Below are 144,179 nucleotides of genomic sequence, written 5' to 3' on the forward strand. Positions count from 1 at the left end.
AGAACGAAGCTTTTTGACTGGTTGAGGAAAGGCAGCAAGCCACTCTAGTCCCTTCTGAATAAAAAAAAAAAAAAGGGAAGAAAACTGCCCTGACGGTTTATCTGAAAAAGAATGTAGTATCAAAAAATGAGGTACATGTATTGAAAATATTATACGCGCTCTACTCTTTGTGGCCATGGTTTCTATTTAAAAGTGATAGACTAGAAGAAAGGCAACTGTTTAACACCAGCTTTGGACGACTACTTATAAAGAAAAAGTGGGATTGACCGTCACGATTTAGCGTCCCCACATGCCAGGTTCTTTTATAATATTTTGTAAAATGTTATATTTTGATAATAAAAGTTTCACATAACATTTATAAAAATTGTTTGTTGGTCTTTTTAGCGTAAGGCTACCAAACTAGTGTTACCTTCACTCTTTCCACAACGTGGAATCCAACCACTAACTTACTGGGTGATTGAAGCCTTATTCGTACCATTCCTCACATAATATTCTAAGACTATAGATCTTTCAAGCTAGGTATGGGCAGTAGTTAAATAGCAGCATCACATTCGTAAAATACATTATGGTAAAAATTATACAGAAAAACGGGTTTGATTTAAACAAAAAGTAAAATTACTTTTCAGTTCAGGAAAAATTTTTTAAATATAATTTGCTATTAAGTATTGTGATCTTAGAATACTCGTCCTTATTTATATGTAAATAATAATGCCTTACATTTATTCTTTGAATGTAGTCTGAATGCCTGACGTCATGGCCTCAAGATATCAAACGCTATTTCAAAATATAGCACACAGTTTATTCAATGGTGAATTTTTATGTTGTTAACGGCAAAATCTAGCTTCACAACTGGCTATATTATACGCTACCAAATGCGGGTATCGAAACTAGATTTTTGGCTTGGACTTGTGGTGAAAAAACAAAATATACATTTTAAAAATCAAATTTCCGAGGCATAACACTCTCTTTTACATTATTTAAGCACTATTTTTAATTTCTAATTGAGCAAAGTATTACGACAGAGTCAGAACATGTTTATACTTCTGGACAACAGGGTTTTAAACGTACAATGTCCTTCAAAAAGCAAAAGACGCGATGGAATACACACTGCACTTATCCCTACACTACAAAAACTACGTAACTGTTTTCCCTCAAACCGTAATAAATTTTCTTGACGAATAATACTTTTTTTTTTTTTTTTCCAGAAATAAAGTTGGTAAAATACAGTTAAATCCTGTTCATTCAATCTCGTTTATTCTGTTTAGAACAAACACTGGGCTGTATGTTGTCTCAGGGTAGCAAACCTCAGATTTTATCGTTTTAAGCCCAAGAAACTTGTTCCACTAAATATTTTCAATATTTCTCTTTTCGTTTATTCAGCAACAATATCTAAGCGTACAATATTAAGTCATAACCATGTAAACACAAGATCAAAATTCCCTTCGCTTCAATAAATTATGTTATTTACAGTAAAAGCCTCCAAAAAAAGTAACATTTTTTTTTAAAGTAGCTTCATTTTTAATACTTGAATGATACAGTTATGCAAAGTTAATCACATAATACAGAGAAATATGGAGAAAATTATACAATTATGAGAGAAAATTACGTTTACAAGCTAAACACGTCCTACTCTTGTCAGATTAAAAATACACAGCAATTTCATGATGACGAGAAACCCACTTGAAGTAAAAATGTATCACAAGACGGCTGGTATTTGTATTAAAACTTTAAAATTAAAGTAGAGAACAACGTTTCGACCCTCTTAAGTCATATTCATGTTAACAAAGAGTTTTCAAACTCTGTTAATTTGATGACGACCTAAGAAGGTCGAAACGTTGTTCTCTCCAAATTTCAAAGTTTTAACACCCATACCAGCCGTCTTGTGATACATAGCAACTTTATTCCTTACTGAGGTAATTATGGTATTTATTCTCTTAAGAAACTTAACTTTAGTAATTTGCGATGAAATAATTCACTGTGTTCAAAGATGCAACACAAAAAACAGCTGATAGCTTAACTTTATTAAATGTTATACTCATAACGTGATATAAAATTAACACCTGTATGTGCCTAAGTATAACACTATTTCATAGAAATTAAATGTACTTGCTCTAAAACATCAAGAATATGCGTATTTTACTCAAATTAAGCGAAACTGATTAATGACATGATAAAAACAATCAAGTTTCTTATAATCTAAAGAGACAAAATACATTTTACGAACAGCCTCGAAATATGAAACACATTATTAAAACATATGTACAAACAAGAATTTCATATTACAATCAAAACTGATTTTTTGCGTTTTTCGTTTCTTTTTACTGGTAGGTTATGGAGAAATAACAACCTTTTAAACTTCGGGTTTGATGAAAAACTTTTAAAATATGAATTTCAATCACAAATAACAAGAACAAACTAAGCCAGCTAAACTTTAGAGATCACATTACAATATGATCACTTAGATTAGCCAGAAAGCATGCAGTAATATTAGTTTGTCAAACAATGAAAAATATTGTTCAGTAATTGTTTCAGTTAACTAGTTTAAATACAGTTACCATTATGACAAATGAAATGATGGGATTGTTCTAATAGGAGAAGACACTCAAAGTTTCAACCCTTCTTTCCAGAGGAAAATGAATTTAAAGGAGATTTAATTGAGGTGTAAAATTATTAAGGGTATTGATATTATAAATCTACCAAACTTTGTGTATAGTAGTGAAAACAACAGGTCAAGGGGTCATAAATTCAAATTTTGGCAGCATAGGAGTCATCTGCAGTTTAGATAGTATTACTTTCCAAACAAGGTGATTGGCATTTAGAATGAACTGCCTTCAAGGGTGGTAATGGTGGAAAATTCAACTTGTTTCAAAAAGAGTCTGGATGAATGCACTAGTAGTAAGGGATGGTTGTAGTTCAGAGCTTAAAGTGACATCCTCCATGGACTAGTAAGCTCTTTGTTATCCCTTTGAAATTGTATGAATGTTCATGACGTTACTACAAGTCCTTTATGATGATAAAGTTTTATCAAAATTTGTCAGTTGAAACAACTAATAATTTTAAATTTTGCTATGCCACAAAACTTTGATTGTATTTTTAAGATACAGTAGCACAGTGCACTTGATAATAAATTTCATGTTCATATATACTTATAAATTAGAAATATTTACTAAAATTTAATTTTTCTCTACATATCAATGAATATAAATTCAAAATTTAAAGGAAAACTTGTGCATATAAATGATATTTCTCATAACTGACTGTTCATGGAAATGTTACATTTTTATACTTGTCATGAAAATCCATTTACAATTTTTAATTAATATTTCATGGTCACAAAATGACATTTTTAATGTTATTTTCAAACCAATATATATTCTACATCCTTTATCAGTTTCAAACATAAATTACAATAAAATTTGCTTTCTCTTCAGGGTTAAATAAAGGATTCAACTTCACTTTGTCACTTCAATTTGATTTCAAAGGCTCCACACAACATTAACATGTTATCCTGCTGTGATCCCGGTCACAAATTGGCAGTTCAAAGGAATTCACTTAGGAAAATTAATTTGTGTCATACAACAACAGGAAAGTTTAAAAAAAGGAGAAATATCCCACATCCACATACTCTCTAAGTAAGCTAAGCACTGGTGTTAGCAGAACCTAGTTACCTTTAGCAAACAACATGAGTACAACTCCTACAACAGTCACCATTAATAACCAATAGCCTAGAGTCAGTGAAAGAGGCAGGAACCTCTCATTCCTAAATCCCAGGAGTTCAAATCCCAAAAAATCTTCAGTACTATAATTCATAAAATTGTGGTAGATTATGAACCAAAACAGTGTTTAGTCAATTAAGTAGTTAGATTAGTTGAAATGTTATGAAACATGATAAAAATAAATAGCACTTAAAAACAATGTAAGTTTATTATCAGCCAACTAACTAATATTAATCATATTCAATAATCAGTAGTCACAAATAGAAAAGGTAACACATTCCTTTTGTAGAAACTTTTTTTCTGTTGTTTTTAACATTATCCTTTGCTTTATTAACAGGGTATCAACTACTGGTAGCATAGGATAATTTTGCACTTCACAGATCTTAGAATCTTAATGTTAGCTAACCATTAACCAATAGCCAAGTAACAAAATGTGAGTCAAGAATATATTCTAAGGTATCATTATTTACATATTCTATTCCCTCTTCTCACGGTTTGTACAAAAAACTCAATAGTATAACAAATCAATAGCAAAACAAAGTGTGTTTGTGTGCAAAAGATATTAAAGGAAACAAATAAAATTTATACGATACTGGATTTTCCCAAGTTAGATGGTAATGAATTGTACAAATAAATTGTAAGCATCCTCAACATTTGCTGGTGCTATTATACAACAACACTGATTTCAAACCTACCTAAACTTTTCAGGTTTATTTTGCTTTACTTTTGCCATTGAAACACCTTGCATGGAATGATATTCAAAAGTTTAATCTCTATTAAAATATGGTAAATATGTAAAAGTACTGATGGAAGAGTAGAATAATAGGTTTATTTATTCTCTCGTGACAAAACTAGAGACAAAATCACCATAATAGACTATGCATAGGATGGTACAGTTTTTCTTTGATAGTGATGGAACAAAGATATAAAACTACAAGTAGATTTTTTAACATCATGGGAAGATTTACTTCAAATGCTCCCTCAAGAACTAAAAAAAACAACAAAAGTTGCAGTTAGCACATGATACAGGTGTTTGAATCAAAACTACAACAAAACTTTCTGAAATTCGATATAATAGATCTCAAAACACAATGTCTCAAAAATCTGTAAAAATACTGTTGGCCTTTCCGATTTAAAAAAAATTATTTTGTTTAAAAAATAAACACCCCTTTTTTAAAAAAAAAGACTAATATTAAAATTTCATGCAAAAATTTGTGAGCCTTTCTCAGTAAAATTTGGATTTGCTTTGCACCATAAAGACACCAAACCAAACAAATTTGGATTTAATATCAGATGAAGATAACAATTACTGCTTGTAATTACTGGTTTTGATACAAAATATAAACAGTAAATTATACTAGTTTGTCACATAATACATGTTTGTCTTAGAATGCATTACTTACACAAACATTTCATATATTTTCTAATTACACCAAACGTTTGAAAACAGGAAACAGTTAAGCATCGTTTATCTATTTTTTCCCACCACCAAGAATAGAGAGGATAAACAAAAAGATGTACACCACATCTAAATACAATTGAAGTGCTGCAAAGATATGCTCTTCTGGACTTATTTCATACTTCTTTCCACCAAGCACCACCTGTGTGTCGTATGCCAAAAACTGAAAGAGGAGAATTGTACAAAGTTAAATATTAAAACATTCTTCACATTTGTGGACTATCTTTAAGCAATAGATTTACTATAATATTGATGTTTGTTTTAGTTAAATATATATTTAGAAATGTAAATAACTCATACTGTTAAATGTGTATTGCAAAATTCTCGCATATTCTTGAAGTTTGTAGAAGATTCTCAAGTATAAGAATCAACAACATATGATTTGTATGTAAATACCAGTATCTGTTGCCTTAGCTGAAATTTCTAAAAGCAAAATATCCTCTCAAGATTATTAAAAGGTAACTTACACAATGTAGAGAGACAATTTGTATTGTTGGTTCACTACAGTTAGTATATTATAAATCTTGGAAGTGATAACTCTGGCTTCCCTAATAATAAGTGTTTATTACAGACTACTTAACTTCAGAGAATTAAATTTAGATGCCAGTATTTGTGTTGGTGAAAAGTCAGTTTGCAAACAGGGTGAGACTAGCCAAGAATAGAGTGAATTGTACTGATATCAACTAAAAATCAATTCGCTTATTGTAAACTGTTGATAAAATATTCAGTTTCAGACCACACAGAAGATTTCATACTGTCTTTAAGTTTGTAAAACTTGAATATAAATCATTACCTGTAATAAAATGTTATTATAAACTGCATTATTGTTTATATATTAAAATGTATTTGTGTTAAGAAAATTGTGTCCATCAATATTGTTGGAAAATATCAGATTTTATACATAAGCATTCAATTAACTTATGAATTAAAAATAGGTTATCTTAAATTGTAATACTTAACATAATAAATTGGAAGCTTGTGTGAATAAATTATAATATGTAACACCAGTTAAAAAATATTAATAAAATATTCATACTCCTCTTCATCATATTATTAGCCAAAGCCAATCATCTGTATATCAAAATCTCCACATAATTTTCAGCCCTTCAACCAATTACACATAATATTCAAGACATAACTTAACAAGTAGCACTAAATCAATGGTGAAAAACACTGATATTTCTACATTTAAAATCAGTTATATATATGACAAGTATCCAAAGCATTAATGTTCAACATACAAATAAGACCAGTGACAAAACAACTGTCTCCAGTACATATACATAGCACCAAATAAGAATATTCCTTAATGTCAAACCTTCTGATTGCTATGAAATTAAATATAAATTTCTTCAATTTAAAAAAAAACAAATGTGTAGTTATCTACCTTTTATACATGGAAGTCCAGTTAATTTAGTGTAATAAAATTCTGAACATTTAACCTTACCAATTTCTGATACAATTACGATAGTTTCACAAGCTACAAAAAAAGTAAGTCAAGCATCAGTGTTTTATTGGGGGTTGTGGTCATAGCCAGACATTCAATATCAATAAACAACTCTGGTCAATGTTCTATGATGATGACCTTTATGTTTTTAAAACTTTGTGTGCAGCCATACAAGGACTGTCTGAACACAGTCATCCCTAATTTTGAATTGACAGACTAAAGTTAAAAGATAACTAGTCAACAGCTCCCAATAACTACTGGACCAAACCCAGCCTAATTATGACAAGCCATTTATTATTATTATCCAAAAGATTCTGATTTAAATTAGAAACTTACAGCCATAAAAAGTAAAGCTCCCAGGGCAGCATACACTGTTCTCAATATCTAAAAGATAATAAATATTAAAATGAATACACAGGTTAACTATACAAGCAGGAAAATATAATAATAATGTCAAATTATTTATTACACCAGAAGTAATTCTGTTTCTTATATACATAATACCACCTTACAAAATAATTTTATTTCAGTTACATTACAGAACAACAGGGGTGATCCAAAATAAAATGGGAATACTATTAGGTGGCCAAATTAATCTCTAAACCAAGAAAAAATTAATTCTGTTAGTATGTTTCAAATAGAATTCATTATATTCTACTTTTTCTATTATATATGCTAATTTTACACAGAATTTTTAAATGTTGAGGAGAAACCAATTTAAAATTAGTATAATAAGCTTCATACATTTGTGAGTTTGGAGTACAGTTTAGTGTCAATTTTGCATAAAGTTATTCAAATGCCATCTCTGCTAGCTACCCATAATTCAGCAGTTATACACAAGAGAAGAGGCAGCTAGCCAACAACACTCCACCATCAATGCATGTGTTAGTTTTTAACCAACAAATAGTAGGATTGACCATCACATTATAATACCTACATGTCCAAAAGGGTGAACACGTTGCATGATAGGAATTTGAACCTGCAACCTACAGATTGCGAGTCAAGCACTCTAACCACCAGCCCAGTTTGGAGCCAATATTTTGATGGTCTAATAAAGAGTTGAGCTCGCAGTTCCATGTACATTATCCCAAAAAATGTCATAACTGACAAGTTATTAAAAACATGCTGCTATATTAGCAAAAAACCACATATTCTATTAATACTATCAATTTTCAAGTGAATAGCTTTAGTTGTGAAAGCTTTACAATAGCTCCAAGAAGTATCATTATGTTTAGATAATATATGCAATCAAATTAATTCATGCATATGTTATTACAGAAGGGGCTTCTAATTCACAGATGATCAATAACTTCACACTAACATTTTAAAATCTATCTACATAATGTAGATTTCAGTTATAACTTCAACCTATATTAAATATACTGTAATCTTTAATATGTTCTTTCAATAAACAGATCTTTCATCAACATACTAGATGCATTGCTTTTTCTCATCTCTTCTTTACTTTGAACACATTTTACATAACATATAACATGTAATATTCACAAACATCAACTTTGAGAGTATGTATATATTATCTAGATTTATGGTTCATTTCTAATTACTACTAATTAATTCTTCACAACAATTAAAAATACCCAGTTGTACAAGATATAAATGTGTACAACAGATTTTGTTGTGTGTTTAACTTAAATTACACTGCAAAACACTTAATTGTATTTACTTAACAGAGTACACTGTATTATAATTTTGTATCACTCAGAAAGTTTAGAAAGAACTTGAGCATATGCTGTCAAAAAGTCATACATGAAAGCAAAAGATAGAAAATGTTATACGTCTTACATCATTGTAGGTGAAAATGGCCAGTATACCAAACATGAACAAAATCCAACAAAGAATACATAATGCACCTCCACAAGTGGTGAAGTCAAACTGTAACAGAGGCAAACACTGAGATTTTAGCAACAAAATAAAACTATCAAAGTTAATTTCCAAGATAAAAATATATCTATTTCCAATATAAAGTGAGCACATTAAACTTTGCATCCATATAAATAAATATATTAATAAAAAACATCATCAGAAGAACACATGTGAAATAATTATTTTTACCAAAATGAATAACACTCAATTACTTAGAAACAAAATTTTCTTGATGTATTTACCTTTGTGTGGAAGGAGAAAAGAGTTATAACTAAACAACAACTGGCACAAATTCCCAAAGCAATTAATACAATCTGAGTGTCATAGAGACTGAAAGAAAAAAAATAATACTGTATGAAAAAAGTGTTTAACACAATGTTCAATACATGTAACATAATATTAGAAACATCTAAAAACAATTGAGGTTTCAAAGATTTATAATTAAATAAATGTCTTTATGAAAGCCATATAATATATGCAGCACATCATGATAAAACCGGAATGACCAACACAAAAATATTTAGAAAATGAATTATACAAAAAATGAAAACGGTTTAATTATTTCACAAACATCTAAAAAGAAATTAACATATGATGTTTATTTTAATGGTGTTATAATTTACTTACACTACTGTGCACATCACTTTTTGTTCTACATCACAAAAAATCACTGCCATACTTGTAGCTAAACAACCATCAGATTAACAAGTAGTAAATAAGTCAGCATCACGAGTTATTAGTTTGAAAGACTGTTTATTTATTTAAGAATAAAACTACGTAATGGTCCATATACTCTGTGAGCACTGCAAAAAAAATCTTAAATTTTAGCATTACAAATCCTTGTGGTTACTACTGAGTTACTGAGGGTTAGTTCACAAGATAAATACATATTACAAAATAAGATTGTGAAAAACAAAGTAATGGAAACTGTTTTGATGCAACGTGCCACAGAAACAACACAACACCTTAAAACAGCAAGAACTCACGACCTACACTGTACCAGCAGTGTTTATTCACCATGCATAATGTTTTTCGGTAATTTTACTGTAATGTAATGAATTTGTACTACATTGTTTCAAAGCCAGTAAAAACAACTTTCAACGAAATCCTTTGTTCTGTAACATCATATTCATCCATTTTTGAGTAGCAGTAAAACTTTAGTGCAAAATTTGACTTGCTGCTTTCACTTATTGGATAAACCCTAGAATTTATACAATACTTACTGCTTGCTCATACAATACTTGATTTCTTCATATGATAAGACAGAAGGAGGACTTGTTATGCAAGGGAAACCATAAACGATTCTTTCTTAAAGTTATCATAGCTTAACAGCGATATACACCGATGGTATAAGATGTAAAAATGCATCCTTCAAGAGATGAAAACAATAAATATTAATAATGTAAAAAGTTAATTTACCTTGAAATTGTTCCAACAAGGTATGTCAAGGCACATGTCTAAAAATACAAGATAATAATTAATTTAGTAAATTTATCCAACATGTCACTAACCACTACTAAACATAAACAACATCCAACATTAATACGAAAAACAGAAGTATTATTTATGTTACTAATTTAAAAAGTGTTCCATTAGATCTTCAATAACATTAAAATCTCAAAATCTAAAATATCATTCATCAAACCCTTATTTTTTACCCTTTTTATAAAGTAATCAAATTTAATACACACAAGTAAACCAAAAATAGCATTAACACTATTCTCTTCATGCATAAAAGCCAAACTTAACACTGTTTCATTAACTTAAATTCAGATCAATGAATAGCTGTCAGCACTTTAAAGAAACTGAAAATCTTTGTGCTTCATAACATTTAGATGCTATTTTTTTAAATGTATTTCAGTACAAAACAAAAGCATAATAAGTTCTCTAATGAAAGTTTTTACACAGAAATGTCTTAAGGTGCAACATAAAAACTGAACCAAAACATTGGAGCAGCTACAACAGATTGGTAAAGCTAAATATTCTTATTCCAGAATTTGTTAACTTTGGTTCGATCTCAGTTTTCTAGTTCTAAAATTCCTGTACAAGTCTATTAACTGATACACAACTCATGATTGTAAGCTAACAGAATAACAAAATATAAAGAATTTTTATAATATCTAGCTCATAACACTAATTTTTATTTAAAAAACATAATATCTAATAACAGATTTTTATTCTGTGTCTAGCCAGTGAAAGTAGTTTTCTCTAGGTGCTCCAGTTCCCCCCATAAATAAAATTCTTCACCAATAGATTTATAGATCCCTCAGCCTCCAGAAAAGACCATATCCTACCTTGCTATGTTAGCAAGATTTTTTTTTCTTTATTTTATATACATAGCTTGCTTCTTTGACAAATTAGATCTTCCCAACAGTTTTTGTTTTTAGCTTTTTTTCCCCAAAGACCCACTTCCAACACAGTATTATGTTGAGGTATCAACTTGCATTCCCTTACAACTAAACCTTATGTCCACAAGCAGGACTGAAGAGAAGCAAACATTTCTGAGTACCCCTGGTTGCCTGGTAGGTTAAAACCAAACCTACCACCAGGATAAACTGAACCGAAAACAGTTTTTCATCTAAGCATCAAAGCAGACAGAAGTGAAAGAATAAAATAAAATGATGGAAAACTTCTTTTACAAAATCAAGCTGACTAATCTTAAGCCTTGCCTTACTTTGGAACCTCAATATGATGTTCAAATTAAGTTCTCAAACTGGTTGGCTCACATTGTAACATATTTAACTTTTACATTACAGATCAGGTGGAATCAACCTAATCTGTAACCATAAGAGTAATTATACTATGATTTTTTTGATAGTGCATGCATGTCTTTACAAAACTTTGCAGGTTATTGGCAAACATTATAAAACTCTAAAATGTAATATGATTTTTTTTAAAACGTTTTACTCAAATTTTTCCCTTTAGAATGTTGACTATCCAACATGCAAAGTAATTTTGTTTTGAAGATTAAAAATACTTTTATGCATCAGAACATTTTCAAATTTCACATATGAAATTTTTATAACCTCCAGATAATTAATTTTTTTAGAAAAAAACATTACTTTTTTTCTGTTAATTTCATGCCCATATTTCTGGATGGGTTAGTTTGATTCGAACAACTTCATAACATCCATAAAAAAAATTAGGAAGAAATTACAAATCGTTTTCTCTTTCTAGGAAGATTACAGATTACAACACAAACACAAATGTTTAATCTAAACAGCTTAACAACTTTCATAACATTATATATATTTATTATATTGATCTTTCAGCAGTTCCTAGCTTACATTATAGCAAAGTTGCAATGATATGACACACGTGCACTCATGTTTTCATATCCAAAAATATAAAAACAGCCTTTACAAGGTGATCTGTCTGGGCTGTGTTTTAGTGAAGTACTATTTTCTAAAATAGTTACATTTCAAGTTATATATATTATATATATATATACAAATTTTCATCATGAATACTCTGCCTAAACAATCTATCACAGAATACATTTTTACTGTTTGCAAATACATTCTTTAACTTACTTTTCTTAAAACATAACAGTAAATAAAGAAGTAAAGCAAACATTTAATGTTCCTTAGCTATGACCTTTGTGCTTGTTTGCTGTAGGTTGCTAAGCCTTATAAAATTTCACATGTGGAGGATGAAAAATGAAGTCTTTCTTTTTAACACACCCACACATTATATATTTATTATAACTGAAAAACAAGCAAAAACCAAAAGTTAATGAAAAAACACTACATCAACTAAAAAGGTCCCAGGGTACAAGCTACAATGTGGAATTACTAAATGTACCCTAGGTTTTGGAGGTGACTTAAAAAGTAGGACTCACATAGGGGTGGGGATACACCATCTATCAGTCTTAACTTCCATTCACCAGCATCACACAAGAAATAAAGAGTAGCAATAACCAAAAAATCATGCATTACTGTACTGATACCACAAACTTCTACTATAATTTATCAAGCTTAGTAATTAAGCTGTATTTGGGTCAAGAAAGCTGTGAAAAAGCCAACTTAACAGTCAGAAGATCTATATCAAAAGAATGATATCACAAATTTGATAATGGCCGAGACAGCCACTCGTGGGACATTCTGAGCTTTCAATTGGTTATTCACATTATATACACAAGTAAATGTATATAAAGGACTTCTTAAAATGGAAAGAGGCAATTGGATCACTATGTTCGTTTGAGTAAATAGAAATTATAGAAAGTTCTTCTTTGAAATTCTAGCTTGTCAATATTAGTAATTTGAGTTACTAATTTGTAAGAACTACAGACCTTGACTCACATTAGATGTTTGTGATGTCCAAGTACAACATTCCATTCAATATAGCACGTGACACACAAAAAGCAATAAAGGATTCCTTTTTTTAATATTTACTTTTAAATTCAGAAATTAATGGTTCATACTCAAATTTAAATCATAATCTATATTTCATACAAAACATAACATACATTCATAAAATAGTAGTTCGTTAGACTTTTGAATGCAAATCAACAAGTGCAACATGATAAGGCATTTTATCTGTGATTCTTAGTGACAGGGTTAAGCTTACAGCACACTTAATTCTTGACAACAAGAAACCCACTTGAAATAAAAATGTATCTCAGAACAGCTGGTATGGGTATTAACATTTTTATTGATAAGAAGAGAACAATGTTTCAACCTTCCTAGGTCATCTTCATGTTAACATGAAGTAGCTTGAGATAGAAATATTTTTGGAGCTGTCAGATTAGTTTTGACAACTTATAAGAGAACTTTGCAAAATTTGTTTAGCAAAACATGTTATCAAAAAAATTAAAAAGGTACATACTTTAGCTTTTTCTAAGTTTTTTTTTGTTCATTATTTTGCTATAAATACTAGGGCATCTTACTCTTATTAGCTGTCAAAACTAATCTGACAGCTCAGAAATATTTCTATCTTAAGCTACTTTAACTGGATTTCAAATTACCTACAAAAGTCTACCTAAAAATGAATCAACATACATGATTTACACAAATAAATCAAGCTAGTCCTAATGACACAGAGATGTACCCTATCATTATGACTAGTTTTTTTTAGTTATCCTGAAAAAAATGTCAATTCAGATACCAAATGTTATCCACACAGTAAACAATCCACAAGTTATAGCAAACCATTCTAAATGTAAACACTGTAGAAAAGTTTCTATGCACTGGGTAAAGGATGTCCATAAAAGTAATAAAAGAACTCGAAACAACAACAACAAAAAGAAAGTCACTTACAAATATGATTAAGAAAATGAAATTCACTGGCCACTTCCTCCTACATAGACAAACAAAACAATTGTTTTAATATTTAAGATTTCTGATTCTGGCATTTCTTAAAATAATTTAATTCATAACTTTTACAACACTATAAAAATGTAATGGTTTACTTTGTTAAAATATTAAGTGCATCATCAAATGAAGTTTGCACAGTACACTATATGAAAGTAGCAACTCAAAAGTGATTATACATCACAGTATTTGCATACGAACAAGTACACAATGTAAAGTATTTTAATGGAAATGTATATTATCTAGTTCATACACATTCTACGGGAACACACAATCAAATACAATATAAAATTAGTTGGCCTATTCAAAACATCCACAATTCAAAAACTAATCAGTAGAGAGCTGTAACATTTGGTAGCTGAACTAATGAAAGGATAGGAAAGATGGCTCTAATGCCAATAATAATTACCACCAGAGAATTACTGACCATAACATTTTTTTTTTTTTACAAACACTGAATGTGATCACCATTCATGTTAAATGTTACTTTCATTTGTAAAGTACATACCTGAATGATTCTGTTGGCTTCCAACAGTTGCATTTTACTTGGAGTATTTTAGAGTCCATCAAGATAACAAGCATCTCACAGTAAATCAGAGCTGAGGTGGTTCACTAGTCAAATATCAACATTGATGATATGTGCAAATCACATTGGTCATGTGTGTAAAATGTTTGCCAAGTACAAATATCCTAAAAGCATTTTCCACCAATATCTTAATCTGTGCAATGTGAGGTGAAGCCTCATCATGTATAAGGACTGTTTCATTCAAAGTTCTTCCCCGAAGTGTAAAAATGATTAGTTCCAAGTTACAACAATCACCAATTCTCTTGGTTCAAAATTATTCTTAAGCTTCCCACAGGCCTCATTGCCAAAGGGTCCTTTTTGATAACTACAATATCCCCCTTTATAATGTACAACCATTGGTTGTAGTAATGTTTTTAGAAAAACAATTCTCAAATGCATAGAAAACTGTCCTGAGACACTTCTAAGCGCCAAATAAATTTTGACGTTTGATATTTTTTGCTATACAGTCACCATTACGCAACTTTCAATACACCGACTGCTGATGAAAATTAATTTTCAACACTGAAATCACCTTTCCTATCATCTGAGAAATGTTACAGCTTCCTGTTGTTTACTTTATGAACTTATTACATCAGTACAGGACAACTAACTTTATAATAACTAAAACTAAAATGTCTTCATTTCTATACCACACAATTCAGTAATATGAAAGCTTATGTTGTTCAAATCTTAGAAAATACCATAAAAAATATAACTCAGTTACTTTACACACACACACACACACACACACAAATTAAAAGCACTTACCTAACACTCTTGCAGCACACTAGCACTATATATACAACGGGAAATGTTATGCTGGAATTAAAACCAATAACAATGCATTAAACAAACTTTAACTTTACATTTTATCAAGCAACATCAATATCATTGAATAAAGCCCGGATTATCATTTACCTATAGCCTGTTTACATTTAATCTGTTTAAAGGAAGCTGTTGTATGGAGGCTTGTAATGCACTATTAATTACTCTTAACAAAAATGAGAATCTTTAAAAATAAAACTTAGAACTAAATGTATACATAGTCACATCTGCACATAATATAATAACACATAACAGTATACTAATTTCAACTCATTTCCAAGTCTGAGATCAAAAGTCATTCTTAATTATATTTTAGTTTTTAAACAGATAACAGTAGAACAATAGGCAATCTTTTTAAAAAAATTAAATATTTACAGTTCATAACAATGAATAAAAAATACATCATATTTATACATAATAATATCTTCAGGGACAATAGTGCTTTTGAAAGAAATACTATTACTATAATTACAATGTGATACTTACTATGCTCCTATAGCAATATAATAATTTTTCTGCACAAACGCCTTCACATTTTTCCTAATAAAAATTAAAATAGTTTAAAATCTAGCATATACAGTTTTTATTCATTAGGCTTAGTGCATCTCACATGTAATAAGAGTTTTATAAATAATAATAATGTACTTAGAAACTTATTTTAGTATATGTGTATGCATGAACATAATGGATGTTTTAATACCACATAATATGTATATTATTGTTTGTCACCAAAAATTACCCAAGCAAGTTTTGAAAAATATCCTTTCAAAATTAGCCGAGAATGAGAAATCTAGTTTTTTTGTCAGTGATGTACCAGAACAGTATACACATATTTCACACACAAATTCCAAATAATGTAAAAGTGAACCAAGTTTAAAATACTACTACTGGTAAAGTGATTAAACAAAAAGTATATTTAATCTGATGCCAAATCATTTTTAACATGCTAAATTCTATGTAATATATATATACACTTACTCAAACACAAAAAGAGCAACTATGGCCAGTGTGAATGCAAGTTGGGTCATCAAAATAGCATAAACCTGAAACAAACAAACATACAAATAAGCTTTAAATTTCATGAATCACAAAATGAATAAACCATGACAATTATACAAGAAATAACAAAAAAACAGTAAAACTAAATATGTCTTAATGTTCTCAAAAACAAAACAAAGTGAGAAATTAGACATTTTGTATATTCATAAAACCAATTTTGGCACTACTTTATGCAGATGTACACCTTCAGCCACATATAAAAGAACGACAGTCGCAGCAAACTATCACTTTGCTGATAGTGTGTTAATTAGTGCCTCTACCACATTGGGGGCAGGAATGCTAACTTCAAGAGAAGTTTTATCTTACTTACCCCCCAAATGGTAGTACCTTATTTTCATTTTTTATTTATTTATTATTTTTCATCTTATGTTTATCTTATGCTAACTTGGGGGAACAGTCACCTTCCCACAACAGCCTGCAGTAGATCGAACATTGTGGGCTTGAGCACCCATATCTTGCTCTCCTAATTTCTAATTTCCTTATGTGAGACTAGCAAATTGGAGGTTAAGACTGATAAATAGTGTATCCTCACCTCAATGTGGGTCATACCTTGGATACATTTTATAATCCCACATTGTAACTTTTACCCTGTTATTCTTTTCTAAAAATAAACAGCATATTTTATTTCATGTTAATGTGTTTTGGTTTATGGCTTAAACATTTTAGGGTTATAACCAATCAGAGGTTGGGATTTGCTGTTTTTTTATAGCAGTCCTTCCTCATGATTTTGTTTATTCATTTAACTTAATCTAGATATAATTATTTAATTTCACTATGTATACATACAAACACACACATGAAGATATATGTGGGATAACTACACATTTGAAAGACAAACAATGGCTATCACAAACCCCAAGATAAAATAACTTTTTATTGCATCTGATAGACTTCTTCAGAAAGTTGACATTTGCAATAAAAAATAAATTCAAAATTACTTTAAAAAACCATAGTATAAAAAGAAAGCAAGAAAACTAATACAATATTAGAAAAATGCAGTGATTGAAAAATTTACAATGGTAAGCATGTACTTTTTACTTTTAGGGGTCATATTGTACTAATTGATTAATTAAATATAATAAATTAATAATCTCATCAATCAACAACTATCATTAATTGCTCAGCTCTAGTCTGCACCACTAAAAGCTACTACCTTACAGTCAACTGCCACAGAAATTTCTGCAGATGTTACTAGCCTTAAACAAACTCCTACATGTGTACCAGCTTGTGAAGTAAATATGTTGTAGCCCTCCACCAATAGGAAGGTGACATGACCTTTATGCATGGTAATCCTTGGGAGCATTAGTGCATGATCATAGAATCATTCTTGACATGGCAAAGAATTTGTACCAGAAGTGGGGTGAGAGAGAGAGTTGGATGTCTATTTGATAAACATTTTCAGGTAAGGAAAAATGTTAGCTTCAAAAATATTATCTACCTCTCTACAACACCAAGGGCTACAATCCCATATTGAAAATAATGAAGAGAGATAGATCCAGACTAATTACAAAAATGAGTTCCTTTCTGAACACAAAAACAACAAAAAGGGAAAGTCTATAGAGCACAATTTCCACATGACTATGGACAGCTTAGTGGGAGACTACGTTCTTCTCAAATACAAAATACTCTCACCTCACTTTGTTGGTATTTATTCTTTGATATATTTCATGTACACTATAGAGATTTATTGTAGAGGATATTAAGTATATCTGGTATCAGAAGTAAAATACTATAAAAGATAGGTGGCACTTTAAAGAGTGCATAGTGTGGAAAGAACTCTAGGCCATTCTTTCTTAGTCAAATACTTGGATAAGACATATACTGGTGTAGGGAAGAGGATTTCTTAGTGTTCTGAGGTAAATCCAAGTCTATATAAAGATGGAAATATCCATAGATAACTGCTTGGGAGACATTTTAATGGGGTTACCTTTACTGCACTTACATGAAACATCTCAGCCCTACATCTTAAATGTGGGGTAAGCCCAACTGAACTCTTACCAGGATAAAGGTACCACTCAATAAGGAAACTCTATATACTGACCTCTATAGAAGTTTGGGAAGTAAGGATTTATCATATGCTACATTAGGAAAATAGTGGGGAGGAATACATAGTAGAGCTAACACAAACCATTGTCATCAGGAATAATCATCTGGAATTGGATCCCCAAGATAACAGTTGCAAAACATGCTATGTCAGTTATACAAATATATTGCTCAAAATCCAATCTAAATAAAAGACATTAAGCAGAAGAAGAAGAGTTAATGCTTTTCGTATTCCCACTGAACACTTGGTAGACTTGTGATGGCACTAAGCATTAAGATTGTAGGATGCAGTTCCTCAGATAATATTTGACTTGGTTAGTCTTCTCATTCTGTTTGGTTTGTGTTTTTATGTTTATCATTTACTATTTTGGTTCTTTGCTTTGGTTGAGGAGCTTGTAAGTAGTTGGAATATGTACAAAAATCACAGTATGTGTCATGAACACATGAATGAATAACGTGAAGATAACTCAAAACACAATAGCATAAACTGAACCTCTAGAGCTTTTGGGAATATTAAAAAAATGAAGTCTAAAGAAAAGTGAAAACTAGAGATATATGAAACCACTCAATGATGCAAGTTAAACAAGATGAATGTGTGAGGTGTAGTCCACATACCAGCCTGTAAGACTTCCTTAAAAACCCACAAAGAAAAAAAAAAAGGCAAGAGAAACTGTCATATGTTTAATCTGGCTTTTGAGAGGAGACAAAAACATATGGTCAGATTTCCTCAAAGAGGAATATTGGATAAAAATAAGCTGGTGAGCCCAACCAGTTAAAGTGAAAGGAGACAAGTCCATGACAAAAATAAGTGATAGTGGCTTCCATGAAAACCACTGGAACTTCTGGGAAGACTGGGAAATGAAGTAAGAAGGAAGGCACAAAACAGTGACAAATGAAACTATCCAATGATGCAAGTAATATGAGATATGTTAAGTATAGTTCACATACCAGCCAGTAAGACAAGAGAGGGTGAAGTTTTCCATGGTTAAAATGAACAATGGTTGCTTCCATGAAAAAGAGAAGTCCAAGTAACACAGCAAAGGACACAAAAAATGATCAGGATCAAACAATTGTATGAGTAAATACTGGGGAAGGAGAGAGAAGATTACATCCACTTTCTTCCCATGGCAGCCCAAGTTTTCAGAAGACAGTAGTTATCCACAAATGACATCAACTAGTTTCATTTGATAAAGAGGGTGAAAGGATCAAAGGAATGACTGTCCAAGTGATGATGACCACAAGTAATGAGAAGAAAACATAGTATGAGAAACATAAATAAAAGAGAAAAGAAGCCAAAGGAGCCAAGGGGTCCTGTAAAAGACAGAAGAACCACACAAAGGTCCCAACCAGGAAAAAGGACCTGATGAGAGAAGGAAATGGATAAAGCCTTAATTCTTTAAGGACAGGCAAAAAGACAGGATAAAACAGTAAAAAGGGGAAGATCATGGATAATGCCAAATGACAACCTGCAATGGCTGAGATGACAGCTCCTTGTTTAATAAGCCTAGTAAAAAAGGAAGCAAGATGGGGAAAATTAGTCTTATGGTTAGAACAAAGAAAGCAATGAAGAGACAAGTAACAGTGGACAGCCTGTTTCTATTGATAGAGAATAAAAGTAGAAGGCCTAGAAAAATGAGAGAAACAGGGTATACCACAAAAAAAATTTAAAAAAATTCATACTTCACTTCTCATTAAGGACCTGGCAAATAACACACCTAAGGAAATAGGGTCAACATCTTGATGTGAAATATGGATGACCAATGAAAGACCTCAAAAGTGAATAAGAAAAGCATCAGTCTGAGGGGGTTCCAATATGAAAACAAGTCTAACAGAAAAATGAAGGATGAAAGAATTACTTTGTGTTAAAAATCCCACCAGTGAGAAAAGCAGTCTGCCACTAGATTTGAACAAGGACAGAACATGTCATAAGGTGACTAGAATTAATACAGGTTCAAGAAAGAAAGCACAAGTCTCAAGAGTAGGTGTTTAAGTAATGACTATGGAGTTGTCAGAGTAGATCATCACAACATAGCCAAACAATCTCAAACAAGAAGATATGCCTGATAAGTCATAGTCATCTATAGGCAGTTGATATACAGAAAATACTCCTCTGGATATCAGCTCCATAAGTTAGAGAGCAGTAGTGTTGAGAACTACTCCCAAGTAGAAAGAGGGTACTGGTGCAAAGACAAAAGTCAGGACAAGGAATAGAGAGTGGTTTTTTCTAGGTTTTGTTGAAGTGATTGAGCCACCATGACAGAAGGATGTAGTGAGGAAGGTAGACTTAAAGTGCATGCAGGACATACTCCCATGATCACCCAGAGACCACTGAAAGGAACACATGTACATAACCAAGAGGAATCGGGGGTTTCTACAGAAACAAAGGTCACAAATTGCAAAATAAAATTAGATAACAATAACTCAATACTACAAATATGCAAAAGAGAGAGCTGATTAAGCCTACCCTGTGCAAGAATTGAGGAGTATGCATTTTCTTATAACAAAAGCCACATCAGATTATCTACCGTGTCTACAAAGGAGAATCAAGCCCCTGATTTTAGCATTGTAAATCTAAACGCTTACTGCTGTACCACCAGAGGACAGGAACTGAGGAAAACCCAACAGGGACAAAAAACTCAGTGGAAGTCAAAATACATTTGGAAAAGTAGACCAGTCAATGCAGGCAACAGCCCTCCTAGAGAAGAGTGAGGGATTTGATCACCAATTTATATCAAAACAGAGTCAAAAGAAGCCAAACAATAATATAGTAAAAGAAATGGAGGAATGCAATTAAAACATTTACCTTGGTTAAATGGTGCCCAGAAAATAGGGCCCAATGAAAACTTAGAATGTCATTTAAGCAAAATCCACAAAGGAGAAAGTAATGTATAAATAATAAGCTAAATGACAGAATGCTAAATTTCAAACTCCATGGAGATTACAAAAAGACAAGAATAAAAGCCCCTAGTTGGGTAAGAAACATCATTTATAAAGCTCAACACCATGCACTGAAGATAATGAAGAAGCAATGGATCAGTGGGATGAAGAGAGAAAAGAGGATAATGAGAAAAAGTGAAGTATGAAAGAGAAGAGAAAGACAATAAGAAGGAACATGCAAAACATCAAGGTAACTGGAGAAGATAAATTACAATTACAAGACAGAAAAGTGAGAGGCAGGCACCAGAGATAGAGTCCAGGACTGATTATAAAGAGAGTCACCTGAAAGCTGCAACAGCTAGCTTTTCAGGAAGGGTTGGGAGAGGAGTAACAAACAAAAGCAAAGAAAGCACTGTTGCTATGAGCTTCCCCCTTCTATCAGATTTTCAAAATATGAACTCAACTTTGTAATGTGGGGTTCTAGCTCTTAGTAGTGCTGAGAGATGGGTAACATTTCTCTGTTTCAGATAAATATCTACCTCTCTACACCATCTTCCTACCATTCTTCCCCAATTTTGGTGCATTTTCTCTGCCTCTTAAATAATGAGCATATGATCACATGCTAGTGCTCACAAGGATTGCTACACATGAAGGCCACATCACTCTCCTATTGGGAAAGGGCTACATTATAGACTAGCACAATACGTACAGACATGCAAAGAAGTTTGAGTTTGTTCAAGGCTTGTGGCATGTACAAGAAATCCCACAACAAGTGCATGTGAGGTAGTAACTCATTGTAATGCAGAGAAATAAGGTAGCATTTCTGGAAAACTACTTTTAATTTATCTATGGTTTGTTTATTTACATTAGTTATATGTAGGAATATTGTTCATTTCAATAAAGCTACTACTACAACAGCAACAACAAAAAATCCTTACTGCAAATAAATGTGTTTAAATTCAAACTAAAGTCACATACACAAAACTAAAACCAGACAACTTGTTTCCAATCAGTCATACTAATTACACTTTATTAGTATTTTAATGGTAGAGATAATTTTACATACCATGCCTTTCTTAACCAAGAACAACTAGTAAAATATTCAAGTCATAAGTTATTAGATCCATTTAACATTTTCTAACAAATGGTTGAACTGCTACACCTATACAATACTTGAAGCATCTTATGCTATCAGCAGAAAACGTACCACACTGAGAATTTCTTCTTACGAGATCTAAATATTTGGTTGGCATAATAAAATTTGTTTATGAACAATGAAACAACAGTAATGATGACCAATAAGACAAATTGTTTAAACAAGCTGGCAAGTGCATTTTGAGCCTACGTTTGATAAACTAGTTTCTGAGAATTCACCGCAACATATGACTTTCACATGTAACCAATTACCACAGTATAAGTTTGAACTATAAATGAATAAGTGCACTTACTTTTCGCACAAATGCTTGTCTAATTGACTTCTCTGAGAAATTCCAGCCAACAAGACCCTCACTATGATCATCATCAATAGAACCAGCAACATAAACTGGTGGATCAACCACAGTACTATTAGTAGCCGTGGTAGCAACATACACTGGCTGAGTGTAAGGAGGTGGTGCATTATGACTGAGTGTTTCAGTTCCAGTCACTTGTTGTGGTGGAGCATATTCTAAATGAAAGAGACAATGTAAGTATGTCAAAGAAATATTTTAAGTCTCATAAACTTATCTAGAAATATGTAAAACATAGATTTATACATGTTACATCAACAAATACACAACAAATGCTGTGTTTATAAAGTTCTCACAAAGCTACATGAGAGCCATCTGCACTAGCAGTCCCTAATTTAGTAGTGTAAAACAAGAGGGAAGGCAGCTAGTCATTACCACCAAATCTTGTGCAACTATTTTACCAACAAATAGCAGGATTAGTCGTCACATTGTAATTTGCCCATGGCTGAAAGGATAAGCATGCTTGGTGGGACAAGGATTTGAATCCACTACCTTCAGACTGCGAGTCAAGTGACCTAATCACCAGGCCACACAACAAGGGACTACTTTTCTCTTTGAAAAGTCAAAACTTAAGCTTTCACTTCATTTTACAAGAAAGTATTGATTCCCCTCTTCATACTCCTGTAAAGTTTTAGCCTTCACTATTCTGATGGTAGCTCATTATACAAAGTCAATAATCCTGCAAATGACTATTTACTAAACCTTGGAAAAATGTTAAATGGCACATTCAATGGTACTGTACAATACAAATATGAAAATGTGACATAGTATTCTTCCAATTTGTAATAAATGCCATAAAATAGTGTTTATTTTCAACAACAAAGTTTCAGCAGTTTCAGACAAATATTGTAAATATTTGTAAGGAGAAACTCAGAATGTTAATCATATTTTCAACTTGTAACAAATCTGGACTAAATTGTAGTACCTGTGGATATTTATCATATTAAATGAGGGTAGTTTAAAAATGTCTTGAAAACCAACAAAACAAGTTGGAAATAGGTATATTAACTTAAATGTGTAGGGACTGGAGTAAATATACTAATAAAATATCAAACAAAACAGTTCATTCTGTATCATGCAGGTTGGTGGTTTATGGCACAAAGCAACAAAGTTATCTGTACAAAACAAGTGGTAAAAACATAAAAGTAAAATAAATCAATTAAAAACTAAACAATATCCTAAGATCAGATAAAAGACCCGAATAAAATTAAAAAGGCCAATGGCTCATAAAAATGTAAAAACATAATTAAGCTGGGCAATGTGACCATTGCCAATAACAGTGTCCATTATCAGGGGCAAACCAGAAGGGCAAAAAAGGCAAGAGCGAGATAGCACAGAGTCTTATAGTGAACATTATCAGGTTTGACCAATGAACTGCCATACCAGGGAAGAATAAGATGGAGTTCTACCTATGTATCTCCTTCTTACAGTTTCTTTTTGTAACTAACACTTCACTTTCCTTCTAAAAAGTTTCAGACTTTCTCCATAATAATTCACTTTTCTGTTTAAAATGTTTGGCATCATGAGTTTTGATGTTTTAGATCACCTGATACTCATACAGAAGTAAAAGAATACTTATGTAGTTTACAAAGATCAAATTACTACAAAATTCTGCAAATTTGTATGCAATTAACTCAATACAAAGGACTTGCAATTCCTTTGATCACAAAACAATTCAATTCATATATGTAACTTTTATTCTGAAACATCATAATGATTCTCCACCAGAGATTCACTTTGAAATTCTGCATTAAAAACTCACTTTAAAAAAAAAAAAAAATTTTGGTAATTAATTTCATTAACAATAATAATAACTGTACAAAACTAATGTATGTTATTAGAAAAAAGACATTTCTCCATTAAGGAAGCAATTTAGAAAAAAATATTACAAGACCCCATTATTTTGAAATTTTAATGAGGGCCTACTTTATAGCAGTTTTCATTTAGGCATGATATAAAGCTGTTATTAACTTATTTCTTAATAAAAAGTGGACATATACTTTTTTTTTTTTGAGAGGCTTAACTGTAATGAAACTTTGTTAGGAACTTCTCCTTGTGACGTAGAAAAATCATGCAAAGTTTCATTCAAATAAGACTCATAAAAACAGTAATGCACAACTACTGCAACTATGATGAAAAAAACAAAATCAAACACTGAAACATGCAAAACCACTTACCATTTCTAATGCAAAAAAAATATCAAATTTAAGATATGAACCAATTGCAAACAAATTAAGAAATATCTACACATACATTTCACAAAAAATGTTTACATGTTTTATTTACAACATCTGCTTTATCTTTTTTGTTTCTGAATTGTTGTTGTACTGAAAACAGTTTGAAAACATTGGTATACTGATTCACTTCTTTATCTCCAAAAAACGTAAAAGTACTAAAGCAAAACATTTTATACTATATCAGAATAATGTTAGAACAAAAGTTGACTATCATTAGAAAAGTTCTTTTAATTTAGTTGGTGGACATTATTCAACATCCAGACAATCTAATGATAACACATTAGTTTATCTCTTCCCTAATGTTTATTCAAGTTGCTTTCACTTAAACACTGTTGTCACTTGCATGAATAATATAAAAACAACCAGTACAACTTCATGGTTAAATCAATCAAGCAACTGAATATATGTAATAACTAACATTGATGCAAATACTTCACTGGCACTCTACCATTGAAAACAAAAGAGGTTCACACCCAACTAAACAACATATTATTTATCTCCAATATCCCACTTCAAGGCATTTGCCAAATTTACCATATTTTCATGATTGTCTAGAATTATAGGCCTACTTTTATAGACTTTTCAATCCTAACATCATGTGCCCCTAACCAAATTCCAAATTAAAGGTATTTAAAATATAAATTATAATAATATTTATTTACTAATTGTAAATTGTTCTGTAACTTTAAAAATGAGATAAAGTTTGCAAATTATGACCCTTTAAATTATGCTGCATTCTTTATGGTCTTCTCAAGCTCTGTCAATAAATAAAAAACACAGAATTTAAAAAAATAGCAAAAATCATTAGAACAACTGAACAAAGGTTATTAAATGGTTGGCCTAAATAAGAGTAAACAAAGTTAATATTACTTGTACTCAATTTTTAATTTCCATTAATACACTAGTTGCCAACTTAAAACACATAAAATAACTCAAAATATTACAGATATTCTGCTAAAATTATTGAACTGCAAATTCTGATTGTGTTGTCATGTTCAAGCAAACAAAAATATATGCCATATGCATACAAACGTTTTTCATAATGCACTTTTTAAGCTAATAATAACTCAATAACTTTGTCTATGTAAATGATTAACTTTCAACCATATAACTGAATTATAACATGATAAGCTGGGGAAAACAATATTAAAACATTATTTGGCTTATATTAAATGACAGATTCTACTTGTTCCTGATAAAAGCCAATATAATCTAGACCAGCAATTTTCAAGTGTGTCATAACACGTTAACATCTTGCAGCAAATTTCTAGGAGTGTCGTGAGAAATAATTAAGAACATAAAACAATCTCTACAAAGAATAATGCATATGGCCTTACATTCATTGCACAAATCAAGATAAATAGGTTAGGATGTCATCAGTGAAAAGAAGTTTGGAAACCAGTGATTTATGCTTACAAAAACCAAAGATGTCAATTGTTGACAGCATTAGCAACATTTATTCCTAAATCTTACTACTGTGAATGATAACTATTGTCTAGTACACAATCGAGAACTATCAATTAGCTACAAGAACAAACAAACAAAAATTCAAGGGCATGTATTATAAAGATATATTAAAAATATTTAGTGGAAACCCATTACAGGAAACAACCTATCAGAATATACACACACAAAAAATAGTTGTTTTATAATTGGCTGGCAAACTACATCGGTGTACAAGTACTCGTACAAATTTGTACAATTTAGGTTCATGGTTTCCTTACCATTAAGCAACATTTTTAACATTATTTAATATTGTATCAACTTTCAACATAAAACAACACAATTCACCTCTGTAATGAATAATTATGAAAGCTTCACACAAAAAGAAATAAATCTTTAAACATACCCGATTGCTGAGGATATGGAGATGAATAAGGAGTGCTGTAATTGGCACTTTGGAAACCATAGTTGGACGAGTACTGAAAACCTGATTGAGGAGGTTGAACTTCTTGACCATAATGTGAAGCACTTTTTTCATTCTGCATATTTTCCAGTTAAATCAGTAAACACCTCAAAAACTCCTAGAAATACTAAAGAAATAACAATTTATAGCACTGTACTCTTTAACAGTTAATTTAAACAAGAGCTGCTATAAACATACATGTGAACTCTTATAGGCGATGCAATTAACTTATTAAAGAAGAGTAAGCTTGATAAATATATGAATGATAAATGATGGTTTTTTATGTTATGGTTTAATGGATGGGAAGGCCAAAATCAGATGTTTCCAAGCTATGATTCACAGCCCCCTGGGGATCTGCAGTAATACATCAAATTTGTGAAATTACCATTTACTGAAAGAGTAATAAAATAAAATGCTAAGACTTTGTAAAACTAAATATAATAATATATGTATATATAAATCCCAAAATTATAATTTTAATTAACATAAATTGAATTATGTACATTAGCTGTGAGCCTGACACTGTTGCTTGCCAATCACCAAAAAACTAGATGGTTGATTTCCAGTTGGATTGATTACAAAATTGAAGTATAGAATTCAGATAATTGTGGTGCTGAATCTTCATTTGAAACCATCACATATTAACCCAGAAATATGTAAAAATGTTTCAAAGTAGTATTATTCTTCACACTAAAGTAAGTCACAAGACTTATTTTCAAGTTTTCCATATTAAATTTCTTCAACATTCTTTTTTTAAACCTAGAATAAATCTGGAAAAGTTATAAAAATATGCATGTTATGCACCAGTTACACATGAAAAAACTTTTTTTTTAACAGGAGTTATTCAACCAATACGGTAAAGAAGTTGAATGGGGTCCATCAGTTGGCAAAGTTTGGGAACACCTGGCCTAGGTGAATCAACAGATTCATTGTTATCCTCAAATTATACTATACAAACACATATATACTTCACACAAGTCCTCCTTGTATCATTAATTAGGTCAAAATATTCAGCTCTCAGAAATGTGTTTCCTTTGAAAATGTAACCTGCATTATTCACAGTTCCCTGAAGATGTCTATATTCCTGTAGAAAGTGACAATGACACAAGTCTGTCTTCAAAAATTAGACAACCAAGTATATTGAGTTTTGAAATCCAACTTAAAAGACAATGAGCACAAATAACCATAACAATAAAATATAATAACAGATTGTCTCTAAATATCTCATTTTAAGGTCTTTCTATTTTAAGAAATTCTTCCAATATAGGTACATATAATATATAAAAGAAATTTGCATATTATTTTTTATGCTGCAAAAACAAAATACAACAAAACTAAGAATTATATCCATAATCTGTGAAAGCCAAAAAACATACATATAGAGAGGGAGATACAGACAACCATGAACATAAAAAAAGGTATATAAAAAAATATTGCATATGATAGCAAGGGTGCTGCACAAAGGTATGTGGATTAAGGTGTCTTGAGACTTTAACAGCTGCAGTAATCAAAAACAGTACTTATCAGAAACTAATTCTGAATAGCTGAACATTTTCACTAATAATTACACCACCTGATTAAATTTAACAACCATGAATTAATTAATACCAATAATAATGACAGATAAGAACTGCAATATTTTAATTAGTTGAATAGTTGGAATAATCACAAGCAGTAACAATCAAGAACTAATTGTTATTGGTTTATCATTTTCGTGGCATTACTTATCATAATTTCAGTTAATCACTTATTTTACTTGATGTTGATTGCTGTAATCAGTGCTTGTGGATAATCAACTGCATTGATTATCCGAGTTAATCTCTATTATTCATCATAGTTTTAAAAAGACTTGAAAAGAAAACTCCCCCTGTAGTGTTTATCTAGTTATTTACTGTACATAAAAGTATTAAGTTTGCTTAATTATAAATGTGGTTAAGGAACATAATTTTGTAATAATAATAATAATCATAAAAAAGATAATAAACATAGGGGTATGCTGTTGATTCTTCATTGTTAAACTATACATATAAAATTGCACTCACGCTCATGATGTACAAACACTAAGTTTACTCACCAATTACTCTGCATAAATTTAAAAGAGAGTAGTAGTGGTGGTGTTTATAAAATACTAAGGTAATCAACATTTCACAATTCTTGAGATTTGTTTATTGTCAGTTATACAAAACATTTTATAAAATCTCTGATTACAACACTTCAGCAAGTTAAATGTCATATCAATTACATGCTTAGTATATGAGAACCCCTACAAAAGCTTGAGAGACTGGAAAATAGTTTAAAAGATAACTCAAGCATTACTCAACATGCAAGAAGTGAGTGTGATTTGGTACAATTTGTCTCCAAGCTCAAAGTAATAAATAAAGTTGAAAAGGAAGTTATGCTATGTTATGAAGGAAACTTCTTTAAATTAACCTCAGCTTATTTTGTACTATTAAAAAGTTCTTACAGCTTAAAATATGCTGAAATTAAACAGTCGGTAAAATGTTAATGAACTTTTACTCACAATTTATGTATTTTAATTTGATTTAAAACGTTCATGTGTATAATGCAGATTATATTTTACAGGTATACTGACTGCAAATCAAAACATATCTATATATGAAAGTTATTGGTTCAAGTATCTAGATATCACTTGGAGTTGGAAAACTGTGTACAATTTTGCATTCTATGTAGTAACATCAGTAATAAACATGATCTTTTTCGGATAATGCAGAGAACAAAACTTTGGTTTAGAGCACACCAATACTGCGCTTTCCTTAATACGTATTGTAGGTGCATTACTTGTAGATGTAGTAAAAACAAAAAACCACTGTACGTTGGCTCAGAAGGATTACCTTACGATGTCCACAATTTCAAAAACTAAATACTATGAACAAACTTAGTTACTCTTGAAAACTAAAGTAACTTAGTAACACGTAACGATTTTTTAAGCTTTTCAGTATATTATGAAGCTTGAATTTCCTGCAGAGGTTAGGCCTAATAATATAAATTACAAGTTTTCTTTTTACAAGCACTAGCAAAATAAAAGACAATTTTAATTTATAGCTTTTATCTAACTTACGCTTACCTGATGTGTGTGAAAATGTTGTCGAATTTAATATGGTAACAACCTAAAACTTCAAACGATTTTTTTGATTCACAAGTTCACGACTTACTCAAACAAGACACTCCTTTTAACACCCTCACAACACTCTGCTATTACATGATGCTCCTCAGAACTAAACGAGATTGCATATCAGTGTATTAACAATACTTGTTTGTTTCGAACATCCACACTGACACATACAACCCAAAATATCTAGGATCCAGGCTTCAAGGAGACAATTTATCTCACTAACAACCAGTTCAAATACGTTGTTGTTTCGTGCGAGAGTATAATCATTTGACGGGTCTGTATAAAACATAAAAAGTAACGCTCTATAGAAGATTCTGAGAAAACTCACTTGTCAAGGTTACACGTATTACAGTTTTTAAGCCTTTTCATCATATTTTGAAATACTTCGATAAAACAGTTATCCTATTCCTGGTTAGCGTATTGAGAAAATACCCGAAAAACATTGTTCCTTTTTAATATCATGAGTATTTTTTGTCATGAACAAGCTCAATTTGTTTTAAAAAAGCATGAACTTGAAACGAATGATTTAACTCTATCTCTCGTAGCAGAGCGGTATGTCTATGGACCCACACTGCTAAAAACCGGGTTTCGATACGCCTGGTACACAAAGTACAGGTACCTCATTCTGTAGCTTTGTGCTTAATTCTAAACAAACAAGACTTCGTATAACTTAAAAAAAAAAAGATTTTGACATATTTTCAAAATCCAAAAATCAGAAATCAAGGTATTGTTAAGTACTGATAAACGAATATGTGACATTGAAAGTAATGTAATCATGGGGTCAAAAAAGGGATTTGTAGCTTGGGGAAATAATGTAGACACAATATCAGCATAATACGTTTAATATTTGTCCCTAATTATAAGTTTGGAAATATAATCTTTGCATTTTGGTTCAACTTGGTTTTGTTTTTACAATCCTTATTCCCCGTTTTAAATTAACTTGTTCCTTAAGTTTTTATGTTGATTTATGAAGAATATGTTTTAACATGTATACGTGAATGTGTGTTCAATTGAATGTTACATGTTTTCCAACAGTTTATCTTGCATCGGCTTTGCGTTCCACATAACCACTAACCAGAGTTTAGCAACCAGAGTGCTATTATGTAACCTGTTTACTCCCAATATGCAGAAGAATACAGCAGCATATACATATTACGGTGGTGTTAACAAACTTAATGTCCTGAGACTTACGGGAGTGGCTATTATAGAATTTCAAGATGCTTGTTAACTAATCAATGCTTTACAAATGCTGGTTTTGCATTTAAGAAAAGTGGAGAGACACAAGTGGTAGACGAAATTTGTCGCAAAAACTATTGAATCATCAAGTGAGACAGTTAGGACTCTGATAAAATACAGTATATCCTTAAGGCAGTGAGGAACATTCCTCAATGGTGAGGCAAACTGCTAGTAATCCGAGATCGTGTCTGGTGGCTGGGATCAGAACATAATTTGATGACAATGTATATTTTTACAAATACAAATCACAAAAATTTTTTTTTTCTACAAAAACTGAACACATCATGATGTGCACGTCTCAGGACTTTTGGGCAAAGGTAAGGGTTTCCATTAAATGTGCACAAGTTCTTAGCTTCACAGTGGTACAAAGTTAGTATTTATTACCTGTCCACATCATAATTTCGTAAGGATGTGAAAAACTTAAATTATTATTTAAGGAAAAGGTGTGGGCGATTTGGATCATTTTCCAAAACATTTCACTAAGTTGCTTTAGAAAAAGAACGACTGAGGGACAGACAATGCAGTTCATGACATTAATCTTAGACATTCCAGTACTCGCACTCAAACTCCTGGAGCATTTTAATGATGAGAAGCTCAGCGACTGGTAAAGAGCTGTCAACAAGTTACATGATGTCACAACCATCACAATTCCATACGGGACAAGAGGTCAATTTCTACGGTTATAACATAAACGGGATTAAATTAGGATTTCTAAAGATGCTAAGAGCATGAGGGGGAAGTCCCTGCTTCAGTCGTGGCTTACCAATTTCAGAAGTGTCTTATACTGTTGCAAGAGTGGGCCATCAGACGTGATTACCCTTCATGGTATTGCTCAAACAAATGATATATAGCTGCAGTTCCTCAGCCCTTTTACACCAGTGAAATCTGAGTTCGTTTTTGTTACGAACTCAAATCAATGTATCTGCATGCTCACGTTTAAAATTATTGTGACAAATTGAGAGAAGCATGGATTAGGCACTACCTGGTATGTGCTATTAGTTATATATTGATGTAAAATTGAAGTTTTCAGTAAATACCAAAACCTTACTCAACCTTTTTTGTCACTTTATGGGTAAGCTGATATTCACACTGATCTAACAACCAGTGATAAGCTGGAAATGAGTGAAGAGGTCATCTTCAACTTTCTCCTCACAGTATTGTATAATGAACAAAGATAATTATTTCAGATATGGATTCAAACATTATCATCTTAGGGATGGACCAACTGCACATTCACTTGTGTAACAAGTATAACTATACTTCTGCAACAAAACCATCCAATTCCATGCAGAAGAGATCAAGAACAATGGACTGTTTTAGAATGTTTACAGTTTTGAGACATTTGATCAGCAATGTTGCAATTAATTAAATGCAGAAGGAGTATACAGATCTAGATAATTATAAGTTTGATACACCTGAGTAGAGATATGTATTCTATAGTGGTTATAAAAGGATGAAATTCATGACTATTTCACTCATAAAAGGGTACAATTTTTTAGGTGATTATAGAATTTCACAATAAGAATGTGGTATATAAATATAACAGTGATTAGTTTGGGCATATTGAGAAAGTAACATGATACATTCTGTGCTAATGCAGGTAAATAAGATATCCAATTTGATTTCAAACTGGAACATTTATAAGTATGTGATTTTTCACTGAAAGGGTGTGTTCTGTGATGGGATTTAAACCCATGACATAAACTTATAGTTTCATGAAAATTGCATTTTGTTGTTGTTTACCTTGTACACATTGTAACATTCTCCAAATGTCACAGGGAGCAGATGTGTTTTTCATTACTCATTACTGTTTTCTGATTAGTCAGCTGTAGAGAAAATATAGAACATGAGAGTATTTGTTCTTAACCAGAACTGCTTCAGTAATAAAGTCATGACACACTTATGAAGTCTCATTAACGTCCTTTCTGAAGTATTTGATTTGCTAATCATGTGTGTACCATCTTCATTTGTCTCAATATAGTTTATTTAAATTAAACTTTATTTCAATTTATCTTCTTTCACTTCATTCTTATTTCAATACAGTGTATTTCATTTACCATAATGCAATAGTTCCCACTAAAGTTAATCAGTCAGCTTTTTATTCACTTTTTTTACTTCTGTAATATATTTTTTGCTTCAACTTTAAACTGTCTTTCTTCTTTTATTCCACCTACAAAAAAAAAAACATTAAATTTCTCCTCATGCATTTTAAGCCCATGTAAATCTTTAGTTATTGTAATGACCATAGAACTTTGAGCTAATCTACAAACTATCTCAAATAAACTAAAACAGTCAGAATAAAATAATGTTATCACATATAGATATAAGTAACAATGCACCTCATCATGTTTCAAATAGTTTATTATACTATAGACATATTTCTAAATAGTTTTCATTTCTACACTATACACAAGTTATCAATAAAATTTCAATTCAGACAAAATTAATTAATTTTAACAAAAATAATTTTCAAAGGATAAAATGTATTTAGTGTGTGTAACTTAAAACATAAGATTACTAGAATCATTTCTAATATCTTTAGTTGTATATCATCACAAAAAACATTATTTTGTCTTGCCCCTCATTATGTTCTCCAGAAAGTTTACTTTCATAAAAGATTACCTCTCATTCCATACGTAAGAAATTGCTTTCTGAAAGCTTCATCAAAATCTCATTTTATATAACTACAATCTTCAAATTCTAAAACTCTTAGATTTTTTAAGTATTAAAACTGGTAACAAATATTCTATTTAAATCTATTCTTAAATTAATTTATATATAAGTTGTAAAGTATTATTCCTTGATATCATGTTCAAAATTTATTTTATATTTCATGAGCTCCGAGTTCCTTACTTCAAATCCCATAGAAAAATAAAATTTTAAGATATTTTTATTACTCAAGTAAAACCACATAAAATGCAAAACAAATACTTAAATGATAGTCACAAAAACATTACACTAATCGTTTTAAAACATGTCTCATTTTAGATTTTTAAGTCGCACATCATTCTATATGTTATTTGTAATATTACTGGTAATTAAAAAAAACAACAAACTATAATATCCCACTTATCTTGTTTTCTCTGTGTAACATACTAAAATAGTTTTTAAATGTATAAGAAAAATGTGTTATTTCTAATTAATAAGTCTATATAACAGGTAAAATGTCTAATATTCTCCTATATGATTATAATTGAACAACAGTTTGTACCATAGTAATTTATCTTTTGGTATTAATACGTCCTTGAGTTACATTGTCAAAGTCATTTAATTTACTTCCTCTAGCCATAAGATGTTACAAAGATTGTAACAAGTTCTGTGTACAATAAAATTCTTGAAAAAAATTAAATCTACAAAAAAATGTATGAAGTAATGTAACATAGTGCATTCTAATGTATTTTATAAGTAATGTAACTTTTAAGTTCAGTAAAGGTATATTAAATTGGGTTAAATTCCAGCTGAATTAACCTCAAATCATCTAGATCTTGGAAAATTTTCTAATGTTTATAAGTAAGAACAGGTGTTATTCCATGTCAAATCATCTAGATCTTGGAAAATTTTCCAGGTGACCCCTTCAAAATGTCATGAAAAAATTCACATGTGCTCATCTACCCATATAATGAAATATTGCCAAATATTAATTCAATATCTCTAATAGTTTCTGATTTACAGCTCTGCAAAATTTAATTTATTTTTATTTTTGGGGAATTCATTTTCGGGCAACTTTGACTCCTTAAAGCTGCAAGAGTAATGGTGGTAGAAGGCTGAAATTTGCTACACTGACTGAATTAATCTCACAAAATTCAAAAATGGTCTCAAACCAAGTTTATCTCTCTTAGGATTTTCATAGTGAGGCTCTAAAATCACATGAAAACCCAAAATCGTAAAAAACATTGGTTTATTTAATAAGCTATAGCTTTAAGACTTAATAAGATACAAAGTTGAATTTTGTTTTCAAATTTCCTATAACATATCAGTTGATAAATCAGCAATTGTTGTAATTAAAAGTCTATTAGATCTCCTGTAAAAAAATGTAGTTGCATGCAACTTTTTATGATTTAGCTAAAAATAGCCCTACTTCAGGCCACAGTTTGACCATGTCACCAGTTATTCAGCCTTTTCAGATTTTTACCATATATTCTTACATCTCTGAATATGATCTACAAAAAAATCAAGATGGTGTTCAACCTACGTTTTGAGTTATATTCATTGATGCTTAAAAATTTGGTTTTAATATATGTAGGTAACTTGCCTTGAAGAGAAGTTAATGTTAATCACTTGTTTTGTTTTTTTGACACACATAAAGAAAGATCACACAAAAAGTAAATGTGATCTATTACTGTTTTAGTTAATAATCTGTCAAACAATATTTTACTAGTGAACAGATTAAAACAAACATATTTTTAAGCTATAAAATGTAAATAAACACCATAATAACACTATATATAAATGTAAAATATTTCTTGGTTACCGGACATGTTGTTACTTCTTAACAAAAACAGTATGTTTATTTACTTCAGACAAGTCTTTAAAATTTTTGGTTGCTGCTGACAAAGCCATTTATTTAATGTTATATCTTATAACAGTGGTTGGGTAACAATATTCAAAGTATTAAATACTACTTAAAGTAGTAATGTAAGAGGCATGATGTTGAACCAGGCTTCTTAAATAGAAATAGTTATAACAACACTAAAACAAATTAACACTTGATGCTCAATTAATCATCAATGGTTTATGATGAGAATGGTGATTTGATAATGTTGAAACATGTTTATCCTTTTTAAACTAATGTTGTTGTGTTCTTTCACTCATTGAAAAATTAATACACTTAATTTAAAGGCATCTTAATAAATTCACAAAATGTAATTTTTAGTTTCCTTAAAAAAATAACATTATATATTATTTTCTTGGCACTTGCGTATGATGTTAATATGAAGCAAATAATACGAAATGTTAAAATTCATAAACATTTCCAACATATGGACTTTAAATGCTTCAATGTTTACCATGCCATCACCAGGAAACATTTAGATTTTACATTTTAGAAATGTTTTTGTGTAATTTATTTACTCTTTTAATATGTATTATTTAAAGAGAGTTTTAAAGAAAATATAAGTATAATCAGTTATTTACAGAAAATATCTATTAAAAATACAAACACCTTTGAGTATCCTATATTTTGGTTGTACATGACATATTCACACGTTAATAATTATGTCAAGGACCAGTTTATAACTTTTCTTTTATTAAAAACTCAATTTTTTTTAAGCATCATTGTACACTTATCACCTAACACCCATTATGTTGTTCATAAACTGAGCAAATTTTGCTGGTTCTCCTCCAGGGAATGGAATCAACTGACTCTCATCCAAAGAAGCCAAAGTTTCTTTCAAAGTGCTATTAAAAAAAGAAAGGTGGTTATACTGAGATGATGAAATGTTAAGATTATTTGTAGTATCAATATACCACAGTTAATAGATGTAACATTGTAGTACCATTGATAAGAAGGGTCATAATGTATTCTCCACTTTTCTTGTTTTCTCTAACTACCACAGACACACTGGACATTTTGAAAGATTACAGTTCAATTCAAATCTGAAAATATGTTAAGACTAGTTTTCTTGATGAACTCTACTTGTAGTATCATTAAAACTTATAAATACGAATTTTTTTGCAGATCCAAAATAACATTGCTTTACCTACACTTGCAGTAGTACAAATGTCCATCTTGAAATAACTGATATGCTAGCTCCATCTGGTGATTTCCCATCAAAGTTTCATTAATTACCACAATTAGAGGTTTTCTGGCTCTCAATGTCTCTAGCACACTCCCAGCTCCTAAATTTAACAACAATACTTTTGGAGTAAAGAAATGCGTACACGTGTAAATGCCTAAATACACTTACTACACCTAAAAGTTACTACAAAATTACACTTGTATTTTTTGTTATATCAGTGAGTTAGAGGTTAAATTTAGGCATATGCACAATAATTCTTAATTTCATGAAATACAATTACTTACGTAATGTTTTTTGTGTGCAATATGTCATATATTCTAATACTAATTGATATATTGAGTGAAATAGTTTCTTAGGAAGTTACTTAAAAATTACATGAAATTATAATTTTAGTCATAAATTTTAGTATCAATTCTCAAGATTTATCTAGGTTCAGACTTTTCCTGCACTTTCTTTTCTACAGAAGACATGACTACTTTAATAGTTACTTTACAATGATTTATTTTGTTGAATTTCAAAAAAACAGTAAAAATTAAAGGTTAATATATACCACTGTTACATTATTATAGAAAAAAACAGAGAGAAAACATTACTGCTTCGATGTATTTTGTAAAATTCTATTACCCAATTTTTCATAAGAAAAAAAATAACTTCTAAAAAAAAGATTTAAGCAAATCTTGAAATTGCATTTAAGACTTTTAACACCCTTTAAAAATAAAATAATGTAAGTGTAATGTTGTCTTCTTATTATTGATAATTACTCTTCTGTTTACCATGAATGAGGTTATGTACAGTAAAAAAACATATTTGAACTATAAACAAGAAAACACATGAAAAACAAAGTAACACTCTGATGTAATTAAAGGCATGCACCAGTGACAAATAAAAGCTTAACAATTACTAGTGTACAGTCAAAGATCATATGAAGTAGAGTTTTACCAGATTTAATTTTTAATGCACTGTAGCTGTATTTCATTTTCATGGCATTTTCAATACTTTAGGCACAAAAATATTAAGACTCTTGATGAAAGTTTGTAGAATGGACAGCAACTGTCTGTTGTGGAGACACAAGTGTAGAGGACAATGTTTCGAAAGTCTTCCACCTTTTGTCTTCAAGTCTGTGTGTGTGTGTGTGTGTGTGTGTGTGTGTGTGTGTGTGTGTGTGTGTAGGTGCCGATGGTCTTTAATAGTGTTCTGGTGGATTGTGAAGAGTGTGTTATGATTGGTTGGATTATCACTATTTCTGATTGAAGGAGAGATTTCCTGTAGATTCAACCAATGGGAGCCACAGGTTACTCACCTACAATCTGGAATCTCTGTTAAGTATTAGTTTAATAGTGTTAATATAAAATTATCCTTTGATTTTTCTTGTCTTCCAGAATTTGTCTGTGTCAATGATTATAATTTTCTCTCACTTTATTCTATATCCAGTTGATGTGGCATGCTCTGTAATGGCTGAATTTTGTGTTTTTATGAGTCTTGTACTATCTTTATGTTCTTTTATTCTTGTCACGAGTTTTCTTTCCATTTCTCCAACGTATGTATTGTTGCAGGAACACAGAATTTCATGCACAATGTTTCTGAGATTCTCTTTGGAAGGTCGCTGTTTGCTTTTTACCAAAATGGACCTTAAGGCATTGTAGGATTTTCACTGGACTTTATGTTGAATTTTCTGGCTATGCGTTTGAGTTTTTTACTGAAATGTTGCAGGTATGGCAGGTAAATGGTGGTGACTTTCTGATCTTTTCTTTCTGTCGTGGTCTTCAAGGTGTTTTTGATGAAGAAGCAGGTGTAACCATTCTGTTTAAAACTCTCTATGATCTATTAGCATTGTGCTTCGATGGATGTCTTATCACAAATGTTTTCTGCTCTCTTGTTTAAGCATTGGATTATACCACACTTTATCAAGGGTGGATAACAGGATTGGAAGTGTAGGTATCTGTCCAAGTGGGCGAGTTTTCTGTATACAGTTGTGGTTATTTGTCTTGTTTGTTTGCTGATGAGTGTGTCAAGAAATGATAGACTGTTTTGTTCCTCTATTTTTATAGTGAAGTGAATTCTTTTGTCTACAGAATCGAAATGTTCTAAGAAGGCTGGTAAGTTTTCATGACCGTGGGGCCAAATAACGAAGGTATCGTCGACATACAACATACTGAGCTTCAACAACTTTTCTCTTAAAACATTAGAACACAAGATATCCTAAACTTCTATATTAAATGCTATACATCCAACCTAGAAAACATCAAGAAGAAACAAGTTCAAAAATTCAACAGACTGATCAAGACAGATAATCCCACATCTATAAACATAGTTCACAATTACAGTTCAAGAGTACTAAGTGCAACAGAAAATAAGATCCTTAACCTAGGTCTAAACTTTGCCATCCAACCCAACATAGTTTAAACTGTTGACATAGCTGCAACCTTAGAATCTGCTGCACAGCCTCCCAAACCTTATGGCTGAACAATTCTGACATCAAACTTGCACCATCCTCAGAAAGTACAAGAAACCAAAACCGCACATTGCTAAATACGAATGCAGCACACTGAACTGTCTAAAATGAGAAAACAACAACAAGATTCTACCAGCAGACAAAGGAAACAGTATAGTCATTCTTTTTGATTGATTGATTTAGTGTTTTATGGCACAAAGCAGCGAAGCTATCTGCGCCAAACATCCGGTGAAAATGTAAAAATAAAGTAAATGTAGTAAAAGACATAAATGGAAATGAAGATAAAACAAAAAAGTATAAAATCAATGTTGACACCTAGTCTACAATGTTAAGAGAGAAAGCAGAGTATAAGAAGTTGTAAGGTATTTACTCTAGCAAAATGGTAATGATCATTACCCGCCAGGAAGACTAACAGATAAGTTCAAGAACCACCGTCAGTCACCTGAAGTTGGCCTTTCCAGTCCTGGTTCCGGGTTATGTGTCATAGCAGCCAGTATCAAAATGTAAAAGAATAGAAGTTTTAAAAGACACATAGCAAAATCGCAATAATGAATAGCCAAATGTCCAGTAAAAAGATAAAAGTCAAGTAAATGGAGTAAAATTTGTAAAAGTAATTGAATATAAAAGCAAAACGGCAATTAAAACAGAAAATGGCGCAAAAACCAATGTTGACATCCAGTCAACAAAGTTGTAAAGGACTACCTGTAGCAGAATGGTAATGATCGCAACCCACCAAGAAGACTTACAGCTAAGTATAAAAAACACCGCCAGTCACCTGAAGTTGGTCTTTCCAGTCCTGGTTCCGGGTTATGAGTCAATATGGCCAGTACTAAAAGGTAAAGTAGTAAAAGTGTGAAATGATATGCAGCAAAAGTATAATAACAACTCGCCAGGACGACTAACGAGTAGTTCAAACGGATAGTTCAAACAGTAGCGTTAGTCACCTGAAGTTGGCCTTTCCAGTCCTGGTGTCGAGTTATTTAATGTTCTGGCCATTGTCCAATGTCAAATTGAATGAGAGAGATTAAAACTTTAAAAAAGAAACACAATTAAAAAGGTGTAATGAATAAATATGCAACACTTAAATGAGATTAAAAAGATTAATGGCCATTAAAAAATTAAAAACATAATCAAGGTGGACAGAGTCACCATCACCAATAACTCTGTCCAATGTTACAGATTGACCCTGGAAAAAAATATGTTTAAAATATTGCCGTCGTTGAGAATTGTAACAATGGCAAGAAAGTAAAATGTGGCTGATAGTGGTTTGAGTGTTACACAAACTACACATTGGTGCATCAGTTCCAGATAAAAGAAAATGATGAGTTAAAAAACTGTGACCAATGCGTAGCCTAGTGAGAACAACTTCCTCCTTCCGAACTTTACGGAAGCTAGATGGCCAAAGTCCAATATAGGGTTTGATTTGAAAAAATTTGTTTTCGCGTTACTCACTCCAAGTGGACTGCCAGCTGGCACGGAGCCGAGCCTTGAAGACAAGACCATAGTCCATGTACGGAATAGGCATAGGGGTGATGGTGCTGGAGCAGACAGATTTAGCTGCCATGTCTACAAGCTTGTTCCCGCAAATACCAACATGGCCTGGTATCCAGAAAAACTGGATTGAAGTAGCTGTTAATGAGAAATGGGCCAGTCGGTTTTGAATATCAGCGAGAACAGGGTGTGAGCCAACGTGTAGCGATTCCAGGGCCAGTAGAGAACTAAGCGAATCAGTATAAATAGTGCAGTTGGAGTACTGCTCAGCTGCAATATGATCCAGGGCAAGAGATGTGGCATACAGTTCAGCAGTGAACACAGAAGCTGTAGAGGGGATTCTGCACGCAACTACAGAACCACAGCAAACCATAGCAGAGCTCACTGAATTACATGATTTGGAACCATCTGTATGAATGGGAACTGAATGATTGTTTGAAAGACATTCATTGAATAAAAGATGGTACTTCCAATCTGGAGTATCTGCCTTTTTTAGGTGACTGAAAGAAAAGTCACATTTGGGGGCTGTAATAAGCCATGGTGGGATGGGCCGACCTGTGGAATCTACAATGTTATCCAAGGACAGACCCAATTCATCCAATTGCGCCCGGATGCGAAGGCCAAACGGAGCAATGACAGATCGTCTGTTCTGAAAAAGTACTGTCCACCGAGGAAGGAAAACACATTCCCAGGTGGGATGTTTTGGTAAGGAAACGAAGTTTCGAAGTATATTGTAAAGATAGTTGCAAACGGCGAAGGTGTAGAGAAGGTTCATGAGATTCAATGTATACACTTTGAACTGGAGAGGTACGGAAAGCCCCAGTGCAGAGTCGAAGCCCTTGGTGATGAATCGGGTCCAGCATCTTTAAGGCCCAGGGTCTGGCAGAGCCATAGACCATTGATCCATAGTTGAGTTTCGATCGAATAAGAGCACGATATACCTTTAACATTGAACAGCGATCTGCCCCCCAACTGGTAGAAGAGAGGACACGGAGGATGTTCAGTGCTCTTGTGCATTTGACCCGAAGCTGCTTTAAGTGTGGTATAAAGGTCAGTTTACGATCAAAGATAAGCCCCAAGAACTTGGTCTCTGAAACCACTGGCAGCAACACTTCACCGATATGAAGTTCAGGATCAGGGTGAATACCCCGTCGACATCAAAAGTGCATGCATACGGTTTTAGAGAGAGAGAAATTAAAGCCGTTCGCCAGAGTCCACTTCCGTACACGATTGAGGGCAGTTTGTAGTTCCCGCTCAATATATCTCATGTTTGACGACTGACATGAGATGTGAAAGTAGTTGACATACAGCCCATTCGCAACAGGGAGAGGGAGTTGTTCAGTGATGGCATTTATCTTTATACTGAAAAGTGTGACACTCAATACACAGCCCTGAGGGACCCCAAGTTCCTGTACAAAAGAACGGGAAAGTGTCGAACCCACACGAACTTGGAATCTCCTGTCCATTAAAAAATTTTTAATAAACATGGGTAGATGGCCACGTAATCCATATGTATGGAGGTCTCGCAAAACGCCATACCTCCATGTTGTGTCGTAAGCCTTCTCTATGTCAAAGAATATTGATACAAGATGTTGGCGGTTGAGAAAGGCTTCTCTGATAGATGTTTCAAGACGGAATTAGGTGGTCTGTGGTGGAGTGCTGTCGACGGAACCCACACTGGGTGGGCGAGAGGAGGTTGTTTGATTCTAGGAACCAAACAAGACGAGCATTAACCATCCTTTCTAAGGTCTTACAGAGACAGCTCGTCAAAGCAATTGAACAGTAGTTTGAAGGAATCTTGGGATCTTTCCCTGGCTTTGAGAAAGGTAAAATAATAGCCTGGCACCAGGCATCAGGAAAAACATTCTCCTGCCAGATCCGGTTGAAGACAATCAGAAGGACATCAAGAGAAGCAGGAGATAGATGGTGCAGCATGTCATAATGAATATCATCAGGTCCAACAGACGTACTGGCAGACCGATGAAGGGCCATTTTCAGTTCCACCAGGGTAAAGGGACAATTATAGTCAAAGAAACAGTCAGTTCGAAAGGAAAGAGGTGACTGCTCTGCCCGAGTCTTGATGGCCAGGAAGGTGGAGGAACAAGCAGAAGTGCTAGATACCCAGCAAAAGCTTTCACCTAGAGTGTCAGCGATGCTCCGGACATCAGTCACCTCCTGACAATCAGAGAGTAAGATCGAGAGGGGGACAAAATTGTAGTGCCCATTAACCTTTCGAATCCTGTCTCATATGATCTTGGAAGTGGTGGTAGAAGATATGCTAGTTGTGAACTTAATCCAAGATTCCTTCTGGCTTTGACGTCTTACCCACCTAGCATGTGCACAGGCCCGTTGGAAAGCAACACTGTTTGAAAGTGTGGGATATCTACGAAAAGTATCTCAGGCCCGTTTTTGAGCCTTCCGTGCTAAGTGGCAAGCAGGATTCCACCACGGACGAGGATATTGTGGAAACGTGTCAAGGTTTTAGGAATACACTGAGCAGCTGCTTGTATAATACAGTCAGTTACCGCTGCTACACAGTCGTCTATTGATGGCTGATTTACAATGGCAAGATCAAGTTCTGCGAGAGCAGTGAAAGAGGACCAGTCTGCCTGATTTAGCTTCCACCGGGGCACGCGGGTAGGGTGGCATCGACCATGGCCAGTCTCCCTCAAAAGGATCGGAAAATGATCACTGCCTAGTGGATTACTGTCAACCCTCCATGAAAAATGGGAAAATAATGAAGGGGAGCAAACCGAGAGATCAATAGCAGTAAAGGACTGACTAGGTGCATGAAAGTAAGTGGAAGTACCAGTATTGAAAAGAGAAAGATTGTGATCAGAGAGCATCCGCTCTACAGATCGACCCCTCCCATCAATAACAGCACTTCCCCAGAAGGGATGATGTCCATTAAAATCCCCCAGGATTAGAAATGGAGACGGCAACTGTTCAACGAGAGCATCAAGGTCTGATTGATCATATGTCTCTCCATGGGACAGGTACAGAGAACAAACAGTGATGGTATGACTTAAGGAAACACGGATGGCTACGGCCTCCAAGGGTGTGTTGAGTGACAAAGACAGGGTGGGCACATGCTGATCAACCACCAGTGCCACCCCTCCATGTACTCGACCATCACACAACCTGTCATTTCTGTACAAAGAAAACTGCCGAATGGAGACTGTATCAGCAGATTTGAGAAATGTTTCTTGTAAAGAAAGACAAACAGGATGGTAGGAAGCAATCAGCGTTTTGATATCATCCAGATTAGAACGTAAAGCTCGACAGTTCCATTGTATCAAGGTGGGCATTTTTAAGAACGTGTAGGTGAAGTGGCTGGGAAACCCTTCGGTTTACGACCATGTCTTTTTTCTTTACTGTCTTTAGTCGGAGGAGGTCTATCAACTTCTATGGATCCTGCCCTGGGTCGAGTAGGCAGGTTTTTGTTATGGGAAGGGGAATCCAGTAACTGAGGACACGAACGAATAATTGTTTTGTCTCTTGTGGTGGGAGAAAAAGATGTATCAGAAGAAATGCCTGTATTTGAAACTGAAGGACATGGATCTTGAGGTTTGTTGGAAGGTATGGGAGGAACATAGATGGGTGTGGAAGTCGATTCATCAACCTTTTTAACCATGGAGGTCAAAAGGCTTTTCATTTGTTTTGAAAACGATTCTCTTGGAGGCACAGAGAGATCTGTCTGCACTCCCACTGTAGTTGTGGAATGAAGTGCAGCAGCATATGTCCGAGATGGAGTGGTGGACAGCAATTTCCGAGCCTCAGGATAATTAATGTTATGTATCATTTTCAAACGCTGCACCTCTTTTTCCTCCAACCATTTTAAGCAAGAATGAAAGTAAGAGGGGTGAGAACCATTGCAGTTGATGCAATGTGGGTTCATGTCACAGTCATAGGCATCGTGGTCCTTGCCTCCACAATGAGCACATGTCAGGGAACCACGACATGATGTCTTTGAGTGGCCGAATCTCTTACATTGGGAACATCAGAGAGGGTTTGGAATGTATGGCCGTACCCTGCAAATGAGATAACCTGCCTTGATGGTGGCAGGTGCACGTGGTGAAGTAAATGTTAAGACGAGGGTATTTGTTGGCAGTGTAACTCCATCTTTGCGAGTGGAGATGCGCCTCACTGCAGAAACTCCTTGGGTAGAGAGACCAGCGAGAATCTCTGACTCGGGAACGTTCTTCAAATCCTTTTCAACAATAACTCCTCGTGAAGAATTCAAAGTAGCATGAGGTGTAACCTCAATAGGTATATCCCCAATTGCCTTTGAATTCAAGAGGAGTTCACTGTGTTGGGATGTGGATGTTTCAACCAATATGTCACCAGATCGAAGCTTCTTTACTAACTTTGGAGAGCCAGCAAGTCCCTCTAGTCCCTTCTGAATAAAAAAAGGGGACATTTGCCCTAAAGGTTTTTTCGAAAGAGAATGTAATATAAGAAAATGAGGTGCGTGTGTTACTGATGTTAAAGATTGCTGTTCAAAGTCTTCAAGACGTGGTCGCTTACCCATTGACTATTTTGTCACAATTTTATTTAGATTTTTTGGAGGATCCATAGAAAAAAGGAAAGATTTCGGTACCCACTGACCCCACCCACCATGGAGCCCTACAAGGGGACGCACTACAAAGTCATGCAAGGACAATGCAGCAACTCCAGGGTTTTCGTGAGCACTATACCCAAACACCAGCATCAGGTACAATGTCCACAACACCCGTTGAGAACTTCCAACACTGGTACTTGGTTGACTCTAGCCCAAGTGGACTAGCCAATTGACCCAAGGGGGGCCACCCAAAGCCGCACGTCTACAGGAATTCGAGGCCAAAGTGGTGTGTTAGGGTTGGACCCCTCAACCACCAGGATCCTCTCCTACCCTTCACGGGTCGCCACGCACGGCAAACACGTGGGTGGATGTTTAGATCCCAGAGAAGGTAACCAGACAGAACAGAACCTTCCCTGGGAGGTCCCCTCACCACGTACAGGAATCCACACCGAGGGGTATAGTCATTCTAGATGTCAACTATTAGCACATGAAGATCAAACAGTTACTAGAAAAACACCAATATAAAAAGATCACCAATGATCCCACAGAAAAGACAGAGACTCACCAATAGAATGCTGAACAAACTAAAGAAACAAAACTTAATAAATGAAAAACTAGCCAAAGACTTAAGATCCAAGGAAAATTTCCCTCCTCGGTTCCACGGACTACCTAACCTAAAATACAAAAACCTAATATACCTCTAAGGTCTATCGTCAGTGCTCAAAACTCACCTTGCCATCAACTGGCTATTTTCCTAGTACCTATCTTATCTCCACTACAAGGAAACACTGAACATCACATTCAAAACTTGAAAGGTTTCATAGGACAACTCAGAAAGCTACACATCAAATTCCAGAATATTATGGTCAGTTTTTGATGTCACAGATCTATTTACCAATGTTCCAACCTCAGAAACCCTTCACATCACCAGAAAACGACTGTTGAATGACAATTCTCTACCACACAGAACAAATAGGAAAATAGACACCATAATGGAACTAACAACCATTTCCCTACAATCAACCTATCTCCTATACAACAAGGAATTCTACAAACAAACAAAGGGTCTAGCCATGGAATCACCATTCTCTCCAATCCTAGCAGACATTTTCATGGAAGACTTTGAAGAAATAGCCTTTTCATCTACACCTATAAAAACAAGTTTCTATAGACGTTATGCTGACGTCACCTTCTTTACTTAGCCCCATGATCATGGAAACTTACCAGCCTTCTTAGAACATCTCAATTCTGTAAACAAAATAATCCACTTCACTATGGAAATAGAGGAACAAAACAGTATTGTTTCTTGACATACTCATCAGCAAACAAACATGACAAATAACCACAACTGTTTTCACTTAACTCACCCACACAGACAGATACCTACACTTCCAGTCCTATCATCCAACCTTGATAAAAACATGGTATAATCCAATGCCTAAACAAGAGAGCAGAAAATATTTGCGATAAGACATCCATCAAAGTAGAATGTCAAAAGATCATAGGTAGTTTTAAACAGAATGGTTACACCTGCTCCTTCATCACAAACTCCTTGAAGACCACGACAGAAAGAAAAGATCAGAAAGTCACCACCATTTACCTACCATACCTACAATACATACAACATTTACCTACCATACCTACAACATTTCAGTGGAAAACTCAAATGCATAGCCAAAAAATTCAACATAGAAGTCCAGTGGAAGTTCTACAATACCTTGAAGCCCATTCTGGTAAAAAACAAACAGCAATCTACCGAAGAGAATATAAAAAATGTCATCTATGAAATTCCGTGTTCCTGCAACGATACATACATTGGAAAAAGGGGAAAAAACTCACGACAAGAATAAAAGAACATTAAGATAGTACAAGATTCATAAAAACGCAAAATTCAGTCATTGCAGAACATACCACATCAACTGGTCACAGAATAAACTGGGAGAAAACTATAATCATCAACACAGATAAATTCTGGAAGACAAGAAAAATCAAAGGATAATTTTATATTAACACTATGAAACCTTCACTAAACAGAGATTCCAGATTAGAGATGAGTAACCTGTGGCTGTCATTGGTTAAATCTACAGGGAATCTCTCCTCCAATAAGAAACAGTGATAATCCAACCAATCATATCATGCTCTTCACAATCCATCAGGACACTATAAAAGACTGACAACACCTACACACACACTGACCTAAAGACGAAAGGCAAAAGACTTTTGAAACATCGTTCTCTACAGTTTGGTCTCTACAAGAGGCAGTTGTTATCTATTCTACAAACTTTCATCATGAATACTGTCCCTAAACAATCTATCAAAGAATTAAGGCTCTTATATTACGAAAATACATTAAAAAAAACACATCAAACAGATTTAATCTTATTGTTTAAAAAACATTATACATCTTCCACCCAGTTTTCACATTAATATCTGGTATAATAGAAGTTTTTAAGTACTCCCACCTGCATGACTTATAACCAAAGAAGCTTCTCGAATATCATTTTCTATTGATTCCTTGTACCTGTAATACTCAATAACTGGCTCTACACATGTGCCATCTTGAACAGGTTGAAAGTAACCCTTTCCAATCTGAATTAAAATCTTTTCATATCCTCTTTTGGAAAGAACCTGAAATACATTATTCAATGTTATTAATTCATAAAGAAATAAAATTTAAGGATTCTCATTTGATTTTTTTCATGAAAATTTTGTAATGCAACATTCTCAATTATTAATATTTATGTACTTAAGGCATTTCTTAAATTCCTACACCAGGAAGTTACTTTCTAATTCCTAATATAAAGAGACATACCATTAGGAATTAATTTTATATACTTCTCAATTTTTATTTCTGTAACAGCAGCTGTCAAAAAGTTTTATATTGTAGATAAACAATATGCTTTATAATTCTATAAACAGTATAACTGAACACAAAGTTACAAATTCCTGATTTCCATGTATGCTGTTCATAAATATAAACAAAAATGTATCTGAAAGATATTTATCCCAGCAATCAACTAACCTTATGAATCTCAAACTTTAACTGATCAGAAGATGTAAATTGAGAGTAACAAGTATTTTTATTTATTTCTGTTGATGTTTATGTTTCACACAATGTTGTAACCTACAGAATGCATAATTCTTATAATGATTCATGGCACGTGCATGTCTTACTGATGTCATGACAATACAAATTGCAACGTTAGGCATCTCTTACATGATGTCATTTTAGTGTCTACTGACTAAATGACAAACAACACACTACCATATAGTAGTGCATGTGGTTAAAATATATATGACCCTTTCAGTCAACCTTTGGCACCCTTTCAGAGAAATTATAATATTTTGGCAAGTAGCAATATCATGACAATACAATGAACTTTTGGTTGGTTTTACAACCCCCCAACACTTATAGCAAAGTTTATATGTCTCAAAACCACAAAGAACAAATTATCACCCATATAAATTTTGCAAAATGAAAAGGTAGTTAAATATAAATTTAAGTCGTCAATCTAAAAACAACAGTTATTTTTTTAAATTCAAAATTTGTATAAAGAGAAAACAGCAAGGTAGTAGTTGTCTTCAATTACAGTCAAATACACAACAACACATTACAAAATTCCATAAACTCTCACACTTCAAAACTTCTGTTCTACCAAAATATCAGTATTTATGTAACACAGCAAGCATCCCTTTTAACAGTTTCAGCCATACTCAAAGCCACTAGTATGCCAAATTAATTTGTTAGACTAAATAGTTGTTATAACTCTTATATACCATAAAGTGCATTCTCTCAATTTCCATGTCAGTAAATTTTCATAACATTGAAGAAAAAGAGTTTTTCAATTCCAAAACATGCTTTAAATAGTTATAAACAATCTCTGTTGTTATATGATTCAACTAGAAAAAAAGAACAGCATCCATTAAATTCACCCCTTATGAACCAAAAGAGCAAACCTAGTTAAACATAGTTTTTCATATTTATATAACAATGAAACACAGATTAAAAAAAATTCAAACTACAATAGATAAACACACACACACCATGCAATAAAGCATACGATTCTACACACTCGTAAAACTATCAGAAAATATCTTTGTCAAGAATGTTTGTAATTAAGCTTTAAAATGTAAACCTATTAACTGTCAAAATGTAAACCTATTAACTGTCAATTTCAAACTGGTATTTCCAACCTTTTAATTCAACTATTTAATTAAATAAACCACCCAAAAGAAGATTGCTCTAATTTCTAGCAATTTTGAATAACTGAATAAATGACCTCTGATCAGCTTGCAGTTCCAAGAAAACAAGCTCAAAACAAGGTTTCTCTTCACCCAATATATTTTTATACTAATTGTGAGTATTACTATTGTAGCCTGTCTCCGAATTCTTCCTACCATGCTGATGTCTATCCCACCAAAATATAGACACAGCTCTCCAATTCTCATACAAAGAATATTCACCAATTTTTTTTCATAGTTAAATACTCAGAGGAAAACTTTAAAGTTAAACTAACTTGAACTTACCTGCAAAATTTCTGGTGTAACAACTGTCTCAATTAACTGGTTGAAGGAAGTTGTACCAACTGTTACAAATACAGTTTTTTTGCATCTCATGTTGTTTCTTCATGTGTGCATATGTAATGATTCAAATCTCTCTAGTCTAAAAAGAGAATTACACAAGGTGTTTTTGAATCTCTGAAATAAACACACCAAAAACAGATATATGTGGTTAATTTTAGATCATTTGTTTTTACATTTAAAGAAAGAGAGCTTATTAAAATATATCTACAAAAAAAAAATATATAAATATATATTTATATATAAATATATATATAAATAAATATATAAAAAAAAATATTTTTTTTCAATAAAATATAACACGTGGACAAAAAAGGGACCACTTGGTTTCTTCAAGGCTGTCCTGGCACACCAATCTTTAACAAAAGTAAAAATTTAACCACAGCTACCATTTTTCAGGAAATCATCAATCCCCCTCTCAAATTCCTGTAAAGTTCTGGCCTCCACTACTTCTAATGACAATTCATTCCATAAATCAACCATCCTATAAGAAAAATAAATCGTCTTAACTAGACCCTCATATGCCTTTTTTGAAATCTTAAACTTGTGTTCTCTCACCCTATTATCTTCAGAATATGAAAAAATGCAATCAGATGCTTTTATCACATCACTTCCCCTAACAAGTTTCTAAAATGATATCATCTTGTACCTTCCTTTTCTAAAGGGAAAATAATTTAAATAGGTCTTAACTTACACTTTATTCAAGATAACACTCCCATCTCTAGAATCATTCTTGTAGCTTTCCTCTAAAAGTTTCTCAATAAGTCAATATCTTTTACTAGACAGAAAACCAAAACTGCAAGTGAAACCTACACAGTAATTTATATCCAAATGATTACATTTTTTGATATGTGATCGATATGTCTGTAAATATACAGCCTTACAAGCAGCAAAATAGCACTGCCTTGAATGACTTATCCAGCACTATCAAGATGCCTTTCTTCAGTCATAGTAGAGTCCTCACCTTATATTACATATGTGTTCCAAATTACAATGACTCAAATGCATTAGCCCCCAAATGGCTCAGCAGTATGTCTGCAGACTTACAATGATAAAAAGTGGGTTTCAATACCTGTTGTGGGCAAAGCACATATAGCCCATTGTGTAGCTTTGTGCTTAATTCTAAACAACATCAAATGCATTATCTTGTACTTATTGAAACTATTCCTTCATTTTACACATACAAGCCAAAACTGCATATTAAGAAAACTTTCAAACATTTGAAAATGAGCAAATTAATTTTTTCTTTTGTTAAATGACAAAGTTTCATTCAGACTATTCTGGTCATCCCTTCACTCTCTGGCTTAATCAGTGAAACAAGCCCAGTTTAAGTTAAATAAAACATTTCTTTTGAGCATTTTTTACATATTACTTTATAAAGTAGCTTGGGGGGAAGAGTTGTTATTAATAGAGATAAAGTTACTATTAATATGCTTCATGAGTAAAAGCTTGACATTTGCTTTTACTTATTAAGTACACTGACAGGGATATAATTATTACAATACTAGAGTTTTTAATAAAATTAACTCGTGGGTATCTCTAGCACTGAGTTGTTGAGGTACTACAAAATGTTTTGGATCAAATGATAACTTGGACAGATTGGTATTTTTACATTATAAATAGGGTATGATGGAAGGTACTCAAATATCTGGAAAATTACCCTAATTATTTCAGTACAAGTAACTTGAATAGTGTACTTGAAGAAATATGTCTTGGCAGAGTGGTGGATAAGTCACTTAAGTCATCAAAGTTATGCCCTGTTGCTAGTAGTAAAGTTAAACAGAGTTTTAGGTTATACTTACATTACTATATACATACTGGTTACAGTTTAAATCATGTAACTACCTCTCACTACCAAAATTGCTAGTTAGCCCTACTTGTATCACTGAGTACAGTTCTGGTTATGGAAGAGAACTACCACTGTACTAGGTAACACCATGAACAAATACGTTAAAATCTATTAATTTATCTTCTCTTGAGGAAAGCATGTGTGTATTTTCTTATATGAAAGCCACATCATGCCATCTGATGAGTTCACTGATGGGAATGGAATGAGGAAAGAGAGGAAGATGTACTTTTACTGAACTTGAAAGTATTATACAAGGGTGGAAAGGATAATAGTCTCTTATTCTGCTGTATTCTAAAAGGCAAAAGAAGGAGAAGATACAAGTTTAAGATTTGGAAAACAACAACAACAGACCAGACGTCAATTAGAGCATTGTTATTTAATTACATTAACACTAATAGAATAGTTGGCTTATGAAATAAATTGTTATCAGCAGTAAAAGTTAATACTTCATAAGTCTAAGGTTCAAATTAAAAGACTTTTAAAAAATAAAGGGCTAATTTTAATTTGACTTACAATAATATCAAGAGTTGGGGTGGTAGACAATCATGAATTTGAAGGGTCAAATGGTCTCTTACCGCCTGGGTGATATAATTGATTTCAAAGGAATATGTAACACTAAGAATTATGCATAATAAATAGACATTTTATAAGGATCGACTTGCAAGTTTTGTTAATCCCTACTTTTTATATGCTACAATTACAAATATTTAACTTATGAAAGTAATAATCACGTCAGCTATACAATGTCACAATTGCAAATGTGTATATTAACCTACATCATTAGAGGGCGCGCCATGCATTCTTGAAAAAAGCAGCGAAATATCACAAATAAATTTTGACTGTCACATGTTTCAAACGATTTATTCTTAACACACTGTAAAAGAAATACCGAACTATTAACATAAATCATAAATGAAAGATACGTACATACTGAAAACTTTTTAAGCCTTAAATCACTTTCTTAGCTTTTAAATCACACACTCTCCGTCCTTAAAATTATATCTTGGTTGCAGAAACACCGCCCTACAGGCAGTTGTTTATACTAGTAATTACTAATTGTGGTATTTATACCTCATAGAAAAAATTTAGAAAACGTGAACATATTCTAAAATAGTTTTTTTCTGTAAGTTTACGGACTTACAACGCTAAATTAAGGTGTTCGATTGTCCTCGGCGGACTCAACAGATAGCCCGATGTGGCTTTGCTATAAGAACACACACATTATACATAACAAGTGTTTGGGTTGTGCTTATATAAACTGTAATGTTTTTATATGTTTAACATAGTACCCTCTATTAAGAAATAAATGTTTTTTAAACTCCTTTTTAATTTTTTTACACCAGTAAAGATGTAATTAAATCTTCACATACAGTTCTTGTGAATAGTCGTGTTCTGGTTGTGAGGAGAGTATTTTTATTTAAAACTGTTTTCTATGATAAGTAAATGGCTGTTGTGTGTGTGTGTGTTTTCTTATAGCAAAGCCACATCGAGTTATCTGCTGAGCCCACCGAGGGGAATCGAACCTCTGATTTTAGCGTTGTAAAAATGATTGTTGCACATACTGCGATTATTTTTCGAATTGTCTGAATATTAAATATCTACAGTGGGAAATGTTTTTCGTAAGATTAAACTAACTGGTGACACTTCTCTCATTTTCATATTATGAGTAAAATCTCACACTACAACACACCTGGTAGCAAAGGATCATAGCACAGATAATGTGTAGCTTTGTGCTTAATTACTAACAAAAACACAAAATCGTAAAGAATAAAGACATTTTTATAGAATCGCATAATTATTAAAGCATGTCACATGAAAATATTTACAAAATTGTAATATGTAAATCAGAACATAACAGCTTAAAACATCAGATTTTGCGCAAAGGGCTAAAATTAAACAAAAGTCAAACATACAATTTAATATATCCCTTACTAACTTTCACATGAAGTTATTTTTTTTACTGTACTTTGTACAACTGCAACTCATTTAACGAAAAAGAATACTCACTCATCATTTCGTTTTCACATACTCTTCAGAATCGGCTTTCTTCATCGTTACGGTGCTAAGCTTACAACAGAATAATTAACATGAAAGAGACTTACAAACTAAAAATATTGCTTTTTTTCATGCAAAGATACACAATGAGCTAGCTGCACTATATCCACTAGGGGAAACGAATATCATTTTAGCACTATAAAACAATAAAGTAACTTCTGACTTCCTGTAGAACACATGCTGAAGTACTGCGTTAAAACATAATGTTTTTTTTTTTTTAACCCACACTCTTTTCAGTTCTTTAAAAACTTTTCGTCAGGTGAAATTACACCACCAGCTATAATTTCTTTTCTCTTTTTATATGTTGTTACATCCACACAAAATGATAAAGTAATTTATACAGGGTGTTTAAAATGTTTGCTACTTTCAAAGTTATTATATATATAAATGTATATATACATAGGAATTTTTAGTATGTGTGGCATTGATGCTACTTAGTTATTTTTATGAAATATTCAGTCGATAAGCTGTTAAGAATACTAAAAAAAATTAATAATATGGCCACAATTTCTTATATAAATACAGGATAGACCACTGTGTGAGTAAAAAAAACATGTAAAAAAACATTAAGTTGCATAAACAATCTACCACTATAAGAAGTATGGTTTCATTCTTTTGACTTGTCCTTGTCAAGGTACCTGAAGAGGTAAAAATTTACCAAAACCAGTGTAACTTAGTGAGAAATGGCAAATCGAATGACATGAACATTACATTTATTACGCATTCACAGGCTCAAAGGTTTGTTTGTTTGTTTTGGAATTTCGCACAAAGCTACTCGAGGGCTATCTGTGCTAGCCATCCCTAATTTAGCAGTGTAAGACTAGAGGGAAGGCAGCTAGTCATCACCACCCACCGCCAACTCTTGGGCTACTCTTTTACCAACGAATAGTGGAATTGACCGTCACATTATACACCCCCACGGCTGGGAGGGCGAGCATGTTTAGCGCGACGGGGGCGCGAACCCGCGACCCTCAGATTACGAGTCGCACGCCTTACACGCTAGGCCATGCCGGGCCGGCTCAAAGGATGTTACACAGTTTTTGTTTATTTTTTCTGGTAATGCAACACGAGCCATGAAAGAGCTTCACAGTCCAACATACTAAACACTGGTCATGCTAAGCTAAATGTAACAAAACTTTAGATTTTCACTGTACACCAATGCTAATCGATATGAAGATTAACCAAAAATTTAAGTGTTTTTCTTATATGTTTGAGTTTAAAGAAAAGAAATTTAAATATAAATATTTAAATAATTTCATATACAAAATATAGCTTTAAATTTTCAATGGAAAGAGCAAATGTTTGCTATAACCTTAGAAATAGTTACGGTTACTAGGCTTATAAAAATGAACTCCGAACTTGGTTTCAAAAAGATGAAAAAACACACACACACACACACACAAGAAGCCGGCCACATAGAAAATAAGATTTAGAAGTATTAGTGACGTCGTGAGAGAAGAGATGTGGATCTCGTTGCAACATGGCGGAAGGGAGGAGGAAGTTTTTGTTCTGATATCTTTTTTTTTTCGTTGTTCTTGCTTTCAACCAGAAGAGTTTTTTAGATTTTTTAACTTGGTGAGTTCGTTTACTAAATTTTGCAAAATTTTTTCTACAGCATAAAAATTAGAAATAATTCTGATTCTGAATTTGACTACATCATTCATCATATAACGTTATTTTAAATTTCTAAATGATGAGTAGAGATTTGATAATATTTCTGACTATTTAATAAGTTAGAATTTACAATTTTATGCAAGGTTTGAGAAAATCGCGATGGAAACCATGACAAAAAATAAATAAATGCAAATTCAACCAAACATCAATCATTGAATGATCAAGCGTATATTGTACTATACATTATGCATTATTTTATATACGATCCGTAAGTTGTAGAAATATTTTTTACGTATTTAATTTTAAGTCGGTAGTTTTTGTAAAGTAATGATAGTCTACAGACATGAATTACATGTAAGGTTATCAGACATTCTTATATCTAACGATTCATCGCACTTAACCTGTCTTACATGGCTCAGAGTTAGAACAAATGCTGTTGGGATTTACAGTTTTATAAGAACATTATTTTCATTATTTTATAGTTGTTTTTGAAATGTCTCTTTGGCAAATAATGACATTAATTGGTATTGCTTTTAAAGTATTTTAAACTGTTGCACTTGAAGTTTAATCATTGACTAAACAACTTTAGGGATCACCTGATGATTTCAGCATTTGTTCTTTTGACACAATTTTTACATTCAGTAGCTGATGAATCACTTTTTGGTGTTCATAGTAATTTGGTACAAAAAAAATTAATCTTAAGTGTATTTTACTATATTTAGCAATAAAAATCATTTACTTTAATATTCTATGAACTTATTGTTATTATTAGTTCCCATACAGTTTGTTATGATGTCATGAAAAAAATCCTTTTTGTGTCTAAACCCCTTAGCCACTCCATCTGTGACTCAAATTGTGTGAATTTATGATTCTGGAACTTGTTCAGTCTAATTCATAATGTAGTGAAGATTATTTAATTGTAAATTATTCTTTAAATAGCTTGTGCTTTAGTGTTATGGTAAAAAAAATGAAATGACATGCACATATTATGTATTTACACACAAAATTAATCAAAAGTGATAAAAAATTCACAGTAATGAGGTTTAAAATTAATATATTTTGTTTGATTCCAGTTCTTGAACTAGCAATGATAGGCATAAAATTCTCTGCTTTCTCCCATAATAACAAAAGTCTAGTTTTGTCTATGATTGGGTTATAACAAGTTATATACATTAAAAAATAATAATCATCAAATGTTATAACTTTTTCTCTTAACACATTTTTGGTATTGATGGAATTGGAGTTTCTTGTCATATTTCATTATAAATATCAAATGACTGACTTGCTGATTTCTGGACTAATCCTGTGTTTAAACATGGTTGTTTTACAACAGCTTTTATTTGAATTGATTATATCAGTTGTAGTTTCAAAATTATAGCAGGAATGTTATAGATTTGTTAGTATACATTTTGTGTATAAAAAAAAACTTTGACTATTTCTAACTACTGACAGAGTTGAAACGTTTATTATTTTCATCTTAAGCTTTCCTCATAGTACATAAATTATGTTTCTTTTAACAAAGACACTTAAATTTTGATTAGTGTGATAAATTGAAGAGTAACTTTATTTGTTTATTATAAAGGTTAAAGTTTATGTATAAAAACCATTATTATAGTTTTCTTTATTAACTGTTAAAGAAAAAAGGGTGCAAGCAATTGAAATTTGGCCACTAGGAATTTATTGGAGGAAGGATGATACCATTTGTTATTGTTGTAAGAAAAAAATGCTGGTTTGGATTTCTGTTTGTTAGCAGGAAAAGGATTAATGTTATATAGCTTTAACCAGTAATACTTTATTTTTAATAACAGAATGATTGTTCTTTGTTTCAGTTTTCTGGATGTAATGGAATATTCCTGTTCTTCCCTCTTTTCTTCTGTAGAAGTTAATAATGATGTGGTTCCCCTAAATGACTTTGCACATCAGGCACAAGGTTCTGTAATAATGGCCAGTAGAGGTTCAACAGACTCTCTTTTAGCATCATGGGGATCTGATGAATCATCTTCAGGTAGCTCCAGACATGACTTTTCCCATTCCATATACCCCTTTAGAGGTCCAAAAGCCAGAGACTGCAGTGGTGCTACACATTTGTTGCCTTCTGAAAGAGTGAAACAAGAATTTGTTGAAGGATCATTAGTAAGTGTTAATTCACATGTAGATGGAGAGTGGTGTGAGACCACAACATTTTTGGCGGACCCAGAGAATTTTGAAACATTTGACAGTCGGCAAAGAAAAAGAGTACTCAGTGAAGGAGAGAATGAAGAAAATAAGGAACGACCACGGAAAGCTGTACAACCACCAATAAGTTCAATAGAAAATAGAAATAATTCAGCTGCACTTTGTACTAATAATTTTATTTATGATGGAGCTAGTGGTACTTCTGGCTACTCTGAGATTGGAATACAGAGTTCAAGTTTGTGCTCTGTACAAGATTTAGGAAACTTTGCAAGTAGTTCTAATTCAAATGTCGAGGACCATCCAGTATCGGAAACACCTGAAGTGATAATGGATACTTCTTCTGAAAGTGACAGTGATATTGATATTGTTAGTCTTCGCACTTCCGTTTTAAGGAACACAAGACATTCAGACTGCAGCATTAAAGTAACAGGAACTCAGTACCATGACCACAGCTACAATGTGGCTAGAGAAAGGCGTAGTTCATTGAACTCAGCTTTTTGGACAAGCAACACTGGTAAGTAAAATATATTTATATTGCTTTTGTTTAACATGGCAAAATCTTGATCACACAAATGTACATATAACTAATATAGCCCATAATTGTGGTTTCTCTCATGCAGATTGTACTTGTTATAGAAACAGACATTACAGATTTGTTCTGTAATCATTTAATCCTTAAACAGAGGGAATATTGTAGGTAGCAGCATCAGTTGATCATGACTGCCATTTAAGAGCCATCAGTGACAAAGGAGATTTTATGGTTAAAAAGTGTATTCTATTACAAAAACTTTATCTTATACATTCAAAAAAGGAACATTTTAACAACTAGCATTATAGCCGACATAATCAATTTCAAATCTGACAATTGAGACATTATATATAACTTGTTACTTACAAATGTATATTTTTAAGGGTTTTTTTTTCCAATGTAATTAATATATGAATTGTACCAATATTATTCTTTCTGTTTTATACTGTCAGTTTTTCAATTGTGTAGGCAAATAGATCCTTGTATATGGCTTTCCTGATGATAATTTTGTACCACATACTTACTTTGACACAGTTGTAAGACCTTAAAGTTTCTAATTTTTAATCTAAAAAACATTAAATGTCAAACTATCCTCTATAAAATCGTGTATATTTCCCACACTTTCAAACTGCATCACTTTTCAGTGGGCTTGTGCACATGCTTGGCAGCTAAGAAGTCAAAGCTAGAAGGGATCTTAGATTAAATTCAAAACTAGCATCTTTTCTACCACCAGTTCCAAAATCATGTGGGATAAAATTTGAAAGGTAATTGGACAGTATACTTCTGCACCACTTTCAGTCTTTCTCTCTGAGGTCCAGAAAGTTGCTGATGCACAGAGCCTTGCCAATACTCTCAAAAGCTTTTCTTGTGCATCTAGCACTTCTGCTTTGTCTCTCACTTTCTTATCCATCAAGACACAGACAGAGCGATTGCCTTTTTCATTTTGGGCTGATCATCTCTATGACTGTAATTGCCCCCGTATGCTGGTGGAACTCAAGCTTGCTCTTCATCAGTCTAGCAGTAAATCAGTCAGACCGAATGATATTCATTACGATATGCTGTGCCATCTCTTTTCTGGCTCTCTTGCTATTCTTCTGGTTGTTTTTTACCAGTTCTAGCAGGAGAATGTTCTTCATGCTTGGCACCATGCTAATGTACTGCCTTTTCTTTCCTTTGAGTTGTCTGAAGAAGATGGATACTCCCTTTGAACTACTGTACAATTGCTTTGATGAGCTGTCTCCTTTCACCCACTCAGTGTGGGTTCCTATGACAGTGCTCCACTACAGACCACCTGATTTGACTTGAAACAACAATCAGGAAAGCCTTTCTCTAGTGGCAACATCTTTTTCTGTATTTTTTTACCTTGAGAAACTTATGATACAATGTGGAAGTATGGCAAGACCTCCACTCATATGGGTTGTGTGGCCATTTACCCATTTTTATAAAACATTTTCAATGGACTGGTGATTCCAAGTCTGTATAGGTACAACACTCCTTTCTTTTCCCATATTAACTTGGAGTTCCTCAGGGCTGTGTCTTGAGTGTTACACTTTTCATTATAAAGATAAATGCCATCAGTGTCAAACCTCCCCCCTGTAGTTGCAAACAGTCTTTCTGTCAATGACTTCCACATTTTTTGTCAGTTGTTGAGTATGAGGTTTATTGGAACAACCTCGGGGACCATAGGAAGTACAACTTTTCAGAGACAGAGCTCATGGGGTTTATCTTTGACCGTAAGCTGACCTTTATTTCACATATCAAGCAGCTATGTGTTAAGTGTAGGGCACTGAACATCCTTTGTGTCTTTTCTTCTATCTGTTGTGGAATGGATTGATGGCCTATTCTAAAAATCTATTGTACCTTTATTTGATCGAAACTGGACTATGGGTCTCTGGTCTATGGCTCTGTCACGACCTCAGCCTTGAAGATGTTGGACCCTGTCACCATCAGGGGATTTGGCTCTGCACAGGGGTCTTCAGCACTTCTCCAGTCAAGAGTTTGTACACTGAGGCTCATGAAACTCCTCTATATACTTTTGCCATTTGTATCTGTCTCTACTGTATGCTTCAAAACTTCGATCCTTACCACAGCATATCACCTGAGGTTGTGTTTTACTTCCTCAGTGGATGATGCTTTATCGGAATAGACAGTCTGCCATTGTTTCTTTTGGCCTTTGTATCTGGGTGCTGTTGGATGAATTGGGTCTATTCTTAGATAACATAGTAGTATCCATTGATCAGCCCATCCCACCATGGCTAATTACCACCCCCAAATGTGACCTTCCTTTGAGTTGTCTGAAGAAGATGGATACTCTCGATTTGAAGTGCTGTCTTTTATTTGCTGAACATCTTTAGAACCATCCTACCATTCTTATTTATACAGTTGGTTTGAAATCAGGTGACACTGTGGACTCAGCGATGGTTTGTTGTGGTTCAATGGTTGCACACACAATCCCCTCTGCAGCTTATGTGCTCACTGCTGAACTGTATGCCATTTCTATTGCCCTGGATTGCATAAAGCTAAGCAGTACATGAACTGTACTATTTATACCAACTTGTTTAGCTCTCTTTTGGCCATGGAATTGCTTCACATTACTTCTCACCCTGTTCTCATTGATATTAAAAACCAACTGATCCATTTCTCTCTATTATCTACTTCTATTCAGTTTTTCTAGATACCAGGCTACATCAGTATTTGTGGGAATGTGCTTGCTGACATTGCAGCTAAATCTATCTGCTCTGGTGCTATCACTGCTGTACCTGTCCCATGCATGGACTATGGTTCTGTATTTGAGGCTTGACTCCATGCCAATTGGCAGTTGACTTGGAGTGAAGAATGTGAAAACAAGCTTTTCCAAATAAAACCCTGGCTATGCTGTGCATTGATTACAGTTTTTTAACTCATTGCTTTCTTTTATCTGGTACTGATGCACCAATATGTGATCTATGTGACACTCAGGTCACAGTAGACCACATTTTACTGTCTTGCTGTCATCATCATTGAGAGCAATGACACCATTTTAAACATATTTTTACCATGGGTTCACTCTACACGTTGGACAGTGTCATTGGTGATGGTGACGCCATCCACATAAGTTGTTTTTTTTTATTTTTAAGGGCCATTGGTCTTTTTAGCTCTATTTAAGATTTTAAGTTCAAAATTGGACTATGTTTTGTTTTGGCATGATTACTTTTCACATATCTTATTGATTTCACTTTTTTACTGGTTGTTTGGTGCAGATAGCCCAGTTGCTTTGTGCCAATAAATGTTAAATCACCAACCAATTTTTATCCATGCTATTCTAGGCTGGGTTCTTCTTATTGCTCCTTAATGGCTAGCTCAACCATGATTTCCTCAGTTATCTAACCAATAAGAGTCACAATGTAGAATATAAATAAGCTTTGCTGATATGGTTTTTCTTAAAATACATCCAAGTAGACCCAAAATTCACAGTAACATCTTTGATAATAATTTTCCAAGACTGATTGAAAAACAGTTTTATGTAAAATAACTTCAAATATAAGCCACTTTGATGAGTTTGATCAATTATGTTAAGCGATGTAAGATATTAAAAAAAAACAAAAAAACAGGTTTTGTTAACATTTCAAGAAAAGAGAGAGATTTAAGGGTGGGAAAATTTTCCTCTTACTTAACTGTTTGACATTAAGATATTTAGGTGAAAGTAATCCCAAACTCTTACCTATCTGACCAAATAAATGAAAACATGAACATGTATTTCTATATATTTTTTACTGTTTATTGTTATTATACATAAAACTGGTAAAAATATTTAGAAATAAACAAATTATGTATAACACCGTTATATTTGTTTGTGCTATATTTGTGCATCATGTGGTGTTGCTACAATTATACTTTAACATAATTTTTTTAATCCATGTGCTATTTTGATTGGCAGTAAAAAGTACCATTTTTTTCAGACACACAGTTCAGTCAAATACTTTGACCTCTGTCAGTTTATTCAGTGATTGTGTTAGCTCATAATGGCAGAAGCACTGTTTTTACAACTTTTAAACAATTATGATGTAATAATACAACAACAAATAAAAAAATGAAGATATGTAGGGCAAGTTCCCATTGAAATTAGGCAACATTAAAGAAAAATGGATTATACTTGACCAAAAGGACAGATTTTCGTGGTCAAACAAGTCTTAAGTTTGTGCTAATTTTTATTTTATTTTTTATAAGTAAAGTAAGTTAAAGAAAAGTATATTATAGTAACCTATATTATTTCAGTTTCATATGAAGCATTCAAATGTAGACTGTTTTAAAGCTGTTTGGAAAAAAGGTTAGAAAAGTAAACTGTGGCACTGAATTTATCTTCTTGTTGCACCTAACAAAACTCAGATTCTAGCTTTGAGACTGTTTGAGAAATTGAAAAACAAATCAGTATAAATTTAAAATGTTAATTCTTGTAATTAAGACAAATATAAAGTGTTGAAGAATTATAGTTATATTAAAGGTGACTAGTTTTCCAAACCAAAAACTGGGACAGCCCAGCCCTTGTCCTAAATTTCATAATAATCCTTGTGCTTTTTTCTTGACATTGTGATATCTACTAATTTATGCTGCTGAGAATAAAGCTTTACAAATTGTGCACTAAATTTTTTTATCCCAGTTGCTTTCCTTGGTAAAAAACATAGAAGCTCACTATCAAAGTATTGATTGGTGCAGATAACCTAGCTGATTTGTGCCATAAAACACTAAATCAACCAATCAATCAAAGTATTGAAAGAATTTTCTTTTTATCATTTTTACACTTATAGGTTAAAACTTTTCAATAATAAAATTATCTTAGAGAACAATCCCTGATGTTTAAATATCCACCACACATTCACCAACCACTGTATGTCTACTACAGTACTACCAACTTAAAAAAAACGTGCACAGATCTGAGTTTTTCAACATACATAAATGGAACTTTCAAGAGAATTTGGTGGCAGGAGAGTACATGTTAGAAGAATGAGCAAATCAAGTAGGTTTGTTATGTTTGTGATTTGATACAACTGACAGTTTGATGTCTTTATCATAAAACCATGATATTTTGTGTGTCCTAATAACTTTTCATAGGACCATCTACCAAAAACAGGACTGGTCCATTAAAATTTGGATATTTGGTTACCCTAATGATGTTAAATCCACAGGATACTTAGAAAATTACATAGCAAGATTCAACTCTAAAGACAACTTGAAGTTAACAAGTAGTTGCAGAACCCTTTCATGTTATTGTTCTCTGTGTTGTATATTATTGTTCATTTAGTACATTGGGTTTTTATTGAAGACTATTTAACAGAGAGGTCCAAGTCATTTTTTATTATTTCATACAAAGTGAAAGGGAGAGAATCTGCTTTAGTCTACTCTTGTGTACATGATGAAATATTGATGCTAAGTTTCCTTTTCTCAAGTTAAAATAGTATTGATTGAATGAAGTAATAAAAAAGGTATGCTAATATTAATATTGTAACTTTTCATTGAAAAAGAATATATTTAGCTCTGTGTGTGATTCATATGAATCAACTTCAACCTGTTTTGCTCATTTTTGTTTCTTTTCCCCCTTTTTTTAAGAATAACCTTAAGAGTTGAAACCTAAAATTCTTAATATAAAAAGGATATCATAAAAGTCTTTTTTTCCTGAAGAAAAGCTTCCTAAGTTTTCCTTTTTTTACAAAAAAGGTTTAATTTGTCAAGAATACAGATGTCTTAAGCAGATTTTATGTCAACCATACCCCATCCAGAGTCAAAACTTAAGAATAATTTTAGAAAGTTACTCATTGTTATCAAGAGTATAACAAATTCTTTGTGTGCATCTAGGTTGCTCTATTATGCTGTAATCAATAAAAATTCATCATCTTTGATTTTACCCAGCTTTGAGTGGGGATTTTTAGACAGTTCTTTTGGTTATTGCAAAATTACTAATTTGGTTCCTATTCTGGATTCTTTAGTTTCTAACTTTTACAAACTTTATTATTACAAATAGTTTATCTACATTTTTTTTCTGAATCTTCTATACAGATGAATCTTCAACAAGAAGGATGAGAGAGGACAAATCAAGGAAATCTTCAGTAAGAAGAATGAAAGAGGACATGTCAAGAAGAAGAGAAAGCATTCAAAGATCTGGACATTTAGATAATGACTGGCCACTGGCTCCTGACTTACAACTTGATTGTTTATCTTCAGATGATGATGATGACGACAGTGTGGAAGTTGTTAGCATTGAATCTCCAAGGTTAGTGCGAGTCTAAAATAAAGGTTACAGTTTGTATATCTAAATACTCCATCTGATTTAAATTGAATAAGGAGAAAAACAAGTTATAAGTAACCTACAGATATTTAATCTAGCAAGTTTTAAAATTTACAAAAAATTCATTTCAACCACATTTTGATTGGAAATGTTTTGATGAGCAATGAATTTTCAGTTTCAGTTTTCTTTTCATAAGATTCACCACTTTTGTCTTGTATCCTCCTTTTCTACAAAAACAAATCATGATCTGGATTCTAATTATTCATTGAAAGTCTCAGAAATTTTGTTTAGCATACTTTTTGACTTAGTTTAAACTGTTTTTAGTTGCTGATTACATTAGATTCCTCATTGATCCCTGCCATATTTGTGGTAATTTAAAGCTGTAAGATGGTATATGCTCTGTTTTAATGACTTTCACTGGTGTATCACCTACTGTGTCATGATATAAGACTATTTAGGTTTAATTAATTTCTTTTATGAGTCATCATTTTTTCATGTTTGTTTTGTTGTAATAAAGAGTTAAAAGCAGATGATTATAGGAAGTTGTGTTTATAATTTTTTGATGTTGTGACTCTTGAATGTCCTCTGCAACACATTGATGTTGAGAATATAGAATTCTAGAAGGTGGTTAGATTATTAAGTGATAAAGATGTAAATAGTGTGAGATGAGCAAAAACAGAAGACAGACAATAGCAGAAGAGAGAACTGAAAGGGAGTTTTGTGTTGAATCTGTCAAGGTATTTATACTGGGAAAGTTAAATAGATCATAGAATACCAGACTCAAGTGATGAAGTTGGCTCATGAATCAGTTATGTTAGGACACCTGGGAACAAATAAAATTGCAGACAGAATAACCATTAATTTCCACTAGCTGGGAGTCATTGTAGATTTAAGTAGATTCCGTAGGTCATGTGACATCTGCCAAAGGGCAGTATCTAGAGGGAAGACAGCTAAAATGCCGTGGGGAGATGTCTCTCACAGAAGACCCATTCATCAGAGTAGTGGTGAATTTGATTAGACCACAAGCACCTGTGTCTGATGAGGGCAGCCAGTATGTGCTGACAGCAGTCAGTTATGTTATCTGAAAGCAATAGTGCTGGTGAAGGTAGAGACAGAGAAAGTAGTAGAAGCCTTCTTGGAGATATTTTGCAAAGTAGGTGATCTAAGTGATAGAGGGACCCAGTTTATTTCAGAACTGATGCAGGAAGTTTGCAGAATTGTCAGTACTCTACAACTCTTTACCATCCTTACAATCCTAAGTGTAATGAACTTTGTGAGAGAGTAAATGGAGTTTGAAAGAGCACACTAAAGAATATATGCCAAGAGAAATCACATGATAGGGACAGGTACTTGCAGGCAGTGTTATTCACTTATCTGGAAATCCCACAACAAGTATGGGATTTTCATTCTTTGAGTTACTGTATGGAATAACAGTACAACATCCAATACAAATACTGAAAGAGCTGTGGCTGGGAGATGAAAAATCAGAAGAAAGGAACACGTATCAGTATGTGTTAGACTTCAGAAACCAACTGGAGGAGACCTGTCAACTTGCTTCACAGAGATTGTGAGCAGCTGAAGGTAGTCAGAAATTTTTATGTAACAAGAAAGCCAAAGACCAACATTTTGAGTTTGGACAAAAAGTGTTGGTTCTGTTGTCCACATACCACAACAAACTCACCCTGCAGTGGCAAGGACCTTTTGAAGTACATGAAATGGTCAACAGAATGGACTATAAGGTGAAAGTGGATTGGAAGATCAAGATCTGCTATACAACTCTTTCAAAAAGGTACTTTGAGATGGAGAGAACCTTGCAAATGCTACTAATTAGACAAAGGTGGATGTTGCAGGTGTGTTGCCATACATACAGAACCAGAAGACAGTGACTTTGTCATAGAAGATGAAGATCTACTAGACCTAAGACCACTAGCTGAAGATAAGATGAACAAAGATGTCAACATCATTGAAGAACTGACTGGCAAACAGAAAAAAGCAAAACCTACTGTGCCAGTATGCAAATATATTCATGGACAAACTAGGAAAAACTGATCTTGTGTGACACAAGATTGAGACCACAACCAGTGATACAGCCAAAGTAAAGCCCTATCAGATGCTTTATGCAATGAGAGACCTGATAAAGGAGGAAATGGTAGCAATGTTGGAAGATGGAATTCACAAGCCTTCAAATTCAGTCTATTGTTTACCTGTTGTAATTTTAAAGAAGAAGGATGGATAAAACTGCTTCTGCATGACTTGTAGAAGCTGAACCTTGTGACTAAGTTTAACTTCAAACCTATGGGCACTCTAAAGGTAATCAAAACTAGATGGGGCCAGGTTCCTTTCATAGATTGGCCTCAATAAAAGTTATTGGTGATGGAGGCAGGATCTAAAGAGAAGACAGCATTTGTGACACCAAATGGATGTTACCAATTTAAGCATATGCCAGTTGAATTAATCAGTTCAACAGCAATATTCAACTGCATGAAGAGGTGCAACATCAAACACTATGTGAATTGCATTTTGATATACACTGTAAGATGGGAACACCACCTGAAGAGACTTAGATAGCTGTTCCAGCATGTGAGGGCAGCAGGCCTCACTATCAGACCATCCAAGTGATACATTGGATGTTCTGGGCAGGAGTTTGTTGGACATGTGGTGAGGGACTGACAGAGGCCATGGAAAAGGAAAAGATAATCTGCACACAAGATATACTAGCTCCCACTATCGAACAGCAAGTTAAATCCTTCCCGGGGGTTTTGCGTACTGCAGGAAATTCATCCCAAATTGTTCTGAAATTATTGCACCATTGACTGATCTGATCAAGAGGTGCTTGCCCAAAAAGGTAAAGTTGAAACAACCAAATAAAGTGGCATTCCATAAATTAAAGAACATGTTAGAAAAACCCATCAATTCTTAGAATGTCAAACTTTAACAAACCATTCATTGTTCAGGTTACTGCTTCAGACATTGGAATTGGGGTAGTGCTTTTACATAAAATGTGCAGATGAACTGTTTCCAATAGCATATGTAAGTAAAAAGCTGTTAAGTAGCAAAAACTACTCCTTGATGGAATAAGTGTCTGGACATTATATTTGCCATTATAATGTTCCAGAACTATCTATTCAGGAAGGTGTTCATCATTCAGACAGATCATTTACCACTTGAATACATTCCAGGGTGCAAGATCGACAGTGCAAGGGTCATGAAATGGGCATTGTACCTTCAGAACTACAGGTTCATCATTGAAGCTATCAAAGGGACTGGCAAATGTTAGAGCAGACCCTATGAACAGATTTTTGTGTATGAACTAAAGTGTTGGTAAATTGTACAAGGAATGTTTGGAAATATTTATCTTGAAAGGAGTTAGTCCTGATATAATGAATTATTTTGTGAGTGAACATATTATTGTTTAGTTTTTGTTATAATAAGAATTAAAAGCAGACAATTGTAGGAAGTTATGTTCATGATTCATTAAGTGATAAAGATATAAATGGTGTGAGGTGAGTGAAAACAGCAGACAATAGCAGAAGAGAGTAAAGTTACAAGAAAGGAAAAGTTTGGTACAGGTCCACGATATTGTATCCAAAGTTCCAAAATTTGAAAAGCTCTGAAAACCAGAGTTGTTGTTTTTTTTCATGGAGTGTCAGTATAACAGCTGACCCAACTCCACACCCACTTGACCCATGTCACTCAGGTGTGACGTGGTGGCATATTCCAGCAGTCTGACAGGCATGTCAGTTGTATCTCAGCTCTCCTACTGGTCACACGTGTGTCTGCTGTTCACTAATATTTTTTCTTGCTTTTTATTTTGTGACTGTGTTTAATTTCACTGTGAAAATGTCAAAAAGAGCTGCAGACACTCCTATTGGTAAGAGTGAGAAAAGGAAAAGGAAGCATCTGACATTATCAATAACGCAGAAAATGGAGTTATTGAAGAAACTTGATTGTGTCTGTGCAGCGTTTTATTGAAGATTATGGTGTCGGAAATACCACTATATATGATCATGGGGTGCTGTCCTGGACTCTACTGGGGTGATACATTTGTTCTAAAATCTAAAAAATTCTGAAAAACAACTGGCCCCAAGGGTTTTGGAAAAGGGATTGTGGAACTGTATAAAGTTAACTACTGTTAAAGTGATAGGCCTAATGATTAACATTGGTTTAACATTTAACATGTTAAAGGAAGACAAATAACAGAAAGGATGTAACAAGAATAATTTATTCTGTGAAAGTGTCATTCTAAAGTAATTGAATCAGTCTGAGTGGACTTTGATAAAAGAAACAGAATATTTTGAAGAAAGAAGATGAAAATATTACAGCAGCTTGTCAGAGTTGTAAGTGAATCACACACAGAATAATAGTGCAATAGCAATGGAGAAGATAGTTTGGTTTGTGAATTGAAATTCAAAAGAAATTGAAAGGGCTTAAGTTGACTTTTTACAAGAAGAAAACTAATAAAATGTATTATTTTGAAAAACAAGTGAAGTGCACACTATTCATTTATCATTGAATTTATCACTAACAAATCAGACATCTGCAGTATAAACATCTGAGGCCTAACAACAACAACATAGTATATATATTTATACTATTAAAAGATACAAGTAAAAGCTTTTTATTTTAATAATTCGCAAAGAAAAAATTTTATTTTAAATTTTGTCATAGGTTTTGTGTTATTGACATTAGAAAAAGTACCAAAGGTAATAATTTGTCTTTCAAAGGTCCATTTCTTCCTTTATTGTGTGTTTACAACAATTTTAAAAATGACTTAATTTTGTCAAAACTTAGGAGACTGAAAAAATAAATATTGTATAAACTATTTTAGTTGAATTCTATCTATTCAGTCTAATAGGTGATTGTATTTTTTGTAACACATTACAAATAGGTTTAAGAGATGAGAGTAATAATTTTACAAAATTGACAGAAATTGGTTTTTGTCATTTAAAATAAAAGTATCACTTCAGTGTCTTATGAAATGGTAGTGAGTCTTACATTATATGTATTGTTTGTTTGAAAAATGTGTTTTATGTAAAAGTAAATTTCAATTATATAAATTTATTTTTAAATTGGTGTTTGTAGGTAATGTTGTTTCTTTACTCAGGGCATCCATGTTTCTTTAATGGAGTAGCATTAGAATACTGTTAAAACTTTTATTCAATTGTACAATAGAGAAATTTTGAAAATATATGCAGAAATTCCATATTTTTAGATATTTTATCTGAAACTTTTACTTTCTGTATTAATTTGATAATGAGTTTTATCCAAATCTTATCATTTTTTGAGATATGACTTTTAGGTTTTTTACTCTCTAAAATAAGCTTTTAGTGTTTTCTTCAGATACAAGGTAATTTATTTAAACTTTTGTACTAAGTGCTTTCAGGCTTAAACATTCTCCAGCTAATAAATCCAGTAAATGATCAAACTTCACTTAAATAAAACTGTTTCAGTTGATTTTGTTTTAAAGAAAGATGAACAATAAAACTGACAAATGGAAAAAATTTAATTATCTCCAACAACTGATACAGTGCTTTAGTGTCAACAGTGTTCTAAATTTCTGTTTCTGTCTCAACTATTCTTTTTTGGTAATAAGTAATTAATCTAGTTCTTGCTTGTTAGTATTAAAGTGACACAACTCAAATTAAATTATTGAAACAAAAAAAGAATGGACAGCTAGTCTTGCCAACCTGGATTTGAAAGATTCAAAGTTGTGTATCTTAGTATATGAACTTACAAAATTCTGAAGTTTGAACAAACATAATTATTTTGTAGTTTGGGCCAAACCAGTTTATTTACAGTTTATTTAATACTGTAGCAAGTTATTTTTTTTACTGCAGTAAATGATCTATGAAAAGAGCTAGGATTATCTATGAGCTTAATTGCATTAATGTGTGTTAATTAAAATAATCACTTAATTACAATTGAATCAATTAATGTCATGAAAATAATCAGTTAATCAAAATTTTTGATCATTCCAACAATCCAAGTTCTGTGTGAGAATAATTAATTAGATTAATGTAATCAATTTAATATGTTTGAGGGGTAGTTGATTAGTAAGTTCCAGTGATTGCCAGCTTTAGTTGCATGTGCCTGTAGTTTAGTTTTTTTGCATGAAATGACAAACACAAAATGCATGTTTTTAAGGAATATGGTAAGATTTAGTTTCTTCTTTCAAATTAAGTATCCTTCAAGCTGTTGACGTAGATTCTTCATGTGCCAGAGAATTTCCTGATAGTTTGGGGAAGGGTAGTTGTAGCTCATCTACTGAAAGAGAGAAGCCATTCTCAAGGAATGGGGCAAGCTGCAGTAATGATAATTGTCGACCTCACTCAGACAGAACTGCTGTTGTTGTCGATCTCACCAATTCGGATGATGAAGCTGCTTCTTCTGTTGTTTCAACCCTTGAACCTGTGATGACAACTGTAACTTCTGTTTTAGCTAGGTGAGTGTATGACTTTCAGTTTGTTACTAACTGTAGTATTCAGAAACAGTACTTGCCTTTATATGGAACAAAGAGATATTATATGGTGCTACTGCTGAGAATATTTTTGTGTATACTTGAGATGACAATAGAATGTTTTTTCCATCATTCTCTATTCTGTTTGTTCCTTGTATGGTTGTTTTGAACTTAATCACCTTCTCTGTCTTGTATGGATTTTTTTTTTTGTTATTTCACTTAGACTATCCTCTTGAAATCCATTGTATTCTCTTGCTGTGTTATTCCTTTTTTCTGTAGTGACTTCTCTGCCACACTTTGACTGATTGACTTATACCACATCTTACTAGTTTTTTTTCTTTTGTGAGGAGTGATATGTTTCTTATTTTTCATGATTCCTCTAATCAGGTTCAACATCTGATAGCTTTCCCCACCTCTGGTTGTTTAAAGTCCCATGTATGAGATTGTGCAAGCTGGAATGTGGTTGACCCCTGACATTTTTATGTCCTACTACTTGTATCTCATTGTAGTTTCATCTGCCTTTTGGTTTTTGACTTACTCCAGTTACTGTACTCTAATCTCTGCAGAGACTAGTAAGGTGAGTTGTTGACTGTGATGTTGGTTTTTGTTCTGCTCATTGTCATCACTATTATATAGCTGTATCTATAATGATTACATTGAAATCCATCATGCAACAAGTAATACCTCATAGGAAGTATTTGTCTCACCCAAAGTCTGCATCAAGTGAGGAATAACAGAAAGTGTTTAGTCCATGCACCTCCCCGGTGTTCTATCCTAGTGCAAATCCCTCACCACCACCATTATTCTAGTGGTGTAACAGGAGAACCATTGCTTGTGCATATCCAAATCACTAGAGATGTACCCCTTCATATTGGTGTTATTCCACTGGTATGAGACTGAGTGAACTCCTTCCTCATTTGGAAGTAGGTCTGGGGTGCTTATCTGGAAGTGTACTACCCCCCACCCCCCTAAACTTTCTACTGATGTTAATGTTACACTGTCTATGGGCACTTGATGTGTGTTAACATAAATAATCAAAGACAAGAAACAAAAAAAGGAAAATGAAAAATAAACCACAAGTGAAAAAGGGAGAATGTTGAAATTACACATAAGACTAGAATATTTTTTAAGATTATTTAGCAATTAGATAAAAGGTATATATGTTTTCAATTTTTGATTTTGAACATTTCTTTGCACTGTATATTTAATAATAGCTAGTCAGTAACGTAGAGAAAATGGCTAATAATGTAAATTATTATTATTATTTTGAAAAATGATATTCAGAAGGTGCTAGGGCTTACACAAGTGAAGTGTAAAAACTGTTACATTAAAAACAGTATTTTATACTTGACATGAAAATCACAGGTGAACTATTCAGATACTGATCAAAATAAAAACATTAAACAATGAATTTTTAAAAGAAATAGCAGAAAAAAAATCAAAAGATATTTTTCTGAAACTACATACTTTTTATAAAGTTCTTGTTGCATTTCAAACAACTTCATTCACTAATTTAAATTTTAGAAAGAAATTTCATGAGAGTTGTGCGACCTATTAATAATCTTTGTATATCATATTGATTGGGTTAATAATCTAGATGCACTTTTATTTTATTTTCAATGTTCTTAAATTTTTAATTCCTGTTGAAAGTGACCAACTTTTAAAGTGAACTAAAACTACTGTAATGAAAGTATTTTGTCATAAACATTTACATTTTAATTAGTTTCATACTTGTACTATTGAATCAAATACACTTGTAGGGGGGAGGGAAGAGATTTTTTGTATAAATTAAATAAGGTCCAATTTTTTTGTCAGTGAACCAGCACATTCCTATTGTCAAGTGTATAGCCGGCAATTGCAGAACCAACGACCAGTTCATCCTCACAACAACCACTCGTCAAATTATCCGTCACATCCAGTACCTATTGTACAATTCCCAACATGTAGATTTCATACAAGTCAACAACCAATGGGTTGTCATGAAGCCACAGATTCTTCTGTAAGGAACCAGGTAAGTGGTTTTTTTGGTGTTTATTTATTTTTTAAAAATAACATTTAATCCAGACCTTTCCTCCTGTTAGCTATTTTTCTATTATAAATATTCTATGATCAGTTTTCTGTTTTCCTGTGCAGTATTATGACTACAATAATGAACAATTTATAACATAATGTAAAATGTTAGTGCAGTATCTACATCAATGTTTTGGTATTTTATTGGATATAGTATGTTACTCATGTGTGTAAGTAGTTAGAAAGAATATGACTTGTATATAAAGTGCAAGATTTATGACTTTTTACTTAGACATCTGGTGGAACTGGTGAGTCTTGTCGGTCATTTAGTAACTGTTTTGGGCAGACGCATCCTGTTAATGCTACATCTTGTCCTCACAGCCATGTCTATCCAAGTAAGATAGAATTTTTTTTTTTTTTTTTAGTATTATAATGAAACAATAAGAACATATAATGGGAGATAATGCATTGTAGTCTCACTTGTGTTGTAATACATTTAGAAAAGACCATAGTGAATATTTCGGTTATTTCTGAATTTGATAGTAAGTTGATATTTAAATACAGAAATATTTTTATTTCAACAAAAAAAAAAAAAGTTATTAGCAACTGCTGTCAAAATATGTATGCACACATTGACTGGCCACTTTATTAGGACTTTAATATGGAATTGAATGACATTTCACCTGGATAATATTCATCTTTCATATACTTTATTAGATGCTGTAAAGTTTTGTCTCTAACTATAGCCTATTCAATAAAGAATACAGTCTGCAAAGGATTATGTTAGTAGTACAACTTACGTTCCTATTCTTCTTAATGATGTTAACTTAGAATGACGTTTATTGACTGTTCTGGCTGTGAAAGATGAGAGAAATTAATATAATACTATTTTGACTGGTTTCAGACAACACTACTGTAGTAAATTGGTCACATATCTTTGTAAAGCTCTCATTTATCAGTGTTACATTCACCATTATTAGATGCAGTGGTTTTTAACCTTTTTCTCTCCATGGACTTGTAAAGTCTTTGTAAAAAGCTTGCAAACTGTTAAGAGTATATAAGCCTATAACGTTGTTTCCTAAATTAGCTTCTGAAAGTAGGAGTTATGAGACTTACTTACTTATTTTTCTAGTGTGTTTTTTTAACTGGATAGTTTTGTGGATCACCAAAAAAGATCCACAGACCAGCAGTTGGAATTGCTAATAGAATGGATGTTATTTGTAACATTCTTCAGGTCCCTTTCTAAAGGAATCCAGTGCTCAAACTTTTTGCCATCACCAATTCAATAATGTTAGCATGTTACACTGCCAGAACAGTAGCATGAGATGTTAAAATGTCTTGTGATTTTACTTTAGTTTCTTTCAGTACAGAAGAGGGTGGAAAATCAGTTGAAGGAACAATGTCACATGATTGGCAGATACAGTTTTCCAAGAAACAGACATGTTTTAAATATGAGGTCCTTTCTCTTGCTCATTGTCTCCCAGGTTTATTCTGATATGAATTATTTGCTTGCTTTACAGCCACCAATTAATGTAGTGTGTGCAAGTAAAATCTTCCTTCTCATTTTTTAATTTAAAATATGAAGTTTGTCTCAAGCAGAAATTGAATAGACAACACCCAGAGTTAAGTTTTTGTAGTTTTCTCTTTCTAAATTATATTTTACAGGAATCTTGGAACATGCATTTTTGTTCAGATGGGTAATCCTTACAATTTAGATAGTGTCTTTGAATATTCATTGTCAAAAAAACTTACTTTTTGACAGTACAGTATTGTGCTAAAGTGTAAGGAAAAGATAATATTTTGTCATTCTTTTCATTTTATGAGGCTAATTCTTCCACAGCATTACAGAATATGAATGTCAACATTATGGTAATGCTTCACTGATCCCTCTTGACAAGTGAATGAACCAGGACGAGAATACTTATCATTCTTTAGAATTCCCATATACTTGTACCAAAAACATGTCATAAGAGTTCTGCTTGAATGAACATACTGATCAAATTTAATTTTATGGTCTGAAATAACTGTCATGGTACCCTGTGCAGTGTTTTAGCTATATAGAAAGAAGCTAGCAAGGAGCTAGTATATGGTACTAGTATGTGCTAGAAGAAATCAATTTAATAGCACTCCACAAATAAACCTTGAGAAAAACAGTGTTTAATACTATATTTTAAGTTTTATTTTCATGCCACAATCCAAAAAGAGTAGAGAATTGTCAGTAGAGCATAGTGTTTGCATCAAAGCTTTACGTGATGCTGGTTGGACTCTCCAACAAATTGCTACAGGTTTTAAATGCTCCCCAAACATTATCAAGTACACCTTACATCATGAGACTGAGACAGGTAAAAATTGAAAAAAGGTATAGAAAAGCAGAACACCTAAACTCAATGATGCTGATGTTAAATATCTTTATGTAGCCTTCAGGACAGAAGGAAGACTGATCTCAAGCATGAGATAAACAACCATGTACCAAATGACAGAAAAGTGTCCAGATCTACAGTATCAAGAATACTTATTGAGAATGGAATACGTGTGTATCATTTATAAAACCTTCACTTCAATCTACAAATATTGTCAAAAGACTGAAATTTACTTAAAACTATTAAAACTGGACTGTTGATGGTTGGAAAAAGGTGTTATGGACAAATGAGTCCAATTTTGAAATATGTGGTTCAAATTGTAGACTGTACATCTGGTGGAGGAAAGGTGAAAAATACCTCAATGCATAGCACCTACCATGAAGTGTGGGGAAGGCAGTATAATGGTTTAAGGGTGTGTTTCTGCTGAGGCAACAGGAGATATTAGCAAAATAGGTGGAATAATGGACCTCTGGAAGTATCATCAGATATGGTATGCCTAGTTGTTTGAGTATTACAGGTAAAGGATTGTAGTACCAAGAAGATAGATAATTTAAATAGTGCAATGCCCCCCCCTTCACATAGAGCCCCGATATCAACCCCATTGAGCAGATCTGGGATTTGGTAGATCAAACACATAATAAGTCAAAAGTTATTCCAAATAAACTCTATGGGAGTGTATTAGAGATATTTGCAATAAAACCCCAAAGGACACTTTGATTAATTATGTTGTAACAATGCCTGAAAGACTGGCTGCAGTTATTAAAGTAAAAGGGGAGACAAAATATTAACTGTTTGCTGAACTCAAGCACTTCCACTGAATTTCTGTTGTACTAAATATAAAGATTAATAAATTTTCATTGTTCTTTGAATGTAGCTTAAGACCAAATTTAATCAGATTTAATATTCTGTTCAGTATTCAACATTATAGGCTGTAATTACAAGAAAAAAAGCTGTATCAGTATTCATTAGACTGATATTTACCGATTTATGAGTTTTGTGTTTGTAATAAGTAACAAAAAGTTACGATTTCAGATGCTCCAAGTCCACATTTAGCCTACATACCACCAGGAGTCCACACTCCAGGACCACATCATTCTGTTAATCCAACACAGCATCCACCATTTCCCCATTTTTACAATCCTCCTCCAACTCCAAATCTTCAGGATCTTTCTCCACACCCTCGCCATCATCCTCCAGGACTGGCTCACATGAACCCAACTCATCAACGTCTTTGGCAGGTAATAATAATGACTTTATAAACTTGTAGCAAAAGAAAAAGACCAGTGGAAAAGAAGTAATTAATTTTATAGTATTTTAAATTTGCTGACTTTAAAATAACTTTGTAGTCTTCTTAACTGTGATAAACTTTTAATCATTACAATTGTAAATAATTGTACATGTATAACTAATTGAAAGAATATCATTACTTAGTTATCTGACCCTTTTGGAGCACCCACCTTTCATATGTTGTGTGCACTTCATATCAGGTTTCAAAATTTAAGTAACTCTTTTTAACCATTCTTCTCTCAAAAATATTCTATTTTTGATATTTTGTTACATATGTAATATTTATTTGTTTTAATTCATAAATAAAAATGAAAAAATGTCTTGACTTTCATTTTCTGTATATTTCTGAGGAGTTTTGTGTAAACAACACCATATCTATTGTTTAAAATTTTTTTGCCTATTGTTTTGTATTATAATTTCAAATAGCCTAAAACTGAGTTAAATTACAATTAAAATATAGAAGTTGAAAAATGTTTATGTATCCAATTTGTGATACTTGCTAACAAGATTGTTAAGAGTAGTTTCTTTTATAATACAAATATATTAAAATATACAAAAGATAATATAATTTACAATAACGGTTATTGAAAATAATAATCTCTATACCAATGTTTTACAGACTTATAAACAATATCAAGTCTTTTTCTGGTCTGGAACTTTCTTGATGTCTTATCTAGTTTTCACAATGAGCGAGTTAATTTCGAGTTGATGCAAGTACAATTTGTTTAACAGGGAACTATCTACTCTTGAGTTCTTCATTGGTCAGACACAGTTTTTTTCACTGCTGAAGCCATGTAATGTCTGATGTGAATCCACTGAAGTTAAATGGTTTCTAATGTTCAAAATTTATAAATGTTCCTCATCAGATATCTGAAGTTTCCAATTAATAAGCATTAATCATAGTTATAGCTTTCAAGGTTTATAGTATACTAGCTGTAGTAAACCAAAATGATATGTACTGTTTCTTGATATGTCATGTTGATTATATTTATAGATGTGAGGAGAGTTTCCAAGAAATTTCAGCCTGCACAACAACATAGACGATGCACTAGTGTTTATGTACACAAATACATTGTTGATTCTTACACTTGAGAATCTTCTACAAATTTAGTGCATAGGCAAGAATTTTGCAATACAGATTTAACAGTATAAGTACATTTCTGAATATAAATATAACTTAAACATCACTGTTAAAATAGATATATAAGTAGAGGTTTATATTTACATTAAAACAATCATTCTTAAGAGTACAATTGTCTTTATCTTGTTTTTCCCATGATGTTTCTTCTCTGTTAGTGGTTTTATTACTACAGCCTTTCATTCCCATACTTTCATACCATGGTCTGAACAACTACTAAAGAAACGGATTAGAAAGAAGTTCTAACAGTGTTTAAATATGAGTGGATAGAGTATATGATAAGTTATGTACCTCCATGTAGAGTAAATAAAATAGTTTGAACAGTACTTTATGGTTTTATTAAAAAGTGACGAGCTGGGGCTTTTTTAGTGATGAAAAAAGGAACCTAATACAAATATTAGAAGACTTGTAAACATACTATCAGTCTGAGAACCTTTTCATTCTTCAGTTAGATATGAATTCCTGAAAATTTTCTTGCATGTGTTTGAATTATACAAAATTTTATTTTCTGTTTCAAGACAGATGAGCTAATAATAGGTCTTAGCAAGTACTGTATGTATGTGAGAGCAAAATATTCCAGTGATCCAAATGCTTATAAATAGAGTATTATTTTCCAGTCTGCCATATTCAGTTAATACAAATACACAAAATAGTTATATTTATTATATCTAATTTGACCTTAATAAAGAATATTTTAAGCAGAAATCCCAGTTTGACAAAGATAATGGTGATTCTGTTTTGAAATGTCAAATCTTGCATTACCAATAAACTTTTGTCAGTTTCTTTGCAAGGTTTTGTAAGTAGTGACCACTGCAGTTGGCAAGACAATTTCAAGAAAAAACTGACTAGATATATTAAATGTAACTTTCTTATCAATTAATTAAAATAAATAAAACTATAAAATCAAAAGGATATATTTTTAATGTTTTCTTCAAACAGTGTCAATGAAATATTAGGAATTTCTTAAATGCAAAAAAAAAAAAAATATTAATTTAAGTTATATGTTTTTGTTAAGCCAAGACTGAATACTATTTAGTGAATTTGCACAAAATTTCCTGCAATTTGGTTAAGTATTTCCACTGTGAGGCAGTGGATATAAATGACATCTCTCCAGTTCAAAAAGTGAAAATGTGACCAGCATTTTTTTTGTCTTCTTCACAGGCTCAACAACGTATGCAAGAAATGCAAAGAAGGAGGCTTTATCAACACACAGTTGGCTTGTACATGCACAGGTGTGTGAAACAAATACATCTTTTAGTAATTACTTTTTGATGTGAAAGTGCAGACTTGTGTGTTTGTGGTACAATCCTATGGCTCTTGCTTTACAAGGACGCTTGACTCATAATCTGAGGGCCGTGGGTTCAAATCCTAGTCACACCAAACATGATTACCCTTTCATTTATGGGGTGTTATGTGATGGTTAATCCTACAATTCATTGATAAAAGAGTAGCTCAAGAGTTGGCGGTGGGTGGTGATGACTACCTGCCTTCCCTCTAGTCTTACACTGCTAAATTAGAGAGAGCTAGCACAGATAGTCCTCATGCAGCTTTGTGTGAAATTCAAAAACAAATAAACAAACTTTCTTTACAAACATGCTGAGGAATATGAATGATACATTACTGACTGATGAGGGTGATGTTCACTGTATGTTTGTGTTATATGTTATATTTTGTATTCTGTCTTTCTGTATGTACTTGTTTATAATAAAACTTGTTTTTCAATATGCTGAAGAAAACAAAGAAATCAAGGCAGCAAAATAAACATTCAAAGACATCTTGGTTAAATTACAAAGTCCGTTTAAAGTGTTGAGAATTACAAATGTCAAGATATTTGTCAAAGTGAAGATCACATAACATGAACGTATTTAATATAAACTAGAGATTTTTTTAGAAATTGTTAAATTCACAGGAAACACACTGGTTTTAAAAATGTTGCTACACAAGTTTAACCACTTTTAGGTCACTGAAAATGTTTTTACTGATTACTAAATGCTTGTGCCAACATTTTTTCAACTAATCTAACCTGGTTTTTAAGAGAATAATTAATGGCTGAAAAATATCCAGTTTATGAAGATGAACTTTGGTCAATTATATGTACTGTTCATGATTGCTTTTCTTCATTGTTTGTGAAACATAATCCAAATTTAGGTCAACACAACAACATTTCCAGCACCACAAAGGGAGCTGACGTAATACATAATAATATGTGAATAAATTTGGTCAAATAATTAAAAATATGGCGAGAAGTAGTTTACCAGAATTGACTCTTGGTAAATATTTTTTGAAACGTGAAGAGGGCTTGAGTTATGTCTAGTAAATCATGGAAAGGGTTAAATAGTCATACATAATGATCATATTCTGCAATGTTGACTTAAAAAAAACCCACAAAAAAGAGTATATATAAAGCATTTAAACCCAACCACTTTTGTAATGTCATTATTTTGTAGAAGAGGATAATATGTTTGATGTGTGATGTTAACATTGGATGTGCAAATTAGTACTTGTGCATTATGTTTTTTAGATTAATTTGTTTTGGTGTTTGTTTCTTAAATAGAGGTTGAAAAATATGGTGCCAAGTCAGCCTGGTGCCTCAAAATTTTGATCTAGTGACTGGAAAATCGTCTAAGAAAATAATACTTTTTCTGTAAATTCATACAAGGTGGACATCAAGTCAGAAGGGTGGGATAGAAATTATGATAAAAGTTATATACTTTATATATGAAGCGTTATTGTAATTATCTGTATCAAGTAATACGAATAGGTTTCATAAATGTTTCTACAAAATGTAACATATTTATTAAATACATGCTATGTAAACTGTGTGACAAATCACATACAATCTATTTTAGATGCCTGTTTTTGTTCAATATGTATTTGTACCAAATGTGTTTGATTCTATGTAGTGAGCAATATAGATACAGATACTGTAATGAAGTGCATGCATAACAATATGGTTTATATTTGGCAATGAAAACATGGTTTTATTCCTCAGTATTATTGCTTTAATAATTCTTTATTTTACTATAATTCTTTACCAGCCAATGTGATAAATTAATAAGTAGTGTTAATGTAGTGGTGTGAACTTAGGTATTTATCAGTTAACTTAGATGAAAACAGTTTTGTGATTGAAACCATAAATTATTGTCATACTATCACTTTTATATTTTGTATAGCTAATACAGAAAAACGTTCGTCACATATCTCTTTAAACATGTGCTACACTGAAGACAAAAAAATGTTATGCAGACATAGAATGTGGAAATCTTAATTGTTGGTTATAGGTGTAATACCAAAGATGTCAATTCACACCATGTTGTGACATAAAGCTGGCAAATCAGTGGATTTATTATGCATAATGGGTTTACTATGCACTGTTGTTATGGTACTGTGAACCCAGGACATTGACAATTTTCTGGTTTCTGCATTTTTGAAGTGAAGTAGCCAAACCCCATATAAGAATCTCACTAATCCTGATGTGTTTGTGTGTACTAGTACTTCAGGGTTCCACATTTTGTCCTGTCTTATTCTTCTGACTCCTACCTCTTTACCCTGGATCATCAAACTATTCAATATTTTTCAATTTCAAATTTTTGGATGTTTTAACCAACTTAACAGTTTGTCAAGTGTCCTGTATTTTATCTTTAAAGCCTTCTATATTTTCCACTATTTCAATGAATATTCCAGTTGTTCAGTGTATGAATTAAGCAGTAGATGAACTATGACTGCAAATTTTGTATATTCCATGTGGTAAAAGTGGGCAGGTTAGTAAACAGAAATTTTCAAGGTAGTATCTTAAATATTTCCACTTGGAAATGTTACTGTACAAACTGAAATTTCTTAACCACATATCCTTTTTATGAATTGAAATGTACTTTTTTTTTTTTTTTTTACTTCATATCATGAAAATTTTCCTGCAAAATGATTTTTATCCCTATGTACTTTTTGGTGTTAAATTTGTATAACATGAGTGTAGTTTAATTCTCAACTTTTTCTAAATGTGTGTGTAATTCCTATATATTTCTTCAGCCAAAACACAGTTTAATGATGTTTATTTGTGGCAAGTGATTTATTTATTTATTTTTTGTCATTTTCTTATCTTTTAAAGGTTATTTTAAACTATTTTACATGATTGATTTATTTACATGGTAACAAAAAAGTTCAGTCTGTGTTTTTATTACAGAAGATTGATGGAACCACAAACTACACATGCTCCTGGTTTCTACATTTGTCCTGAAGCTGTTCCAGGTGTTTCCAACTCAGCTGTTCCCCTGGCACCAGCAGTTAGTTGTACTCCAACCATACCACAAGGTGGACAAGCTCCCACCCATTTAGCACAAACAGCAGGAATGGTATCCACACACAATTCAATATTTGGAGCCTGCCATACTATCCCTGTGACAGCTACCACTCCAGGTCCCCAAGGACTTGCTCAGACCTCTATTCCTAATCCTTCTTGTACCCCATCCATACCTCTGTCTGTTCAAACACCTAACCCTCTCCCTTCCCAGCATCCACTTCCTCCACCTTCAACAGATATCATGATGGACCCCACAGTCAATGTGCAGACTGAAGTAGTGATTCCAAGCTCTGGGGGGTAAGAATTATACTGCTAGAAACAAAATTGTGCTTGTAAAATGTGTCTTGAAATGTTCGGGGCATAACAAATAAAACAGGTCACCTTAGGGAGGAAAATAACTAACAGAAGATCATATCAAAACTAATGTATGTTGTAAAATGTGTCTTGAAATGTTCGGGGCATAACAAATAAATCAGGTCACCTTAGGGAAGAAAATAATTAACAGAAGATCATATAAAAACTAATGTATGTTGTAAAATGTGTCTTGAAATGTTCGGGGCATAACAAATAAATCAGGTCACATTAGGGAGGAAAATAACTAACAGAAGATTATATCAAAACTAATGTATGTTGTAAAATGTGTCTTGAAATGTTCGGGGCATCACAAATAAAACAGGTCACCTTAGGGAGGCATAACAAATAAAACAGGTCACCTTAGGGGAGGAAAATAACTAACAGAAGATCATATCAAAACTAATGTATGTTGTAAAATGTGTCTTGAAATGTTTGGGGCATAACAAATAAAACAGGTCACCTTAGGGAGGAAAATAACTAACAGAAGATCATATCAAAACTAATGTATGTTGTAAAATGTGTCTTGAAACGTTTGGGGCATAACAAATAAAACAGGTCACCTTAGGGAGGAAAATAACTAACAGAAGATCATATCAAAACTAATGTATGTTGTAAAATGTGTCTTGAAATGTTTGGGGCATAACAAATAAAACAGGTCACCTTAGGGAGGAAAATAACTAACAGAAGATCATATCAAAACTAATCTATGTATTGGGTGTTGAGAAAGAGAATCTTGGCTGATTAAAACTTTTAACTTTTTGTTAAAGATTCTGTTACTGTGTTAGAAGATTGCATCAAACTTGAAATATCAGACATGTTATTAAAGTAAAGTATTTAGCTCCTATGTGATACCTTCATTACAATAAACAGACACCAGAATTAATTAATAGTGAAATAGGAGTTTATTTAAAACTTAAATATTCATAGGAGGTGCAAGAAACTTAAGTACATAAAAGTGAAAACCCATATTAAGCTTAATATGCCTCAAAAAATGTTCAGATGTGTATGTGAAGGATTTGTATGGAAGTAGTTTGAAGCTTGACATGTTTTTTTTCACAAATATAACTTTTTCCTAAAATTGTGTATCCATTTCTTTTTTTTGGGGGGGGGGATAAGGGTCATAATTTATTCATTATCTTTATTTTTGGTAAGTATACTGTATAAAGTGTTCAATGCTTTTTGTACAGTTTGGTGGTCCATTTATGTTATTTTTACTTTTGATAATAACAATCATTAACTTGCTAAGTTTCCTGTTGTTATTTACATTTTTTCTTTACTAGATTTTTTATTTGTCACTTGTAGTTCAGATTGTAATCTAGCATACAAGTTTTGGTTTAACACAATTAAGAATCATAAGTAAAGTCAAAGCATTCTGATATATGCAGCGATAGTGGTCACTCTCAGGTGCACCACCACATTCATCAGCATCACTACCACCACCCACCTCCTTGTCTACACCACTTTGGTGTACCTCCCAGCTTGCACATTGGAATTACAGCTGGAGTGGTAAGTCTTATCTTAAGTATTGTCTTATCTTAGTTTTAAATATTTCAGTTTTGAGCATGTAATTATCATGTTTTATGATGGCTTAAACATTTGAATTTTTCAAGTGTCTGTTGATTGATTCTAATAGTTATAATTTTGTTTTAGTTCTGTAGACTAAAAAATAGGAAAGCTTATCAAAAGTAACCAGTAAAGAAAATTTGATATGTGCCTTGATGTTCTCTCTTACAGTCAGTGCTCAAAGTAGGAATTTGGAAGTAGGGTATACTTGTGCATAACATGGTGATAATGTTTCGTTTTGTTTTTTGAATTCTTAATCAAAATGCATAATCAGTGGGGGGGGGGTATGTGTACTCCCCATGTTACTCTCCACTTCAAACACTATTCGTAATGTATTGTACAGCTCTTGTGATTAGTACACTTGAGGCTCTTATAAGAAAATGTAAACATTTTATTATTTTGTCAGTTATGATTACTTTTTACTTCTAGCTTCCATTTAAAGAAAATTACTTTAAAAATTTACTTTGTTTTGTTCATTTGACTGGAACAGCTCATAATATTCATTGCACTTAAGCTTATAATAGAATACACCAGTATCAAAACTATATTGTAGAACTTCATCTTACTTCGTTTGTATCTGTTTCAAATGTTTAAAGATGTGTGAAATGATACTTTGTCACACTAGTACTTTTGGCATGGCTTAACATATAACATCTTTTTTCTTTCAGTCTTCAGCTATTTAGATTTATAATTTTTTATCACTGTTGTGTTTAACCAGATGGTGCACTGATGTGTTCTTTCTTCTTTTTTTTCTGTATTTAAAAAGATTATGTGACAGTGCAATAGTATAATAAAGTATGCTTGTGAAGTTTGGAAAACCCATTTCTTACATTCTTACAGTATGCAATAAGTTATTATCTTGTTTTGTTTTTTAAGCAAAGGAAAGTTTGAATGAAAAGCTATTTTGAACATGAAGTAGTAAATAATAAAAAAATTGTCAAAAATTCTGTACCTTTTTAAGAGTTGCTGCATGTACACGATTTCTCTGTCCTTCAAAGCAACCTAACCTAAGACTATTAATGAATTATCCAGTTTAAAAATACATAAGTTGTTTTACATGGTGCAACTCTGATAGTGAAGTCATGAATTTCAAGCTCTACAGTTAATGCGTTGCACTGAGTATTGACGGTAATTTGACATTAGTTACAATAAATGTATTAATGGTGTTCGTACAAGTAGTTGCTTTCAAAATGACAATTGATTAAGAATATACAGGACATACTATCATTAAAAGGATACATATTTAATTTTATTTTTCATATTATAGTGAACTAGAAGATCAAAACAGTAGTGAAAGTAAACTGTTTGATTTCAGATGTTTTGGTTTACATAATGTACCTTAAGCAGTTTTCTGGGGAAAAAAAAGGTATAAAATTAACCTGTTGACTACAAGTATTTCAGCTGCTACAATACAACTCTAATGCTTCTTCATTTTGTAACGTTTTTCGTGATGCCATTTTGGATAGAAAGTGAGAGAATTTGTAAGTAGGTCAAATGCATGTATTGTGCTGACATCTAGCTTTGAAGTTAGGTATTACTGAGAATGAATTAACTCATCCGTGGGACTGTGTTACCTATCGGCTTGGACGAGTTAGCTTGTCTATGGCACTGAACACGTTAATGCAGCAAATTAAAACTGAAAAATAATATATATATATATATGCAACAGGGAAAGAAAAAACAGTAAAAGAAGTAAGATAATAGATATGAATAAAGAGGTTTGAATGATTAGAGGCTGGTGGCATTATTAAGAGTATATCTGTATTTTTATTAATATGTTTTAAAAAATAATTCTTTGTCAAACGTTTCTGAATTGAGAAAGTCTCCAAAGTGATAAGGTGACTTATATTTTCTTTATGATTACAAATGAGGATGAGTATGAATTTGATAACAAGGATCAGTTTTTGTGGTGGATGCCACAGGCACATGCAATAAGAATTGAACTATTATTTATGTGTACTGTAATAAATATAGGGGAAGTTTATCATTTAATATATTGTTTTCCCTAAATTACTGTCATGATGAACTCTGTGTTTTATTTCTGTAATTTAGTGGTGATGATATCTTATATATAAATTTCAAATAATTTAAGGCTTGTATTAACTTTTAACTAATTTATTAAACTCGCTTGAAACATACAAATTTGCTTTCTGGCAAAGCATAAAAGTGATGTGCATTATCCTCATGTCACCAATATAGAACATTTTAGTTAAAGAAATAACTAATGTTTCATGTATTTAAACTTTTTACTGATTTGGTAAAATTACTTTAACTACTGAAATTGTGGTTCAGTGTCTTCTTTTCATTCTTCAGCCAGTTAGTCAGAGAGTGCCAGACATGTTTACCCTCCCAACTGTACCAGATATCCCTCCGTCTATATACCCTCACTACATGCCCTTTTTCCCACGACACATTCAGGCAAGACTAGAGGTTTGTGTGCTTTGTTTTTTTATGAAGCAGAAATATCATTTGAAATGTATTTGTCAGTTGTTCTTTTTAGACCTGTTTATGTCATGTGAATTGGGTTTGTCCTTGAGTATGTTTTTTTATATTATCATTGATAGGATAGAAAAAACCTTTTGTTAAATTTTTCTCCAGAAGTTAAACTTGTGACTTTAATAACTGTTACTTATTTACAAAACTAGAAGTTTTGAGTGTTTTTAATCATTCTTCTGTCTGTATTTCTCAGAAGAGAACTAGAAGCTATAATGTATCATGACACTGTTGCAAAGCAAATTAAATTCATGCTCATAATATAATTTATAATGGACATGTTTATATTTGAATGTTTTAGATTTGTTTTACTATTTTAAAATCCATGCAAGACAAATGCTGCAGAAATTTCATAAATAACAAAAATATATCATGAAAGATTTATACATTTCAGTTTTTTTTTCTAGTTCCTCATGTTTAACAAAACAGATTGCACAAAACACTATTTCAGATGCCACAGTTTTTTAGTTTAACAAAAACAGATTGCGCAAAACACTATTTCAGATGCCACAGTTATTTAGTCCAACAAAAACAGATTGCACAAAACACTATTTCAGATGCCACAGTTATTTAAGAGCTAGTTGTTTAAACTCACAGTTAATGTCTTTTAATAGACAGCAACACCATTTAATCCAGGATGTTAATCTCCTTAATAATGTTCTTCATTTAATTCTCGGTGCTTATATCTTTAGTAGACAGTAACACTGTTTAAATCAGGATGTTGGTGTCTTTAATAGACACTTAATTGAAGGCCACAGATTCATTACTGGAAAAACTGTCAAAACTATTAACAAATTCTTTTTATCAACTAAATAACATGAAGGGTTAAAGATTTTAATATTAACTTTAACAATTTTGTTTTTTAATTCACTCACTGGTACAGAATGATATCAAGATATGTAGAACTGACAAATGTTGATTTATGACAGGATTACATGAGAATTGTCGAACAACGTAGAATGGCAGTAAACAGAGGAGCTACTCAGGCAACCATTGAACAGAATACTTTTCCACATAAATATAAAAAGGTAAGATTAAAGATCAAAACTGAAAGTTTCAACAAGCACCTGTAGCGTAAACTGTGAAGTACGTGATACTGGTTAATAATGTATATTGATGTACTGCAGCTCTCCTAAAAATTTAAAATATCTTTGTGGTTTTTACTTCAGCATGTACTAACTAAAATTTTTAGAAAGTTGGCTGTTTGATTATTAAACCATGTAAATAGTACTTTTCTATATTTGCAAACACAATTTCAACAAAAATAAATTGGGTTTAACATATAGAAGCTTAAAAACAGAGCGTGTTTTCTGTTTTTAAGCTATAGTGATTAACATGGTTTATTTGAGGTGTTTCTTTCTGGCACTTATACATCACTGATACTTGTGTGTGAAAGTACACAAGGTTAATATAATAGTAAATTGGCAGATGTTTTATAAGCATAATGAAGGAAAAAAATTTCATTATGCTAAGAAAATTGTTTATGAATTTACTATTAATACATGGCTGATGAAAATAATGCTCTATCAGAGTTTTCTGTTCAATTATTATTATTTTCTATCTTACAGGTGAGAAGTGTGTGTTTTTAAAGTAATTAAACTGGTTTTATATACCTTACAATGGAGCGTCATATGAAAAGAAAAAAAACACATTTAAGATAGCACTGTAAATACATAAAAAGTATCACACATTTCTCTAAAAACCTTTGTGTAATATTGATCCAAGAACAACTATAAGGCTAAAGTTGAAAAGAACCCATATAACCCATTATGTAGCTTTATGTTTATCAAAAAACAAACATAAATTACATGGATAGCTGGAATAACCAAAAATGGTGTTAATCAGAAATCAGTTATTTTGGTGGCAGTCAATTTAATTATAACTTATAAACAGTAACAAATTCGAGTTTTGGTGCTACCAAACACATTTTGTACTTTCAGCAATTGATGAGTTATAAGAATGACAGTCAACTGACACTCTTCCTTCTTATTATCAGTTTAAAATTGGGGACAACTACTGAGCCAAATAATTAACGAGAATGTGATTGAAGTAGCAGCTGTTGAAGGATTATAAGAGTAACAGTCACTCCTGTTATTTGTTAGAAGTGGCAATTTCAGAACACAGAGTATTGCCAACTGACTGTCTTCCTTCTTGTCATCAGTTTAAAACATAAATCAGAACATTGAAACATATGCTTGAACTCTCTTCCCGTAGGTTAACATTTAGAGTTGTTGTTTAGTTTTATTTCTTATTACAATAAAAGACTGGTAACTAGCACGATTTACTAGGTACATCAGAGTACAACTTTAAACAGCATAAAGAGAACTTGTTATACGCATGGCCAGGTGGGTTAAGGCATTTTGACTTGTAATATGAGGGTATCGGGTTCCAATCCCCATCACACCAAACATGCTCTCCTTTTCAGCTGTGTGGGGTGTTATAATGTAATGGTCAATCCCACTATTCATTGGTAAAAGAGTAGCCCAAGAGTTAGCAGTGGGTGGTGATGACTAGCAACCTTCCCTCTAGTTTTACACTACTAAATTAGGGACAACTAGCACAGATAGCCTTCTTGTAGCTTTGTGCAAAATTCAAAAACAAACAAACTACAAAGATGTTATTCTGATTGCTCATCATATTTTGATACTTCTGTTAGGTAAAACCATTTTTGTTCACATGTTCCTTTCAGAAATCAGAATATTAAGAAAAAACAACTTAGGAGTTAAATTTGTTTCAGTTATAGGATGTAGAATAATAAAAACAGATTTATTAACAAGAATTTTACTGATACAGAGAGACTATAAAAATGTTCTTTTGTTTTCTGGTGGATGATAATCTGTGAATTACATTTTTTACTGAAACTGCTTGAATGTTTTGTCTATTAGTGTATTTAATAGTAACTGCTGTACCCTTTCTGTGTAAAATGCAGCTGCAGAGAAGTGAAGGAGAAGATAATATTGAAAAATGCACCATTTGTTTGAGTGAATTTGAAAACAATGAAGATGTCAGGTAAAATGTACATTTCCTTTCTTACCAAACTGAAGTGTAGAGAATTAATCTGAATATGACAGTTAGTTTCTTAAAGAATACTTTCCTTTGTATAGCATCTGCTCGTGTTGAACCTTATTGATTTGATACATTAACTCACACTTGTCTTTCCTTGATACTATCATAACTTCCTGTGACAGTTTTGTCATAAAATGTTTCTAAATATGTGTGTATGTATGTATTTTTATTTGGATTTTTTCTGTAGTAACTATGACAGAAAACATATTTCACATCAAAGACAACTAAAATTATGGTACAAACTATAATATAAGCAGGGTACAATGCGTCTTTGTAAGAGATGTAACTTCTATCACAACCCTCTTACATTAATTGAAATTTGAACTATGAAAATTAGGTTGTGAATTGGAGATTATAGTGTGCCATATCTAAAACTACTATATCTGATCCACAATCCAAGACTAGTTATGGAAACATAGTTGCTTCTAACACCACATGAAAGCAGGGTCAAAGTGAGACCTGGGTTGAGAGAGTATCATGAAGACACCTATATTTGATCTACAATCCAAGACTAGTTATGGAAACATAGTTGCTTCTAACACCACATGAAAGCAGGGTCAAAGTGAGACCTGGGTTGAGAGAGAATCATGAAGACACCCCACTTTTGTGTTAGACAAAGGTCATAGTGTAGTGCACCACAATCCTTTAGGTTTTTCTATGTATATAATTATTTGAAATAAGCATACATAAGGAACAGGGTCACCCAACTTCTAATAACTTGCATAAATATTTGCATCATCCTTTGAGTTGACTTTACCCTCTCTAAGAGTAGACACAAACAAAGGGTCAAGCTGGTACAAGCTTTGATGGTATAACCATTATAGTGTGTAACCTCTAACTAAGTAAGAAAACTAGTGTATGCTTATAAACATCATGCATCCAGTTTACTGAGAAGATATTAATGACATGCAGGAAGATTTAGAGAAAGAGTTAAAATATACCTACATGTAGGTATATAATTATGAAAGATTTATAATATTAATATCATCATCTGAAAATCCTGTTGTTACACACCTTTCTTCAACAAACGTTTTCATGAAAACAAACATACTTGGGCAAATTGCCAAAAGCTTAAAATGATGCATTGTGACAGTGAAATATAACATTTGATTTGTATGTATTTACCCTTAAAAATATTGCATTACATTAGTAGTAGTGTAATGAATGTTATTCAAACCATATAAAATAAACTACGTAATACTATGATGTTCAAAATATTCCTGTCAATTCTTTCTTCACTTTCTACAAGATAATCATCAAAATATTTTAAGCTGATATACACTTAACACCATGTGAAGTTCAAGTATGTTCTTCTTTTTGCAGTTTTTATCCAATAATCTACAATTTCCCAGATATGTTTTTACTTTCTCAAAGAGAGCACAAGTAATTTGCTCATGTGCAAGTGCTCACTTCATTTGAAAAGGACTGTTCAGATGCTAAAATTAATGTCTTTTTTTGTTTTTAATAAAATAAAACTATAGTATACTAGATATATGTAAAGTTCCTTTTGAAATTAATGAAATTCTTTCATTACAGACGTCTCCCTTGCATGCACCTCTTCCATATAGTGTGTGTTGACCAGTGGTTGACTACCAACAAACGTTGTCCAATCTGTCGAGTAGATATTGAAGAACATCTAAAGGAATTTTCATATACTTAGTTTTCTCCATAGCCGTATAGCAAAGAAAGAATGGTTGTAGTCACATTTTACTGTGCACAAATTATTGCTAATTTTTTTTGCCTTTCTTCTTTAAAGGCTGTTCAGAATATTTTAAAACCATCATGAGTATAAATTGTCCACTGATTCTTCATTTTTTTCAGTTTGGTTTAACAAGCAGGATTATTACAATATACCTCAGATAAAAATTCATGATGATTTTTAACACTTCAGTCAAATATAACAATACTCTTCTTAACTTTGTACAAGGAAAAATCATTCATTAGCTTGAACATTTTTATTTCCAGTTTTACTCAGTTTTCATTGTGTTGTCAAATTTGTGTCAAAAGCTTTATATTTTAATGATTTTTTCCAGTGTAATAGGTACAACCTAGATTCTAATTTGGTTATTACAGTGAATAAATTTAGTAATATTGAAAAATAAGTTGTTTTTTTGTTTTGTATTTGGAAAATTCATGTGAAAGCTGTTAATGAAGCAATACTTATGATCTATTTTGTGCACAGTTGTGATAAAGCTGAAACACTGTCATGCATCTGATTTAATTATCATAATTATTACAGATTGTGTTATTGTTTTTATAAACAGAATAATTAGCGTATTTTAACAGTCAACTTGTGAGAAAGGCTTTGGTTCTGCTGCTTTTTCAGTTTACTGAAATGTTTTGTACTGTCTCAGATTTATTTCAGTTTGGTTTTTTCTGATTGCATATCAAACAGATGAGTATTCAGTGAATGAAATTTGCATGTTTTTAATTGTGTAAATATGAAATGAACTGAAATAGGTACTGTTAATAAAGACTAAAATTAAGTGAAGGAAGGTATTCATCACTCATACTATACATACATTATCATCAATAGTTGTGTACTTGGTATACTGTTAAAACTTCTCTGATTCTGATAATTAAACACATGTATATGTATGTATTATTATGATAATTTGTTGTCACAGTTAAGAATAGCTGTTTTGTTCATTTTCAAGAAATTTATTTTATTTTCTCATTTCTTTTATGTAAAGGATTATTAGTTTCCCAAATCTGTTTAGCCTTTTAGTAATGAATACATTCCTATTAGAAGAAGCTACCTTCTTCGATTAAAACTAAAAATCAAGCTGGTAGTGAGTATAGTTGATAAAATCAAATCATGAATATACAATTTAACAAGAACAGATAAACAGTTAGAAGATTTAGCTCAAAAATGTTTTTAAAATTGTTGTATTACCTTGCTTAGTCTTTCTTAGCACAGACTGAAGCACTTTACAAAGCAGTTTATCTGTGTCTTCAGATTAAATGGATATGTTACTAAATATTTTTCACTAAATACATTAAAGTTTTTGGGGATGTACACTGGTAATATTTCAGTAACAAAATAAGGTGAAATGGAATCATGAATATGGTGATTGAAGTGTTTTTCACGTATTTTGTGCAATTAAGTGCTGTTTTAATAATGTGTTGATGTTTAGTTATTAATTTATTTTTATATAATTCTTCTACAAAGGATGTTTATTTTTTACAAAAATCGTGAATTTCAACTAATATACTTTCTTTTAATTAACTTAGTAAACTTGTAATGACAAGTTTTCTGCACACAATACAGGTAAATAGGTTGAGAGAACTATTACTTGGGTAAAAGTAAAGGAGGTCTTGATTTTGAAATACATTTTACAAAAAGCACACAAAGAAAAATATTGAATATATACTCTATCTTTGATCTGTGTGAGGTATTCTCATAATGTCACTTTCTTGTCCCACTGATACATATAATAAAAAAATAAAAACCCTATTAAGATGTCACTTCTTTTCTAACAGTCGTCTACTTTGAAACATTATTCTTAGCTGCTAATGTGAACTGTAATTTTGACATATTCTTCTTTAAAGCTTCCCCTATTCCTCATGTACCAACTTTGAATACAAAACTCCTGCATCAAATAATTTGTTTTAGTGATATCAGATCCATAATAAATTATAATGTATGCTGTTGTGAGTTCTGATTGTGTAGCTCTTATATTCTGATTGTTACAGATTTCTTTGTGTATTAACTAAGAGTGTAAATTGAATATGAGAAAGTCAGTGTAAATACATTGTTACTGACAGCAGTGTGAAAGAATGTGAGCATTAGGAAGCATGTGAACAGAATTACAAATGAATACGTGAGTAATAAATGTTTTTCTTCTCTCATGACAACGTTTAATCCACGTTATAGATATCTGTGATTGAAAATGGTATACACAAGGTAGTGATAGCATTGTCATTTTGTAGCAATTCTAAATTCTCTAGTACTGTGTTTCTACCTTGTTTGGCCTGGCTATTTAAAGTATCTTGTAATGCCAGAATGAATTATAAAGGGTCTGAATTGTTCATGAGTATGTAAAAAGTTCAAGCCCTGGTAATTTTTGTATAAAAGTGTGTGTGAATTTTTTTGTTATTAAAAAGTTTATTTGAATTAGGTTTCCATCTGGGTATAATAACAATTAAAATGGTTTTCTATAAAAAGTACCAATCATATTCTGAAATATTAATGTATGTTTAGTCTGTACAGAATTTTTTTAATCTGTTTTGATTGATGGCTGCCTGTTCTTCAAGTAGTGCAGGTTTGGAATGTTTGATTGTCACACATCATTTATCGTATGTATGTATGTATGTGTATATATGTGTGTGTGTGTGTCTTCTTGAGTTCTTGGCTTTTAAATAAAGTCGTCTTATTTTCAGGATATGAAGTTAGTCTGAAGTTATTCTTTTGTCACAGTCATTTATTGTTTTAGCTTAAAAGAGTGGTTTATAGAAATACAGTAATTATATATGTGTTATTTGTACAAAATATTGGGAAGAGCAGCACAAGGAAAACAGCAGCAAGAAGTACTGTAAAATAAAATGTATTATCAACGTTTTTAAGTTTCATCTTGGTAATTACTATGTCAACCTGATTATAAAGGCAGTGTTTTTTTATTAATAATTCTGTAAAATTCAGTCACCTTATAAATAGCAGGCCCCTTCTTTAGACTGTTGTGCTTCTTAATGTCTAGATAGCATCCATCTTTGCGTGTGCCAAATGTTTGCTCAAGGAAATTGCTAATTTTTGCAACTAATCTACTTTTCAGTTATAGTATTGATTTTGTAGAAGAACATTATATCACTCTATTTTTTCTTGTGGTTTGTGAAAATGGGTGACTGCCTTATATTCGAAATCACCCTATAATTGGGTGGACACCAAAATCCACATATAGTGGTAGCTCCACGTTTGTTTTAAAGCTAAACGGGTGCCTCCTTCACTACCTATCCCTAATTTTGAACTGGCAGGTAAATGGGAGCCAACCACTGGCAAATTTCAGGACATTAATGAAAAACTAAGGTTGGAACCTTGCTATGTTTTTACAAAGCACATAAAATATGTGCTCCCAAACTCCAGTGGCACAGGGGGATAAGAATGATCCATTCCTCTAGGATGGAATGTCAGTCCATATACAGGTTAACCTGCATTGTGAAGCTTGTAGGGATGAAGTGTCTTGCTTGAGGACAAAACAGCATTATACAGTCCAGCCTCGAACTCACAACCATGTGAGTAATGTCCAATGTACAAAGCTGCTGAACTCTACTGTCCCATAAGTGAAATATTACTGTCATTCGTATAAAAACTTGTTCACATTATATTAAATTGGAGAACTGACCATTATAACTGGTAATATGACAGGTAATGTGGAAAAAGCATAAACTAATGAAATTAGAAATCTTTATACAACTTATTTTAAGGGGGTTTACAGTAAAGTGAAGATAAGATATTTTAAAAATTATAGGAAAATAAAATTAAGTGTATTGACAGTTAACTTCTCTATAACACATATTCAATTAAAAATTAATTTCTAATAATAAACCTAACAAATATGTAAGAAAGCCAGTTATCCATACTATGACCTGGATTATCCACATTTAAGTACAAGTGCTACTTGCATGAGACTTCCTTCTTCAGAGAAAATTAATTTTATACTTTAGAGATGATCAAATATGTATATAGAATTTCTATACTGAGAGTACACTCTATTCACATTTAACACAAGTTAATTCCAGGCTGTGTTCTTGAAGAACTTAGTGTGATATTAATTCTTCTTTATTAGCGTGTACAATATAATGTGGTTCAGGGGCTGTAAAAGCACACTTTCTATCATAACAGCATTGATTAATTGAGTTATATCAAAACTATCACATTTTGTTAAATTTGCACTTTTCACAAAGTTTAAGAATAAATAAGGTGTATTTTTCTTATGTGTATAGGCAGTTTCTGAAACAACTAAACAGTAGTTCACAATATTACAGAAATAGTTTAAAGTGCTTAGGTAATTTATGTCAGATAAAAGATATTAGATGTACATTACATTTGTAATCATTTGAGTTGCACTTAACATTGAGTCATATTTTACAGTAGAAACGTTAAGTATTATGAAGTCTGTATTGTGAATAGCATTTTATAATAAATATATCTAGAAACTTTCAGTTCAAATCACATATAAAAAAAGAGTATTGTTTTATTTCTAATTCCAATGAATACATAACATAGATATATGTTAAAGCAGAAGGCTTGCTTTACATTTGCCTAGTCATGCAAACACTCAATGCAACGTTGAGACGATGAAGTTTTTTTATCAAAACAATGACACTTTTCTATTAGGTAAAAAGAAATGTTAATGATATAAAATGGAAATAATTACTGGAAGCATAAACATTATTGTTTCTTCTTGTGTTTATCAAAAATAAAATTTCACATTTATAAAATTAAATCTGTCAGAATTTTAGCTCTGAATCCTACATGAGTAAACTAAAAAAGTAATCAGTAATTATGATATTTTCGAAACAAAAGAAACTAACAGACTTAAAAACTCAAATTTCCAGGGTGTATTCTTGTGTATAAATAAGCATTTTCATACCAAGCAGTCTCACTATGAGATGACAGTATAAAATTATGTGATGAGTGTCAGTTCACAATCCTCATGTATCTTCATCCTGTAAAGAAAATATAACCAAAATAGATGAAGATATAAATTTGGACTATTGATATAAAATATTCCAAGTTTCATAATCTAGTGTTTTAAATTACATATTGTAATAACACTGTTTTTCTAAAAACTTGAACATTAAATGCTGATGAAAGAATTTCTTACCATTTTTACACACACTAAAGAAATGTTGTAACTAGGTAGTTGAAACAATTGTTATTCATAAAAAGGAAAACTGCAGCTATGATTTTATTTTCTACAGTTATAAGGAGATAAACATAGTAAAGTATAATTTAAACAATAAACTGACTTTTCTTTAGTATTACATATGAATAATATGATACCACAAACAATTTCAGTTAAATGTCATGGTCTACCACCTAAAGCATTCTATAGTCTGAGATGAAATTTGGTATGAAGACCTCCATGTGTCATGATACACAACAAAGGGAATAGTGCACAATTCCTGCTTGAAACCCACTGGGCCAGTAACGAATGATGTAGGTTAAATTAGTATCAATCTTATGGCAGTATTATATCATACTCAAGCCACAGTTAAATGTTGTGTTCTTCCAGCTAAAGTGATCTGCATCCTAAAACTAGTTTTCAGTTACTGTTATAGGTTTAAAAATACTGTTCAGTTAGATCAAAGCTTTCAGGTTTTGTTTCCTCTAAAGATTGCCAAACATGTTTCATTCTTTAGAAGTGTAAAAACCAACAAAAAGCCCTGTTTTGTAACTCTTTCTTAATGTTTCTAAAACATACCTTCTCAGTGACAGAAGAGGTCTCAGAAATATATTTTTTGAAAGATTGGTGTTCCAATTTTTCAGCACTTTTTGATGAATCTAATAAATTAATTTCTGCATCTAAACTTATTGCTGTCTGTTCTGAAGGTTTATCATTATTTCCAGCTGAGATATGTGATCTGGTAGGATCTGAATCACCTGTAGGGTCAACAGGAGAATTTGATCCACTGGTAGAACCATTCACTATCCATTAAAAAAGATAAGGGTTGACTTTACATGATTGATAAAAACACCATTACTGAGAAAATAATTATTTGAAGGTAGCTAAAAAATTATTTTATAACTAAACAAATTTCTTATGAAACCATTATTTCCTCTCAATATTAGTTCATTTTATTACATGTCTGTAATATGATCACGCTTAAACAATCTCATTTTTCTATCCATGATCTAACAGGCACCTGTTACTGTTAAAGTCAACATGTTAACAACTCCTTCTATGCACATTATTAAAAACAAGCTAATGGATATTTAAGTATAGCCATACTGACAGATAATGTTATCAACTTAGCCATATAATATTAATAAGTGCTCCAGCAATGAGAGGTAGGATAGAATTTAATGACACATAAAAAATGTTTAAAGTCTGCAAATTAATTTGGATAGTTTTTAAACTTCAACATTGAAAACAAAACTTTTTTGATATCTAACATGACTGGAAAGAGCATATTAAAGAACAGTCATATCAATTTTCATGAATGACAATCATGATTTATTTATATTTGCCTAAGTCTGGTACATTACAACCAGTGAAACATTTTAAATTGGGATGTTTTAAATTTAGTTGGGCAGATTAATTAATTGCCCTAAAACTAAGAAATATTAGCAAGTGAAATTATTCCATGTAAAGGTAGATATTATTCCATACCAGAAACAATCCTATTTTCCTCACTTGTACTCTCAATCTCAGGGGTTGCTTGTGGGATTTTAACATCTGTTTCAAAAACCTGCAGTTCATTGACAATACAGATATTAAACAGTACAAAATACAAACTTATTAAAATACCTTACGATTCAAAACAAAAGCTAATTAGATACAAGTAGCTTGCAATATAAAACTTTTTTCGGGGATTGCAGCTCCTTGGCAGGTGCCCTAGATTGAAGCCCATGAACTAAAGAATTAAGATATTTTTTAGAAGTTATGCTTAAATATAAATGTTACCAATAATTTCTGAATGGTATTTTCGGGGCATATTAAAACTTGAAATCAAAATTTAAACATCAGAAATAAGCCAAACATTTGTGCACTGGAGAATCCTTTTTGCACAAGTGATCAAAATATTGTAACTGTTTTAAAATTAAGTCTTCCTTACTATGAAACAATCAACATTTTAGAAGGTTTGCACTTTTTTTATTTTATGTAACTATACAAATTCCAAGTTCATATGTCACAAAAAGGAAAAGACTGGGTAATGCCATTTTCCAGACTAATGAGAGAAGAATCACTTTTTAACAGTTTCTGTACAATGTTGAGTGGGTAACTGTCTTTTGCTGTTTTATTTGTTTCTTAACAATGCTACATAACTGTGTGTTTGGATAAAAATGCAAGGCAATTGAATTTAAGACCATCAGAAATAAAGGTAGGGTCATAAGCAGACTTGAACATTAAACTTTCTATCACAACAACAACACTCGTGTGTGTGTTTCCTTATAGCAAAGCCAGATTGGGGTATCTGTTGAGTCCACCGAGGGGAATCAAACCCTTGATTTTAACACTGTAATTCCATAGACTTACCACTGTACTAGTGGGAGACAACACCAATTGTAAGAGCTGCGAATGGTAATCATACAGAATATCATAAAAGTAAATGGAAAATGAGCTAAAGTTATGTCCACAGGAACTTGACAAGAACACTGTTTAGTTGGTTTGTGAAACATTTCTGAAATGTTAAATTATCAGAAATGGCTTTATCATGAAATGAGCAAGTACAAAATGCAAAGAGGTACATTTTAAACCTTGTACAATTATAAAAAATATTTAACTCTTTAAACCTGAGCAGACACTGCCAGCATTTAGCTAAAAATCCAAATGTACCCATTAGACAGTAACAGTGTCCAACAATATTTATGTCTGTTTGGCTAAAATCTAATTCAAGCTATGTTATTTTATAAACAGACCATGAATTTTATGGGGTATGGTGATAGTGATTAGGACAGCATGAACATTATGGGTTTAAAAAGAGTTAAACTGGAAACAATACAATTCTGGTTTCAAGGCTAAAAACAAGAAATCAAAATATAATTGGTGAAGAGAAACTGGGTGTGATGGTGAAGTATGGAAATATCAGTATTATGCAGTAGCTGTAGTCTCGATTCCTTACTTATGAATTTATTTTTAAAATATATTTAAATGGTAAATTATATGAAAAAAATTGCCTTACAAATTTTACTGAGACACTAATTGCTTTGTGCTTAAAAACAAAGAAACATAGGCACTGAAAGCCCAGTTTTTGATATTATAAGTCATTACTCATTCAGCTGTAATCTTGAAAAAATTTTCCTTGTATGTCTTTAATAAAGAAACTACAGGTAAAAACATTAGTCTTTTTTGGAGAAAAACAGTTATTATTTGTGCATTTGAAGAGAAAGCATTTTTTGTCTCACTGAATGTCCCTCTAAGTGAAGTAAATTTTTTCTATATGGTTTATTTGTTTCAGAATCTTCATGAAAGCTCAACTCTAGGTCTATTACTTGTCTAATCAAATAGCACAATTTGTTTTTTGTTTTTAATTTCATGCAAAGCTACATGAGGGCTATCTGTGCTAGCCATCTCTAATATAGCAGTGTAAGACTAGAGAGAAGGCAGCTAGTCATCACCATCCACAACCAACTTTTGGGCTAATCTTTTACCAACAAATAATGCGATTGACTGTCATATTATAATGCTTCCATGGCTGAAAGAGTGAGCATGTTTGGCGTGATAAGGATTCAAACCCTCCACTCTCAGATCACATGTTGAGCACTCTAACCACCTGGCCATGCCAGGCAACAGCACAATTTGACTGTCACTCTTATAATGTATCTCCAGTCCCATACTGTTGAGTTATTTATGCATCATCTATGGGCCACAAATCATTAGCACTCAGAATCATAATTAAAACATTCTAACCACACTCAATCCTATTTTGTATGGATAATGGCCATAAATATTCAATACTGAGATAGCAATCACATTATTTATTTTGTACATACTATTAAAAAAGAACCAGATGATGATGTGTATTTTCTTATATAAAATCATCTTACTTGTTTCCTCATTACTCTGTCAATGTCTTCATTTTAGTTATTTTCTTATTTACTCTGTCAGTGTTTAAATCTTTCTTGTTTCTTTGTTATTTTGTCAATGTCTTCATCTTATTTGTTTCCTCATTACTGTGTCAATGTCTGCACCTACTTGTTTCTTTCTTATTGTGTCAATGTCTATAGCTACTTGTTTCTTTCTTACTGTGTCACTGTCTATAGCTACTTGTTTCTTTCTTATTGTGTCAATGTCTATAGCTACTTGTTTCTTTCTTACTATGTCAATGTCTACATCTTACTTGTTTCTTTCTTATTGTGTCAATGTCTATAGCTACTTGTTTCTTTCTTATTGTGTCAATGTCTATAGCTACTTGTTTCTTTCTTACTATGTCAATGTCTACATCTTACTTGTTTCTTTGTTACTGTGTCAATGTCTATGTCTACTTGTTTCTTTCTTATTGTGTCAATGTCTATGTCTACTTGTTTCTTTCTTATTGTGTCAATGTCTATAGCTACTTGTTTCTTTCTTATTGTATCAATGTCTATGTCTACTTGTTTCTTTCTTACTATGTCAATGTCTACATCTTACTTGTTTCTTTGTTACTGTGTCAATGTCTACATCTACTTGTTTCTTTCTTATTGTGTCAATGTCTATAGCTACTTGTTTCTTTCTTACTATGTCAATGTCTACATCTTACTTGTTTCTTTGTTACTGTGTCAATGTCTACATCTACTTGTTTCTTTCTTATTTTGTCAATGTCTATAGCTACTTGTTTCTTTCTTATTGTGTCAATGTCTATAGCTACTTGTTTCTTTCTTACTATGTCAATGTCTACATCTTACTTGTTTCTTTGTTACTGTGTCAATGTCTATGTCTACTTGTTTCTTTCTTATTGTGTCAATGTCTATGTCTACTTGTTTCTTTCTTACTATGTCAATGTCTACATCTTACTTGTTTCTTTGTTACTGTGTCAATGTCTACATCTACTTGTTTCTTTCTTATTGTGTCAATGTCTATAGCTACTTGTTTCTTTCTTATTGTGTCAATGTCTATAGCTACTTGTTTCTTTCTTACTATGTCAATGTCTACATCTTACTTGTTTCTTTGTTACTGTGTCAATGTCTATGTCTACTTGTTTCTTTCTTATTGTGTCAATGTCTATGTCTACTTGTTTCTTTCTTATTGTGTCAATGTCTATAGCTACTTGTTTCTTTCTTATTGTATCAATGTCTATGTCTACTTGTTTCTTTCTTACTATGTCAATGTCTACATCTTACTTGTTTCTTTGTTACTGTGTCAATGTCTACATCTACTTGTTTCTTTCTTATTGTGTCAATGTCTATAGCTACTTGTTTCTTTCTTACTATGTCAATGTCTACATCTTACTTGTTTCTTTGTTACTGTGTCAATGTCTACATCTACTTGTTTCTTTCTTACTATGTCAATGTCTACATCTTACTTGTTTCTTTCTTACTGTGTCAATGTCTACATCTTACTTGTTTCTTTCTTACTGTGTCAATGTCTATGTCTACTTGTTTCTTTCTTATTGTGTCAATGTCTATGTCTACTTGTTTCTTTCTTATTGTGTCAATGTCTATGTCTACTTGTTTCTTTCTTACTGTGTCAATGTCTATGTCTACTTGTTTCTTTCTTATTGTGTCAATGTCTACATCTTACTTGTTTCTTTCTTACTGTGTCAATGTCTATGTCTACTTGTTTCTTTCTTATTGTGTCAATGTCTATAGCTACTTGTTTCTTTCTTATTGTGTCAATGTCTATGTCTACTTGTTTCTTTCTTACTATGTCAATGTCTACATCTTACTTGTTTTCTACATCTTACTTGTTTCTTTGTTACTATGTCAATGTCTACATCTTACTTGTTTCTTTGTTACTGTGTCAATGTCTACATCTACTTGTTTCTTTCTCATTGTGTCAATGTCTACATCTACTTGTTTCTTTCTTATTGTGTCAATGTCTACAGCTACTTGTTTCTTTCTTACTATGTCAATGTCTACATCTTACTTGTTTCTTTGTTACTGTGTCAATGTCTACATCTACTTGTTTCTTTCTTACTATGTCAATGTCTACATCTTACTTATTTCTTTGTTACTGTGTCAATGTCTACATCTACTTGTTTCTTTTTTACTATGTCATTGTCTACATCTTACTTGTTTCTTTGTTACTGTGTCAATGTCTACATCTATTTGTTTCTTTCTTACTATGTCAATGTCTACATCTTACTTGTTTCTTTGTTACTGTGTCAATGTCTACATCTACTTGTTTCTTTCTTACTGTATCAATGTCTACATCTTACTTGTTTCTTTGTTACTGTGTCAATGTCTACATTTTCTTTTTCTTTGCTACGGTATCAATGTCTACATCTACTTGTTTCTTTGTTACTGTATCAATGTCTACATCTTACTTGTTTCTTTGTTACTGTGTCAATGTCTACATTTTCTTTTTCTTTGCTACGGTATCAATGTCTACATCTACTTGTTTCTTTGTTACTGTATCAATGTCTACATCTTACTTGTTTCTTTGTTACTGTGTCAATGTACACATCTTACTTGTTTCTTTGGTACTATGTCAATGTTTGCACTTAACTTGTTAAGTGTTCAATTGTCTAATTAAATACCATATAATAAAGTGTACAATTTAAAAGATTGGTAACAAAGCTGATAAAAAAACATATCAATACAAACTTAATAAACTTGTAATAATCTCTACACCTACTTGGTTTGAAAGTTGGCTTAATAACATTTGGTTGAAAAGCATACCTTTACCTTCTTTTATTGTAAGGGAATATATCAGGCTATCACATAAGACCTCAGGGAGATACAGAACATACTTATAGCAGTTATTATATATACGTTTTCTATTTATCTGTAAATATTTTCTTTCTAAGAATTCAAAATATCTAATGATGATCTTATACTTACTGTTCCAAAACCCTCTCCTTCAGGAACAACAAGTTGGTTCTTAAGCTTCCTATAGAGGTATTCAGCTTTCTGTCGTATGACATCACTTTTCTTAAACTTGCGACACTACAGAGATGAAAATAATTTTCCATTCTTTGAAATCACCAAGACTTTAAACTAACAAATAACATTTAGTTCATCAGGGAATGACAGCAACTGTTTACTTAAAATGCAAGTAGTAATGAAATCTGAGAGTTATAAGAAAAAAATCACAAAACAATATACAACTACAGTAATATCAGATCAGAAAGAACTCAAATAGTTTAATACTTAATAAAGGGTGGTATATGTTTATATTTAAGAGCAAAAAAAAGTTAAAAGATAAATAGTTAATAATACCACTGCACAAATAGAATAACTTTTAATGTGGCTGTTAGATACTGCAGATCATTGAAATAAATCACAAGATTCACTGAAATGTGTTTTTAAAAATATCTTCCCATTCCATTTTATTTGTTCGTTTAGAATTAAGTACAATGGGCTATCTGTGCTCTGCCCAACATGGGTATCAAAACCCAATTTATAGTAATGCAAGTCCAAAGACATACCTTTGTGCCACTGGGGAGTTTCTGTTTTATATAACAAGTCAATTGACTCTACGTGTGTTACATGAAAGGTTTAACAAAATCATATGATGTATTTTTTTTAAACAAAGCAGTCAATAACACTGTTTTAACCAATCCAATTCCAAAATTTGTGCTGAGGCATGCAAAGGTAGTATGTTTAGAGAGTAAGTACGAATACAGAAGCAACACAGAAAATTCACTGAAAAATCTTATCAGGTTTATTTCATTCTGTAATTACAAAAATTAGAAATAAACTTGTATAAGGCCAGTAAAGAGAGATTTCATGTAATGTAATATCATAACATTTGTTTGTTGATAATCACACTTGACTGACATAAGGCATCATGTACTATAACAGAAGATATATTGTAAATGAATGACATAAACTAGGTTTTGACCCCAGCCTTTTGTGTTGCAACTTAATTTTTTTAGCTTTGATGCTTAGTGAAAGTCTCCTTGGCAGTTGTGGTATGTGGCACATAGGATCTGTGGTTGAGGTGTTATTACCTTCTTTTTATTGGAAAACCATACACAGCTAGTAAAGAACCACTTTTCAAACATTATTATTAATGTTATTGTGACATACTATCACACAAACAATCATTCTATAAGTAATGCTTTGATCACAGATGGTGTTATATACTATAACAGTTTAACATCTTTTTACTGTTTATTACAGAATTAAAATGTTCAGGAGAAACCGGATGTTCCATCAAACACAAAATTATCATCCAGGTTGCATCCACTAAAATATTTTGTGCACGAACAAGGGAATGGAGAGGGGCAAGATACTAGTGTGTGATAATTATATCAACAAAGAATAGTATTACTTAACTATTTCCAAAATACAAGTTTCAAATGTGATATGTGTTAATTTGTAAATAATATTTGAAGGATTCAGTCACATTTGGTGTACTATGTTAGACCATTTATGATTTGTCTTTTACAAAAAGGTGGAATCTTGTACAGTAACTTGATTGTTAAAAATACAAAAAAAAAAAGACACTATGAAATTACAGACATGGGTAATAATAATTTAGATCCATAAAGAAAACAAATCACATGAAATATGACCATTAAGTAGAAATGGCAATACAAAGTTTATGTGAGTCAAGGTATAAATAATCATGTGTTTACATTTCTGGAAAATTACTGGTAGAGATGACTTTTGTTTACATTTCTGAAAATACCAATTTGCACAGATAGAAAAGTAAAAGTTACTATCTTTAAAATACCAATTTGCACAGATAGAAAAGTAAAAGTTACTATCTTTAAAATACCAATTTGCACAGATAGAAAAGTAAAAGTTACTATCTTTAAAATACCAATTTGCACAGATAGAAAAGTAAAAGTTACTATCTTTAAAATACCAATTTGCACAGATAGAAAAGTAAAAGTTACTATCTTTAAAATACCAATTTGCACAGATAGAAAAGTAAAAGTTACTATCTTTAAAATACCAATTTGCACAGATAGAAAAGTAAAAGTTACTATCTTTAAAATACCAATTTGCACAGATAGAAAAGTAAAAGTTACTATCTTTAAAATACCAATTTGCACAGATAGAAAAGTAAAAGTTACTATCTTTAAAATACCAATTTGCACAGATAGAAAAGTAAAAGTTACTAAAAATACCAATTTGCACAGATAGAAAAGTAAAAGTTACTATCTTTTGCACACAAAGTTCTGTACTTTTCTTCATAGTTTAATGTTTAGGAATAACAAGAAACACAATGAGACCTCACAATTCAAATAATTTTCAGAAACACGTCATAATAGAATTACTGAATATACATTACCTTGAAAAAGAATCCACCTCCCTGCAAAAATTCCATAACTTGTTGCCATTTGAGCTTACACACATGAAACTTTCAAATACATTTAGAATTTAACCTACCACAAACTGAGAGAGCTAGCAAAATACTGATAATATGTAAGTAAGAGAGATTTCTCAAATAAAATTAAAATATTCTCAATTGCATAAGTATTCAACCCATTTGTTACATCAATGCTAAATCAGTTCAGGTGTGAAAGATTAGTTTGAAAAGTTACAAAATTAGTGTAATGGTCTGTGTGTAATCAAGATGTTTTAGCACAGAGTAAATGTACCTGTTCAAGCCACAACTCATATGTGACAAACCAAGCATAAAGACAAGAAGAGCTATCCAAGCAAGTCACAGACAGAGCGATAGAGAAGCACAGATAAGGAGAAGGTTACAAGAAAATTTCAAAGTCACTAATCATCCATTTGAGTACACTGAAGTCCATCATATTCTTCATACCAGCCAGTTATTATCCAGATCAGGCCACCATTTCCAAACTAAGGAGCCAAGCAAGCAAGAAACTGGTTAGAGATGCCACTGTGAAGACATCAGTAACTCTGAAAGATTTGTAAGGCTCCATGTCTGAGATGGGACTCAGTGTTCATATGTCAACAATATCCTATTTCCTACACAAAGCTGACCTGCATGGGCAAGTGTGGAAAAAATAAAGGATTACTTAAAACTAATATTAAATCTGGTATGAGTTTATGACAAAGCATTTAAATGGTGCTGCAGACATGTAGCAGAAGGTTTTGTGGTCAGACAAGACAAAAGTCAAGTTTTTTTTTTCTCTAAATTCAATGCATTACCTCTGACACAAGCTAAACACAGGAGAACACCATCTCAGCTGTTAACACTGTGGTGACAGTATCATGTTATGGGAATGCTTCTCATCAGCAAGGGCTAAGAAGTTTGTCAAGACTGATGGTAAGATGGATGGTGTAAAGTACAGGAGGAAAACTTGCTTGAGCCAGCTAAGAATTATAAACTGGGTTCACATTTCAACAGGATCCGAAACACAAGGAGTGATAAAAAAAAAGTGAATGTCCTGGAATCATGGTCCAGTCAAAGTCCAGACTTGAATCCAATATAAAATTTATAACACAGCTTGAATATTACTGTCCACCATCAATCCCTAATGAACTTGACAGAACTGGGGCAATTTTATCAAAAAGAATGGACAAAAGATGAAAGTTTTACCATCCCATTGTGGAAAGCTGATAAAAACCTATCCAAAGAGACTAAGAGCAGTAATTGCTGCCAAAGGTACTTCAATTTAAAAGGTTCAATACTCATGCAATCAGGAAATTTCAAGTTATATATTTTCTTTGCAAGTTTTCCTAACATTCAACCTCATTCACATATAATAGTGTTGAGTTTGATCATTCAAGTTTTCAGTAAAAACAAGTTAATTAAAGAAATTGTTTATATTACTTGTATTTCATCAAAATGGGACATTATTGGTAAGGGGTGAATATTTTTGCAAGGCACTGTAAAACACTGTACTTTAAAAACAAACATTAAATGAAACAATAAAACATGGGCACCTACTTTTTTAATGGTGTGGATAATATCTGGTTCTCTACTAATTACAAACTGTGTTAAGGGAATGCTGTCCAGTTCGTTGAGAGCTTTCAAACAGCAATCAACATCCTGAAATATGTATGTATGTATTTGAATAAAATATCATGTAATATACTGGAACAATTAAAACTATTTCAGTTTTTAGGAATTTTTAAAAATTGTGCTAAATTTTATGGTGCATTACAAGAATATTAATGAATTACAAAAAATAGCCAGTGTCAACCAACTGAAGTTAGGAAAATTTACATTCTATATGCAGAACATATTACTTTGTATTTTTTAAAAATAGAAGTGTTTAAGATAGTATAACAAATATTCTCAAGACAGCTCATATGGGTATTAAAACATAACATACAGAACAACGTTTTGACCTTCTTAGGTCATCTTCAGGTTAACCTCATTTTAATTTGCATCAGTGACATAAATTTAGGATTAATAAATTATTTAAATTTTCTGACAATATTAAGGTCTTGGGGGTTCCTGGCTGTGAGAGGAGTTTGCTACTTTATAAAAGGATCTGAGTTATTTGGTGAGCTGAGTAAATAAATGGTATATGGTTTTCAATCAGAACGAATGCAAGGTTACTGCATGTGGGATATCACAATTTGTGTTATGAATATAAATTTCAATGGGAATAACTTTAGTCATGTTATGGAACAAAAAGGATCTTAGTGTTATGGTTAATCAGTATTTAAAGGCATCCAAACAGTGTGTTGTTGTCAATAACAAGATAAAAAGGATTTTATGTTGTATCTAAAGAAATATTGAATACAAGCTGACACAAGTTATAATGTCATTGTATTGTTTAATGGTTAGGCCACATTTAGAGTACTCTGTTCAGTACTGGGCTTCTTACCTTAAGAAGTATATTGAATTGTTGAAAAGAGTTCAGAGGAGAGCTACTAGGATGATACCTGGAATGGAAAGGTTGTCATACAAGGACAAGTTAAAATCTATGAAATTGTCTTGTCATGAATAAATAAGAGTTGGGAGAGGATCTTATTAAGGTATCTAAGATTGATGTATTGTCTTTTCTCCATACTCAATGATGAGAAAGGTAGGACTATAGGACACAAATATAAATTTTGGAATGTAAAAGCAATATTTGGTAAAGATAGTTTTATTTTTTCAGAAAGATTGTTAGTTTTTGGAATGGGTTGTCTTCAAATGTGATGGATGCAGTAAATTTTAGGGAGTTTAAGGGAAAGACTGATAAATATTTAAATGATAAGGGCCAGCTTTTGGTTCTTTTTATTATTATTATTTTTTTTTTTATAGTGGATGGAATGGCCAGGATAGACCAATAGTTCCCTCACTGATCTTAAATTTTATGTTATACATAAAAGCAATATAAACTGTAACTTTTTAAACCTAGCTAGGCTTACAATACAGATAATGTTTTAGTATACCTGCTTTGACAAGTATATACATTTTATTATTTAAGAGTTCTGATTTTCAGACTGTGTTTTATTCAACATAGTAGCTTAATTTTCATTGATACCTAAAAAATACATAGTATATAGCTTAGGAAAAGGGCATTCATGTACATATATTTAATTACACTTTATTATCAGCAGTAGGATAGAAAAAAACACCAGAGAATAAAGTTGCTTTTGCACATAATATTTTAAGCAAAACTACAGAGAAGAAAACATTATTAGAACTAAAAACATTGCCTTCTATTCAATAGCCTCTTTATCAATTACTGACAATACAACAGCAGCAACACTTAACTCCTTAATGAAAATGTTTCTAGAAAAATCAATGAGTGTTTTTTGTTTTTTCACATGAGCATATAAAGCACAATTTAGATTTACATGAAAACTGTGATATTCATAAGATGCACCCCTGTGATGATGAACAAATAAATTGATTATTCTAACAACAGCTACTCACTTCTTGGTCAATCAGCTGAACAGTTTCCTTCTAAGAGCAAATGCAAATTAGAAAATGTATTCTAGTTATAATTACATCTTAGAAAACAAAACACATACAACACAGCATGCCAGTCTATCCAGCAGTGGTTGAATACTCAGATTATTCTTGTTGAATCTTTTTTTCAGTTTTATGTTACAACTAGAAATACTCAGCAATGACTGATACATTTAGGCTTGTCAATTTAGACTTACCTTTGAAAAAAAAAAAAATTGTATTTACTACCCAATACAATAACTGATGTATTATGGATGACTGCCAGAATAATTAATGCAATGTAAATTTTTATTAAATGCATTTGTTATTTTACACCATCAAGCTTTCAACATTCCAAATGTTAAGCACCAGGCAATCACATACTATATTAAATCAAAACAACTGAAAATTACCATTTACATAAAAATATAAACTAGAATAAATACACAAATAATGCAACATTTGTCCTTTTTGATTAAGATTTCACTGTTTTTTACTTACCATAAACTCAAACAAAGTTCATGAACCCCTTAAGAGTGTGATTTTTATATCAAAGCCACATCAGGCTATCTATCTGCTGAGCCCACTGAGGGGAACCCCTTAAGACTCTTAACTGAGCTTAAACACAGCTTGTTAGCTTCCACATGGTTACACCTGTGGAAACCACAGGTGGATTTTACCACATATGTAACAGTCAAATTTGCTCAACTTTACCAAACTAATTTCTGTCAGATAGATGCACTTTATCCCCTCTCTGAGATCTAGCATGTTTCATGCAACCTGATGTTTATCAAAGTTAAATTTCAGTTTCTTTTTGTCCTTTCCTCTTTAGCTTTAAGTTATCTTGACATTGAAGTTTTTACTCAACACTTTCTAGGCTATATCCATTTGCTGAGGGAGTATATTTGTAAATTAGGGATACAGCTTCATAACTGGCAAAACTTTTGAGCACAAGTCTTATATGATTCTGAGATTTCTTTCAACCCTGATACATTATCTAGACTACTTGTGATATTTGGAGAGCTACATTTTAGATATGACTGACTCAGTAATGGCGTGTCTCATAAATATGGTTTTGAGCTGCTCAAGTGATGTTTCTAGATTGTTGTTGTTTTCTGCAATTGGAGAAGACATAAGGTGGCAAACAATTAATTTGAGGGAACAGAAAAGAAACTTTCACATTCTTGTATTGATGAGAGTCATATTTCCCAGATGGGGGCTACTAAAAGATAGAGCCCTTTAATTGTGATCTCCCCCTTTGCTCCCCACATACACACACACACTATTTCATCAAACATACCCTCGGTTCAGTGGTTTGTACATGATGTACATTTGTACTATAAGTTAGGTTTCTTCATTAAAGCTTGTGAACTAGTCCACAATCAAGAGGTTTGCTGACTTTTCAAAATTGAAAGGCCTGTTGTACTTTTTTTCCCAAGGTCTCTTACAGCAGAATAGGGATGAAAGGCTAAACAAAGTACTGGAAACTATGGCACATACACATCAATGTGTGACAGAGTAAATACTCTCTTCACTTCTAATCTTGGTCATCACACAGTCTGTTAAACCTTTTGGTCTCAGTAATACTTTATTAAGCTTCACAAAGATAGACCATAATTTCTTGCCTCAGAGAGAAGGGCACCATGAGGTGTTGTGAACATATTAGAGGTCCTTATTTCATTGTGCTCTGTAAAGTTGATAGCTTCTGAGAATGCCTTTCAGGCTAACATTTCTCACAGATTGACATGGTCTGTCAGCACACATCGTCTAAACTGTCAGCACACATCGTCTAAACTGTCAGCACACATCGCCTAAACTGTCAGCACACATCGTCTAAACTGTCAGCACACATCGTCTAAACTGTCAGCACACATCGTCTAAACTGTCAGCACACATCGTCTAAACTGTCAGCACACATCGTCTAAACTGTCAGCACACATCGTCTAAACTGTCAGCACACATCATCTAAACTGTCAGCACACATCATCTAAACTGTCAGCACACATCGTCTAAACTGTCAGCACACATCGTCTAAACTGTCAGCACACATCGTCTAAACTGTCAGCACACATCATCTAAACTGTCAGCACACATCATCTAAACTGTCAGCACACATCGTCTAAACTGTCAGCACACATCGTCTAAACTGTCAGCACACATCGTCTAAACTGTCAGCACACATCGTCTAAACTGTCAGCACACATCGTCTAAACTGTCAGCACACATCGTCTAAACTGTCAGCACACATCGTCTAAACTGTCAGCACACATCGTCTAAACTGTCAGCACACATCGTCTAAACTGTCAGCACACATCGTCTAAACTGTCAGCACACATCGTCTAAACTGTCAGCACACATCATCTAAACTGTCAGCACACATCGTCTAAACTGTCAGCACACATTATCTAAACTGTCAGCACACATTATCTAAACTGTCAGCACACATCATCTAAACTGTCAGCACACATCATCTAAACTTTAATCTTGTTGTTTCTAACCTGTTGGTTGCCATTAAAGTGGCCTCACTCTCCAACTCCTGGTCTGCTTTATAATCTTAACCTTATGGTTTGGTTCATTTAGAATTTACAGCACAGCCACACAAGGGCTACCTGTGCTTGCTGTCTCTAATTTAGCAGTGATAGACTAGAGGGAAGGAAACTAGTCAATTCCACTAACTAACTCTTGGGCTAGTCTTTTACAAGTTAATAGTGGGATTGGCAATCATGTTACAATGCCCTCATGGCTGAAAGTGTAAGCATGTTCAGTGTGATGGGGATTCAAATCCCTGTAGATTGTCAGTTAAGCTCCCTAACCACCAAGCCACTGACCTAATGGAGTCCTGGGTAGTAGACAGCTCATGTCATAGTATGTTAACAGTGGAGCAAAATTAAAACCATCAGCTTCATGTATAACCCCTGAAGGCTTGGTAGCAGCAAGACTTAACAGTTAGACAAGTGGTTAATGATCCTTTTCAACAAAGGAAATCTTGGAATTTCTCACAGCCTTGCATATCTGCTAGCTCCTTCTTTTCAATATCAATATATCTATCCCCTAATATACAAATTCCAGTTTCTAGTTGAAAACAATTTTAAAGAAAACTACACAATATTTCAGCTTCTCAGTCAAGTTTAATCAGGTATACAATAGCTGTATGCTTACATCTGATGTAGATAAAATATTGTAAAATCTCCTTATAAACATGTTCTCCCAGGTATTTTCAACCTGAATGGCACCTAAGTGGTCAAGTCATAAAAACGTAAGATCAAGAATAGTCATTCCTAATATTTAACTTTCCAACCAAATGGAAGACAATAACATCCCTCACAATCTTCGTCTACCTCATGAAACAAATATAAGGAATAACTGAAAATCACAAAAAGGAACTTCCTCTCAGGAAGAAGAAGTGCAAATTTTATCAGTGCCATTATCTTCTGTATTATTCTTTTCATTAATTCACTGATAGTTTTGTGATACTTCTGCAGTGGGAAATTAAAAATTTCAAACTATAACTTAGTTTCTTACATTTCTTCAGAACACTAAATTAGACTTTGCAACTTTTGCATACAAAAAATTTTTTTATCCATCATAAAGTGATTTTGATGTATTACAGAGATGAAAATAAAACTTACCATACTAGCAAAACTTAGACTGTTTTTAATTGTTTCATCAAGCTCACGTAATTGAAATTCCAGGTGGGTGTCTGGAAGAAACAGTCATTTAAAAATCTTCATTTCCTGATACCTTTCTTTAATCCATTTACCTTTGAAATAACTTTTAATGTATTCTGACATTTTAAAAGTTTCTTCAGCACTTTAGGCTTGAAACTATTTCATCTAATAATTCATAAAAATTGATGTTTTAAAAATAAAACAACTGTACTGAAAAACTGGTTACATTTACAAAAATTAGACACTTCACCTTAATCCTCATCACTAGGCCTCTTGCCACCAAAACACAGTATAATTCTCATACATACTAGCCAAAATATACAATAACTATGGCATGAAGACATACCATGCATTTCTAACTTCATATTTGCATAGTGAAAATTTTCAAAATATTTCAGTTATGCAGATATATGTGCAGTTTTTGCATAAAACATGGTCAAGTCATGACTGAGAAGAAAGATAGATTGACATTACACCTGATCTGCCCACGGGAGTTATAGTTATAAAGCTAACCCTTGTGTATGAAAGTCCTCCAACAGCAAGTCATGTGATGTCTCAAGGATATAACTTCCCTTATTTTCAAATGGGAATGACCTGTCACGTAGATAGTGCTAGTCATTTTTGGTGAGTCTGACTTTAGTGATTCAACTAAGTAACTTAAGTTTGAGTCAGTGTGGAAAGGAAGTCAAGGGAATCAACCTCAAATAAATCTTGAAGGAATAATACCAGTATGACCAATCTACTATTCCAGTAAAGGTGACTCTTGAATTATGTTTCATTTTGTTCTGTACACTTGTGTTCAGTCCATTTATTTCTTAGTGGAACTCAGAATTCCTTTATAACATATCCTACTGAGCCTTCAGTTATAAAGCAGACCTATTGTGCTCCCTCCTGAAAGAAATCATTTTTACCTGAAAATACCCTAAAAACTTTAGGACTGAAAATATTGTTATTTAATCTAAACCTAATGTCTGTTGTCATGTAAAGATTACATACAACTAGAAATTACAAACATTAGAGATAACAGACTATTTAACTGTAGCAATCATACAAAATACAGAATAACAAATATTTTATACAATATAACTTTAGCTCACTCTGAAGAGAAAATAAATTTGTGTGTCATATCTCACCAAATAAAAAAAAATCAGACAAAAATAAATATATTATTTATTATTGAAAATATATTACATTTAAAATGTAACAACTTATATTTATTTAGAAACATATACACAGTACTGACAAATATCTTGAGGATTTAACAGCATAATTAATACAACTTGTATATTTATGTATAGTAACGATATACCAAATCATTTTTAACAATATAACCTCAACCCAGCATGTGTGAATACAGCAAAAATTTGTTTCTTAACAATGCAACAATGATAGAGTATGGATTAACATGTTTGTTAAGTACATTTAATCTTTTATTTCTATTTGAATGTTTTTAATGTTTTCCTGTCTGGAAAAAATGAAATTCTATTCAACAAGAATTTAACCAAAAAACAAATAAAAACAGTTTCACAAATACATTCTCACCCAACATAGGTTTAACTGTACAATTTAAATGTCTTTATTTAATACATCTATTATTTTTCAGTTTGGTTAAATATTTCTACTTCTTTGATTTAGTTTTTATTTTTGAGATGCAGACATTATTTAAGACAGAGTAATATTGAGGTTAATACTGCTTTTTTATTTGTATACTCATGAAACTTTAAATGATTATTTTCAATGTTTGTATTCTACTTAAAAAGTATTTAATTTAAAAAATGTATAGTAGTGACAGAGTCAAGGTAGACTAAGTTTAGTTTAAAATGTATGGATTATTACCTTCAATAACAGAACATTTTACATATTAAAAAAGTAGCAATTATTTTAAACAGCCAAATTTAACTTATTCAAAATAATGGACTATGTATGCATGTATGCCAAACACTTCATTTATATTTTTTATTGATGAAATGTGCAAAGATTTTGTTTGTTTGACAAAGCTGCTAATGCAATCTGCTACTGTCCCTAATTTTGAGCTGCTACCTTTGAAAAGGCAATGGCTGGAAGCACCCAGTTATGATTCTTGGACTTTTTAATCAACAAATAATGGGATTGACTATAACACCTCTATAACTAAAATGGTGGATAAGTTTGGTGTTGAATTTTGATCCCATGACTCTTAGGTTGAAAGGTGAGAACTCTATTCACTAGATCATATTGAGCCCCATATGCAAACATTATGTGCTACAAAAAATTTTTTCACTCTAGACCTATGCAGTACACAAATGTTGCAATATGTTATAAGCAAGTCTTAATGTGACTAGTTAATATAAAACCATATATGCAAACATGGCAAAACCTAACAAAGCTATAGGTTTGAAAAACCTAAAGAAACATGTAAAAATAGATATACTGTAAGACATTTATATCTGATAATAAGAAAACTCAGATTCAGCTTTAACTATGATGCAAAGGACAATACAATAGTTTGCTGTTTGCATATATATAGTTACACACACATACTGTACTCACAGTTCATACAATGGTGATGTATCAGTCATTCCATTAACTAAACAAAAGTAAACCTCTTAATTCATGATTAAAAAAAAAAAAATCATTTATTCAAAATGCCCCAAGTGCAAGTTCTAAAGCAACAGATGAGAAAACATTCTTATAAAAATGCACAGACACATGCTACCAAATGTACTGTATTAAAAAATGAACAACTAAGTGTCTTCATCACATATTTGTGGAAATGAGTAATACTGTTTTGTAAGTTCCAGGCTGAATAACTTGAGAAATATTTGATATAACAAAAATAAATGAGGATATATTAAATTTGACTTTGTAAGAACCATACCAGATAGATAAGAGAATTAAAAGCTGAACCTTCATAAACTTTTGATTTGTTTTCACATAAAAAGTTCTGCTGGCATTTTTACACACAAAAAATAAAACTGGTTCAAAATGAAACAAATAAGAAGAAAAACATATAACAAAGTTTAAAGTTAAATTGAATTTTCACAAGCAAAAACTGTGCTTTCAGAAACTATTTGAATATCTTAAACATACTAATCCAGAACTTCATCAGTTTCTGCCTGATATACAACTTGCTTGACACAAGTTAGAAATACTTCTAGCAAGACACTAGAATAATACCACAGATTTAACAACTTTAAACCATCCCGAGACCACTGATGTGGTATGAGTTTATGCATGCTTCAGTTCAAGTTTAATTTAATCAACAAATCTATAAGTCTTGGACTAAAAATTAAGGATCACAGATAAATACATGCCTCAAATAATTTTAAATAAAGTTTGTTACAGTTGCAACTTGACAAAGTACAGAAGATACAGATGGCTTGCTAAAAATAATATAATGATTATTAGTGCAATAAATTTTATATCATGTACGTGATGAATACACAATTATACCAGTTTGTGTGTTTTTAATACAATATTACCATTTTAAATGTTGACCTGTCCTATAAAAGGACTGAATATTTCAAAATGTAGAAGAAAACAGTGTGTGAATGTGTGTAGTTTATTATAGCTGAATTCACTAAAGGGAATTGAACTCTGATTTTAGTATTGTGAATACAAAGACTTACCACTGCCCTACTGGGAGACAAGAGGTCATCATGGGTAAAATTCAAAACTTTAATATCAACATAATGTTGTGTTTCATTTACAAGAGATGGATAGGTAGGAATAAAACATCAAGTTCGTCTATAATATCCACATGTATCAAAAAATTTAGTAATAACATATTGAAGTGCCTTATAACAGATCATACTGAAAATGAATAAACCTAATCAATACTACAAGTGATGTTAACAAATCTCAAGTTTTAATGTTTCACAGTTCCCATTTACGTGAAAACCATATCCATTCTACGATCATTCACCTCACAGGACAACTTTATCAGTATCTGGATATTATATTTATCAGCAATATTTCACGATTAAACATTTCTAAATCTCATAACTATGGTTAAGGCAATAAAATATTAACAATCTTATTTAAATATCAAATGTTACAACTTTTTATAAATCAAATTAAATACAAAAACCACAGTGATATTTATGTAAAACATCTATTGCTGTAGAAAGATAAAAAACGTGAGTAAAATAACACTTTTTAAATTTCTGTGAACTGTACGCTTCTAATGAAATCAACTTATAGAAACTATCACTTTGGCTGTAATATGAGTATGTAATTTAAAGCTAATAATAATATAATTATTATAGTTTTGTGTAAAAAATATGCATTGGCTTTTCTTCATGAAACTCACATATTTGAATTTAGTATTGTTTTTTTAAATTTTTCATCCTACACATACACTTTCATCATTTCTACTAATAATAAATATGGAAAAATACACTACCAATATTTTATATCATAGAGAACATCTATATTGATACACTAAATTATTATGGAAACATGATTGCAGAGAAAAGAACAGCAACACCGATGTAGTATAACAAGCTGCAAATATAATATGCCCAAAAGGTTAAGTTAAAATAAATATTATTCTATTAGACTGCTTATTCATTTCTCTTACACAATTGTTGAATGGATAGATTTTTTCCCTAACATTATTTATTTTTTATGCAGTATTCAATGTATTCATTCATGAATAGAAATATTTTAAAAACTATACTTTTTTAAAAAAATATTTTTTCAACCTCACAAATCTCACCAAATTCAGGCATTCAGTGTAAAAAAGAACCACCACCTAGGTTAAGTTTGTATACACAAAAACAACAACATATATTTGCACTTATTCAAGTACGTTATATTTTGTATGGTATCTAAAACTTTTCTGAACCCAAAACAAAATTGTTACTGAAACAGAAAATGTTTTGCTTATGGAAACAGAATAAATGAAACTGTTACTGAATTCTCTGTTAATTCTTATATCTTACAGATGCTCACTTGCAGTTAACTCATGAACTTGCATTTTTCACACTTAAAAATTACAACACACAAGAAGTTCTGTATACTTTATCTATGTTCTTCCAGCAAGAACATCTGTTACCACGAATGAGTCTGTTGAGTTCCCAATGGGAAAATCATAGTTCAAATGCAAATTGCTAGGCAAGAATAATTGTTATTTTCCTGCAGTTTCATAGCAAGAGCATCTACCACCACCAGTACATTTTAAGAAAGATTCTGTGAGTCTCCAGTGGGGAAAAATAAAAGCCAAAATGAGAATTGCCTTGCAAGAAGACTTGTTCTTTACATCTAGTTTTGTAGCAAGAACATTACTCCAAACTTGAAATTTATGGTTAACTACCAGTTCAAAACTGGTATATTTAGCAATTTGTGTGATCTAATTGACTAGACTTTCTGATGTTTATGAAATTATAGTCATTTGCACCATGGCCTGCAGGTCACCAAACATAATTACTGCTATGAGTTTGTCAACTTAGCAAGGTTAATGTTCAATAAAATTATTTTGTTAAACATAATAAATGTTATTTGGAAGCATGAATGTTTTCTTTATTTTATGAAAATAAACTTTCTCCATCATTTAAAGTCATGTTTTTATAAATTGAAAGTAATTTTAATGAGCACTATTATCCAGCAAGAAACATATATCAGTAAGACATGTCATCTTAGTTCTTAACTATTTAGCACTGTATGTACAATTTTGAAGAATCTCACTATGAAGGGATGGTAAGAAATATGACAAAGTTAGTCTCTCTACCTCTTACAAAATGGATGTTAAATTCCAGCCCAGTATTCCATTGGTACATTTTAAGAATTACTTTGTTGGGTATACACTGGGAAAATCAAAATTCAAATGAAAAACACCAGATAAAAGAAAGTTTTTCTCTACCTTTGCTTTTGTAGGAAGACTATTATTTTCAAGTAAATTTTAAGAATGAGTTTACTAAGTCTTCAATGGAAAATCATAGCTCAAAATTAGTATGACATTGTATAGCTTCTATGAAATAATACATACAAAAAAAACAAGAAAAAACTTCCTAATCAAAGTCTTTCAGTGGCCTCCCAGACATTCTTCCTTAAACAGTTAAATGACTTGTGTAAGATAACTTGGGCACTGTTTATGTTTAAAATATATCTCTTCAAGTTAATTCAGGCAAACTATTTCTCAACATATTTTCAATTTTGTGCCTTCATTTATTTACAGGTTATTACATATTACAATCAGTACTCATCAGATGGCACTGAAACTTCTGTTTGTGATTATCACTACTGATTTTTTTCTGAAATATGTATCATAAAAACTGCAGAACATTTCAATTCTTTATCATGGTTTCATTGAAATAATATATGTCAGTTATAAATTCAGATATGTAATGTATTATTTATCAAGTATATTTTGTGCAGAAATATAATACCATCATAAAAGAACTTTTGTTTCTGTAATATACGTACAAGCTATCAAAAAGAGAAATAAAAAAACAATGGATCTTAAAGCTCATTTCCTCTATCATACTTGAAATGAATTTTTAATCATTTAACATTTCATCCTTTTATCATCATCATGACTCTGTAGATCTTAGCTATTAAAGTTATTCATTCCTTTTTTCATTTGAATGCTTTATGTAATATTGACCTTTTTTTTTAATAATTATGGTAATTTAATGATAAATGATTTAAGCCTACATTAATATATTTCTCTATTTTACACGTACAATACAGATGACTCTCCACAATTTTTGTATTATTGCAAAAGGTTTGGTTTGTTTTGAATTTCGCACAAAGCTACAAGAAGGCTATCTACACTAGCCATCCCTAATTTAGCAGTGTAAGACTAGAGGGAAGGCAGCTAGTCATCACCACCCACTGCCATCTCTTGGGCTACTCCTTTACCAATAAATAGTGAGATTGACCATCACATTATAATGCCCCCATGGCTGAAAGGACAAGCATGTTTGGTATGGCAGGGATATATTGCAAAAGGTGCAGACAAAACTGCATGAGGTTTGACATGAATGAAAAATTAGGCTCACATTATAATAGGATGCTTATTAAAACCAGGAGTATTTTAAACCCATACGCAAACTTTAAAATTGTTTTTATACAAGTACTACATAATAACAGTAACAGAAGTCTCCCAAGAAATCCAATTTTCCTTACACTATATCATAAAAATCCTTGCAGTTTAAAATTTTCAATATACAGGTTAGAAAACAAGTTTAACTAATTGCAGTTAGCTTTTATAAATTGGAAAAATCATAATTAGTTAATTTGTTTTCCAAATTCTAAAAAAGATTAGAATTTTCTTCTTACTGGGTTTTTAAACTGAAAATTTCAAAACGATATGACATTATATCTCAACACAGTTTGCTCTAATTATGAATATCTTAGAGTGAAAACTATAAAATAGATTTTCAAATAATAATGAAAACTGAAAATTTCAACTTAAAACCCAAAACACTTTAATATAATTTACTCACCAATGTAATGATGTTTTACAGTGAAAAGTAAATCACACTATCTACAAAAATATACAGTAAATATTTTCATATTTAATTGCTTTTTTCTAATACAGGGTGGTACAAAATTCTCTTTCCTATGTTAAAATTTAATAATTAACCATTTAATGAAATACAACCAAAGAGGTTTTAACATCTTATAGCTCAACTCGAGCAGTTTTTTTATTGGCATGTGCACCATTGGTGGTTCTCAGCAAGTCTGGCTGATATTTGATTTCAGTCCATGTTTGCTGCAACATGTACACAGTTATAATGATGATGGCATCCATTATCCTGGTTTTTAGCTCTGTGATGATTGCTCTAAGTGTATGATATATGATATCCTTCATATTTCTTTCCTGAACTGGTGTCAGTAATTACACTGCACGACAGTCGTTGACTTGGTCTCTGCAAGCCAAATGATGCATGGAATCTTTTGTTTCACAGTGGTCATCTTATGGAGTAACACTACTGACTGGAGTAAAAACAAAACAAAAAATGATGACAATAAAAAACAGTTTGAGTTGGGCTACAAGATGTTAAAAAACTGCATGGTTGTATAAAATTTTAAAATGGGAAGGATAATTTTGGACCATTCCACATAATATCATTGTTTCTGTTACTTATATTTTCAAAATTAAGATTTTTTTTAAACACTGTATGAAGATGAGGTAAGGAGACCATTTTAATGACGCATAACATGAAATAATTCTCTCTATATATGGGCTTGGTCATTCTGACCGAGCTTGTAACAATGAAACTATACATACATTAATTCTGAATATACTAAATATACCATTACCAAGCCTGTAACAATGAAACTATACATACAATAATTCTGAATATACTAAATATACCATTATAAAATGTGACAAGCTGTCAGTAAATATTGCAAGTCTATTGTCTGATCTTTCAGCAAAGCATCTTTACTACAGCTTTGTCCATGAGTTTACGAGACCTTCTGACAGAAAGGTAATTTTTCATGTTAAAGATAAGAATACTCCTTTTCATCTTATAGTTTTCATATTTCATTTCCATAGACTCTGGAACCTTTAAAATGAATATCAAAAGATTTATAGGTAATAGTTTCACATTTTATCACTCATTTGCTTAACCCTAACACTAACTGTAGCAAAAATCAACAACAAAAAGTACAAAATAAAACCAACTATACGTTTACTTTTCTAGAATGAATGCAAACTGTAACAGGTTAATCACAATTTTTTATCTTAACAGCCAGTTTTCTAACCTTCCATATCTGCTTACTTTTAATTTTATTACTTTAAAATGCCCTTTAAATCCTATTTGAGTATGTGACAGGCAAGTAACCATAAGAACTTAATGTAAACAACTACAGAAGTCATAATCACATGAAACAAGTCTTGAAGTTGCTTTGAGAAATTCTAGAAACTGCTGTCACATCAGACAGAATATTCATGAAATCAAAAGTGACAACGTAGAATACTTATACATGAAATGTTCAAGAACATTCTGAATAATCTGGAATACTCTAGAATATTTCAAAATATGTTACTATATTCCAGAATTTAAAATATTCCATAATGATAACATTCCTGAATAATAGAGAACTTTCCAGAATTACTTAAAATATTCTGCAACATTCTAGAATATTCAGAATGATATAATGTGAGCTGTAAAGTTCCAACTACCTTGATCAACCCCCAAATGTTACTCAATACGGATGGCACATTATAGTCGATGAAACTATTTCCTTTAGAAATTAAAACTTAAATAACATAAAAATTTGAATTAAAACTACATTTTGATGCTAGCTTACTGACAGTAAAGTTGTTTAATTAAAGTTTTAATTTAACTGTAAAAAGGCTGTGGCATTTGTACTTCAACCCACCTCTATGTTTAAAATTTATTAGAACTCTATTAGTTATGAAAGTACAAGTTTGAATCAAATTGCAAATTCAGGTATTTTACTCTTGTTTAATGGCAAAAATTGCCCTAAAAATACTACTGTTTTCAGTAACATGTTTAATTTGTATATTCAATTTTGATCCCTGAAACATTTTATATGTTTTTGACTTAAACAGCCTGCTGAGTTTTCTGATAAAATAAAAATATGAATAATTTCAATACTTTATTTGTGTTAATCACCAATGATTAAACAAATTACACTCTATATTACAGTATACTGCAACAACTTTGATGAGAAACTGTCATGACATTTATGTACTTCCAATTTTAATTATTTTGCAGATATGAAGCAAGCGTGATAAATGAGACAGAAATCTGGGATGCTTTAGCAAATGTATAAAACTTTCAAGCTTCAAATAATAATGAGGTTCAAATTCATCAGTTACCTTCCATGTATACAGTATTATTGATTGTATTACAAACTGCCTGGAAAAAATTAAAAAACTTCATCAAGAAACATTTTAGCTTTCCACTGAACATTTTCTCAGTTCATAAATATGAAAACATAGTATTTTCCCATTTTTTTAATTTGTTATAGCTGAAATTAATACTGAAAATGATGAATAGACAAAGTAATTTTTTTTAACTGAAAAAAATATTCAGTTATTAATTTTTGCTCATAAATGTAACCTTAAAATTATTAAAGTCGTACAAATGTTTACATTTTCTTATAATAAAAACGCATTTCTGAAAATACTTATCTTTGCTTACACTTTCACTTTATCCTGATGACAAATTTTCTTCTTTACCCATTTAAGCATTGGTATTAATTCTACTTTACTTGCTACAGTCTTTATAACCCACTGTAATACTCCTAGTGATTTGAATCTTGAACTCCTTTCACCAATATCAATGTGTTCTCTGTACCCGACTCGTATATAAGCTCCCTGTAATACTTTCTTATTCATTATTTTCGATACTGACAAGATTATCGGATCCAAACACTGATTACTGTGTGGAGGAAGAAAAAAACAGTGCAAGAGGAAGATAGTGTTATCTGAAACAGATTTTTGGTATAGGAAAATGTAAACTTCCAAAAAACACCACCTCTCATACATTAGCTAGGTGGAGGGGCTGATGAAGGCACGATTCATACAGAAAATGTCTGCATAGAAAAACAAGTGTGGGCAATACTAAGATATAATTAAGCATACTAGGGAGTGAAGATATTGCAAAAAAACTATAACTACTTGGCAAAGAATGTACAGAACAGATTAAAGGCCAAATGGTAGAGCAGAAAACTGAAAAGCTGGTTGTCATGCACAATATGGAGATAATGCCTTTAAAACTCAGCAAATAGAATATGAAAGTAAGCATCTGTGACATCAAATTTTGTCATCCACAATATGAGTGAAAACAGCAACTGAAGGGAAAAAATAATTCTCTTGTAAATTGAGAGGCTGAAGAAAGCAACAGAGATGAGATAGGCTAATGACTGGTCACCAGCCACTCTTTCTCTCTCTATTTTTTTTCTTTTTTTAACTATAACAGCAGAAGATCCTGGATGGCTTGTGCTTGATGGTTGGATACAAGAGGGACTTTCAGGAGTGGAAAGCCAGCTGGTCTAAGGAGAAAGTTGAATGAGTTAATGATCTGTGGCAAGTCTTTCACTAAGACGCAAACCCTTGAAGATGAGAACCCACACGATCTATCCCCATAAAGTAGTCACAGATCCAAAACATGCACTCCACACAGGAGGAGTATCTCTTCTGGTGAGGTTAACATCATCCTCATATGCCAGTGGATCATGAGCATAAAGCAGGAAGCCTGGAAACTTGAATGAGAGATGCAGTAAACTGTCCTGAGAGAAACTTTGAGAGTGTAACAAAGCCAGTGTTAAAAAATGAAGAATGTAGATGGGTCATATATACTCAATATTTCATGGATTTTGAAATTAATGCAAAAATAGAATGTCTGAGAAAAGGAGTTTTTCTTAGATCTGTAAGGGCCAACACAGGAAGGCAAACTTCCTCCAGTAATGCATCTCTCTCCAAATGATCCCAGAAACAAATCAACCAAGATACCAAGGAGAGAGCAGAAGCCAATTACCCTAATTAAGAACCTCTAAAATTTGAGCAGAGGGCCTGTGATAGGCCTCAGAGAACAGTTGTAAAGATGACAAAAAATGTAAAACTGTTTTGAGACAAAAATTCTAGAAAACTGAGATTGTTTTAGATGAAGAGTGGCATTTTGTCTAGAACCCCCAAAAGAATAAGTATTCAAAACATTATAAACATAGTATACTAGTTGTAAAAAAAAAGGTGTTAAAGACGAGATGTCTGTCCTAGGTTCATGAGTAGCTGTCTTCTCAGTAAAGGAAGGTAATGGATAAAATAGTCTAACTTCTCAATGGTTTGCCCTTGATCTTTCACCGATTCAGCCTCAGAGTTAACAGAAGCAAAAATGTCTGACTGCATGTAAGAGACTCCACACCTCTGCATGTATGTCCTCTGCAGAAGGTGCTCCCTTCCACAACACCCAGATAATGTTAGAATCATAAAGCTGTAAAGGAGGGCCCATCATGTGACTCTGTAATGTGAAGTATTCATGTTGGAAAAACATCTCAAAAAATTATTTCCTTTCCTCATAAGTTCAAGAAATCAAACAATAAACTGAAACTTCATGAAAAAAAGATACAAAATAATTCAACAGAAAATTTTGCAAATGTGGTAACAGCACTGAAATGAAACATCCAGTAAATATGTAAAACCACCATCATAATTTCCGTTGTCAAGAAAACGTCAATAAGAAAGGATAACAGAGTAAGTATAAATGGTTCATTGATATAGATGGAGAGAGTCACAAGATTAATATCACTAGCAAGGATATAGTGGGGTATAAGCAAGGTAAAATTCATACCATTGCTTAGAAGAGAACTTTTTGTTGGGATAAAATTAAAGTGTTAGTGTAGGCGAGTGCATTTTGGAAACATGGATTCAAGTTTAAGTTTGTTTTATAGTAAAGCCACATTAGGTTATCAGATTTTAGTGTCACAAGTCTGTAAACTTACCACTGACAAACTTGGAGACATTATACAAGTTTCATAAATTTGAGGAAACATAAAACAAAAAAATTACATATAATTTAAGCTCTTTTTTTTTAATTATATGGTAACGGCCACAAAATCCTGATAAAGTTCAGATGTGGAATACAAAAAAAATAAAAAAATTATATGTACAATGTAGTATGCTAATGTTAAATGAAACCAATCTATAAGGATTTATAAAATGATACTGAAATCTCAAAATTCTTTTTTTTTTCAGAAAGTAGCAAGTATAATAATAAATAATATCAAAGTAGAGTAGAGATATGCATATCCCCCAAGTATGCAAGATTAAGGCAACCCAAGTTTATTTCTCGGCTAAGTGAAATAATTATCTCACTGGGGTAACAATATGTTAAACATCAACAATGAACTGGAAAGTGACAATTGTTAAAATTTAAACTAAAAAGGGGTGTTGTTGTTTATTGAAACTCAATGTTTAGTTTGAACTCTAAAATTGAATTAGAAGTCTAATCAAACCCTAGGTTGGTAGCAGGATCATGTTAGTTTTCTAGCTTTTTTGTCTGTTTGATTTATTCATTTTGTCACATTTTTAAATATATCTCACTTGAAAATGCTTTACAATAATTAATAACGATAACTTTAGAAATTACTTATTTTGCAAACTAACACTATACAATTGCAAACGTAGTAAACAATAAAGTGTAATAAATAATTTACTTTTTAAAATCAACAACTCTTCAAGTGGCAAAAGAATAGCTTATTTTGCCAGAAAAAGCCAAATAATAACAAAATAATTATAATCACAGAATACGTTCCATGTTTTTAGAAAAATATCATTGAACAGCACAAAGCTATGACTGGTTATGGAAAGCTAATTCTAAGAATGCATGAGCAAAGACAGCAGAAAATATGTTATATCAACACATTACACCTGATACATTCCACTGCTGAGAAGACACGTCATTAATACCAATTCTCATAAGGCAGCATGGGATACTTCAAAATATTATTTGTACAGGAACTGTATGTATCATCATTTTCAAAAACGACAATTTCAGGCATAGATCAATTTAAACAAATTGATTTTAATTATGCAAGAGAATTACTTTTCAGTTTGGTAAGTTACAAGAAGGAGATCATTTTTTCCATATTTTGCAAGTTTATAATGCACATATTTTATTTGGAATTGATTTATACAGGGTACATCATTTAGCAGATAATTCTTATTCATATCATGTGTAAGTTATTCTGTGTATTCATAACACTCCAATGGTAAGGTAGATTTGTTTGTTTTAGAGTAAAGCCACACAGAGCTAACTGCTGTGTCTAATGTGAGGAATTGAGCCCCGTATTTCAACATTGAGTCTGGTAAACTTAATGCCGTCCTCCATAGAACAGGTGAGGCATAATTTTCAACTTAATACATTGTAATAAAAGAATATGAGACCTATATGTGTAAATGCCGATTCTTTATGTTCCATTTCCAAATAGCAGTAGAATTATACATGCTGTACATATGATTGTCTCCATAGAAAATACTTACACTCACACAGACAAAGAAACAAAACAGAACAATCAATATTTATTTCAGACTTCACAAAAAACCCGTGAAATAATAATATATAACCGTAATGTTCATGGTCTTCACTACACTTATGATAAGGTATAACAAAAACTATTAATTCAGAATTTACAAGTTCAACTTATTGTACAGCACATATAACAATGTTTAATATACTTGAATATGAATATTAAAATTCACTAGAATGGGTTGAGAAAAAAATGTGATTTATTTCTAAAATTATAGGCACATGAGGATGTAATTTGTTTAAAAAACGTGTGTATCACGAAACATTGTACTGCGTTGTACATAACAACCAAGATCCTATGAAATAACGTCTTCACCACGTCTCAAAGACTGTATTTGATTTAAAAGTTATATCATAATTTGAGATTGTCTTTTAAAATATAAATTGTATTATTGCTATTATATAAACTAAAAGCAAAAAAGCTTAGAAAAAATCTCCAGTTTAACCAAATGAGAGTGCATTTTGTACAATGATAACTTAATCTTTTCACTAGTAACTGTGCATTATTTAGTTATAACACTGAATTTTAAATATGTATTCAACACAGTTTGTTTATTGCATGAAGTGAAAATAATTACTTTACTCAGACATCTAAGTCGGAGGAACCTGTGATTCCTAGCATAATGTTTCATAACATCTAATATAAAAAATCAATTGAGTACGCTAAAAAAAAAATTGGGTGTTCTCATTTTATATCTTTTTTAAAGACAACTTTGAGTATACAGATCAAAAGATGGAAGATTTTGTTTATTCAATACAATATAAAAGCATCCAAAATAACTACCAGCTAACTAAGTTTATGCTACTCATGTTACAAAAACAGTACTTTCTTTACCTTAGAAAAAAGGCATCTTGTTATCTTAACAACAAAAAAAAAGGCAATCTCCCAAATTTTTAACATGAAACGGATTATTCCATAATTGTTATTCATATTTAATAAGTGTTTCTGCACTTTCCATTTTACTTTAAAAAAAAATCAAACACACATTGTATCATAATAAAAACTATTTTTCTTTTATTTGCTAGTTACTATGTAAAGTGTAAACAACAATCAGAATGTTTTAATCTCACATTTTTTACTCAGTTTTTCAATTTTCTCCCGTTTCTTTTTTTCTAGTTTTTCTCTCTTCATTCTCTCTTTTTCTTCCTCCTTTTTTGCACTTAAGGAAAACAGAAGCAAGATTTTATATATTCTATTTTATTAGAAAATGCATCAGAAACATTGCAACTGTTTAACAATTTTAATATGGAAAAAAACATGTATTTAAGTGAAACATTTAAAATATAATTACACGCAATTATCTTAGAAAAGTCCACATGTAGTCAAACTAATTTACATAAATTTGACTTTTTATGAAATTATATTTATACGTATGCAGTTTCTCAACACACCTCGATTTGTCATTTGATCGATATGATCAAAGTGGTCTCAAAAATGTTAAGCCTAGATTTTACTTCAGCAAATGAAGAGAAGTATGTTGAGAAAAATGGACAAGTATGAGAACCGAGCGCTATTTTATTTCTATCAAGATTTCTTGAACATACGTATTTTTCTAATGAAAGAACTAAGCACAAGTCAGGGTTGGGACTTACATTTTCTGCTGAAGTTTCTCCCAGTGAGTGTCCTTTAGTCCACCATCTCCATCTTTGAGACTTGACTGGAAAAAAGAAATATTAACAAGATCCAGAATTCCTTAAACATTTTTAAAATAGTACACAAAAACATAATACTGATATTTAAATTTATATGAAATCAAGTGTAAGTCACTCACGTCTTCAGTGGATACTGAATGTGAACTGTTAGTTAACTTGAAATTTTAGCAATATTTTAGTATAATTTATCTTATTGTCTAGATGCTGATCTACTTCAGTGGAATCATGAGCAAGTTTAATTCAAGAAAATAAATACTAATATATGGTGTTAAAATGAATTAAGTAATATATCCTGATATATTATGACATAACAAAAACTGATTAGAAACCACACTTCAATAGCTAATCCAGTTTACATCAAAACAATTGCTGTCAAGAAGTTTGCTAACACAAACAATATTTCAACAACTATTATATCTGCCATATCCTAGCCTGCCTTACGAGCCCAGTTATTGAACAAAATTCCTCTTCAGCATCAGAGAGTGGTTGACAAAATATTATGTACCTTCTTAATGTTCACTCGGAAGTCCTTATTAATAATTTTCATTATTAATATACACTATTATATTTTAGTTGTAGCAGCTGATGTATCTGCTTTCTGAAAATAAAAATATCAAATAACAGAAAATATACAACTAAAATTACATTAACAAAAATGACATCCCTCAGTACTCAATGTCCATTAACATCAATCATTAACCTAAAAATTATCAAAATAAAGACATCACCACCTTATCATCCAACTTCTCCAGATTTTCTTGCTCCTTTGCTCTTGTTTCTTGTTCTGGACTGTCTTTTTCCTCTGTTTCCAACTGTTTATCCAATGATCTGTCTTTTGTTTTCATTTTTTTATTTAAATAGTTTTTATCTTCTGTTTCCAGGTTATGTTTATCTGTAAAATTATCTTTAGTATTCTTTTTTAAGCTCTCTTTGCTTTCAACATTATGTTTTTCATCATATTTGTCTTTTGTTCTTTTTACTTGCCTAGAATCCCATTTTCCATTGGTTTCTAAAGTGTGTTTATTTGTAGATTTATGTCTTACTCTTACTTCCTGTTTTGTGGTATCTCCACTTTCTGCATGATATTTATCACTGGATTTATCTTTTATTTGCATTTCCTTGATTTTTTGCAAATTTGTCTTGAGTCTTTGTGTCACACTTTTCACTACCCTGCCTCTCAGTCAGTTCTCTGTCTTGGCTCTTGTCTGATTTGGGAGAATCCGGTCTTGCAGAAGCCATCTTGGTTTCTTGTATTCTCACAGATAGCATACACTGATATTTTAAAAATTTAAAAATATAACAAGTTAAAAAGTTCCTGAATTACAAAATTCAATCTATAACTGTATGTTGCTCAAGCTCTTATAATAATAATATTTTTATGTTGCAGAGTGATAAAAATATTCAAACAATTACACAATTTGTTTCCCAAAGGTTTAAATGTATGCTTATATTATTGAAATTATAAAAAGTTGGACAGATCTGATATAATTGTTATTCCACATTACATAAACACAATTATTTGTTTAACTTTTGATAAAACTGGACTAAAGGGAAATTAAGTTAAAACAAAAACAGTGGTCCAACATTGGATAAAAACTTAAAATAGAATTAAAAAGGCCATGGTCCTTAGTGTCACACAGACCACAAACTAATGCATCAGTCCCAGATAAAAGAAAATAATGAGGTAAAAACTGTGACCAATGTATAGCTTAGCCAGAACAACTTTCTTCTTCAAATCCTTACAGAAGAAAGATAGCCAAGGAGCAATAGAAGATTTGATCTGGAAAAGTTTGTTATCACATTGCTCACTCTGAGTCAACTGTCAACTGGAGCAGAACCAAGCTTTGAATGCAGGGCCCCAGTAGAGAGTATGCAGACTTAGCTGCAGTGTCAGTGAGCTCCTTCTCGTGAATACAGACACAGTCTGGTATCCAGGAAAACTCGAAAGAAGTTGATAATAAAGAGAAATGAGCCAATTGGTTTTTGAATATCAACAAGAACAGGATGAGAACTAACATAAAGCAATTCCAAGCCAGTAGAGAGCTGAGTGAGTAGAAATATAACAGTTCATGTATTACATAGCTTCTACATAATCCAGGGAAAAGAAATGGCACAAAATTTGGCAGTGAACACAAAAACAGTAGAGAGGATCCTGTGTGCAATCACCAAATCACAATAAACCATGGAAGAGCCCACAGAGTCACTTGATTTTGGACCATCGATATAAATGGGAATGAAAGGATGATTTGAAAGACATTCAGCAAATAGAAGACAGTACTTCCATTTGGGAGTATCTGCCTTCTTCAGATGACTTAAAGATATGTCACACTTGGAGATGGTAATAGCAACATCATTAAAGGACAGACCCAAATGAGCCAGCTATGCCTGGATATGAAGGCCAAAAGGAACAATGGCAGACTGTCTATTCTGAAAAGCATGGCCTACTGAGGAAGGAAAAAGCAAAAGACCCAGATTGGATGCTGTGGTAAAAATCAAAGTTTTGAAGTATACAGTAAAGACAGTTGCAAATGGCAGAGGTGTAGAGGAGGTTCATAAGACTCAGTGTACAAACTCTGGACTGGAGAAGTATTGAAAGCCCTGTGCAAAGTTGAAAACCCTGATGATGAACAGAGTCCAACATTTCCCAGGCTGAGGTCCTAATAGAGCCATAGACCAAAGACCCATAGTCCAGTTTCAATCGAACAAGGACATAATAGGTTTTTTAGCATGGAACATCAATCTGCTTCACAACAACGTGGAAGAAAGGATACGGAGGATGTTCAGTGCCCTTGTTCACTTGATGCATAGCTGCTTGATGTGTAGAATAAAATCAGCTTACAATGAAATATAACTCCCAAAAACATTGCCTCAAGGACTGCAGGAAGCAAAACTTTACTGAAATGGAGCTTGGGATTTAAGTGAATATGTTGTTGGTGGCAAAATTGCATACAAACAGTTTTAGAGAAAGAAAACTAAACCTGTTTGCTGTGGTCCACTTCAGTGAATGACTGAGGGCAGCCTGTAGTTGATGCTTAATAAACCTCATGCTCAACAACTGACACAAGACATGGAAGTCATCAACATAAAGTCCATTTGCAAATGTATGGGGGGTAGTTGTCAAGTAATGGCATTAATCTTTATAATGAAAAGTGACACTCAAGGCACAGCCATGAAGGACTTGAAGTTCCTGTAGGAAAGAACAGGAAAGTGGCAAACCCACATGAATTTGGAATTACCAGCCCATTAAAATTTTTTAAAATAAAAATGGGCAAATGGCCACATAACCCATAACGTGCAAAATGCCGTATCTCCAAGTAGTATATTAAAGTGAAAAAAAATAGAAACAAGATATTGTCACTTGAGAAAGGCTTCCATGATTGATGTTTCAAGTTGAATCAGGTGGTCCATGGTAGAGCACTGTTTACAGGAGGAGATTGATTTGAAGAACCATACAAGATGAGCATTAACCATCCTTTCTAAGATCTTACAGAGGCAGCTTGTTAAAGTAATAAGATGATAGTCTGAAGGAATCTTGAGATCCTTCCTGGGCTTGGAAAAAGAAAGGACAATAGCCTGGCACTGAGCATCAGGAAAAGCATTCTCCTGCCAAATCTGGTTAAAAACAACCAGAAAAGTTGCAAGAGAGGCAGGAGAGAGATGGCACAGCATCTCACAGTGAATTTCATCAGGTCTCATTGATCATAGGTCTTTCCAGAAACAGGTAGAGAGAACAAACAACGATAGTATGACTCGAGAAAACACAGATGGCCACGGCCTCCAAAAGTGTATCGAATGGAAAGGAGAGAGTGGGGGGCACTTGCTTATTGGCCAGCAGTGCTACCCCTCCCTGCACTCTGTATAAAGAAACCTGCTGAAAGGTGACCACATCAGCAGGTTTCAGAAATGTTTCCTGTATGAAGAGACAAACATTAAATCCTTAATATTATCTATATTTGAACAAAAACCCAGACAGTTCCACTGTAACAAGGTGGTCATTTTTATTTATGTGGAGGAGAATTGAGCAGAGAGCCATTCTGTTTTCAACCACTTTTTTTTTTTTTTTTTTTTAAATGAAAGGAGGTCCATTGACCTCTATGGATCCTGCCCTGAGTTGAGTAGGCAGGTCTCTGTCTGTGAATGAAAATTCTGGGGACTGAGAGAATGAACGTAAAATCATTTTGCATCTTGGGGCCAAAGAAGAAGATGGACCTGAGAAAATGCCCAAATCTGGAGCTAAAAGAAGTGGACCTAGGGACCCACTGGCAGAAGTGGCATGGACATAAATTGGAGTAGATGTAGACTCATCAACTCTTTTAACCCTGGAAGGCAAAACACTCCTCAGATGCTTTACAAATAACTCTGTTAGAGGCAGAGACATCTGTCTGTATTCCCACTCTAGCAGTGAAACAGAGTGCAACAGCATATATCTGAGATAGAGTGAGGGACAGTAACTTCCATGTCTCTGGGTAAGAGATATTGTTTGCAGTCTTCAAGAAGTTGAACCTTTCTTCTTCACCCACTTAGGGCAAGAACTAGAAAAAGAAGGGTGTGAACCACTATATTTAACACAGTGTGGTTCCAGTTTGCACTCGTAGGTGTCATGGTCAATGCCACGACAAGGAGCATATGATGTCTTCCAGTGACCGAAATGATAACACTAGAAACATCTGAGAGGGTTGGAATGTAAGACCATATCTTACAATTCAAATAACCTGACCTGACTGTGGCAGGTGGACATCATGATGTAAACATCAAAATAAAAACATCAGTAGGGAGCATAATTCCATCACTGTGAAACACCTTGGCTGGAAAACCAGCAAGATCTCTGACTCAGGAATGTTCTTCAAGTCTCTCTCAACAATAACTCATCTTGAGGAATTCCAGGTAGCATGGGGAGTAACACTGATGGGTATATCCCCAATGCTCTTCAAATTCAGGATGAATTTATTGTGTTGCAATGATGATATTTCTGTCAAAATGTCTCCAGAGCATAACTTTCTTACTGACTTTAGGAGCCAGCAAGTCCCTCTAATCCCTTTTGAATAAAAAAAGGAGACATCTGCCCTTAGGATTTCTCGGATAATGAGTGCAAAATGACAGATCTAGGTACAAAAACCAACTGTGATTGTTGAACAGAGTCATCTGTTCATGGCTATTTACCAATTATTGCTTTTTTTTTCCCACTGTATTTTTGTTTTTCTTCATCAATGGGGATATCCATAATAAAGTAAGAACATTTCAGTGGTCACTGTCCCCACCCACCAAAGAAAAACACTGCAATGCCAAACAAGAACACTGCAACAACACCAGGGTTTCATGAGCACTATTCCCTAACACCAACATCAGACATAATGTCCACAATGCTTGTTGAAAAGATCCAATGCTGGTACTTAGTCAAATCTAGTCCAAGTGGACCAGCCAATTCACCCTGGCCAAAGTGATCCCAGAGGAGATAAACTGAAAGTACAAAACACTCACCTGGGAGGTTCCCTCAACATTCACAGGAATCCACCTCAAGGGGTGAAAAGAGAGAGAAAGATAAATCAAAATGAAGACAACCTATACCACATTTATATAACAATTAAGATGTCAATGGAAAACACTTGAGTAGAGCAGCTACATAGGGTTTCATTACTTTGTTTTGGACCCAGCAGAATCAACAAATAGATAGAAACTTTAAAACAACATATTTTATTTCATTCACCATAAAAAACAATATTTTATACTTGAATCAGTGCATTATTAAAAAATAATATATCAGCAACTGAAATACTAACAAAACCATGAGGCAGAGTGTGGACTTAGAGATGACAAAGTCAACAGAATTTGTAATGAGCTATTTAGTCCCTTTCATCAGTGTAGACCTAACAATAATCTCTGAAAATTAAAAACATCACAAGCTTGTAGTACTTTGTCTTCTGCACAAATCCAATGTATAAACTTCACAGTAATAAGGAAAAAAACATAATTAGAAAATTTTCAAAAGCTCAATCTTCATATTCTGTGTTTTAATTTCTTTGCAGCCTCCCAAAGCTAAAATCTATTACCCACAAGAACTCACGAAAGAGTAGATCTGTAAGAAACTTAGAATGGAAATGCACTACTTTTGTTCTTTTCTGGTTATAAAGGAAAATTTTTTATAATGGTTTATTAACAAGGATAAATTACTTAATGGTATCACTAACCTTTTTAACTTTTACATCAATGTATGGAGAGAATAAAACAATCCTTTGTACAGAAACTAACATTTTACAAAAAAAAATGATCTGTTATACAAATGATAATAAACAAAGCAATTTATGAAAACTTCAAATTAAGACCATACTTTATGTCAAATACAAATACATAAAAAACACGTCTGCATTTTCATCACAACTAGGACAAATTAAAGACTATAAATATTTAACAACCAACGTGCATGACCTAAAAGAATTGATTAGAAAAAGACTAATACAATCAACTGATAAACAAATTAGTCAATCCCAGAAAATGATTTTGCTTTTCCACCTTAAGAAAGGGCCATTTAAAACAAAATTAATGTTTTTAAAAAGCAAACATATTCATTCTGTTGACATAAAAAGACAAATAACTGGTAACATCCCACAAATAATTAGTGATGTCATATCATAATAAGCCAACTACCTATTATACCTTACAGAGTAACAGGTATAATACTACTGCATTTCATAACACATGGAAGAACTGTGGTTATATGTATCTATAGTAAATCATTAGTAAAAGAACTATGAAATTCTCCAGTCCACTTGCATGTGTCAGTAAGTAACTGTATCAAATTTAAAGAAAGAAAGAAAAGAGAGACAGAGAGAAAAAGTTGAATATTCGAATATATATTTAGTCTAAATCCAGGGGAAAGCAACCTCAAACACAAAGAGTATTAGGCTTTTTCAAGAAACTTTCTATTTTCAAGTAGACCAAATTCTAACTGTACATGTTATAAACTCCCACATGAGCTTATTTAAGTTGTGGCCTTAATCTATTGATAAATCCAGTTTGTCTTGTATATGGAAATTATGGTCATTGTTGACATCCATTAAGATCTTAACATGATTTGAAAGGACAAGTTAGTCCTCCTCACTATAATCATGTTTCATCTAACTTGATATTTACATAATTTTTTTTAATCAAGTGATTTTATAATGAATTTTAATACTAAAACTATAAAAATAAATCATGGTTTGTTTTGGAATCTCACAACTAGGCGTATTACACAGATACACATTATTATTGACCCACCGATTTCTAAAACATGAATTACATTTATTTTCATACAACAGTTTGTGTCCAGAGTAATTAATACTAAGTTGTCACAGAACTAAAATAATGCTAACACAGTAATTATGGAGGTGAAAATATTTGCTTTCAGCAGGAAAATTCATACTTTAACTAAAACAACAAACAAATTTCAATGCAAAAAATTACACTTCACTAGATTTTCTGAGTTATGTTTTGTAAACACTTACATAACCATTATGGGTAATGCCAAATTATCAATTTGCTCTGAAATGCTATATTAATAAAATAGTAAATAGATATTTACCTTTTTGTTATTTTCACTGGTTTTTTCATCAACACTACTATTTTTTTGGTCAGAAGTCTGTATTTCGTCTTCAGAGCAATTTGTTTTTTTAATTTTAAACTCTTTCTTATAAAACTCCATGGATTTTAACCGCTCCCTTTTTTTTCTTTCTTTTTCTTTTCTCTTCCTTTTGAATTCCTTTACAAACAGAAAAAAACATCTGCAACTTTATTTCATGTTATTTTAACATAACTTGAAAAGTTTAAGTATAGCTTTATAATTTATTTATTTTTTTCCAAAATCACTCTTACAATCAATAGCTTTTCTATCATTCTAAGTTTAACTCGGTAACCCATGCCACATTATGTGTGATAGACAAATGTACAAAAGCAGAGAAAAGAGTTCTAAATAACCCAAGTTGTTAAACAATAATCATCAATAAATATGTGGAATCAGATTCACAGCTCTTGACTATAAAGTTTAAAGATGGCTTGAATTGGTAATTATAAAAACTTTATTACAAGTTTAACATAGTAACAAGTCTTTATTGTCTCAATATGGAATCCCCATCATCAAACTCTAGAGAATATTAGTTTTTTTCCTTTCACTCCACAGATCTTCATAAACACAATACATTTTTATTTTTGTGTTATAAAATTATAATACACTTAAAAAAAATATACATATACATACATAAATGTTTGGGAGGTTTGACTTTTACTTTCTATTAACAACATTACTTTCAATGAAAAGCTTGCTACTTATGGCTCATTGCATTTATTCTGATTACATCTGAATTAATAGTTTTTAACATAGATCTTCAAAAAAATGTCTAATGTTTTACTTTTTTGTTTGCCTTTAATTATAATTGGAAATGAGTTTCTATAGAAAAGTTAGTGTCAGATTCAATCCAAAACTGCAAACTGATTGCCAAATAAAGTAGAAACTACATGTGAATAATCCCATAAGACAGGCAATTTGAGCTGTGACGTTGCTGATCGATTTGATTGTTGTTAAACACAAAGATACAATAGACTGTCTGTACTCTTCTCACCACAGGTATTAAACCCAACTTTTAAATGCAGTAAGCCTGTACACTTAATGCTGAGTCACTGGGAGGCAATGTTATTGACTGCTAATGATTGCTGTCTTTGCATATTCAGGCAGAATTAATTTTGATATCTATATCTAATAAAGGAATATCTTTTTCAAAACACTTTTGATTATACTGACTGAGGCATTGCTGGATACTTTAAATGTCTCAGATAATTGTGTGTAATACTGAGAAGTGTGATACAGTTAAGTATAGGCACTTACTTAACACTTACAAAAATGATTATATAATGACGATGACTCAAGAGAAACATTTTGAGAAAGGTTCCACTGTATATTTATACCATAAAGAGCCAATGCTATCATGGTCAGTACAAGGGTTATGCAAGCTATGGATGCTGCATTAACTAAGGAGAAACAGGAAGAATCTCTGAGAGCTAGACAATGCTGTAGTATGGGCTGAAGCTACAAATGATTTGACAATTATCAAGCTTAAAACTTGCAAAAAGGGAAATCTGCACTTTGATAAAGTATCAACAACAAGAATGTGGGTACAGATACAAAAGAATAGATTGACGATTCACCAACTCTATCTGTGACCAATGGATAATTAGAGTTGCTTTTGTTGTTAGCTGTTGTACATGATCATAATAGAATTGACCAATTAAGTATCGGAACTACTTGTGAGTAGTTGTGCATATTACTTGACAGATCACGAGGATACTAAGGAAAAGTCGAATAAAACCTCATGTAAGAGCTGAAAAGTTAGCTTTCCTGCATCAAAAGAAGTTGTCTCTAAACTCCACACAAGTTCTCTGCACTACTTTAATGTGAATACTGCTGTAATGAGACAACCAAATGTTTCTTGCCTGGACTCTCTAAGTATTTTAATGCCATCATTCCTAAACATCGATTATTACATTAAGCACTATAGAGTTAATTAACTATTTAGCAAAAGTGTTAATTGCAGTAAAAGAGTTTGACCTAACTGAGAAAATGTATGTTGAATGTAACCTCTAAGTATATGGAAAACTTAATAAAAGAAGTATTCTTGGAACCTTGGTCTCAGACTTCTTTGCTTTAACTGTAAATCCTCAAATTAGTGCCCTTGTGCTCCATTCGCCCACTGCATCCTCACATAAAATAAATAACAGTGTCACGGGTAATATTAGACGAAGCTCCAATGGCTAAGCCGAACCACCATTCAGCCTGCCTAATGTTACATGCTATTCCTAATCCAGAAACAGATAATTTCTAAAATTAATCTCTGACACCAATAAAAAAACAAGGAAAATCAATATTTAAACTTTTTTTTTAATCACATACTATTGAAGACTCTCGATCTTCATTTTCTTCTTCATTCCACAAATGAGGATCTAACAGCTGTTTATTATTTTCTTCGTTTCTATTGCATCAAAAAAAACAAAAAAAACTTTAGTTGCAAACCAAAAATAAGAACAAGATTTTATTCACTGTCCAGTTAATTTATTGTAATATTTTTCTTACAACTTTTATAGTATTAAATAACTTAAACATTTCACATTTTTCAATCTTCACAATTAAGTTATAGTTTGGTTTGTTTGGAATTTTGAGCAAAGCTACACAAGAGTTATCTGACCATGTTAGGCCATTAAGTTATGACTAATGACATTCAGGTAGTAAAGAAGTCATATATAATGTATACAAACTGTTTTTTATTTGTGATAAAAGTTTCTAAACATGAGCCAAAAATAACTCAGCCTACCATGAACAGTTCAACATTGTAATTTAATCAAAGATCTTATGAGATAAATTTCTAATAATTTTCCTTTAAGAATAATATGATCCTTCAAAGTGTTTCCTAAAGTTGTGGAAATTAAATATGTCACCTAATTTAAATTGGAGTGTAAAACAATTTTATGTAGTTTTAGTGATATTTAAAATACAAAGATATACCACAATATAAGTGTATGTGTATACTAAAACCACTTATTTAAAACAAGGAGGTAATATATGTACATTTGACCTTTGCTGCCCCAGATGTATTAATCCACTGTCTGTCATAATTCTACAAGCTTAAGAGTGTAATCATTATTATCTTCCTTACCTTTCACTACTGTATATGTATACAAATTTGACTTTCTTATCTTTTACAGAAACTTAGCTTTGTATTGTTTATATGTACAGAAGTCAGTATTAAATTCATTATCTTTTAAAAATGTAAACGTGCAAGTTTTTTGTAGATAGACCAAGACAATCTCCATTATATGTGTAATACTAAATATTCATCCTGTTAACACCTATATTGTATAATTACCACTTCTGCCAAGAAAATACTGTCAAATCCATTTCAACACTTTTGTTAAGCTCCATAGTAAAACCATAAATAACAATAAACATTTCTGTCAAGTCCTGATATTACTTCCATAAATAACACTTTTAATTTTCTTTTATTGAGCTACTACATTAAATACTTGAGCTAAAATACAATTTTTTTAACTAACTTCTGTCTTTTATGTAAGGTGAAATGAAATCTTATAGATATAAGTAGATTAATTTATTAAATTGTTGGGTCTCAAAAAATATTCTAGAAATCATCATTTCTTCAATTTACTAGAAAGTATAAAGCCACATGTAGGAAGGAGGAGCAAAGGATTGAAAATGACTAGAGCATATGTAGAAGTCAAGTGTCGAGAAAGATAAGACCACACGTAGAAGTCAAGGATCGAGAAAGACAAGACCACACGTAGAAGTCAAGGATCGAGAAAGACAAGACCACACGTAGAAGTCAAGGATCGAGAAAGACAAAACCACACGTAGAAGTCAAGGATCGAGAAAGACAAAACCACACGTAGAAGTCAAGGATCGAGAAAGACAAAACCACACGTAGAAGTCAAGGATCGAGAAAGACAAGACCACGTGTGGAAGTCAAGGATCGAGAAAGACAAGACCACATGTAGAAGTCAAGGATCGAGAAAGACAAGACCACATGTAGAAGTCAAGGATCGAGAAAGACAAGACCACATGTAGAAGTCAAGGATCGAGAAAGACTAGGCCCCATGTAGAGGTCAAGGACCAAGAAAGACAAGACCACATGTAAAAGTCAAAGATCAAGAAAAACAAGACCACATGTAAAAGTCAAGGATCAAGAAAGACAAGACCACATGTAGAAGTCAAGGATCAAGAATGACTAGAGCATATGTAGAAGCCAAGGATCAAGAAAGACTAGGCCATACAAAGAAGTCAAGAATCAAGAAAGTCTAGGCCACATTCTGCAAAATGTTCAGTTTTAAATTATCTGGTTGCACACTTCTTTAAAAAAAATCCTAAGTGAAGTTTGGGAAAAATATTTCTGTAGCTTTACTATAACTATGGATTTACACAGTCATAACTTGGCTACTAGGTACTGGTAGAAAGAACTACTACAAAAATAATTGCATGCTTCGTACTTACAGAGCAGGTGTAAAAATAAAAATATTTCTTAGTGTATGCTGGTAGGCAGAACATAATGTAAAACAGTTGTTCAGTCTACACTCATGAAACTATTTTAGAGCTCTTTTCATGTAAACATTCTTTCCATGTACACAACATAAATAGAGTTTAAAATAACTTAAAAATACCTTTTACTTGATTCAATAACTTCAGCATCAGAAGGTTCTTTTTTTGTCTCTTTCATGTCATTCTTCACTAAATTGGACAAATCTAAACAAAATAGAAAATAAAGTTCTTTTCATCAGGTTTCATGAAGAGCTACATTAAAAACACACTATATGTAAAACAAAACAAAATCTAAACAGATATAACAGAACTAAAATTAAAAAATTAGGGAGAACATTACTGCCCAACTATTACTACTGGTAGATTGATGAATAATATTTCATTGTTCTATATTTTAAACTTTAAAAAAATGGTTTTTAACCTTCTTTATTATTACAGATACAAATAAAAACTATTTGTAGTTTTACACTTTCAGATGATGAAGTTTCTTACTGTCAAAAATTACCTGTAAAACTTTTACAAATGTATGAGTTTTAGTCGATACAGTTGGTCTTCCCACTTAAAACTTACTTTACAAACAGAAACATTCTTTTATTGTTGAAAATATTTCTGTCCATTTTAGTGCCAACACAAATAATTAAAAAGTGTAAAGTGATCACATGAATATAAAAATGCAAACTTAGTGCATAAAAAAAGACCAATTAAGATTCTTTTCAATGTCATCTTGTACAAAGTTATGAAACTGTTGAAGGCCTAATGATTGGAGACATTAAGCTACTGATGGGCAAATTATGTTATAAAGCTCTAAAAATGTTAGTTCGTATACTACCTGTAAAGCCTGTGTGAGATTTAGGATACTAAATTATCACATTACTAGATGTGATACATTTTTTCCTAAACAAAAATACTTTCATAAAAATAAATTTTAATGTTATTTATTCTGCTTCAATTTATTTTCTCCCTACATTATTCTGCACTGCAAGTCAAGAATGCTTGAGATGATGTTTAAAACGTAAATACCACAAAAGTATAAACAAATACTACACAAAATATTAGTATGTTGTCAGACAGTAAAATCTCTGATTAAGAAGTTAGCATACAGGATCACGTGCAAAAGTTGTAACAGTTTTCCCATGAGACCCAAAACAAGAACAGTTTCAAATAGTTTACTATTCAAAAGTACTTTACTTTTTGGTCTTGTCTGAAAACTCATATTCAATGTTAGAAACAGCTTCAATTGGTATTTACAAACTATAAATTCCAAGACTCAACAATTACAGGACGAGGTAGATCCTACCTTCTAAAATATTTAAAATTTTATTTGCTATTTGGTGCATTCTAATGAGTTTTAGTCCTAATAAAATGCACAGTTCCATAAATACTACAAATTTTTTTGTATAGACACATATGCAAATAAAACTGGATGATTAATGAATTTGTTAAGTGTTTAACCATTGAAATAATTAATTCAACTAATCACTTATATTCACATGAGAATTAGATAGCTGGAAAAATCAAATATAGTGATACTCAGAAGCTTTATTTTCATTAGTTAATTATTTACATAAGTCATAACACTAAGTTAAACAATCTTAAACCAACTGAAAAATACACATGAGAAACCACAATGACAATATTTTGATTACTTGGATAGTTGATGTATCCAACAAAAGTAATAATTGAAAACACCAATTTCAATTAGTTGAAATTATTTTTCTTCTATTCAGCCCAACATATTGGGTTTAATAGCAGGAAAATAAAGGCTTTGTTTGTACTCTTCATATTTGGGGTCACTTCAGTCACAAAAGTTCACTTACAAGCCCAAAGTGGGTGATATTTGTTCATGACAAAAACATCTCTATACTAACCACATACCCATGGTGTAAAATTTTCTTGCATTTAACAGAAACCACCTTTAGATAACCATGTGTTGAGACTCAAATTTAGAGACAGTAGGGACTGTGCACTTTTTGACATGTAATAGCAGTACAGTAGTAAATGTTCTGGGACCAGTAACAGAGCAGTAAAGATAAGTAATACTCTACAAAGTTGTTAGATGTATGAAAACACTATAAACAATTACTTCTGAAGCAGTGCGCATTTTTTGTAGCAAAGCCAAATCAAGCTATCTGCTATGTCCTTTTACGGGAATCAAGGGGGTCGATGTATGCTAACTTTCTCTAAAACAAGTGTTCTAGTCTTATATTAACTCATGGCAACATCACAAAAGAAGGAACTGTGGATTGAATAACTTTTGATTGAACACACAAGAACAATAACCTTTTCATTTGCAATGACTTTTGCATTTGAAACACAAACACAGAATATTAAATTCCAGGGTTTGATACCTCATGGTGGACAGAATACAGATAACCATGTGTAATTTTGCATTAAAACAAAAAAAGAATCATAAATATTACAAGTTTCTATATCATAAGATGAAATGTTATACAAATTTATTGAGTATTATTTACTACTCTCTACCTAGATATTTTATTTGTAGAAAATCCCTGCCTGAGATCCTGAAATGAATAATCTATACAGATAACTCAGTAGTAAGTTAATATATGATATTACATGAATTACAGAGATCAAATTAATTTGAAAGCCTCATCTCCATAGTTCTTTAATCACAATTAGAGTTGAAACTGGATAAAATACCATACTAATTACTCTCTACATTACATGTATCAACACAAGACACACGATTTATTAACATTTTAACCATTGTCATTTCTTTTATCACTGTAGTGTAGATTACGTCAACAAGTATTTAAAAATTCTAAACGTTTGATAATCAATAAATTAGCAGTTAGTGTGCCATATCGTTTTACAATTATTACTTATGTGCCCACTGCTCTTGCTTCTTTCTCTCTTTAAATAAGGCATGAATGTATCTCTCTTACTTTATCAAACTTCAGAGACATTTTAAGAACCTATTAGTAAAAGTAAAGAAAGATCTGTCAGCCACGCAACAAGAATTCATACAAGACATGACAAAGAAGGCAGGTTATTTCTGGCTGCTAAACATATAACAAAATAAGTTTAATGTATTGCTGCCTAGAGAAGCCACTCATACACACCCATGCCTCAGGTTTCATTATTTTCATTCAGTTTTAGTGCAGCCATTAGTTAATTACATTTTCATTTTAAATCTTTATCAGCTATAAAAATATATGTAGTACTTTTGTGTTTTTCATTTTTCCACACAAGTCGACAAATTTAATTTTAATTATGATTTCTGTTGTGCACATAACTTCGAAGTTTTTTATACTTGGATTTATGACGAAAATAACAACGTATTGAATTCAATAATTACGATTCTACATGGTGTACAATATTAATTTCACTGAAAAAGTTAATAGTATACACAACATTTTATTAGCAAGTGTTACAAAAAATGAAACTGCTTGGGTCATACTAATTGTGTTAAGTTTGAGAGATCTCATTAGAAAAGCTTCTTGGATTGTCTGATAGTTGAATCATTTTCATGATTTAAAATTCTGTTTCAGCGAAATTGAAGTTGTCACAAGTGTTCGGTGGTTCACAAACGAGAGATATGGATTTGTGTTTATTAGGCTTAGTGTCTAGGTTTCTTTTTGTTTTTCTAACATATTTAACAAGTTACATTCTACTTGATATTTTATTTGAGGTTTTTTTGGCTATATAATTTTGATCATGCTTCTATAAGTTAAC

General features: G+C 32.0%; 4 protein-coding genes and 1 long non-coding RNA gene across 22 annotated transcripts in view; 1 reads left to right on the plus strand and 4 right to left on the minus strand.

The window, feature by feature from the left end:
• Positions 1 to 1,350: 1,350 nt before the first annotated feature.
• LOC143224954 (protein lifeguard 1-like) lies at positions 1,351 to 30,102 on the minus strand. Its single transcript, XM_076453485.1, has 12 exons — positions 29,924 to 30,102; positions 26,782 to 26,965; positions 22,636 to 22,853; positions 16,187 to 16,251; positions 15,695 to 15,748; positions 15,152 to 15,202; positions 13,765 to 13,804; positions 9,926 to 9,963; positions 8,749 to 8,836; positions 8,426 to 8,515; positions 6,959 to 7,006; positions 1,351 to 5,338 (listed from the first exon to the last, which is right to left on the minus strand). The coding sequence occupies exons 2-12, from the start codon at positions 26,918 to 26,920 to the stop codon at positions 5,189 to 5,191; spliced, it is 981 nt and encodes a 326-aa protein (XP_076309600.1). The 5' UTR covers positions 26,921 to 26,965; positions 29,924 to 30,102; the 3' UTR covers positions 1,351 to 5,188.
• A 3,083-nt stretch (positions 30,103 to 33,185) lies between these two features.
• On the minus strand, positions 33,186 to 52,938 carry Alg13 (Alg13 UDP-N-acetylglucosaminyltransferase subunit). 14 transcript variants are annotated; one of them, XM_076453492.1, is made up of 6 exons: positions 52,807 to 52,913; positions 50,420 to 50,514; positions 49,977 to 50,112; positions 47,912 to 48,077; positions 36,907 to 37,045; positions 36,432 to 36,604 (listed from the first exon to the last, which is right to left on the minus strand). In XM_076453492.1, exons 3-6 carry the CDS (start codon positions 50,064 to 50,066, stop codon positions 36,493 to 36,495), a joined length of 507 nt encoding a protein of 168 aa, XP_076309607.1. In that variant the 5' UTR covers positions 50,067 to 50,112; positions 50,420 to 50,514; positions 52,807 to 52,913; the 3' UTR covers positions 36,432 to 36,492. The 14 variants fall into 14 exon arrangements, with proteins under 14 accessions (XP_076309611.1, XP_076309612.1, XP_076309607.1 ...); XM_076453495.1 differs by lacking the exon at positions 52,807 to 52,913 and adding an exon at positions 52,656 to 52,780; XM_076453493.1 differs by lacking the exon at positions 52,807 to 52,913 and adding an exon at positions 52,393 to 52,649.
• Positions 52,939 to 55,352: 2,414 nt separating this feature from the next.
• On the plus strand, positions 55,353 to 93,921 carry LOC143224957 (uncharacterized). 3 transcript variants are annotated; one of them, XM_076453503.1, is made up of 14 exons: positions 55,353 to 55,509; positions 57,378 to 58,237; positions 64,283 to 64,496; positions 70,693 to 70,953; positions 72,784 to 72,979; positions 73,271 to 73,373; positions 76,371 to 76,576; positions 78,925 to 78,995; positions 81,944 to 82,357; positions 83,800 to 83,920; positions 86,291 to 86,407; positions 87,400 to 87,498; positions 89,400 to 89,479; positions 91,073 to 93,921. In XM_076453503.1, exons 2-14 carry the CDS (start codon positions 57,391 to 57,393, stop codon positions 91,194 to 91,196), a joined length of 2,853 nt encoding a protein of 950 aa, XP_076309618.1. In that variant the 5' UTR covers positions 55,353 to 55,509; positions 57,378 to 57,390; the 3' UTR covers positions 91,197 to 93,921. The 3 variants fall into 3 exon arrangements, with proteins under 3 accessions (XP_076309618.1, XP_076309619.1, XP_076309620.1); XM_076453504.1 differs by having other exon boundaries at positions 55,367 to 55,509; positions 57,428 to 58,237; XM_076453505.1 differs by lacking the exons at positions 55,353 to 55,509; positions 57,378 to 58,237 and adding an exon at positions 63,062 to 63,245.
• Positions 93,922 to 103,250: 9,329 nt separating this feature from the next.
• LOC143224960 (uncharacterized) lies at positions 103,251 to 112,727 on the minus strand. Its single transcript, XR_013013533.1, has 3 exons — positions 108,050 to 112,727; positions 107,161 to 107,262; positions 103,251 to 103,286 (listed from the first exon to the last, which is right to left on the minus strand). It is a non-coding gene; the product is annotated as an uncharacterized LOC143224960 (long non-coding RNA).
• Positions 112,728 to 120,254: 7,527 nt separating this feature from the next.
• LOC143224959 (uncharacterized) overlaps positions 120,255 to 144,179 on the minus strand; it is a 52,125-nt gene continuing 28,200 nt past the window's right edge. For 2 of the 3 annotated variants that reach the window (XM_076453508.1, XM_076453506.1), the window contains exons 9-14: positions 140,606 to 140,687; positions 138,333 to 138,411; positions 135,975 to 136,151; positions 129,148 to 129,688; positions 128,357 to 128,421; positions 126,741 to 127,923 (exon numbers count right to left, since the gene is read on the minus strand). In XM_076453508.1, coding sequence (XP_076309623.1) covers positions 129,515 to 129,688; positions 135,975 to 136,151; positions 138,333 to 138,411; positions 140,606 to 140,687 — 512 coding nt within the window. In that variant the 3' untranslated portion in view covers positions 126,741 to 127,923; positions 128,357 to 128,421; positions 129,148 to 129,514. Of the gene's footprint in view, positions 120,696 to 126,740; positions 127,924 to 128,356; positions 128,422 to 129,147; positions 129,689 to 135,974; positions 136,152 to 138,332; positions 138,412 to 140,605; positions 140,688 to 144,179 lie in introns of those variants that run through there. The other variant, XM_076453507.1, reaches the window with a different exon arrangement.

Source organism: Tachypleus tridentatus, chromosome 9, assembly GCF_004210375.1.
Source record: "Tachypleus tridentatus isolate NWPU-2018 chromosome 9, ASM421037v1, whole genome shotgun sequence".
NCBI classification, from domain to species: Eukaryota; Metazoa; Arthropoda; class Merostomata; order Xiphosura; family Limulidae; genus Tachypleus; species Tachypleus tridentatus.

Excerpts from the sequence above, each read along its gene's own strand:
- LOC143224957 (XM_076453503.1), top strand. The coding sequence starts at position 57,391 with ATGGAATATTCCTGTTCTTCCCTCTTTTCTTCTGTAGAAGTTAATAAT. Across the intron at positions 73,374-76,370 it reads TCACAGCCATGTCTATCCAA|ATGCTCCAAGTCCACATTTA; the intron begins GTAAGATAGAAT and ends TTACGATTTCAG. Across the intron at positions 87,499-89,399 it reads TTCCACATAAATATAAAAAG|CTGCAGAGAAGTGAAGGAGA; the intron begins GTAAGATTAAAG and ends TGTAAAATGCAG.
- Alg13 (XM_076453486.1), bottom strand. The coding sequence starts at position 50,066 with ATGAGATGCAAAAAAACTGTATTTGTAACAGTTGGTACAACTTCCTTC. Across the intron at positions 48,078-49,976 it reads TTACACCAGAAATTTTGCAG|GTTCTTTCCAAAAGAGGATA; the intron begins GTAAGTTCAAGT and ends AATGTATTTCAG. Across the intron at positions 36,605-36,906 it reads TTGTACTACTGCAAGTGTAG|CACTTTGAAAGAAACTTTGG; the intron begins GTAAAGCAATGT and ends TTTTTTTAATAG.
- LOC143224954 (XM_076453485.1), bottom strand. The coding sequence starts at position 26,920 with ATGCAGAATGAAAAAAGTGCTTCACATTATGGTCAAGAAGTTCAACCT. Across the intron at positions 16,252-22,635 it reads GACAAGCATTTGTGCGAAAA|GTTTATGCTATTTTGATGAC; the intron begins GTAAGTGCACTT and ends TGTTTGTTTCAG. Across the intron at positions 8,837-9,925 it reads CTTGTTGGAACAATTTCAAG|TCTCTATGACACTCAGATTG; the intron begins GTAAATTAACTT and ends TTTTTCTTTCAG.